This window comes from Magallana gigas, chromosome 6 (assembly GCF_963853765.1).
Source record: "Magallana gigas chromosome 6, xbMagGiga1.1, whole genome shotgun sequence".
Lineage (NCBI taxonomy): Eukaryota > Metazoa > Mollusca > Bivalvia > Ostreida > Ostreidae > Magallana > Magallana gigas.
This window is the reverse complement of record NC_088858.1, coordinates 6178136-6297989: the sequence shown is the minus strand read 5'-3', so window position 1 is coordinate 6297989 and position 119854 is coordinate 6178136. Positions and strand designations below refer to the sequence as shown.

Genomic DNA, 119854 nt, shown 5'->3' with positions numbered 1-119854 from the left:
TGTCATATACAAGTTCCTATTACATCAGTAAACAATTGGAATTATGAAACATCTATTTAATAGTGGATCTGTAAAATAAACCCATGCAGCTGTTCGGTTTAAAAAAAAAGTTGAGTTGATTTTAAGTGTTTGTAGAAATAAATTTAATTTTCGTTTTTGCAATTGAAATGCTGTTCTAATTGGGTGGTGAATATTTTTATTATTTCATAAAAGAAACTAGGATAGAGTCATAGCATAATACTTTTAAAACTTCTAAGTTATTCTTTGTAGAGTTTTAACTTCAATTAAACAAAATTTTATGGAAAAAAAATGATATAATTCATGCACTATTTTTTAAATATTACATTTTTAAAAACTGAATTTATTTTCATACAGGTAAGAATTATTTTTCTACTTTTTAAATGTACACACCTAATCGATATTTTTAAATATCGCGGACCGCCCACCTAATGACCTGACCGCTCCGAGTTGTAGACTCTACATTTCAAAACGTTTGGCTAACCTTGATTACTCAGCCGTAGTGGAGCACTGACGTTTCGATGTGCAAGTAGTGAAAATGATACCGCTCTTGGGATTATACACTGGTAGTTGTGGATAATGATTAAATATGAGCAATGTAAAAGTAGCTGTCCGTGTTCGTCCACTTAGTCAACGGTAAGTTGATGTTTTCGTAATTTTTGCGCAAAATTCACAATATTGTAACTTTTTCAACCAAACTTCAAGAAGTCGACATTTACTTTTCTTTTAAAGTTTTAAGGCAGTATAGTCAGTTTTTATTTGTAAAATATGTGGAATTAAATCACTCCAGGGAAAAGGATGGGAACGGGAAATCCATCGTGGAGGTCCATGGGGACAGCCTCAGCATCCTCAATGCGAAGGTAGGTGCACGGATCTAAAGATTTGTGGTGTGGTAAATAAGTTAAACATCAAATACATGCGTCATGACAATGTGTATTTGGATACCTTAGTACAGTACAGAAATGTTTGTGTTATGTGTGTTGGAGGGAACATCGTGTATTTTGTTTGTAACAACCATGGATTATATCATTCAAGTGTATGGCAATGCCCTCCAGAAATATTTTAGTGGGTTTGGACGATCAGGATGTATGCCAGAGGGTACAGCCACACGAAGTCCAGAGTGTGCTCCTTTACATTTTTACAACTCATGTGTTGCTTATTAAGCTCTTGCTGTGGGACAGCTGGCAGATTCCTCCAAAGCACACAGATACCATCTTATCTTAACTATGCCTGTCTCTTTCATTGTACCAAACAGATCAATTTGATTATCTTTTACACTGTTTGTAAATGTTTACACTACCGGTATTTATCCATGCATGTTACATCTAGAGTATAACTGTTAATGGTTTTAATTTTGTCCTTGTTAATCTTCACATGAGAATATTGATGTAAAATAATGCATTTAAAAACGTCAATTTTTCTTCTTAATGACTCAGTTTGAGAATGTCTTTCAACATTCTACAATAATTTTGGGCATGGAATTTTAAGAAATCCAATAATTTATGTTTTCTGCTATTGAAGGAGATTAGTTAAAGTTGTGGTTCATGTAAAATCATGCATTCATGCGACTGACATTAACAGTGAAAGTGTTCGCTTTAAATCATATTACTCTACCCATTTGCATTACAATGGTACTGATCTGTATGGATTGTCTAAATTTATGACACATTTGACAGACATTTAAAAAAAATAGGATTGCAAGCCATAAATACTTTGGAGTGTACCTTCAGCTTCTCCTTAAGATAGATACGTGGGAAAAAAACTATGCTATTAAAAAATAATTCTCTTTTTAAATATATTAGTAGCAATCCCATATTCTTCTTTTGTTTTCAACAAAAAAGGAATTTTCAGCAGTAGGCTAAAATTGTTCATGATTAAAAACAGGATTTGTTTCCAGAAGCATGTCAAAAAATTGGCAGATATCAATTGAACAGTTTAGAGCCAACCAAACAATTCTGATTAGATCAAATGGCTTTGAACGTTTAATATGTGTAATCGTATCATGATAAAGCTTTACGTAGAAGTTAGTAAGCACTGAAGGAATAAACTTGAAATAATGTAGCTAATACAGTAAAAAACTGTGAATGAACACTGATTAGTTTAAAGATTTAATCCCGCTAGACAAATAGGTTTTTCTTACAATTAACTTTGTAGAGTAGGGTTTTCAAGAAATTAAATGTGCAAGACAAGAAGTGTGTTGTTGAGAGATTATACAAATCTCACTACTTTCTAGTGCTGTAAAGGTATACTCTCATGCCTAAATCAATGACTTGCAGTTCTGAACCTGTATAACCATGTAGAAGTGAAAGTTATTGAATATTTATTATTTTGAAGCTGTAGTAGTGAGTTTCGTTTAATCAGCATATATGTAGGAACATGCCATTTTGAAACAGCATTTTGTTTGACAAGGATATCATCAAACACTAGAAAGCTTTTGTACCTTTACAATTCATTTATCAATATTTTCAATATTTGTGTTATTCATTAGTGCACCTCAGAATAAAAAAGAAATCCTGCATATATGTATGTACAAGTTGGGAACCTGTATATTTAATTTAAATGCATGGTAAATATTTGAATAAAAATAAAAATACACATGTCTTTCTCAATATGTGATAAAGCCTTTTCCCCTTGTATTCAGGTGGATCAATCTTCTGATTACGGAGACAGTCGGGAGAAAGTCAAACATTTTACATTTGACTACTGTTATGACTCCAGTGGTGCCCCCCAAACCCCAGGCTATGCCTCACAGCAGTTGGTGAGTATCCACACTCCCCTCCCACCCACATTCTCTAACTCCATCCCACAGCCCATGATTACCAGAAGGTTTAATATATGTAAAATATGCAACATTCGAAATCTATACCTTTCTTTTTTTATCCAAAAATAAAGAAAGAGCAAGAGCAATATACTGTTACTCAAGTCATTTATAAAAGGTTTCAGAAGGAATGAGAAAATCTTGAGAGATGGATTCCAGACTCAATTCTTGCTGGTTGTTGGACGTAGGGGTTTGGTCAGTTTCCGCTAAGTTAGCCTAAGTGGGGACTTCTCATGTCCTGTTAGCTTGTCAGCACCATGTTGTTGTCCAAATACAGACTCTGAATAGGTTTTGTGTGTTTTCGTTGATGTTCGAGCTATATATAGGGTTGTGTGTATACAAATGGAAACAGCTGGTCATACCTTACCTTACTCGATATTTGACATATAAGCACAATATACAACAAATAAATCTGCAGGTAACATGCCTGAAACATTTTCCATGTATTGACTCTGAACCGTGTATTTTTATAGGAAATCTAGCTGTGGAAATGTATAGGAATTCAATACATGTTAATTTAGTGATTATTTTATCAACTTTGAGTCTGTCCAACTAAAGTGGAACCATGTAGTGTTATAAGCTTTGTTGATTTCATAGTATGGTACACGGGTCCTTGAGATTGTCCATTGTAGACATGTTGTGTATTGGGCTTATCAAAGTAGTAGATTAGGTAACAAGTGTTTACAGTCCAAAGTGGGGACATTTCACAAGTTCAATAGCCAAAGCAGTGACCCGAGTGTTTGCCTACCATTGATACAGCATAGCAAACCTTTGTTTCTGAACCTAGCTTAGAGTAAACAATCCTTGGCCAGCCAACATGGTATATCTTGGACACACTGTGGGAAGGGGGAGGGGGGTGGTTAATAACATTCCAGGGTGGGAGAAGTTCTGATATATGTTTGTTTTGAGAGAGTCGGATGAAGGGGAATTGTGTCAAGTGGTTCAAGTGAGATCGATTTTTACCCCAATACACATGCTATTACAGTAGATTTCTGCTTGGAGGCATCATCCAAAGAGGGTCATACCTTGTTTCTAACATCATTCTATTTTGGATATATAAATGTATTACAGCACACCCCATTAAAGTTGGTGTTGTGTTTAATTGAATTAATTCTGCTATTGTCCATTGAAGTTCAGTACATTTTCAACTCTAGTCAGAGTGTATGTAAAGATGGGCTTGAAAACAGTTGTTGCATACTTCTTTGAGTTGTGAAGAGAAATTGAGATTTACTTTATGTATATGTAACCTCAATAATTGTGATGCCAGCACTAAGGGGTCACACAGAATGCTGGGTCACACAGAATGCTGGACCACCTTCTCTGGGTTATATTTCAGTCAACAATCTGAAGTGGAATAAAGCTGACCAAGGCAGGTGCCTTTGTTTCCTGGGGAGTTTACACAGTGATAAGTGCAGATTAAAATTCATAGAAAAGAGATTGGATTTGAAGATAATTTAAAATATCTTATCCATAAGGTGCGGAATTGTGCAGATATTAAGTGGCCTTTGACACAGTTTTTCAAGTTATAATACTTCAGAATAATGCTTCCAATTTGGTGTCTGGTCTACCAGCTTGTAATTTCAATGACTCCAAAGTTCAACAGATTTTTGCCTAATTCTGTCAGGTCTTAAGAGGTGGCGGCCATTGAAAGTCCTGTTGTGTATTACATTTTCAAACAAAAGTCCCGCAATAAGTGGCTTTTTGAAATTTGATAAGAGGGGGATCAACTGTTGTATATTGAAACCTGTCTTTGTTAAAACCCTAATGGAATTCTGAGGAAGCAATGATTTGTACACTGGAGAGTTTTATTGGATAATTTTGAATCAGAATGTAAACCACTTTATTCTTGTCTGTGTATTTGGTTGAGGGACTGCAGTCCATGTAGTAGCATGGAGGGTGTGTGTTTTCCTGGTGCCCTGATAAGAGATTCCTTCCACTGTCCCTAGTTGAATCAATTATGATCATATATTAAGTATAGACAAATAAAGTTGCTATGACAGAAATGGCTGTTTCGCAGGAGCACCACCATCATATATTTAGCGTTGATTTTTTAAGGCAAACATTGATACCAGTTTCTCAATATTAATGTTTAGTTTGATATCATATGTAGTACTTAATGTGTCAAACTTTGGAATTTTTGACGTGAATCAATACTCTATGATTTTAAGGAGCACCCCAGGCGTTTTAAATGGTCTGTGTTTTATGCTGAATGCAGCTCTGAGATTTTACAGTGAATGGAATACTCTTCAGCTGCACTATAACATGCTAATCACCAGTATTGTCTTCGGACTTTCACGCTGCATGCTAGGCACTGCTCCTGTCAATCTCTGTGTCAGTTTCAAAGTGAAGATCGCTGCTGGAAGCTTTGAACTTATATTTGCTTTCCTTGCACAGGCAAGGGTGAAATCGAAAAAAGAGGGAAAAGGAAAACCCCGTGTACATATGAACCTTATTCCATGCACTGCAAAAGGGAGTCGGAATGTCAATAAAGATTTTCATTTTCTGAAATTGAACATGTGTGAAGCTGTCCATGTTTTTTTTTTCCTTTGCTAGGCAATTGTCTTGTTTGTGTTCATTCCTTGCTTCAATCTAACACCACAATGCCAATAGGAAACCACAGTATTGTCGGTACATAGATCTCAATTCTTCTTGTACATAGGAATCCCAAAGATTTATTTACACTGCCACAAAAGTTTAGCCTCTACTCTTTGAGGGGGAACAGTTTTATATTTGTTGTGTTATCAGGTTCAATTCATTTGATTCATTTAAACTCCTCTGACAATCAGTGTTAAAACCTGTCTATATAGATGATCTTGTTGCAGTTGAATGAACAGATAGAATTGTTATAAAACAGGCGATGAACAGCTAAATCAAGATGGCTTGATTGCATTGTTTCAATTCTCTTCATTTTTTCTCATTCTCAGCTTAAAAGATTGCTGTCAAATTCGCGATGAGACAGATTTAAAGTTTAAATGGATTAAGCATCCAATACACACATAATGCTTTGCATCATTATTGCAATGGCCAGATGATGCTTCAACACCTACATACCTGTAGGTATACCCCTCCTACCCCATGTCTAGTCTGTAGTATTGCATATTAAATGAAAATGTAATGCTTGGCATCATATGTTTGTCAGATGATGCTGTCAACCTTTTCATGTCTGCAGGTACCCCCCACCCCCTCCACCCCTCTCCGCTCCAGTCTGTGACAGTGATGTTATCCTAGGTACCCCATATCACTGACATGCTATCTCAGTCTTTGAACTGGTTTTGTATCGTGTGGAAGATCAAAGATCTATTTTTATGCAGGGCGATTATCTCATATTGATTTAAGAAGTGATAAGAATTAAACCATTCATTCACAAGATATATGGTCGATAAATTTTTTTTTTTGGCCAAGCAGTATTTTTAGGGAGATATGATTATTTCTCATTGCGAAAAAAGAATATTCTTTATAGGTAGAATTACTGTTTTCAATATCAGTATTTCTGTGAAACTCTATTTTGACTAGATGAATATAACTTAATATTAATAAGTTTTGATTTAAAACATGTTTTATGCATTGAAATATTTCTAACATTTTATAATTCATATGTAGGTACGTTGATACAATGTTTCCTTTGAATATTGGAACATCTGGGTATCAATGCTAGGTTTGCTTTTTCTATGGAGCTCTCCCGGGGATTTTTGTTGACCAGTAAGGGAAGGACTTGCTTTATTTTGTTAATTTGCACTCGGCTGCTAAATATTTCTGTGGCCATAAACTGTGCTACATTTAAAGTCATTAGGATCAAGTCATTTTTTCCCTTCGAATTCACACCTCCACTAAATCAACACTGGTACAGGCCAATGTTCAATGCATGCAACGTGCTTCACTAAATTGCACTTAGTGCAAGATTTGTTTTTTGTGGCCATTCTTGGGCCAGTGAATATTTCTGTATAAAGGCCATTGATTAATGAGGGAAGTATAGGTTAAGCAAATCTTGAAATAAGGGCAGCAGGTCAAGTCGAAGTTCAGATCAGCTATTTACAAATGAGGCAAGTTGAGAAGTTGTGCAGCATAATTAGTTCCAATTTTAAACATTCAAGTTTTGATTTTGTTTCAGTTTTTTTTCTGTACTTTATTAAAAATGTTGTCTGTTTTTGGGTTAGTTGTTTTTTTAATTCAGCTTTTTGTTACCTGCCACTGTTTCCCTTGGCACCCATTTTATCAATAAAACATTAATAATGCAATGTGTCAATGGACAAATCTTTTGCATTTTAGTAAGATAAATCTTATATTAATGCATCCAATTGTTGAAATACTAGCATGATAATTAAATGAGGGAAAATTTCCTTGTATTTGGTACATGCATTTAGGAAGAGTCCAAGTTCAGACAGACTGAGGCACAAGTGAGGCAGGATAAAGTGTATATATGAGGCAGATCCAGATTTAAATGAGGCAAATCTAAATATATATGAGGCAAATTCAGATATATATGAAGCAGATCAAGATATATATAAGGCAGATTCAAATATAAATGAGTCAGATCCAGATTTAAATGAGGCAGATATCCAGATATCTATGAGGCAGATTCAGATTTATATGAGTCAGAATCAGATATAAATGAGACAGCTCCAGATATATATGAGGCAGATATCAGATATATATGAAGGAGATCAAGATATATATCAGGCAGATTCAGATATATATATATAAGGCAGACTCAGATATATATGAGGCAGATCCAGATTTAAATGAGGCAGATATCCAGATATCTATGAGGTAGATCCAGATATCTATGAGGCAGAATCGGATATATATGAGACAGATCCAGATTTAAATGAGGCAGATATCCAGATATCTGAGGCAGATTCAGATATATATGAGTCAGAATCAGATATAAATGAGGTAGATCCAGATATATATGAGTCAGATCCAGATTTAAATGAGGCAGATATCCAGATATCTGAGGCAGATCCATATATATATGAGTCAGAATCAGATATAAATGAGGTAGATCCAGATATAAATGAGGCAGATCCAGATTTAAATGAGGCAGGTCAAAGATTTAGAAGCACATGCGTTTCTACTCAGTCCTATGGTATCTGTTTTCATAAGTATTAAAATCTGGAGAACTTTTATGGTTTGGTTGTTTAGTCAGCAAATACTCAAAGTCAGAACAATTTAAACAGAATTCAAAAGCCAGAATGACTAGGTTTAATAATGAGTATATACAGGTGCTGAAAAAACTCATTAATGAAAGTCAACAAATAGCTTGAACAGGGGGGGTTCATAACAAAAGTGGGCTGAATAAGAATACGCAAAATTTTGAGGGCAGGGTAAACCAGGCGACCATACAAGAGAATGACCTTTTGTTTAGGGGAGATAGGTATATGTGAATAGTGAAGCAGTAGCTAATGTGTAGAGAAATAAAAGTTTTAAATCTGAAATTTCTCCCATGCATTAACAGCATGTGAAAAATAGAGTATCTAAGCTTGCATTGATGGAGGCTTCCATGATTGCATTTAGAGTATAAAGGGTGAATTGTGTGCTGTGAAATGTTTTATTAGAATTGATGTTTTATTGCATGATAATCAAAATCCACCTTTACAGTGCTAAGCCTGATAGCCCAGTTATGTAGTGTAATCGGGCTGCACCCGTTTGTAGTCAATGTAGATCACCTCGGCACCCAGGTAAAAAATCTGCAATACAGGGATCCCTCTTTTGTTGGTTTGAAGCACAGCTCCATACGATGTGTTCAGTCATTGTGCTGCCCTGAAATATAGCTTCCGTTGTAGCACCACTTTTGTATGGGCATGAATGAGAACTTCCTCCAACAATTTTTGGACTGTGGCTCAATTTCACATCCTTTCTCCCCCTGTGTTGTCTTTACAGAGTCTGATTAGTTTTAGGGTTCATGATTGAGTCTCTTCTTGCGGCTTATGGCTGCCATTATCACTTGGTTTTTTGTTCCTACAGAGAAATTCCATTACATGCTAGGAATACATTGTAGCGGTAATCTATGTGACAGGTGACTGGAAGGGATCGTCTGTTATTAAAAAACCTAAGAAACATCTTAACAACATCTCCTGTGAATAGTTGTCAATAGTGTGCATTTCAGTTTCTTCTCAATTCAGCTATAACTTGCAGTGAACTCTGCAGGCAAGCTTAATTGAAAGAATGGACTGTTTTCCTTTGCTTTGCATCACATTAAATATAAAACATAAACTCTTTTTGGTTATCAAATTAATGAATCATCAGTATATACTTATATTGGTAATTGATTTTTAACAAACATAACATTTTACATCTGTTTTATGTAAGCAACCAGATATTTGAGTAATTAAGCTGAATTTGATGCAATCCTTATTCTACCTTTGTGTACCTGTGGTCTTTCAGGTGTTCCAAGACCTGGGGACAGAGATTCTACAGGCCGCCTTTGAGGGCTACAATGCCTGTCTGTTTGCTTATGGACAGACTTCAACAGGGAAGACTTACACAATGATGGGGGCCAGGGTCAGTATCAAATTTAAAGAATCTGAAGCCATCAAATTTTTCTCTTTTTACATGTTTAATAAAGTTATGAGTTTGAAAGTCCTAACATTGTGGTGAATGATTACCGTATAACGGGTAATTTTTACTGCTGTGATTTTTTACGAATTTGTCTTAAAATAGGGCGATTGAATTTTTACGCGTAATTTTTTAAATAAAGTTATGAGTTTGAAAGTCCTAACTTTGTGGTAAATGATTAGATAACATTTGTAAAATTTCGCATCGCTTTTTTACATGTGGAATGTGCTTAAATTGATAAGGCTTTTATCTTCTTTTTTCCAGGATGACTTCGGAATTATTCCAAGAATATGTGAGGTAAAAAAGAACTCTGCTAATTATTTGAAGATGCTAGAGAATTGTTAATTACAATAGCTCCAGACATGCAGAGAAGATATCTTAATTCTATAAAGCTGAAATATTATTGCTCTCGTAAATGAAACCCAAAGTACATAGACAGTGCTTAACGTAGACAGAAGAGTGAGAGAATTTATTTCAGCTTATCTGCCGTAGAAACAACTAAACATTTGATGCATCTGCACAACTGAAGTGGTAGAATTAACTCTGCTTGTTAAAAATAAACCATCTCTGAAAATCGTTTATTTTAGAACTGCTTCACTCTGTTAAATTAAAGTATATGTTTTACTCAAAGCACAGCTTTGAACTTGTATTTGCATTTCCGTTTGTCTTTTCAAGAATACCAGAAACGTTAATAGCGGGCCCTTTAGGGAAACCTAAGGTTAAGTCATCTATCTTCATATAACAAGGCATCAGTCTCAAACAGCCGACTGGAACATTCAGACCAGGGTTTACCTTATCTTCTAACTCCTTTTCAATAGTACCTACGTATTGCTCTTTGAAATGGCTTTGATAAGAGAACATTTTCACATAAATAAATAGGCAAGTAAATAGCACATATCTTTACACCTCTTATTGTATGTGGGGTGTTTTTGTAAAAGTGAGACGAATAATCCGCAACAAGTCAAAGTTCCCCTATTTTCTGCATTATTCCGCCGTGCATTTCATGATAAAGCCATTTGAAGATAAGTTTCCTTACAAGGCCTGTATACTAAGTGTTCACGAGGGTTTGTGAACTAAACTGATCCCAATTAGCTGTATAACGTACACTCTTTCAAGCACAGAACTTGGCTCAAAGCCTTATTCTACAAATTATGGTGGTTATTTTTGTGGGTTTTTTTTAAGTCATGCAATTAACATGACTGTAGGATGCCAATAATTTCAATCATTGAATGATGATTTATTTTTGTATTATTCCTTTCTTTTTGAAAGCTCTGATAGCTCTGAATGTACAAGTTCCTTAGAATTGACTTTTACACTACACCTGTTTTTGGCTATGTTTTGTGTCCCCGGATAATAAATATGGGTGGATGTTCTGATCAATACACAACCTATTGAATCAGGGCAGGATTTCAGAGACCATGTAGATTTTATAGTGTACGGATCATTTGATCTTTCAGGGTGGCTTTATTACAATATTTAAATGAAGTCTCTTCTCCCCTCAGCGGGGGAGATGTAGACAAATAGTTGGGGTTGACTGGCCTAATGGTCAAACACAGACGCTCTGTCCAAACAACTCCCGGCCATTTAGAATGGTCAGTCTTAGTTCTCCCCAACACTGTAGATCAGTTTGAAGATAACTACCGCAGCCAAACTTTCTTATTGAGCTTAGATAGGATTACCAAATCCCGACATCTGTTTTTTTAACCCTCAACAAGAAGTTTGACTAGACTTTTCCCTTACATTACCCTCTTTGCTGTACGTAACATAAAACATACAGTCTTTCCAATCAAATTTTAAATGAACCAGATAAGAAGACTTTAATCAGCAGTTCTGTGAGGAGCAAACTTTGTGTTTTCTCTCAGAGATTTGTGGAGCCCCTCGCCCAGGCTTCTGTACATCCTCTTCTGTTACATGCCTCATCTGTTCTGCGAAATTCTTGCCATTTCTGACAACAAACAGTAACTGACCAGGCTTGCTGATATTGGATCTTCACAGGGAACTTTCTTACTGTACATTAAAGCTGTACTTAACGTAGCATTTTATTAGTCACTGTGTAAACACATACAGTCATGCTGCCACTTCATTAATCTTTGTATTCATCCATAGATCTGATTAAAAGAATTACACAGTCTTTGTTTTCTTATTGCAATAAAAATCTTGCTGAGCCTTGTATTAATTTAAAAGTCTTGATTCCATAATGTTAGGGAAAAAATCCCCTTTTATTGCTTGTGTGCACATTTTGCAGTGCATGCATTTTGTTGGTTTTGATTTCATCATTGTTCATAGATTTGAGAACAGATTATGCTTTGATTACAATAAAGACTATTGATTCCTCGAGTATGAACAGTGATTATTAAATATTCAATAATCCTGCTTGCATGTTACATACATGTTGCCATAAATTATTGAATATTATAGTCGTATTACTCCAAAACTACAGTTTATTGTGAATTTGCTGCAATGCTAGTATTAGGTTGGTAGTTACAAAGAATTGACATCAAATTTATCCTGTCTTTACACTTCCCCCTTTATTTCTTCACAATACAGGGTTGTGTTTGACCAAAAAAGTGAATATTTATTTTACATCTTTACAAAACATTTTTGAAAATTACAAATATGATTAATTTTCAATCTCTTGAATGAATCAGCAATAGACAGAAATGAAAATTGATTTTTCTGTAAACATGAGCTTTCAGCAACTTTTTTTTTCATGAAAGACCAAGTTAGATCTGAATGATGAAGTACTTTGCGTTTTGTTGTGGGAATATTTTGTAGGGGTTTGTTTCTATTGATTTCTTATTATGTGTTTCAGGGCCTATTCAGCCACGTGGATGATTGTCTGAGCGAAAATGTTACATTCAGAGTGGATATCAGGTGAAAATTGCAACCTAGAACATCACCAAACTTATCAATGATGGCAATAACGATGCATTTATATTATTAATGATTCTTTTATGTAAAGACGATTATTTTGTACCATGTCACGCACAAGCTCTGGAAGCATGAAAAGTTATTTGACAATGTTTTATAAAGAAATATTGGTTTTGTAAATTCCAGTTCAGTATGCCATTGTTATCAGGCTTATTTTGTCATTACAGTTATCTTGAGATCTATAACGAGAGGGTGAAAGATTTGCTGAGGCCTTCTTTGTACAAAGCTAAAGAAAAATTTACACTCAAAGTCAGGGAACACCCCAAAGAAGGACCATACGTACAAGGTGAGTCTGAAAGTGGGCCTGAATCAGATAACCAAGGTATTACAAAACTTTTACTCACTGACTGTCTTAAGGTGGAGCTTAGATGTAGACAGTGGAGCTCGGACAGTTGAGCTCAGCATTAGAGGATCTTAGAGTTTGACAGCAGAGCTCAGACATTTTAGCTCAGGCTCCAGAGCTTAGAGTTACACAAGGGAACTCAGTCGGTTGAGTTCCTAGCCTACATATGAATAACCTAAATGTTAATTGACCAGTGGAGCTCCTGACCCAGAAATTGTACATAAAAGCAGTCTAAATCCAGACACTACAAACAACTCAGTATTATATGTCAAATTTCTATTAATATTACCCCAGTGATACAGCATAAAAACATGAGAACAATTGTCAGGTGCAATCCAGTTTAGAATTGAGACATTCTCAACAAAACTTGAAGACATCAAGCTATATCATATTTTTTATGCACATTTTTTTGGGGGGATAACTTTAATCTGGCATTTCAAATGAGTAAAACTCAGTGTAGAATATTTAATTTTACAAATAAGTAAAAGTAAATAATATTATGTTTTTTTTTATTTTAGACCTATCTTCACACTGTGTTAAAGACAATTCTGAAATTCAGGAACTTTTAGACAGAGGCAATGAGAGCAGGTACTGTCAATAAACAAATTTTCCATACAATTTTATACAGTATTCTTGATATGTATGTGAATATCTTTGAAATTATGAATTTATTATACATGTATTGATTTAAGATGTTTGAACTATGTGTTAAACTATTTGTAGGACCACTGCCTCGACATACATGCATGACCGTAGCAGTAGAAGTCATGCTATTGTCACCATTAGTTTTACTCAGGTACGTGTTGAAAGGCTTGTTTGAACTTACAGTACAACCCACATTACTATTACTATTCTCCAAGTTTTGCAATGCACCATCTGTTGCAAAAGAGCTTACATTGTGATAAAACCTTGAATTACAATACATCCCTCATTGAAATACACCCAATATTACAATACACCCAATATTACATTAATATACCTCCACATTATGATATACTCACATTGCAGTTCACCCCACATTGGAATACACCTTATATTTCAATACACTTAATGTTACATTGCACCCCACATAACAATACCCCCCAACATTATGATAAACCCTATATTACATTAATAGGCCTCCACATTATGATACACCCATATAACACTAGTATACCCCCATGTTATAAAGCACCTAACATCGCCATACACCGCGCAATACAATATATCCAACATTACAATATCAAGAGGGGTTCATTGTTTAATGCAGAATTGATCTTGAAGCTTAAAACCAGACAACAATATGTGTATTACCAGAACCGAACGATTTGTTTTGCAAAAGTAATACATTGAGTAAACATGTCATATGCTTGGAGTTTTGTGTCATCTGACCCAGGCTTGGATGTCCTTTTAACAGAGAACGTGTCATAATCCAGGAAGATTTCATTCATAAAGGCTTTCAATATCAGGTCTCAAGTGTGTAGTTTTGAATTGGTTCAACTGTCCTTTGTGCATTTAATCCTTTACACGAGGGAGTGCTTAGATGACAAGTGTAATTAGAACCGTTCTCTAGCTGTATATAAAACCTTTTCTTGTATTCAATTAACATGATTACACATAATTACTGATCTGTTGGGGTAGGGGAGTATTGTTGTCTTTCAGGGTTACTGAGAGTTGAGACCTGTGGTTTGTTCTCTGGGAGAGGTAGGCGTCGTCAATTGCTCCTTTCTCCAAGGTCAGCTAACTACATAGAGACCGACAAAGATTAGAAAACCTTAAAATATTGTTAAAAGTCTCTGTCAATGTAGTATCAGCTGTTGAACAAGTCTTGGGCTCTAATTTTTTTTTATCTTAGTCTATATTTGGCTGAAAATTGTGAAAATTTAAAGCACATGTAAATACAGCAATATAAAATTGAAATACAAACAAATTGGACCAAATCCCCTTGCTTTAGTCTTTATTTTATAATGTTTGCTTTTGACCAAATAGGATCATCGTTGCTCTCCCAAAAAAGGATTGTAAATAGGCTTTGACCCGGTTACCTTCTGTGACACTTTGTGAAATGTAACAGAGAAAAGGCTCGACCCCTGATTATAATGAGTTAAAACTGACTTACAGGCATATTTAAAAAGTTACGTAAACCCTTTGAACACGAAAGTTGCCATTTAATTCAAGCCTTTGTTCTGCCATCTATTGCATACTTTTATTGTTCAAAGTGTGAACAAAAAATTCAGGTAGAGATTAAAGATAGAGCATGGCGATGTGTACATGTTAAGACTAAAGTTTAATTTTCTGAAATTAATCATTTTGAAACCATTCATATGTCACAGGGGTCTACAAGATACATAAGACCAGTGTCAACACTGCTGAAATGGCGGTGAAATCAAAGAAATAAACTACAGGATTATAGAAACCCAATAACTAGTTGTAATAATCCAGCGACCTTCAATGACCAGGGTCACCAGCAGACCTACAGTCATTGTTGCCTAACATTTAAAACTTAAGATCAAAGAAATAAGTTACCAACCATTCCCATCTAGATCTTCAGAAATATTCATAGTCTAATGTGATAATTACAAAGTTGGCAGTCCTCTTAATCCATTTAAAAGAAATTGATTCTTTCAGATTGACCATTTATACATGACTTATATGCAAGACATTATTAACATGTGCATATACCTACACAAATAATTGCACTATTTTTTTGGTCTATGACATTATATAAGCTTGTACTCATGTAAGATTTGAATGAGTTCTTTTGCTGGAAAAGATGTTGTCTTTCCATGACATTGTATGTGCTCACTGCTAGATAGATGTATCTGTAAAGTGTACATTAATAATGTGTTTTCATTTTCTTGTTTACAGGCCAAATTAGAAGAGGACTTACCTCATGAGGTAGTTAGTAAAATTCACCTGGTTGACTTGGCCGGCAGGTGAGAACAATTTCATTAACCACCACAAAATACTGATAAAAACTATTGCAGCTAATGCAAACTGAACAAACTCAATAAATTCAAATCCTTTATTTCCATAATGCCAATCAACATATCAGTGAGCAATTCTACAATACCATTATATACCAGTGATAAAAGTACCTCTATATGTGTATCATTACGGCAATGAACATAATGACAATTATAATAAGTACTGTCATTGCTGTTGTAATATTTATGATGCTTAATGTCGCAAGTGAACCAGCATTTGCTGTCTACAAGATTAAGTGTGTTGAATGCTGCTATAATGTCTTTATTTTCAGTTACATCAGCGTATTTTGTTTTTGATCAATAAGAAAAAAATAAAACGGTACCCAGTGAAGTCGTACTAATTAGTACCGGTATAATAAGCACATTTGAATTGAAAATATTATGGTATATGGACTTTCTTGCCATTTGACAAACCTTCATACATTACACCTGCAAGTCCCTCTAGCTATATGAGCTTAGTATACAATTAAATATTTGTCTGCCATTAATTTGTTTTTTAAACATTTTACTTACAGATGTTTAGTATTAATACTTTATAATATCTTTTGAAATCAAGAAGTTAAACAAGAGAAAAAGGACAACAAATAGATAATATTTGAAGGACCAAAGTTTATTAGAGTTATCATTTTGCCATGATTTGATAAGATTTATGTCTGTACTTTAAATAGGTCAAAAATATTGATCTGTGTGTATTGGAGAAATTCATGTATGGATAATCCCTATAAAAAAGGGGAAGATATTATGCCACCAGATTCTTTAGACATAAGAATATTATGAAAGTTAAACAGATTTAAATTCCAAGGTATACATGCTAGGCTTGGAGAAGTCTGGATGAAAAAGAATGTAATAATCTTAATATGTTTATGAAATATTAAACATATTTTGTCCACTGATTCACAGTGGAAGAAGTATTTTTTTTTTATTTTTCTTATCCAGAATATCTTTGCCATGTTACCTTTACATTCACTAAAATGAGCTAGACAGGGAAATGTTTAATGAAATCACTTGACAAAGTCATGTTTAACAGGCCATTTGTCTTTTTTCTGAAGTGTGTCCATAGCCATGCCTTGATAGTCTTTATTTCCTGTCTTAGACTCTGTTACGTGGTATGATTTTAAGTCTAGAGGGGGTAAAGATTAAATTGGGTGTAATAGATTAAATCAGAAACAAACAAACAATTCACTTTTTGCTCCATTACTCTGGATTTAAAAATCACTGTACAGACCAATCTTTCATGGGCAAAAAAAGCTACATCAACTTTAAACAATGAGATATTTACACTGGAAATAGGACTTGGTTTACCTCCCACCTAACTACAGCTTTTTCTGTAACGCAAGTGATATTAATATCTACCGCTTCATCAAAGAATTGAAATTTGACTCTGATTTATTTGTAGCTTAGCATTTGCATACATATATAAGTTTTTGATCATCAAATTTCTAAATTTGAGTTATCTTGAATATTTTAGCTTTTTATCGGAAAAAAATTCTATACCAGTCCTGTAAATAATTTGTATATTAAATGCCCATATACTAAGAAAGAGTTAGGAAAAAAATGTTTGAATTTGGTCCAAAATTTTAAAGAGCCCCCTTTCACTTGGATCAAATTGAGCAAATATCATTGTAGACAACTGTTAATAACAACTGACTGAATACATGGAGATTTTGACAAATAGAACTATGATTTTGAATATTTCTGAATGATTCATAATAGTAAAATAAAGTGTCCTTATTATTGTCATCTTCCTTATTACTTTTTTAATTATCACATTAAGATGTCTTTTTAATCAATTGAAAAATTGGGTAAACAAGTTCAAATATGTGTATGAATTTGTATGACTTTATTAATGGAATTATAAATCACTTCTTTTTTATAAGAGGAAGTATATTGAAATCAATTTAATAATTGCATGAATTCATTCAAATTTCTTCAAAATTGGTTCTTTAAATTTTTAATAGAAATTTAATCATTGCATGAATTTACCTCAATTGAAAAAAAAACTTGAAGAAATGATTATTTTTCAGTGAGAGAGCCGACCCAAACTTTAGCGATAATTACAAAGGCAGGCTAAAGGAGGGAGCGAATATCAACAGATCCCTGGTGACTTTAGGCAATGTCATCAAGGCGTTAGGTAAATCAGCCATATTGTACTTCATATTTCTATTTGCATAATGTCAACTTAAACAGCTTCAGTGATTTATGGCTAGTTAGGGCTGTATATATTTCTCCTCCATCGGACCTTCAAATAGCAGAATTCCACAACATGTATGTCCACTTTATTCCCTATTTTCACTGTGAAGTGCTTTTGACCATGCCTTGGCCCTTATTTTGGGTGGGGGAGTACATGACTCATGTTTCTACATACTCCCACTCAGGGTGTAGCTACTCCATATAATTTTCATAATATGGAGCCATTTATGGCTTAGATATTCTATGTAATTTCCATGAATAGGAGCCATTTACCCCATGATGACATTGATCAAAGCTGTCTTTACAAAGAATTTTCTTTAAATTAAGAATGAACAGACTTTTAAAACTTACAAAAAATCAAATTTAAAGTTCACAGCATTGGTATTTATATTTGAATTGCTAATTGATATTTTATCCAGTAAATATAATTACATTCTCACTATCTCTCCAAGACTTGCTGTGCTTTCACTCTCCCTGTTCATTTTTCTTAATTATCGTGGTCTTTTCTTCTTTTTTTGCTTATATTACCATTCTATTTTTTGGTCCCTTTCAATTTATATCCCCGTTTTTTTCTCCTTGTCTATTTTTTCGTACATATCCTTTGTTCTCTATTCATTTTTCCTTGCCTTTATTACAGCTGAGCGCTCCCTCCTATCCTGGAGTTCAGACAACCTGGGATCCACCCAGAGCTTTCTAAGCACCGCCGACACCAGTCCCAAGCGGCTCCGTCTTCCATACATACCATACCGAGATTCTGTACTCACGTGGCTTCTCAAAGACAGCCTCGGGGGCAACTCCAAGACCATCATGATCGCTAGTATGTTTGACAGGCCACGGGGGTTCTGGGTCTTAATGAAGCTTAAAAATATCTATTTATTATAATGACATAATTTGAGTTGAAAATTATCAAGCATTTATGTGATTATAGTATGACAATTTTGAGGAGAATAAGAAACGATTTAATTGATTTTCATTGATTGGAGGTTTTCCTGAATGACATTGGAGTTCTGATAATATCTGCCATTATTTTCTTTTTTCAGCCATCACCCCAGCCAATCTGTACTACAGTGAGACCATTAGTACTCTGAGATATGCTCAGCGAGCCAAGAGCATCATCAATAAACCAAAGATCAACGAGGTAAAAAAGCCAGATCACCTGGCGTTCAAAACGGTTCATTGTTATAATTACCCAGTTCATCACAAGGTCTTATGCCAAATTTACCATGAAGAATTTGATTTTATGACATATTTGATTTTTGTAAGGTGAAAGTTTATCTCGGTAAGGTAGAAAGCTAGTAGCTCTTAAAGCAATGAGTCACCAGATAGATTTGTATGCATAAAACAACATTCCAGCCCCACCAATGATAAGACCATGTTTACGACCACTCTGAAGTGCTCAGATGGACAGAAGAGTCCAAAAAGTTCTCATGTGTCAGCTACACTAATCCTAGCTCCAACAATCATGCCTCTTGACATTCGACCCAAAACAAGTTTTCAAAAATCTCGTTATCCAACACAAATGCATCAAAATGTTTGTTGTTTGAACTTTGACCGACTTTATATTTATATGAATTGATATTGGATTTTGTGTTATTGCTATTATGAAAGATAAGTTGATTTAGATATCCAATAATTTATATATTTGTGTTAACAAAGTTTGAGCATAATATTTGAAGTATAAATTTTTTATTTTTTCCCAACATTCTGTTCATCTGCACGTAGCCATTTAAGTAAAAACATGGATTGATAGACAGCACAATCTACTCCAAAGCCATTGTTTAGTAGGCTATGGTAGAGAAACTTGTGAAAGTTCAAACATTTACGATCATTTAACAAACTTCATTACTGCATTAAGAGAGAGAATATATGCCCGGGGAACAGAGGGTCAATGTTGTTGTTATGATTTCACTCTTGGAGCTGTTAAACAGTGCTCTTGGTTGATTAGAGCACCTTAGTGATGGGGCTGTTATACTCTACCTACAACCACCATAACCCCCCAGCAGTGACAGGCAGACAGACAAACTGGGGGCTGCACTAGCAAGTCAGGGGCTGATTTATTGACACATGTAATGCCTCGTCATTCTGCTCCCGACGGAAACGTAGACTCGACAGAGTGTATTATGTAATACTTACACATACTTAGATTGCATGATTTCCAGAAGACATTTGCTAAGTAAACTGCACTTATGAAGAGATGTAATAAATCTTTGGAGTATTCTCGTTGAAGTATTCAGCACTTGGCAAGGATAAGGAACTTGATATTCAAATATGCATGCTATCAATTGTTTTGTTTTACAGCATTTGTATAACATGCAAACCATTATTGATTGTAACAGAATAGGAAGAATTTGTTTTGATGCTCATGTCAAACTAATGAGGAATTTTGTGTTGTTATATTAATACTGTGTGATTTCAATTACTGTAAATTCAATTGTTGTTTAATGCTAGAAGCTTGCTTGACAGTCAACAAATTACTGACTCTTTCTGTTTACAGGATTGTCTGCCCTTTGTTCTATGTGTAAGCCAGTTGTTTACCAATTTCCTTCTATTTCGTTCATTTCAATGCAATTTCCTCTATGTTAAATTAGCTTTCAACACGGTCACATCTTTATTTATATTGCTCTTTTTCTTTTTTTTTCATTCATTTGGTCTCTTTTTCTTGTAGAAATTGCTAAAGGTTTATAAACTGATTTCTTTAAAATAATATTTAGAAAGTATTTTGTATCATTTTCATTGCTTATGTTTTTTAATATCAAATGGACATAAAATAATCACTAGTTATTTGGCAATGAGATAACGCCTTTTAGTAGATGTAAATGGATTGTGGCATATGTTGGTTGGTGAAAGTCCAGATTAAAACAATCCACTTGTTTTTAACAACAGCTCACTCTATTAATGAAGTTATCCCAGATTTCCCTATCAGCATGCATGCATGACCTCCTAGAGACAATTCTATTCAGTCCAGACATGCTTTTATAATATCCAGCCTTTGTACATGTATTTTCCTTGTGCTTCAGAAAGGACTAGTACCGGGTAGATATATACCTCCTTAATGTTTTAGATAATGACTGGATTGCCAGTTTTTCAGATATTCTGACTGTTTACTTTTTGAGCATTGTCTTCTTGTTCTTAATGAATCAAATATGTATCCTTCCAACAGCTAGATCTCTTGATGTAGAAGTTAGAGCATTAGATGTTTATCCTATGCCTGATGTACTCCTCACTCGACTCTTGACTTCCCGGTAATTGTTCTGTTATTTCTGCAGGATCCCAATGTGAGTCTTATTCGGGAACTACGACAGGAGATCGGCAGACTACGGGATCTACTCAAGTCCGCTCAGATGGTAACATGCTCACCAAGTCTCAGCTGTTACAGTTTATTTAACAAAATTAGAAAAGCTAGAAAAATGAAATAATTTGAAAAATTTATTTAAAAGGGCTAAAAAATGCTCTCTAAAGTTTTCAATTGTATTTTTTTGTTTAGAAATCGATGTTAATTCTATATTTTTATTAGCACTGTAGAACTGCATTAACCCAATCATCAGTATTTCGCATCTAATGAAAAGCAGTTGGTATTAGAATCACAATAAATTCATGGAAGACGAAGTAAAGCTAGAAATTCATCCTTTTCTTTATCATAGCTCATCTCAAAATATTGCAGAGAAACCTTGCTATAAATTATTCCTCTTACGCCAACCCCCTTCTCCCTTTCATGTTCTTATGAAAGTTATTGTAGCCAGTCAATATTGACTTATGTACCCTACATATGTTAAACCCTCACTTATAATATGAACATTTGATTGAGATGAGCTACACTCTCTTTATATATACTTTATATATACATGTAATAGCATATGTTGTATCTGTTGGATGTTCCATCTGCTTGTACCAGTAACTTTATCATGTGAATGTTGTGGTACCTGTGTTTATTATTGTAAATGTTGTGGTACCTGACCTACATTTTCCCCACTATGGTCACTTTCAGGGTGGCTCCCAGATGTCAGAATTAAACATGCTTGTTCAGATGCATGACATGATGACAGAAACTCAAAAGGTATAAGTCCAAGTATCCATTAATCTATATTATCCCGTTTACCTGATTGTACCTTAACCATATTATTATTAACCAAAAAATAATTCAAAATTTTGAAATAGCACTTGGGAAAATAGTATACATGTACTATTATTGATTGAGCCAATCATGTGCAACAATGATAAAATACATCCTTTGCTTGTCTGCTCTGCACTATTGTATTCACTGTACATGTTTTATTTGCATGAATATATCATCACAATGTATATTATGTTGCCTGTGTTAACCTGTAATCATTATTTTTTTATAACCTTGCTTGCTTTCATATTGGATATGGATATCATCACACTGTACTTTTTACTTTGATAAACACAAAAATGAATATATTCGAATTTTGGTCATTGCAGGAGACTTCTATAAGTCTGTGATATTTTTATTGTAAAATTCTTGAAAAGTGTAAATCAAATGTTTTAATAAATTAGCTATAACTTATTTGGTAGCTCACATGAAAATGAACATTGTGACATAGACAAACATTAATTTTGTTCACAAATTATTCTTCTGATGTAATTTAATTAACTTATATTAAAGACATTTTGTAAGAGCGATTATCACCTTTGCTTTTCTGCTTTTTGCAGGGTAATCCCCAACAGGTGTCATCTGCGGCAGGCTCAGCTCTAGCGGAGAAGTTACTGGATCATGAAAACATGGTCAGTTCATACACAGTGTTAAATTAAAAATATAATTATGAACAGCTTGTTTAGGAGTTTCTGATGCTGTACTGGCATAATCATCATGGCAGGATATTTGATTGCACAATTTATTTGACATACTGGGTGGCTTTATTAGTCAAAACTTGTCAAATTCCATCTCATTTGGCTTTCAAAAGATAAAACATATATTAGTAGTGTTATAATTATTATAGATTTTGAATAAAATGAATACTAAATGGGGTTTTTGTTGACCATGCAGGCCAAGATGTTGACTCAGACCTGGCAAAACAAGTGGACAGAGACTCACGACATCATAAAGGAGTCTGACCTGAGTATCCGTGGACTCAAACACTCGAGCTCAATGGGAGTGATGATCGAGTCTCAGATGCCCCACTTAGTGGGCATGGATGATGACATTCTCAGTACTGGGGTCACCATCTATCATCTCAAGGTGAGAGCAATGTGAAAGTCACTCTCATCTCCAGGTGACAGTAATCCTTAAGGGTCAACAGTATCTCAAGAGCTGTAGAAGGCAAATTTTATACCAGTTTTTTTTCAATGTCATGGAAAGAGCAACAATTACTTTCATTTTTTTCTCTATCTGAAAATAAAGATTATTAGGACCCACTGTGTCACCTTAAAAAATATTTAGAAGAACATTTATTCTAGATTGTGAACTCTAACATAATCTTACTTGAAAAACCAAAGAAATTTATCTGATAAGACATTCAATTTTTCAAACTCAGTCACATATAAATATTTAAAGTTGTTCTTATTTGAGCTTTGTTTGTTCTTTAAGGATGGGAAAACATTAGTTGGAAAGGCAGATGCAGGGAGACCTCAGGACATAGGTATGTACATTCATAATTGATATGTTTTAATGAAAGAATGATCATCTGATTAGTTCAGAGCATATAGTCTTTAGTGTTGTTCAGCTCTACCTACAGTTGTATGTACATGTATTTAGGTAGGGATGTAATCAACTTGAGATGTTTCACATCTAACTTCTGCATTCTTCGTAACTTGACTCTGCATTTGTACCTTTGAAATATTTTTTTGTTTTTTGAACCTCATGTACCATTGATATGGTTTGAGAGAAATAAACATTCATTCAGATGTTCACAATTATATACATGCATGATTATCTATTTCTATTGAATATGTTTTTGGTGTCTTTCAGTTTTACGGGGCCCGGCAGTGAAGGAAGAGCACTGTTTCTTTAAGACGTCGTACGGCACGGTCACCATGCATCCTAACCGCGGGGCTCAGTGTACGGTCAACGGGGTGGAGTGTAAGGAACCAGTGATCCTCAAACAAGGTACAGCATGACGTCCCAGGATTATTGACCAATCAGAAAAGATTGTCTTTTAGAACATTGAGTTTATACAATTCTGAATGTACACATGTATTTGTTGCATGTGATATTAATGTAATGAAAGTTAACCAGATGACAGGTACCAGTGACATAAAGGAATACTATTTAGGAATTTGTAGAGATTTTGTACAGTAATTAAGATGTTTAAACTTTTCCAGGTGACTGGGTATTGCTTGGGAAGACAAACATGTTCCGATTTAACAACCCTGATGAGGCTGCAAAACTACGGGAACGGCGACAGGTAAAAAAAGTCATTAAAATTTATGTCAGAAAGAAAACATCATTCGGTTCTTTATAGAAAAAGTAGGAAGTTGACGAATAAAAATTTCTTAAACTTGATATATCTTTACTCAAAAAAATAGTATTGTTAGCTAGTATCAGCTGAGTGTAGTAGTTGAATATGTGAAGCAGAGTAATTAAAACACCGTTGTGAGGTTTACTGCAACATTATTGTTTTATCTACAGAGTGTGAACAGTTCCAGAGACGAGCTGTCTTATGAAGGCAGTATGGAGAGTTTGGACCCGGACGAGAGTGACCCTTACTCCTACTACAATAGGCGACCTTTCCACCCCCTCTATGGCCCAAAGTAAGTAGGTCAAGGTGATGTGGGGAGGGATGAGTGACCATCACTTAGTCAGTGTTTGCTGCCATCACATATGAATTAACCGGTGTCCAGTGGTATGCTAGAGTTGTAGGTGTATATATAGCTGCAGTTAGTTTGTCTTTACACAGTATGGGGATTAAATTAAATCCGTTATACATATCGTAGAAATTAGGATATCCATCCAAAAAAATATATCTCAAACTAGTCTCTTGGGTGCAGTTCAAATTCAAGATTTGCTTGACGTTAAGTACACATGTACTGACAATCAAAGATAATTATGCAAACACATGATATACATTTGGTTTATTTTGTGGGGGGGTTTTTTTTTGGGGGGGGGAGGGATGGGGAATGGGTAGTTCATAAGAAAAATAGTCTAGTTGTGATTTTGTTGTTACTTATATTGGGACATGATCTGGTTTTCTTACATGCAGCTCAGTTGCTGTGAAATAACCTCACCTGTTGAATGGTTGTGTGTAAGTTTTTGACTTGACCTGGTTGTGTGTATGAATGCTGATCTTGCAGTTCAAAAGGTTAACCTTGAACATGCCTTCCTCACTGGCATGCAAATTGCCTGCACTAAACAATGGATGTAAGCATGTGTTTTTGCACTTTTCTTTTAGCTATGCCTCTCCTGAGATCTGGTGAGTACAAGAACTTCCCTCCATGGTGGTTAGTTAATTCCAAGGGGGACTAGTTTAATGTCACTAGTTAAATTGGTTCCCCTAGCTGAGGGTTGGCATGCTGTGTTTCCACTAACTGCTGATGTTTTTATGTTTATATAGAAGTAGATCATCAGTTCAGCATGCTTGTCAAGCATGAGGCACTAATTTTAATTGATCTTGCAGCTTGTACATATTGTTCATCATTGAATTTTTAATATTTGATTTAGAAACCTGACTTACAGTGCAGTGTTAACACATGTAAAAGTAAAAAAAAATTGAAAAGTAGGACAGTCAGGATTTTTTGTTTATAGCACAAATTCAGTGTAGTTTTCTTTAATAATGGTAAACACTTTTTGAAATGAATTATTAAGATTTTAGTTTCTGAATATGTTCTTCAAGATAGAATTGTTGTGGTTTTTTTCTTCCATTCATACAGTAGTTTATAAAATACTAGCTGATGTTAAACTCCTTTCAGATAGCTTAACTTATGTCAAATTTCACATGCAAAAATTATTTTACTTAGGTATCAAAGAAAGTGTTATCTATATTTTTCAAATATTTATTAAATAAAAAAAGGATAAATTATTGTTCCATGCTTTGAAATTATCAATTTTTTAAGAGTGATATAAGATTTACTCAGACTAAATGTGCAGCAAAGGTTGCCCATGATGACCGGATAAAAAGACCCCAGGAGCATTGACACTACATGTATATATATACAAATGCTCTGTACTTAAACTTGAAGGCAATAATTACAAAATTACAATGCTTCTAAATTGTTATTATTCTTCAGAATGGCTTTGCTGATTTTACTCTGCTTTGAAGACAAAAAATTCTGTTTAAATATTTTAGCTAGTTTTTTTCCTGTATATATTATATCTACAAAGGAAAGGCATTGACTTCTTTTTAATTTAAAATTTGTTAATGATTTACAAATAGCATTGTAATGTCTACAACAGGCTGGTAGATAATCTTTTACTTTCTGTTTCAGTCTTCAGCTAGAGCGACAGTACAGGAATGAATCGGAGAGAATTAATCAAGCAAAGTAAGGCTTTTCTTCATTAAATTATACTCTCAGGTTATATATTAAATCAACATTGATTTTGTGAGAAGAGTGAGTGGGCCAGTCAGGAGATATTTTTATACGTCCATTGTCTCCAACTGTCTTCCAATTACTCCACATAAGCATTGATTGAACTGTTCTGTTTAGATTGTCAGAGAGAGTAAACTTTTATTTTCTGGATTAAAGAGACTTTCTTAGGTAAATAGTGTTGACAGATCCTTGATGGACTCAATGACCTTAATACTAAAGTCTAGTTCTTGGCCTAAAGTCCAGTTGTACTGCAGTAAAAAGATAATTTTTTTAAATTTCAGTATCTTAATGCCATTAAAGATTTATTTGACACAAGGGTTTTATCTGAAACTAAATGTACATAACATGGTAGAAATGTTGTCAGCCTTAATTTCTCCAATATCTATTTTTAATAGTTTCAGTAAATTCTGCTGAATCCATTTAAACCATTACTGGGTGTTTTATAACAGTATCAGATAAGTCACTATTGACCCCTGGAAAGTCAAGATGTGCAGGATGACTGCCAAGTTTTACACCCTGAGTTGGCAAAATTGTGAAAATGTCTCCATACCTGTGTAACCTGTTCTTATACCTGTGCGTTAGGATTGAATATTTATGGCTATAGAATAAACTAAAGACTTCATCTAGTGAGCCTAAGGGGCCTCCTTGAATAGGAATCAAATGTGGGTAGAAATACCTGTAATTACCTAAGATTTAAGGTGAAATGAAAGGTGTTAATTACAGGTGTGACATTGTTTACATGTGAGACATGTTGTGATTTGTTGGACTAGCATCCTTTACTGTATTAAAGTCAGAATAACAAGATTGAGACATAAAAACAGTGATGGTGATTAAGAGAGATTTTTGGAGCACCCAGGGTAGATAGCTCTCGTTGTACGGGACTATGATAAGAAGACTACTGGCCCTGGGATGTGTCTCCTCACTGCCGGTAATGATCAGTGTGTCCAGGTGAGTGGGCGTGTCCATGCAACTTCTCTAAACACCCAAAATACACTGATAGGATTCATCTAAACATCCAAAATACACTGATAGGATTCATCTAAACATCCAAAATATACTGATAGGAATGAATTCTGTTGCTGGTGTGGGTAGGATATCAACCCAAAGCTTATATGTTGATTACAATAGAAATATATTGAGATGGATTATTGCTTATTGCAGGTGAAACATTTTTTTAAAGAAAACCGGCTGCATAACTGCAAAAGACAGATCAATAAATGCTGAAATGCTAATTGAAAAGTTTTAATATATATCTGTCTGTCAGTGCATAACTGTGAACTAGTCTCTTGATAAGACATTTGGCATGCCATTTATAAAATGACTTGGATCCACAGCCAGAATCAGAAATGTAATAGACAGATAAGTTTGTCCCTACGTGATAAGCTTGATGTATAGACATGTAAGTTGTACAACACCCACACAGAGACCGGTGGTTATGAATGCAATCTTCTCTCTCCCAGTATAATACAGGTGATGTTTCCTGTCAGGTGAGTTTCCTGGCTGTACAGGTGTGGTATAGTTATCCCTTAGTACTACATTGTTGTGAGTGTCTGAGCGTGCCCAGTCTGTAGACCGGATCAATACTCTCTGATGTCGTAACCTTAACGGGTCATGCTTTAGGGCTGTACCCATCTTTTCTGCAGTATGCAGGACTGTCATAATGTTGAACACATAATTTTGGATATAATTGTGACTTTGATTAGACACAGGATTATGTAGATGGAGTTGACACAGGGTTTGTGAGTACTATTTGACAAACAGGTGTAGTGGTTTATCACAGGGCTCGGTTTATTTCTGTTTGATTAGCTTCTTTGCAGTATTGACTGAACATCATGCAGATGCATAGATCTGCATAATTCAACATTTGGTTATATTTCTCCTTCATGTGATATGTAGCATTTAATTTCAATCTCAATCGGCATGCTGTAGCAAATATTAAAAGTGGGAATGATAAAAAATCATGAATTTTTCATGCATCATGTTTTTGTGGGCAGAGTTTTATCAATAGTATTGGTTATTCACCTGACGAAGTCATTTACTTCGTACCTGTGTATATAGCTGTGTAAAGCTGAGACAGTCAGGAAGAAGTCATGTGGTGATACAAGTGCTTTATATCTTGGATGGTTCTACAAGTACCATTAAGACGAAATTTAATAAATCTACTTCCTTGTAATAAAAAATATGAATATAACGCTATTAAAGTATGTATTTTAGTCTGAGACATTGTGAACCAGGCTGATGATACAATGATAAATGTAACATTGTTCAATTACAGGAAAGAATTGGAGAAGCTGAGAGATGACCACCAGAGAGCCGAGGAACTGAGGAGGGAGAGAGAGGAGGAGCTATGGAGGATCCATGAGGAGCATCGAGCCGAGATACAGCAAGAAAAGGAGAAAGTCCTGAGAATGAAGGAGGAGACTCAGGCTCAGCGAGATAAGGCGGAGGCTGAAATCGAGTACGCTCACGAGTGTCTACAAAAGGAAAGGGAGGCCTGTAGGTTCCACTTCTTGCTTCTTTCTGACATTCATGCAGGTGTTTTGAAATTCATTCAGAGTTGGGTTTTTTTATTAAATTCGTTAATCCATCCTGTTACATGTATGATAAAAGAGACAAGTCATGCTTTCAAATAAAGAGTGTATTTTGAAGGAGTTCAATATTGCTGTTTAATATTGATTATCATATTTCTAAGAAGGAGTTAACTATTGTTTTCTGTGGAGCCTTTTAATATTGATTGCCATATTATGCAATCACTCAGAACCCTGTTGGTGAATCTAGATTATGTAACAATGACACAGCATCAGAAAATATTGTGTAGTCAGTAATGATTAGTTTATGAATTATTTCAGTCAATGAGAAACTACAGAGAGAGCTTAAAGGACTTCAGACACCAGGGCCTGTGTCGGGAGTGGTCACTCAGACTGATCTTGAGACCCCCCAGCACATTAAGGAGGTCATCAACAGCTGTAAGCAATCGGGGTGGGGGCGTGTCAAGGATCTTCTCCACGGAGAGCTGTTATCCAAGCTCCACCACCGAGAGGCTGAGGAACGTCTGAGGAAGCAGTCGGTGGACTTGGAGGAGCAGTACGCAATGTCACAGCGGGAGATACAGCAACAGCTGGGCAAGATCAAAGAGACGGAGCAGGAGTACAAGTCGGAGGACGCCGAGCATTACCAGGAGATGGCCAGCAAGGTAATAGGGGCATTATCACTTGTTTAACAAATCTAAAAGACTTCCTCTGATGTCAAAGCTTTAGAAATAATGTTATGATATGAATAGATTTAAGATTTTTGAAATCATTCATATTAAAAAAGAATATGTTTGATCAGATTATAGAATCAAGAGAGGTAGCATTGTTTGTAATTTCCTTTTATGTTATGTTACAGATGAAGGAGATAGACAACCTGGTGGAGCGCGAGGAGCAGCTAGAGCTGTACATTGAGGAGAAACAGGACCTTCTGATGGTAGGAGTGGACCAGCCTCACCCGCTACGCTCTGCCTGCAGTGAGGAGGTCCTCACTGTCCTCAGTCCTCCCGACCGAGGATTTCCCACCAGGACCTCAAGCCTCATGGCTCTACCCCGGGGCAGTGAGGGAGACCTTCCCTCCTGCTCTAACAGACTTTCGACGATGCTGTTTGATCGGTCCATGGAGGAGTCCAGTAATTCTCTGTTTGAAGGAAGTGAGGCCAGTGTGGACTTGTCTTCTAGTGTAGACGAGGGAAGTGATAATAGTCAAAGGAAACTCAATGCCAAAAGTGAAAAATTAGTGAAAACAGCAAAGACTGTTACAGACAGGCTGTATAAAGCCCCAGAGCCAAAATTCAAATATCAACCTAAATCAAGAAGTTTGCCAAGGAGTTCTGGTGCTACATATGACTCAAGTGTAAGAAACAGGGATAGAAGGTCTCCTATCTCACCTGCCCGGGAGTCTCCCTCTCGAGGAACATCATCAAGGGTTTCCCCAGGCAGAGCAAAGTCTGATTCTCCAAGATCTACCCCAAGAACAACCCCTTCACCCAGACAGACCCCAGAGAGGCAGTTAGATGGAAATAAAGAGAGCAGGAAAAACAAAAGAACTGATAAAGATAGGAAAACCAGTGATGAGAAAACAAGTGCCAATACTGCCAAAAATTCAGGAAAAACTGCAAATGTGGATAGGGATACTTCTGGGAATACAAAAGGTGCTTTGTCTAGAAACAGTCTCTCTGCGGGAGATTTAGCTGGAATCAGAGGCAGGAGACAGTCTCCTACTGGTAGTCATGGCGATATTAGTGACAGAAAATTGTCACCTTCTGCTAGAAAGAGAGATTCTGATAAAAAGTCACTCAGTCCGAATCCTGATAGTCGAAAGTTTGTTCCCAGATTACGTCACATTACCAGTGCTTCCTCCCTGGCCAATGTACCTGAGGCCATCGCTGAGGAGGCGGAGCCAGCAGAACCAGAACAGAAAAGCACCAGTCAAGTGGTGGTAAAGAGGAGAAAGAAGCGTCCTCAAGTTGACGGGGATGAGTTCCGCCGACATTCTGAGCCCTTGGGAGAGGAGCTAGCAGAGGCATTTGACAAGTACACTCAAGACTTTGAACAAATGGAATGGCAGAGAACAGGTAGTACAAACTTGGAAGCAAGAGGAAATATCCTCAATTGGAGTGGTTCATTTCCTCCAGATGTACCTTACGGTATTCAAGGGTCAACTTCCAGTGATGATGTTGAATATCAAAGAGAGGGTAATGTTGATTCTGAAAATGGTGTTCAAAATAAGGTTGTGCCAACAATTCATGTTCAGGAATATGACAGTCTGGATGAGCATCGGCTTAGCCGAGAGCCCAGTGTGTATTCTGAAACAGGGTCCACAGTATCAACAGTGTCGGATCCATCCACCGTTGTGGAGACAGAATTGGATGATTCTGAGCAAGTTGTGTTCATGGAAGGAGTGGAGACACTCTCTGATGAAGAGGATCAGCCATGGCAGAGAGACCAGGGACAGTCATCAGAACTACAGACACCTGGATCCAAGAGGGACCATGATGTAGACAGTGATAACTCACAGACTGTGCTAGTGAAAGTGGCCAGAAAAGATAAAGATAATGATATTAATGCCAAACTATCGGACATTCTGACTACCTCGCAACTTCCTGGTGGTCATGTGCCTGGGAAGGGTTCCTCGGACACTGTCTCTTTGTCATCCGATTCTTTGGATGACAATAAATCCATCGACTCTCTAGAATGTCCAGAACAAAGAATGGAGGGTCTTAATGATGAGGACAGCTTGGATGATTCATTAGATGAATCCGATCCACAGAAAAGTGATACCATGACTTCACAAACAAGTGTGATGTTTCAGAGTGACAGTACTTCAACTGAACTTTTGACCTCTTGTGATGGCCTTGACATGCCTGATGACCTTGCATCATCAGGGAGAAGTGAGCAAAATATTCCTCCTCTGAGTGATCAATCACCTCTCACAAAACAGGAAAGTGAAACTGTGACTTCAGCTGGAACTAATGAGTATGATGTTCCTCAGTATACTGAGTGTTCCAAAGATGCAACAGAAGCCGTCTGTTTAAATGACAGTGATCCAATAAACATGGAGAATGTGGACTCATTATCCAGGAACGATGTTCAGACTCAGGATATTTCTCCATCTGAAGAAGACCACAAAACAAATAAAACTAAAGCTCATATTTCATCCTCAGAAACAAACGAAATGCATAATTCACAGCCAGCTACACCTTTAGATTATCATTGTGCTCCTTCTTCCTCATCTGAAACAAGTGCTACTGTAACCAATTTAAACATATCAAATCCACAGGAAATATCATCTACAGAGAACAAAGTTCCTACCTCTCTAAGAGACCTGGAAGTCCCATCATCTCAAGATAAAGATTCTCATTCCAACCCAGATTATTCCATGGAAGTGAGACCAAATGAGGCATTAACACAGAGTGAACAAACCACAGCAGGTACACATTCCACAGACACAGGACCAACAGTGATGGACACTCATGCACAAACACTTACAGAATATCCTAAAAAACAAACAAGCCAGGACATTGAGGGCCAAGATAAAGTCTCGGAGAGCTCTCCACAGACAGAAACAGAACATCCTCACCCTGTACCACAGGAAGAAGGCTCTATTAAAGATAGTCAGGGAACTGGGGTTGTATCAGATTCTCCAAAGAAAAGTCAAATTGCTTCTGTCTCAACACAAGTTGATACAGACTCAGAATTTAAAACATCAGGGACAGCTGACAAGTCTTGTGATGGTACTCCAATAGAACTCACTGATAGAGCCTCTCAAGTGAATATTACAGAGCCATCAGCTAGCCAAGATAAAGTCTCAAAAAGCTTTTCACAGACAGAAACAGATCATTCTCACCCAGTACCACAGAAAGAAGGCTCTATTAAAGATAGTCAGGGAACTGGCATCATATCAGATTCTCCAAAGAAAAGTCAAATTGCTTCTGTCCCAACACAAGTTGATACAGACTCTGACTTTAAAACTTCAGAGACAGCTGACAAGTCGTGTGATGGTACTTCAGTAGAACTCACGGATAGAGCCTCTCAAGTGAACATTACAGAGCCATCAGCCAGGGACACTTCAATGGTTACTGGTGTAGCTATACAGACTGAGGCATTGTTTTATCCAATCACTGATGAGACAATGGAGAAAGGCATTAAACCAGAAAATGCTGAACAAGAAGCTATGGAAGGTGCAGCATTGGTCACTGAATCAGAAGTACCAGAAAATGGGGCCAGTTCATTCCTTAATGAGTCAATTTTGGAGGACGAGCCATCCAAGACAGTAGGAGTGTGTACCAGTCCCTCCCTCCTGTGTTCTCATGAAGATGTCCAAAGCTGTTCTAATGACAGCCTACAGGAAGTGAAGGAGCAGCTGCAGGAGTTACAGGAAGTCCTAGAGGGTCACATAGGAATCCCAGCTAGGTAAGCTTCAGTTTGGTGGCTAGATAGATGCAGGATACTGTGCCTCTATTTTGTACCTGGATGTTGTAGTGTATGTGCTAGGTATTAGAAACTTTGTATTGAGCATGAGTTCTATAGGTAACAAAGGATTACAAGACCAGGAATACTCGTTAATTTAAAAAATCAGTAATCATAGTTAATAGCATAGAAGTAGTAAAGTACAGTTTCATCTGAAGAAAGACACCCAGTAATTATTGATAGTAAAATGTGCTGGTGAAATGTGAGAAGTTAATATTGCATATCAAAGAAGTTTAGGGTTGTAAGAGTTATTTCCCTTCGGTAACAATTCTTGGTTCAATATGCCCATACCCTTACCTGTTACATGCATTTTACTGACATAACAATGGCCCTGTTTGGAAATTTGACAAATTGACACCTAAAAGCTTAGATTACATCAGAAAGCCATTTCAGTGGGGTGTTGGAATTCTGAATGTGTTAGGTATTCATTCATTATTCACATTTCTTATGGATAGTCACTTCTTTTAAACCTTTCTGCCATGGTGCGTGAGGTATCAGTGACATTTCCTAATACAGTTCAATTCAGCGGGTAATAACTAACACCTCAGGTGGAGTGTTTGTCAACATCGCTGTTTATGAGGTGTTTTACTGACATTCTACCACACGAATTCCTCCTGTGTATTGTACTTCATTATTAGTTTCTGGTCACAGATTTTTATTGCCCATGTACAGTAACAAATCTTCTGATCAATTCATTCAAAGGTGTCCAGCCTAAATTTAATTTTTTGATGAGCGAATTTCACCTATTTTTTTTTTTCTTTCTGTCAAGACTTCTATTGGACTAAATTGTTCATTAAGAGATAAATATCAATTCAAGACTGACAAAGATTGGTGTAAATATATTTTAATCAAGTCCACCTTTTTGATCGATAAAACCAATAAGTATTGGACATTATCGTTGCCCTTCTGTCTGCGTTGATTCAAACAGGTTCGGACTTGGGAGATATTTAAATATCTACAACTGTAATGAGAAAGAGATTTTTTGGCAAGATAGAGGAGCCGTTTGATGGAATTTGTGTGAGGAGTTTGTTTTCGGTGTGGTCATGATGTTTGATCAGTAAATGACAGCTGCCAGCAAATCTCCAGGCTATTCAACAGAAACCTCATGGCATCCTGAGAATTTACAGAATTATATCCCCTTATTTGTTGTCTAATGAGATTTTGGGAAATTGAGGATTCAGAAATATTGATTTGTTATCTCTTTTCTAGGTACGGTATATGCAATAAAAAATTTATATTCTTCCTTAAAGCTCTGCCTTAAAGTCATGGAGAGTTTTGTTGCTTCAAATATATGTCAGAAAATGCAACCAACAGTGAAAATATAATTAGATCATTAAATGTCCTTTGAAGAGTTTTATCACTAAATTCTATCTTATGTTTTTTAACAATTTATCTGTTTTGTGCAAGATATTGCAAAGAAAAAACATTTCTTGCTTTCATGACTTGAACAATTTTTTGTAAGTGATACTTTAAAAAATTCAATTTAAAAACATTGCATAATTATTAAATGGCCCAGTTTGTTAGATAATTTATTTTCAAAGAAGATTTGTTTAGACATTTAATCAAGATTTTCAATTGCCTGGGGAAATCTTTATTCATTTTTATTGTGGAAATCAGCAGGAGTCGTGTAATTCCTCCATGTTAATTCCCCCATTCACTGAAAGAGAGGCTTAAACAGTTGTAAAGTTCAGTTCTGTTCTTTTCTAGGGGAGCCTACACTGTGTCTCCTCAGCTGTCGTCTGCTAGGAGGGCGGTCAGACAGAGAGCCATGATCCAGAGAAATGGCCGCCTGGAGAGTGGGGAGTCAGATGGCACCGATCACCTTGCAGAAACAGCAGAGCCCACAGGTATGAGGTTGTAGAGACTTAGAAGGGAGAGAAAGGGGCCTAACAATGTGAAAATATGAAGGAGAATGAAAGGTAAGATATTATTGTTGAGAGGGGAAAGAAAGGGTAAGGCATTGTAGAGAGATGCAAGGAAAGAAAGGCTAAGACATTGTAGAGAGATGCAGAGAAAGAAAGGGTAAGACATTGTAGAGAGATGCAGGGGAGAGAAGGGTACTACATAGAGAGATAATGGGGAGTCAGACCACACTGGTCACTTCAAAGAAATTGCAGAACCAACAGGTAAGACATTGTAGAGAAAGGGAAAGAAGGGGCAAGTGATTGTGAAGTCTTAGAGGGGAAAGAAAGGGTAACACATGGTAGGGAGATACAGGGGAAAGAAGGGGCAAGCCTTTGTAGAAAGCCTCAAAGGCACACTTTAGAAAAAGTGTAAGATACTGGGAAAAGAAAGGTTAAGACTACTGTAGGTTAAGACATTGTAGAGACACACAGGGGAAAGAAAGGAGAAGAATATGTAGATTGATAGGGGAGTTGAGACAATGTTGATGGATAAATCAGTTTAAAAAAGGCAAGATGATACAGTCTAGCTATAGAATACATTTATTACGATTGAATGAAAAAGCTGTACAATGCTGCTTTTACATCTCATTTTTCATGTAAATGATTTGCAAGGCCTTGATAGTTGCAGTGTTTTCCCCAATTTTAAGTTGCTTCTTTCTGATCAATATGACACTCAACAGGAAAAGAATTTGTGTCCCCAGAGAGCAGAAACAATCAAATGAAGTACTACAAGTGGATTAAGTCTTGCTCGCAAAAGTCTGCCCTCGATTCCAGCCTACACAGATCTATTTAACAGATCACAGCAAACCAGCATTTATTTAGAGGCTGGAGGAAAAAACAATGTCCTTGATTCCCTTGATAGTAAAAGTAACTTGATTTGCACAGTTGGTTAGTTTTATGCTATAGATTTTAGTACCCATTTTCGTAAATTTTTAATGAGAAATATGTACCGAGAAATATAGGAATTTGGAGTAGGACTCGTAAGCTGCTTTTTGTATTATTGATGTGTGCGTGCACTTAATTGTTCCATCAGAGCACAATCAATATGCATGATCCTTCATTCATAACATCCCCTGTATATAAAGCATTAAAATAGGCTTGGTGTCGTACAGATTCAAACATCAATAGTGGGTATAAGGACTTTAACCATGGCGGACTGCCAGTAGGACTTAGCAGGTTTTAAAAGTTTTGGCCGGGCCTGTTTTCAGTAGAACAGTTTCATTCAGGGAGTACGTAGTGGATCTCGGCTGGAATTTTTTAATTGACCTGGTCAGGTATCGTAACACCTTTGTTTTCTTTTGATATCTTTGTTGTATCGGTGGTTTCATAAGTAATATGCGACGTAAGGTTAGATTGAAAGATTATGGATGTGTTTTGAAGTCTGCATACTTAAAATCTGTCTGGAATTAGAAAAAAAAGTAATTGCAAGAATGCGAGTGAAAAAAAAAAATCAATATTTGAGCATGTTCACATGTCAAACCTTTTCAAGCAGGATTTGTTATTTAAAAAACAGGTTTCAGTTGAAATGTTGTGTTAATTCATAGGGTGAGGTATATCAGGTAGATTGTTCTTTAACCGGGATCATTTGTCTTTTTTTGCTACATCTGGATTGGATCAAAATAATGTCTCTTAAGACCAAACCTATAGGTTTTGAAAGTGGTCTGTGACTTCACATGGAATCAAAGGGCTGAGTGTATTGGCAGTGAATGGGGGTTACAGGAGCACAATTGGCATTGCTTCTGTAATTGGTCTGTCAAACAATTGCTAAATTTTGGAACTCACATTCTCCATGTACTCCAAGGTTTCAAAGTGTTTGCAAACATGTGTCAAGTTTTTATTCAGAGGACCATTTAGAATAGTAGTAATACTGTTTTCAATACAGAGTAAATATCTGCTGATCTGGGCCATAGATACACCATAATCAGCTAAATAAACTCCTCACTTCAATGGTTTCCTGTCCCAGGGAAATAACCAAATTCCGTCCTAAACTTATCTAACCAAAAGCTAGAACCGTTTTCTGGATCTGTTGATTTAAAATTCTCTGTGCATAGATTTTATTTCAGTTGTTTCGCTTCATTGGAGCTTTCAAGGTAGGAGTTTCGGGTTGTTGTGTACTAAACTTTGGATGATAATGGAATCAAGGATTGAACAGATAAGCGTTTGATTTACTGGGAATTCCTACAGAAGATGACACAATTGTCTGGATACAGAATGTTGTTTCTTGTGGTTTATCTATACCATGGCAGTTTTATGCAAAATCATTTTCAAAAACCTAATGAAGTTGGAAAATGTAGATTAAATTTTTATTCACACTTTGATAAAATGAATAAGTTGTGAAAACTTGATGTAGATTTTATTTACCAGGCTGTCAAAAGCAAGATTCCTTTTGAGAAATTAGTAGCACATTCTCTTTCTATTTACCTGAAAAGGGAGAGTAAACAAAAGTGTTGGAAATTAAATGGAGAGGTATTGCCCCGCTTGAAATTTTGTCTAATTGCCAGGACTGGAGCAAGTGTGGGAATTAGATAGAATTTCATAAAGCCCCCAGTAATGTTCGACCTTTAATTAGAACATTGCGTAATGAAGGCTTACATTCTGATAAGGCTTTACATAGTGTAGGTCACTTTCTTTGAAGAATCTTATAAAGTTTTGCCTAAGTTAAGTGTCTGAAAGGGGATCTCAAATAATTGGCTTTTAAGAAGGGCTAAACAAAGATTATAAGATAGACTTATAGTACCATGATTTAAATCAAATTAGATTTATTTTATTAGATAGAATTACAAGTGTAAATAGACTACATTATTATTAAGCTTAAGTTGTAGAGTAAAATTTCATATACCAAGGAACTATGTAAATTTGACCTTAAAATGTTACCTATTCAAGGACACTTATACTATAAAAGTGGTTATATACGCATAGGAAAATTTACTCTTGTTATGTGGTAAGCTTAAAACCGTGTAAAATACCCAAGCGCATATGATTAAAGAATCAAAACTCAGTCTGGTAAATCACACATCCATGTATTTAATACCCATGTATTATGTTCTAACAAAGAAAATGCATTCTTAACCACCAGCCTAATTAACTACTTTTACAGTATATAACTATAAAATACAGACGTTTGAAATCTGTTTTACTGTTTCAGGTTCCCAGTCTAAGTCTTGCTCCAGACCAACCTCGGGATCCCGCCGACGAAAAAGGGCCAACCTAAAACCCTACAAGAAATCTGGGAAGTGTCCATATTGTCAAAGCTCAGAGGAATACCAGCTGACCACTGAGAGCGAGAGCCTGCACTCAGACACAGCTGACATCAGCAAAGGGGAGGAGCTAAGTCAACCAGACCTGTCATCTGATGGAGAAAATACCCATGATGTAGCAGCAGAAGATGGTGATAATGGAATAGGACACTGTGACAATGAAAATCATAGAGAAAAGTGCTCCAGCAGACATTGTCCAGAAAATTCAGAGAAATCTATTCCTAAAAGTGGATCAGTAAGCAGTCTGAATTCGGAAGTGGAGAAATACTGTTCGGTGTTACAAGAGCTAGATGACAAGGAGCAAAACGCATCAGGAGATAATCTAGAAACCAGTATGTCGACCAATCACAGACCACAGGATGGGACTGCCCGGCGCCCACAGAAACTTGGAAGTGACATGAACTCAGTGGACTCTTCCTATGGATCAGTGGGTAAGCCAGGATCAAGGGCCACCTCAGAGACCAGAGACAGTGAGCAGCAGACAGACCTTTCCTCTGTAGACAGTCCTCTGATGTCTCCCATGTCTTCCCTTCATTCCTCACTCCGCTCCCCAAGACCAGGGATCCACCAACTCAACATCTCCCCGGTCAGTGTATGGAGCTCAGACAAGAGTTCTTCCTCTCCCAGGAAGGCTCGGGCATCAGGGGGGCTCAACACACCGACCGGCCGGAGAACTCCAAGAAAACACAAAACATCCAGTACACTGGAGATGGCTTGCACTGATGTCTGGTCCACTGAAACGGTGGACCCTAGTTCTCCTCCTCCTTATGCTAGTGGTACACTGGATTCGGATGTTTCGTCGGAGGAGGATAACTGTTATTCACTGGAGACGGAGACAGTGTCACCTCAGTCTCCAACATCGTCCGACAGATTCTTTGATCACGGAAGTTTTATACTGGATAGTCCTCCAAGTGGTGGAGCTGTACCCATTCAGTCACCTGTCAGATATGAGGTGACTGTGAAGGAAGAAGAAACAAATGTGTTCTATAATGTCAACAAGGTGGAATATAAAACTTACGGTTTGAATTCACCCACTCTTTCCACTACAATTCCTGAAACTATTAACATCAGTGTGACAAACACAGACACTCAGAGAACAGAAAACCATGATGAACATGTGAGCCATGAAAATGTTGTGTTCAGTCGAACTGATACAGAATCTCCCACTCATGTTATTGTGTCAGGAAGGAACTACCATGGATCCTCTAATGTGAGCAATGAAGATGGACATCATGTGGAGAATCAGACTCAGAATGAATATGGAAACAGTTATGTGGAGGAGATGAGGTCTCCACTCAATGTACAGTTATCAGAGGATCCTCGGGGTCTAAAATCATTGACTTCACCCACTGAGTCGGACTGCACCTCTGATTATGGAACTATGATCGGTGATGGGAGAAGAGGAAACACATCCTTCATGTCTGACTCGGCGGATGACTTGGATTCTCTTCCAGGAGGAAGACTGTCTAGTAAGAGCACATCAACACCAAGGTCAAAGGTAACTGAGTATAATCCTGTTGGGGAGCAGACAATCCTTCATCCAGAACATGAGGGTTTAGAAAGCATCCAACCTGCAGGACAGAATTTACATGCAGTCAGCCCCCCACCCAGAAGAATGGGTAGAACCCGGTGCACTGAGAGCTCACCTCCCTCAGAAATGTCCTCCATTGCTGTCCAACCCTCCAGTGCAATGGATATTCTTAGGAACCTGATTGAGAACCCTATCAGCACAAGGGATGATGCTGACCATTCTGACGAATACGACCCTGACAGGAAGTACTTTGTGGAGGAAATCTGTGATGAGGTTCACTCCAGCTCCAGTTCCTCTTACACAACGCCTCAGCAATCACCTCGACCGGAGGAGGCAGAGAAAGCCAAGATATCCACTGAACCTCGAGCAGATTCTGAGAAAACTGACAAACTTCCATTAGAAGCTGTACTCAAGAACTTACAAATGGTTACTGTTAACACAGAGTCTTTAGAGCCTAAGACAGCCAACAAAAAGCAAACAAAAGATGATGGCAATCTTCACAGGGAATTGAAGCGAGAACTTCAGCAAAAGCTTGCAAGTCTTCAACGTAGAGTTAGGAGTCTTAGTGATTCAGCTATTAGCTCTGATTATCACACTGATGGAGACTCGACAACGGTCTCTCCTAGAAGCAGTAGATTGTACGAGTCGGATAAAATCTTTAGATTTGGTGCAGAAAGCCTAGCACCAGTGGAAGTGAGGACAAGTCAGACTGAGGCGCCACAGGTACCAGCTGAGGTCCTCGATGCAAAGAACCTGGAGATCGAAAATAAAAGTGCAAGGAAATCCCCATTCAAAGACTCCGGAAATGTGTTTGATGATGAAGAGAGCTCCGATCAAGGTAAAATGGGAGGTAAAAACGAAAATGTGTCAAAATCAGAAAAATCTGATCAAGAAGTGAGTGATTTGATGAACAAACAGAGTCAGCAGCGGTCAAAGGTTCCTATTGAAGTGACTTCTTCCTCTGAAGAATCTGACTCTGATGTGAGGGGGGAAACAAACAGCGATAGATCACTTTCTCCTGGAGAAATCCTTATTGATGAATATGATGCAACAGAACAGCAAGAAACAGAAGAAGCAGATGAGGAGCAAAAAATTATTGAAGCAGACGAAGAGCATAGACGTCGATATAAAAATATAAAAGAAAAGTCACCATCAATGTCAGATGTAGTGACTGAAAATTATGAAGAGATCAGAAGGTCTATGTCTGAAACATGCATGGATCAGTTTGAGGAAACAAAAGAAGACAATGCCAACAGTTCTAACGATAGCATTGTGTTTGTATTTATGGGGCAATCCCACAGTAAAGACAGCATGGAACAGCTCAAGTCCTTCACATCCAAACAACCAGAGTACAACATTCTCAGCAGCAATGAAGTGTTGGAGGACTCTGGTGATGACAGTGATGAAGATGACAGAAGCTCTAACAGAGACTCCATCATACAGAATGAAGATGCTGCTGAAGTTAGGGAATCCTACCGGAGAAGACATAGGAGTCACACAGACATTGATGATGATGACAAGCCACTCAGACACAAATTTGGAATAGATGAGAATATTCTTCCCATTCCCACTCGCTCCATGTCATCAGACAACTTGCCAAAACAGAGCCTGAGCAAGCACAAGATTCACAGGTCGAGGTCGGCCAGCTTGTTAGAGGTCAACTCCAAGATAGAGGTGGCTGACGACTCCAGCAACAATGAGGGGATATTCCCTCCCTGTGTGGAGACCAGCGAGAGGGAGTCACAGAATATGTCTGAGGCCAGGGACAGTACCTCAGCAGAGATTGGGGACAGTGACTTCTCCCTCACAGAGCTGGACACCCCCAGGGTTGGAGAGGGTGTCTGTGAGGACATGCAGTACTCCAGATTCCCCCACCCCCATGATCACCCTCATGATACTCATCAGCATACAGACTACAGCTCCACTGAGAAGTCCAGGAATAAAGAGGGAGCTGATCAGGTGGAGGAGTCTCCACGTACTCAGGCTAAAGGTCACAAAGTCCTGCCATCTTTAGTTTCCCCATATAGAGGTAAAAGCACAGAAGATTTGTCACGAAATAAACCACCAGAATTACATCTCTCTAAGGAAACAGAAAACTGGCAGAACATGTCATCTATGGTTATTGAAAACAATGCACTTCTTCAGAACCTTCAACAGAAATTTCCAGGGGAATATCGATGCAAATCTGAGGACCTGGCTACAAGCAGAGATGACACAACTCAGACCTCAGACTCGCTCCAGAACCTCGAGGACTCGAGCACACAGACTGATGTCAGCTTCTCTGCCTTTGAAATTTCTGAAACAGAGACCACTAACATCCTTCCAGGAAACACAGCAGAAGGGGATGAAAATATCATCACAAAGAAACTGGTGCCTGTAAAAGAAACAGTGAACTTTTTTGATAGACTAAGCAGGGAGCCATCACCTGTGAAACAGAATAACTCAGAGGCAAGCTCTCAGAAGCAGAAAGATCAACCAAAAAAAGAGAAGCCAGATGTATCAGCTACTGACAAAAGAGAATTGGAATCTGAGTACAGCTATCCTAATCTGAATGCAAGCAACAGTGAGATGGAGAAACTGAAAGAGGAGCATGAAAAAATGATGGAGAAGTTCAGAGCAGCTGCCGAAAACAGAAAAAGAATGACAGAGAAACTAAGACAAGAGGCAAAGGCTCCAGTTCATGAAGAGTTTGTAGCAAAAGAGGCTAACAGACAACAGAGCTTCCCACATGATATAAACATTCATTCTACTAAACAAGACAGACTACAAGATAACGATTATAAAGTCAAAGATAGTTCTCATACACCAGTTAAAGAGCAAGGAATTAAAAATACAGCAACTAAACAAAATGGTGAGTTGACATCGTCTGATAATACAGAGACAGTGGAGGATGTCCTGAGTGACGATGAGGGATGTATTACTCCACCTACCTCACCTGTTACCATAGAAACAGAGATTCCATCACATGACATCAGTGTTCCTCTCAGGTCAAGGTTACAGCATCTGAACCGGGAGACCTCCACCCACACAATGGTTAATGGTGATTCAGACACCACAGACAGTAGGCATCAGAACTTCCACCAGAATGGACAGTCGGACTTGAAGCTTGATTTGAGTGCTATTACTGGGTCAGACTCCTCCCAGCCTATCACAAACTTCAACAATGATCAGATCAAACAGAAGCTGGATAAACTTCATAAAGAGAGGGTCCAGATCATTGAACTACTGTCCTTGAACTATCTACCTGCTAGTTTTACTGTGGAGCTGTTGGAAGCCAAGCTGAACTACTGCATAGGCCAGACAGACCTCCTGCTGAAGTCGCTAGATGAGCACTGGGATAGTGATGATGAAAGACAAAGGACTATCCACCATCCACACATCACCAGGGAGTACCTCAGTATGTACAGGGATGAGCTTCAGCAGTCCAAATCCGACATTGAGATTTGTCGGGAGAGAATGACCAGAAAGCAAGGTACAGGGCGAGGAAGGACCAAGGGAAGGAACAGAGATGTATTGAAGTTGAGGAGGAATGCTGAAATAGAGGCTTTTAAAGTTGAGAGGATGTTAGAGCTTCAAAACTACCAAAGATCAAGAACTCTCCATAACCTAAACAATTCTGTGCATGAATCTCTGCCAGACAGAGGCTCCCGAAGTGTTAGCCCTACTTCATCTGTCCATTCCTCATCTCAGTACATGACTCCAAAACAACACAAGGACCACCTTGTCGGTCTTCGTAAAGAACTGGTCAAACACACAGAGGACAAAGAGTTCTTGAGCAGAGTGAGCAGGTCCAGTTCTCCTCTACATCACAGGACCAGCTCCCATCCCAGTCGACTTCTTCACCACGACTACCTCTCCCCACGGTCAGCAAGCACTCAGGACAGACTCTACGACCGAGAGTCCTGTGACAATGACTACTACTCAATGTACTCTCCCAGGGACAACCACCTCTCTCCCAGAAACTCGTACCATAACAGACATCTTGCCTACTCTCCCAGAATAGCATTCTCCGTGGCAGACGAGCTACCATCTTGCATGGACTATGGCTACAGCACTTATCTGGTTCCCCCACAGGGTAGAGATTCCCCCCGGAGCGTGTCCTCTGACACCAAACCCCCAAGCAATACTCTTAACTCTCCCACTCAGATGTCCACTGGGTCCATTTCACCAGAGCCTAGATATAGACCAATGAATGAACAGTCCTATGACCACAGTCCAGAAACCAGGACCTACTACACTGGTAGCGAGAGTCGACAGCTGTTACATGAGATAGAACAAATCCGTCTCCAGAATCGGTCGGAGATACGTAGGGCCCAACACATACTGGACTCCTACAGCAAAAAACCATCAAGTGTCAGGTACAGTCTCTTGCATATATTTCTTTCTTGAAATAGGGAGGGTTTGTAAAAACTGCTCTATTGTTTTCATCACAATGTAAACTTTGAGTTTCTTATTTTTAGGGAGGCCCACCTGAGTGCAGACCGCCTTAGTTCCACCCCAAGACGTCCCTATTCTTCATACAGTGACTATGCCTCAGACTTGCTGGATGCTAGTCATCGCAGTATGTCTGGCACGCTGTCAGGAAGCTATGAACTTTACGATGCGGAAGTCAGCGGCCTAACTTCCCGTTACAGACCTCAGAGTCCTGCGTCAGTGATTTCTGACATTGAGGGATTCGATCCACTCAGAACCCGACCCATTCAGTCCAGGGATATCAAAGCAAAGCTGAAGCGCAGACACACAACTCGACGGTGACACGGCTCAGGAACAATGGAGGAAGCGACGTATCTGTGATATTTATATTGGTGCCAAAGACTTTTATCAGTTTCATATCATTGTTTAATTTATATCGTTGTTTGATTGCATGGATAGTTTGAAGATGTGTGGATGAGCAAACAAGGCTGTTAAATACAAAGGTTGGTGTGAATTTGTAAACTTTGCATTAAGCTGTAGCTTTTATTATATCTCTTGTTGATAGTCGAAAGTAATTTCCTCATCCAGTTTTGCTTATAACTTTGATTTGTTTTCTAGCTGAAGGAGCCAAACTATCAGAATATTAGATGGAGACAAAGAAGATAATTGTAAAAGGAATGGAGCTTCAGATTTCTCAATGATTTTCTATTTAACATAATTATGATTCAATATATGCATACCGATAGGGACGATGCATTGTGATATTGTGATACTTGGATATAATGGTGCTATCTGTACTGTTAGGTTAAAGATGTTGTTAATTGGGGTTCTAATTTTGCTTTTACATGCAAAATGTGATTGATATTTGAATGTTTTGATAATCATACCCAGGCTCTGTTTTTATGGTTCTGATTATTCACTTTAATTATGATATTTATGAATCTCCGTGTGTGTGAATATCTTTTGTTTATTTTATAAATATACAAGTTTTAGAAGTTAGTGTAAGATTGTGTTGAGAGATAAGAGCAAGACATTTTTTAATTGTTTTATCTCTGATGATTCCTTCCATAAATCTTGTATCTAGTCAAATTATTCTGTGGTAACTTTTCCATTAAGTTTATAGTATATTAAAATTGTAACCAATTTTCTGAAAGCCTTTTGAGGCCGTGTGATTTTAAATGTGATACAAATTATGTGTGCGAGAAATTCTTTTTGTAGGCTCCATATCAATTATATGTAAATGATATTGAAAATCATGGCAAGCATATTTATTTCTCTGTCTCGGCTGTCTAAGGCAGCTCGGCAAGCCGTCCATGCAAACCTTAAGTCTCATGCAATGTGTAATTAATATTTTTGCTAGGGCATTTTATTCATTATTTATTGTTCACGCATGTAATAATAAATTTACAGGCATACATAGAAATGTGAAAATTTAATAGCATTTCTTCCAAAGATAGAATATTATTATTTGTTATGGAATAAGATTTCATTTTTGTGTCCATTTACATCTGCATGTATATTGTTATTTAAAATGTATTTCAATTTTACTGGGTTAAAAAACATCACACTTTGGATTGGTTTATTTTGGTGCAAGATACCAGTATGACAAAAGAAATCTCATAGAAAAAATTAATAGTAATGTCATTCTCTGCATGAGAATTATTGTGCACATTCTCTTTATTATAAAGTGTTCGTTTATATGTTGTACTGTGTGCAAGTTTTAGAATTCTGTTGATAAGCCTAGTGGGATGTTTTCCCAGTCTTTAACTGTAGAGAGCAGTGGGTATATATACGATTCTATCAAAATATTATATGTATTCTCATGACACCATCAAACAAACTTCACCCAAATATTTTGTGTGAAAAAAATATAGATTTAAATTATTAAAAGATATGAAAAGCTTATCTCCTTTTTTAGTTTGTTTATTTTTCTTAGTAACAATAAGAACCTGACCCACTTTTTTAGCTCACCTGAGCTGAAAGCTTCAAATCATGGTCCCTAGGGGTAGGGCAGGGCCACAATGGGGGATGAATTTTTACAAAAGAATGTATAGAGAAATCTTCAAAAATCTTCTTTAAAAACTATTTGGCCAGGAAAGCTTAAACTTGTGTGGAAGTATTCTCAGATAGTGTAGATTCAAGTTTGTTAATATCATGGTCCCTGGGGGTAGTGTGGGGCCACAATGGGGGATGGATTTTTACATTAAAATGTATAGAGAAAATCTTTAAAAATCTTCTTCTCACAAACTATTAGGCAAGAAAAGTTCAATTTGGAGTGGAAGCATCCTCAGATAATGTAGAGTCAAGTTTGTTAAAAACATGGTCCCTGGGGTTTGGGCGGGGCCACAATGGGGGATGCATTTTTACATAAAAATATTAGAGAAAATCTTTAAAAATATTCTGGGAAAGTGTGAGTCCAAAAAGCAGTAAATTGTGTAAAAGCATGGGTTGTGCAGATTAAAATTTGACAAAACCATGATTCCCTTGAAAAAAGTGGGGCCATAAAGTGGGGGAGGGGGTTGTATAGGAATTGAGAAAAATCTTCTTACAGCTACAACAACAAAAGGGGCTTGATATTTACCATAAAAATATGTGGATAGAAATTGGCAGATTTTTAAAACTATTTTGAGCAACATCTACTGTACTTAATTGTCAAGATATTTTGATTTTGATACTGTAATGCTAATTTGATCAGAGCTAAGGCCCCTGGGCCTCTTGTACTCAAGACACTGAAAAATTTAAAATCACGTATATCATTCAAACACTCCTTTAAGGTCAGACGACACGTTCCTTGAGAATCTTTTTTGTATCCTCGTAATAAAGAGTTCCAATAAAAAAATATCAATAATTATTTTATAATCATTTTAAAAAATGATTAAAATTTAATTGGATATAGTTATGTGTCTAGATGGCCGAGTGGTTAGAACCGTGGCCGCTCACTGCCAGAAGCGTATACGTTCCAGAGGTCATCAGTTCAAAGCTCCGCCCCGGCCGAGATAGAGTTCCAATATAGTGAATTTTGTTGTGCTGTACATGTATATTTATTTATTTTTATATCAGCAATTCAAGTGTATTTTCAAGAAGATTATATGGGGAATTGCATACTCTAGTATTTTGCAGAAATGCCTGGTAAGGTACCCTAATTTTTTGCAAGAAAGCTTGTCAAAATAGTAGTAAACCATCAACAAATTCCTGGAAAAAAGTTATATAAAATTGAGGAACGTGTCGTCCGACCTTAATAAGACAATAAATTAAATGGAAAGACTAATGTTGATTAGATAAAAAAGCAGGTTGGGTTCTTGCAAAGAATATCAAAAGCAAAAATATTCGAGGTAAAAAATGTTTATAATATTAACATTAAAAATATTTGATAGAGGTAAAAAAAGTTTATTGGTCGCTTTAATACTCCTGAATGGTATGTGTCTCTATTCTAAAGATGACTGAATAAGATAGTGAAATTATGCATGCAGTTTGGTTGAAAAATACAATTTTAAAGATGTAACCGTTACGGTTTTAAAATGAAGTTTATTAAATCAATTATTGCATGCAAAACTAAGATTTCTATTTTGTAGTCAACCTGATATAATATTTAACTTGCATACACCCCTCCCCCTCCCCCTCCCCTCCCCCAAGAAATGAATTATTTATACCTATGACTTAAATAGCTTAATTTTCTATCGACTTGTATCTAATAAAAAATATTGGATGATATATATTGCTGATATATACACTATTAGATGATTTTTTTAAAGATTGAATTTTGTTTCTTTCGTAAACATATCTCAACCCATTGCACTGAATTAAAATTTTCAAAATAGTTCAGTGGTAAGACACCTGTCTCTATCTGTCCAGTTTCACAGGTGTCTTTTACACATATTTGACACAGCAGTGGAAGGTAGATCGAATCCATCCACGTACGGTTGGCGTTGCAGCTTCTTTCCGGAAGTAAACAAATCCACGTTGACTGACACATAGTGAAATGGTGCAGACCATTGTAACACAGGTAAAACTCTATAATTTAACAAATGTATGAAGTTTGACATGTGTCACACAAATAATCAACGTTCATTTGTTATAAAAGTGCAAATCAAAAGTAATTTTGGTCGAACAGATACATCTAGACACGGTAAACCAGCTCGTCTGGATATTGCATGTGCTTTGGTCTGTTGGTGTTATCTGGCATACAAAACCAAGTACCCCTTAAATATTTATTTGTATTTTGGGTATCTTTTATGTGCATGGTTAGAACCCAGTCACTACTTTCTACACAACTTAAACCAAGTTCAAAACTGAAAATAATTAACAATCCACAATGTCAAAAGTATATAGCATTAAGACACCAATAAATGATGTAAGCATTAATGATACATTGTAATTATTTGAATAAATGATGAGATTTATTGAGTTAGATATTAATAAACAAAGTTTTAAGAAGATGAAGAAACTTGTATATTAGTCCCTGGACAAATTGATTAATAAGGTTGCTCACTATGCATTGTGTGACGGTCAGACCGGTTTGAATACCGGCGCCAGATAGCTCAGTTGGTAGAGCACCTGTCTAGAGATTCAGGGGGCCCGGGTTTATGATTATGATTATTATGATTTTAAAAAATTGATTCTGTAAATGTGAACAAACTCACCAGGTGGATTTAAACTCAGGATCTTGTGTTTACAAGCCTGATAGTTAAACCACTGAACTATAACAATATTCAGCAAAATCGATTGGTACAAACAATTTAACAAATTTTTAAACCATTTAAATCGCCATCTTGTGAATTAGTGTCTTAAAAATTATTGGTCTCTGTGTAGTGAAGTACCTCATAAGATGATGCTTGTAAATTGTGATACGGTCTTTTATTAATAGCAATAAATATGTTCATCAATGTTTTTCCCACTATTTCACATGAAAATTTATTGTTATTCATACATGCACGCGCGGACTACACAGAAATCTACACAATCCAAAGTATGACCAATAGTCTGTCTTAAGATATTTATGCAGCATATTTGGACTATTTTTAACAAAAATACACATACCCATGAAAGAAGTGCAATTGAAATAGATGAAAGGAAAAATATTCAAGATAATTTCATTCATACTTTATTATTTTCACTCATTAAAATTCAGAGGAACGAAAATACATTTCTTATAGAGATTTATAATATATTTCTCAATTTACAATTTTTCATCGTTATCATCCGGGTCTGTTGCAATACAACATCACATTTTCCAGCTTTGTATTGAAACCTGATAATCTAGAGAGGGCGTTTCAAAGGAGAAATCTTTTAATTTTTTCATACTTTGCACCCTGAGGTATTTACAATTATCGAGTAATTAAGCAAAGTGTGAATCAAGGATATCTTGGGATATCTTGGGACAGAATATACAGTTGTCGACGTAAGAATATACTCATTCTTCTAATTTTCAAAAACTTTATTAGATGCATTGTTTAGAACTAAAATGTCAACTTTAAGTCAAGTAGCTATAATTGAAAACTCCACAAACTTGACCGGGTTGACTTTAATTAGACTTCTATGTAGACTGTAGTTAACACCATGAGAACCTTGATATGTATCAGGCACGTAGCATCAGGGAGGGCCAGGGGGGGACCCACTTTTTGTCACAGTAAAGATTTTTCTTAAATTTACATATATAAAAGTGAATTACCAAGGAGTTCCCCCCCCCCCCCCCCCAACTTTTTGAGACCAAGCGTAAAATTGAAGTGAAAATGAAGAGGAAAATTTAAGTTAAAGGTGTACTACGCTAACCCCCCAAACCTCTGCATAAACAGGTTATGTATTTTTTCTGCAGTGCTAGCTTCCTTCATAGCCCAAATGTAGCACCAAAGTTTATATTTACCTCTACCTTTGGATCAATAGTTAAGAAAATATTAAAGGGATGTAAATATATTAAATGTATTGTATACCAGAGTGTGTGTACATATGATATATTGAGAATGTGACCATTGCAGGTTGACTGTATATTTTATTTGGAAAAAATACTAAATTTCTTAATAATGTGCAAGTTGAATTTCTTCTAAACATGTACAAGTGAGGTGTATAACTGCCCTTGTTGTTATGAATACTGCATTAGCATCTTATGATCTACAGAGCCGGGTCACATGGAGTTAATTGATACTTACTAGGCTGGGTCATCAGATCACACTTGATCTTACAGTGTGAGCTAAGTGTCCTTAATCTGGTGCTGTCACTGCTTGTTTTCCTATTGACAAGAGGAAATCTTGTTTTTTACGTCAAGTTAATGTTGTGAACATCAATTCAACCTATTACATAATCTTTTATATTTATCCAAACTTAATAAAATGAAATTTATATATATCAAATAATTTAATAGAATTATCAACAACACGATTTATTTATCAAAAACCTTGAAAACACTGGGGAAGCAAATTCATCAGTTTTAGAGAGAAATATTAAATTATTTTTCAGAAAGTCACACTGGTGACATGGAGAGCGGGATTACAATGCCCTCAATAACGTCCTTACCAAATTTTATTTGGGGGAAGGGGGTGTTTTGTTTTTGTCAGAATAAAACAATTGTAGAAGGTGTTGTCATTGTAGCTCATTCAATCTCTATTGTTTTTCTATTTTAGAAACAAACGTTTTACGAGTACCAGTAAATTATACATAAATGCATTGTCATTGGGAAAACCTGAAATAAAGTATTTATTTCTGTGACATTGGCCATTTATTTTTGGAGTCATGAAACAGCAAAACATTATAAACATGACTCTTTCACACTCCAGTGGGTACAGAAAATGTCATAGTAGTAATTGGTTTCAATTACAGTATATATAATTATGAATATGAAATAAATATCCAAAATATAAAATATAGCATTTAAAACTTGGTTTACAAAATTGAATTACATTATATTGTTTAGACTTCTTTATATACTTTTAGACTCATGATAAAGATTGACTGTGATCGATTTAACACCTGACTCATACAGCGTTTTATAATTGACACAGATTGAAGATTTAGAGACAAAAATCAGAGACTGTGATTCCCGATTACAAGTCATTGATGATACCCTCCGACTAAAAGAGCTTCAAGAGGCTGAGCGGTAAGACAAGTACAAATTTTTACTGTATATAATATATACCGGTACATGTACATGTATTTAATATACTGATTTGGCTCAAAATCACGTCTTATGTCAATGTTCTGGCATAGTTCTTAATTTTCATTTGTTGATACATGTATAAGTTTTGAAAAGCTCAAACATCCAACATTTGTTTTTGCCATGATAAATTCAAAAAATCCATAAAAACATTAACCTCAACACAATTTTAATACATGTATTAAACAGTGTAATGGATTTACGATGTCTATCCTCATTGTCTTATTATTGACTTTAGGATGTCAGCCTCTCTCTCTGGTCACAGATTACTTACTACAAAGCATATTGTTGTTCTTAAGGTTCTCTTTCTATCTTTAACAATTAGGCTTAGATCCTTAACATTCCAATATTTTGATCTAAACACATCCCATACAGGGAAGTGGTATATGAAAATGCCTGAACTAGATGGATATCTTATTGAACTCAAACTTAAATTCTTCTTTCTCTTTCTCTCATTTGCATACATCCTTATTAACAGCAGCTAGATATTCTAATGGAAGGTCATGGTGACTGAAGCCAACTGCTAATTGCTAATGTAATAGTAAAATCGAAAGTATAGTTTTAAAATACATTGTACTGGTATGAAACAATCTCTATCCCCCCCATCCCATTATGCAATTGAAAATTTCCCCTACATAAAAAAAAATCTTTTATAAAGAATTTTATGGAAATACTGGTAGTTCACCACTAGCAATTTGATGTTCCCATGATTTGATACAAAACAGCATGTTTGCAGAATTTAGTACTAATGCATGAAATATGGAATCTATAGAGTGGTGCATACACCACGACATCACCATTCACAACAAATATTTCCAACACGATCAGTTACATGGCTTGATCAGCACAGGAACTCTGAAAATAGTTGAATGTTTGTCCCACTATAAAAAAAACTACATCAGCAATATACAGGCAATTGGTAGGGATGTCACAGCTAGAAGACATCTCTGGAATATCATCCTTGTCATTTTCTATTTTTATTTTAAATACATGTAAAAAATTTTATTTTGATAATTAAAAATTGTAAGTAATCTTTTTGTTTTTCAATGTATGGATTTTTTAAAATAAATTTTTATGCGCTTTGACTCAGGGAAATGCTACAAGTTTTTTGACTGAACCAGCAATAACTGAACAATAACCTTGAAGACCTTGAATAAGTGTTTTTCTAAGTGTTTACTCATAATTGAATAACTATTATCCATTCAGTTCTTTGTAATACATTAATTACAATTAATTTGCCTCATTCAAAAAATGATCATTAAACTAAATCCGGTACAGTAAATTAAAAATTTGTATTGGTACAAGTCATACATGAGATAATTACATAAGCCACAGTATAAAATTATTGATGCTGACACAATTTATTGAAAATTTCAGACAGAGTTTACATGAAGAGGAAAAACAGATTAAAAAGAAGCTTACAGCATATGGTAATTGCCTGTTGTACAATTTAAAACTATATGCCTGTAAATATAGTAAAAAGACCAATGAATCAATGAAATTCTATCTTTCTTATTGCAGAGAGTAACTTGAAGGAACTTCGAAAAGAGAACAGGAAAACAATGCTAATGTCTGTGTGTTTGGTTGGAATGATGTATTTACTTTATAGCTGGCTGTGGGGAACTTGACTGTCTTTTATATTAGATTAATATGTGATAATATTCTTACATCAAACAGTCATTTTATTGTCATGCTTTTTACATATGTCTATATAAAGAATAAGAAATTCAGAAACTGTCTTTTCTTTATTTACGAAACACAATTTTTTATATAAACAGTTCATGTACTATATCATATATGGCTTTGATGATGCATAGGGTATACTGTATATCTTTGCTTTATTTATCCTTAGCTTAACTTTAATAGGAAAAATTGTGGTTATACTTTGAAAACGTTCAGGGATTGTCATTTTTAACGGGGTTTTCCAAAGGAAAAATCCAGTTATTGAAATGGGGAAAATGGCTTATATTACGAATAACTCCTGCAGTTTTTAAGATAGGAAGTTGTTCTTTTGCAGATCAATTGTACATGTATTAGAGGTGCCTATTGCTAGGATTTTGATTTCTGAAAATTTAAAAAAAATACTAGCTGTTGAACTTACCTAGTCATTTTTTGGCAAAATATTGTATATAGGGTACCCCTATTGTACGGATAACTCCTCCTACAGTATACAAGATAGGAAGTTGTTCTTTTGCAGATCAATTGTACAGATATCAGAGGTGTGCATATTGCTAGGATTTTGATTTCTAATAATTTATGGGGAAAAAAAATTGACAAAATTATTGCACATAGGGGTCTCAGTACTTCTCGAGATTGGTAATGATCATCAATTCAGGGTTGACAAATAAGTTATGGATACTTTTCACACAAAAGGAAACCTGGTTTGCTGTCACATTGACAGCTTTTCTCTTATTAATATGTATGAAATGGGTCTAAAACGATAGTGAGCTATTTGTTTTGAAATACCATATTTTATAACCACATCAAAGGACATGATGAAACATAGTCAACCTCTTATTTAACTCTCTCTTAATCTGTCTGTCTATAAAAATAATCACTTGTTCACATGTTTATAAGTAATGTAACCAAGTCACAATTTGTATTGTGATAATTGAAGCTCTCGTTATTGTATGACAACTACATACAATAGTCACCCCAGTGGATTATTAAGTATGTCTTGAGATCAATCATAATTGTATAGAGTTAAATGTTATTTATTCAATACGTAGCCTAAACATAATGAAATATATTTCATTGAAACAATGAAATAAAATGTTTACAACAATCTATTTATTTATTAATTTAGTAATTTTTTCATTATAATTTTATTAAACCCTTGATTCACATTTTCCCCTGTTCGCCATACAACATATACTATACCTCCTTTCAGCTCAACAAAAGGTTTCAAGAGTTTTTAAGAGTTTTCCGTGAAAATTTTAAGGAAACAATTTTGATGAAAAAAAAGAAAAAACCGTATGAAAAACCACAATATTATTTGATTGATCGATTAATTAAAGATTAAAAAAAAACATAAAAGCAACCACTATTAATATATTTATCTATTGAAATTTTACAAATCATCACCATTTTTTAACTTAAACAAATTATTTAATTTTAAGATTTCCTCTTATTGTCATAAACAATTTCCCCCAAAAATTGGTGTGCTCGCCGTTTTTCTCAGATGCAGCTTTGTGCGTAATTTTTCAAGGGCAATCAAAGTAGGTAAAATTTGCAGAAATGTACGTTTCGTAAAAATCTTTATTGACTGAGCTTATAGAGATCTACAAATTAAAGCACATAATAAATTCCTGTAATGTTTCATTAAAAAGCTTATCTATCTCTGATTGAATCTGGAAGATACTTTTTTCGTCCAAAGAGTTCAATTGGTGTTAGTTTGTCCTCAAGTTAAAGGGACCTAGACACGATTTGAGCTCCAAATTTTGAATTTTATTTTTCCGTTTTTAATCTTTAGAATGGTTAATATGGGTATTTATAATGCTTTGTCAAAATTTGAAAGTCAAATTCTGAGTTATAAGCAAGATACAGAGTTTAAAATTCTTTGTTTTATAAACAAAGCTCAAGCCTCGTTATTGTTTACATATGTGTTATATTGGCATAAGTTTCAGTAAAATGTTGCTTTCTTCTATTGGTAATATTATTTATGAACACATTGAATCAGTTTATCTTGTTTTCCATGAGTGATTTTGTCAAAGAAATGATAATTCGATACTTTGCATTATTTGTAACAAATATAAGACTCGAGCTTTGTTTACATAACAATGAATTTTTACATCTGTATCTCTCTTATAACTTGACTTCTTCTAACATTCAAATTTTGGTCAATCATTCAAAATCCGCAAGTAAACCATTTGATACATAAACAAAAATTAAAATTTGATCTAAAATCGTGTCTAAGTCCCTTTAAAAACGAAGCAACTTTATAAATGCTGATTTTTTTTAAAAGCATATTATGCCGTGTTCCTAAATGTGTTCTTAAAACGGAAGAATAACATTGATTTGCATCTTGAAAGATGAACAACACAAGGACCAAAATAGGATATCGTAAGTTCATCTACCGCATTACTTTTCGCATATTGCACGGAAACTAGAACATCCATCGTGAATGGAATTTTTGCACTTTAACCACCATCAGATTCTGATCATTGTAGGAGATGGACTCAATAGCTAGTGTAAGTCCAGCTGAACCGTGTAACGTGAGAACTTAAGTGTAAGAAATGCATTCACTGAGAATGTATCAGCAACCTCTGACGTAAGCCGATGAGGTCGGCCAATGCTCTGTTTCAACAAAGTTGCGACCAGTCGGGAATTTCCGCTGTTACGTTACAATCCGAAAGGCAAGAGGGCTTAAATATATGAAGTGCAACCGGACATGCACTATACAAGACTGACACACTTTGTAAGAACTCGTTGTTAAATTCGAACTCCTGAAAAACCCTTGTACATCAACACAGGAAGCAGTCGGACTGTATCGTAAACACACGCATATATATACTCTCTGATCCCTCTTAATTCTTAGTACAGGGACCTCTTCACAAGGACACACAAGTGACAACCAACAAAAAATAAATAAGAACATATAGTGATGAATATTGAGGCGTGGAACTCGGAGTTATCAGACTTTCTCATCGGGAACAACATTGTGTTGGGACTTTATCTTGTTTTAGGGGTTTTCGGAAATGGTCTCGTTCTATTCATTTACTTGGTCCGTATGTCAAAGAACAGCGATGACCGTTATTTTATCCCGTCCCTCGCGGGAATTGACGCATGTGCGTGCGTTGTTGGATCGTCGTATGCCCTCGCCCTGAACCTGTTGCCCGTGAGGTTTCCTGGTGATATTCTTTGTCGTGCCCTGTGGTATTTCAGCCAGACGACAACTATTTCAGGAGGAACTCTGCTTTTAGTTATAGCAGTTCATCGCTATTTGAAAGTTTGCCGCCCTTTCATCGGAAAGTGGTCGCTCAAGGTAAAGAGACTGGTCGTGCTAGGAACAGTTGCGGTCGCAGCAGTTTTATCCATTCCAACGATTTTCTTTTACGGAGAAATTAAAGTAACTAGCGACCGATACAGTGTGGAAAACACTTCTCTGGTGGGATATCGGTGTGGCAACAAGGGCTCTGCGGGCGCTCTTTTTGGATATAATGTTTTCTTATTTATTTATGCTGTGACGGGAATAGTAATTATCACAATCTGTTACACCTTTATTGGTAGGTCTATTTACAGTAAAGTCATGACCTACAGAAAGTCTCTAAGACGTGTGAACGTTGTACCTCGACCCGAACTCTCGGTCTCCACTGTGTCTGACATCAGACGGAGTAAGAACCTTGAAAATTGTGCTACTAACGATAAAAATGGAGATCACGGATACCAAGAACAACCAATCGAACGCACGCGAGTGAGTAGTAACTTTTTGAAACCCCCTGAGAAAGAACTACCAAAACACATTAAAAGGAGGTCGCATGAGCTCGTGAGGGCCAATATTCCAGCCATGAAGAACCACTTTCAGCATTACAAATATTCGTACATGTTTATGACGATTACAGTTGTGTTTGTAATTGCTTACTTGCCTCGCATTGTCATCATGTTGCTCGAGTCGATTTTCGTACAGACGTTTTGGCTTAAATCAGACTCTGCCATTGTAGGATTATTATTTTTGTATCGACTGTACATTCTGAACCACGTTGTCAATCCTTTCATATATGGATTTTTTGACGTCAAGTTCCGACACGAAGTAAAATATTTGATTTGGAGACGTAAAAACAAACCTGTTCATCCAGACAGTCAAACTGGTCATTAGAATTTCATGCGCGCTAAATAACAGATAATATCAATATATAATATTGACAATATTATTGTAAATATTTGTGCTTTTGTTCAGTATATGATGCAAACTATGGTTTTGTCTTTTCAATTTTAAAAGGTGCATTATAAAGTTTGTTCCCGTAGGATGTGTTAGGTTTTGCAATATATGCACACAGATGTACATGTATGTACATTAATATGCAAGGTTTCTAGTTTCTGTCTATGCAATATATATAAATTATTTTTTTCATTTATATTATTTCGTCAACTAGTCACGTGTGCATTATGTCACGTTTGAAGTGGCTGCTTAGGGACTATAGTGTTATTTGTTTAATTTATAACTTGCCATGTACTTTGTTTTCAACAGTTAACAAAAATGTCCGAATATTTAGTATTAAATTAAAATAGTTGTGTTTAATTTGAAAAATCTCCGGGGTTTTTTTAGAATAAAGAACTAAAAGTATCTGCTTTGAACTCTAATCCAGCAAGACCCGACTGTTGTTATGTTATGTTATATGAATGAATAAATCAGAGTTATGATAGATTATTAATGTATTGGAGTGTCACGTATTCACCTCGTCTCATTTGGGATTACGCACTCCTCTATGTGCGGTTACAGCAACAGGGGATATATATAGGGCATTGTTCAAAGCCATGTCATATGGACACTCAAATTGTTTTAACTTCACAACGAATCTTAGAAACTGCACGATCGTATTCGATTCTTCTATAATTTACACCGAGTTCTTTATGAAAAATGAACACGATATTTAATCAAGCGGATTTCTTCCATTTCTTCTTCGATCTTAATTTGTTTAAAAAATTAATACATACCTTATTTATTTTTGTTTGTTTTGTTCAACAAATAAAGATGGGGAGTGCCTTTGCAACTCTCGAGGAATTTGTTGTTGGGAAGGTCTATGTACCGGTAACCAAAAGAAACGTGACAATAATTTGTATAGGGGGAGCCGTCCAACAATCTACGTGTCTTCAAACCGTGTTTTACAAAATACACGAAAATTAGTGCCCTCGAATATAGATGAAAGCATAGTAAAAAATTGAAATAACGAAATCCACGATAAAGGCAAAAATGTCATGGACAGTCAAACTTTTTTGAAATGAATACTAGGTCCCCTTCCCTTTTCGGTAACATGTTCTGTTTTGATTAATTGTAACTACACGGCATTTTTGGACGTCATGATATAATGAGGCGTTTTGCTCAGACTTACAATGTTTGTAACTTTCGCCATCAGCCGACAACCAATGTCGTTATGTGAAGCAAATTTGCATAAATCGTATACTATTAAGTATAGTAAGCTTGCATTGATTTGTAGAAACCCGGCAGTATCTCTTTTGTCGCTTCTTAATTCATGAATACTACGAACAAAGCTATAAAAACACCGAATATATAATTGAAATGAGTACAAGCACAGTAAGATTTAAGAAATGAAGATAATAATTTTTCTATTGATCGACGTATCAAAGAAAAAATTGACCGGAAAACTTCATCAATGCGCGTAGCACATTGATGAAAAAGTTTTCCAGTCAATTTTTTCTTTGATACGTCGATCAATAGAAAAATTATTATCTTCATTTCTTATCATTTAATAAAACATTTCAAATAAAAAAATGTTAAGTGTCATTGATCAAAAATGTAAATAATGTAAATGAAGCGGCGCGTATGAATACAAAACAACAACAGCAACAATATTCAAAATGGATGCACCTTCAGCTGATGTAGAGCTACTTAGTTGAATTAATGGATTAAACACAAATAGTGAGTTAAAATCTGAACCGGCTGAATTGAAAACAAAAGGAAAATACATGCGATAGCTTGTGATATTATTCACTGTGCTGAAAAATTCGTAATAAAACTAGTTAGCATGTGAGATCGCTGGAATATGCAACTGGACATAACCATCCAAGGAGAGGCGATCGTGGACGAAAATAGTTGATATGTCGACAAAGAATAGTATGTATAAGCGACTTTTGTAAACGTTGTGGTAACTAGCTAGCCAGTGATGTACTTAAATGGTATATCTGCCGCTTGGAATGCGCCGAAGGAGTTGATGCATTACTCATAGCTTTTCTTTACGACGCTTATTCTGATGACCGATCATGTACGTGTGTAAATTAAAAAAAATATAGTTACCAAATTTGAACAGCAGTGTTACCGTGAAAGTTTATAGGCCTATATGTTCGTTATAATAATATTCCTGGAAAAGGAACAGCCAGCCTCGCTGTAAATGTTGATTGATCTCAAGCAGACGAAATCGTGAGAAGACGCTTAATTTTCTATTTCGTGAATCAAATAATGTGTTTTATTTATTTCTGAAGGTTAAACTTTCAAGTTTTTGTATTCACAAGGTTGCATTTTGTTTGCTGACAATAAAACAGACACAACTTTACATTTTGTTGACAGTGTTTATCTTGGAAATTCCCGTTCTATAAATAGTGTTAGATCAGAACAGTTTAGAAAAGTAGATCCGGCAAAAATTTTATTGATGCAGGTATCAAAGAAATTTTTCAACCAATCAAAAGCGCCGATATCTCATCAAACGAATAAATATTAAATGATTTAACTTTCTTGAGAACAACTTTGTAAGACTTACGAACATTCGAAACGTAATAAGGTTGGGGTTTTGTGCATGCTCAAACAATCGCATCGCACTGTTTGACAATTAAATTGCAGAACTGAAAATTTATATACATGTATACATGTAAAAAGAAATGTTTTCAATGTCGCGACAGTGTGAAATGCGTTTCAGATTAAAAATTATGTCAAGTAGTCCACCTATTTAATTGACAATACCAATTTGAACGACAGCATAAATGTACATGTATATGAAAACCACATTTGTAACAACATAAAACGAACTTGAAGGTCCATCAATAAAAACCACAATTCTTAACCATTCAACCACGGCAACAACAATACGTCATGAATTTAATTATCAACCCTGAAATGTAAATCGATAGATTGCAACAAAAGAATATAGATAGAATATCACAGTCTAGTTGTTCAACAGAACGTGAAATGCTGTTCAAGAACTCGGCACGGCTGGCGCGGGTGGAGATTTCTCTTCAGCCGGTGGTGCTGACGTCACAATCTTCCTCTGGAGAAACATCCACATCACCTTCTTGAATGTGAGTGACCCAAAACCCCCAATGCCGTCAAATTTCATAGCAGGCGTGTCCAAGATTTTCACCAGCTCCCACCCAAAGGTGCCAAGGTGTGCCAGAACGGGTTCCCATGCCGGGCTAGTCGTGGCGGTGGTGGTTCCTATTCCGCCCGTCATTTTACCGGGGGCGTTGTACTCCACCATCGTAGCCTCGTATTGAGGAGTATTGTCATTCAGTTTGGATTGCTCTTTCTCAAAGATGAAAATACAGTTCTGATTGATGGTCATTTTGGAAGTAAAGAAAGCATTATCTCTGAAAGCGGAATTGTTCTGGTCCATGAACGTGTCTACTAGCCTCCATCCTGAGCCCAAGTATTGTGACGTCACTCCGACCCAGTCCATCTCTACCTGCCATTTTCCACCCATCGCCATAGCCATGAGCCACGTGATCTTCATCGGGATGGTCACGCACTGATAAACGTATCGGGTGGGCGTCGGGTTTCTTGGAATCTCCATAAAAATGTCCACTCCGAGGACTAAAATAAAAAATAATACCGTTTACATTTACATAAACGCACAAATTTATACGTGTCAGAGTTTCATTTTTTTATGTAAAAGAAATGTATATTTAAGCTTTATCTACATACAAGGCATGATTCAAGAAACTGCCAGGGGTTTACGTCCCCTTGAACAAGAAACACCAAATATTCATTCTTGAAAGATCAATATGTGTTTCACCCCCCCCCCCCCAAATAAAAAAACCGAAAAGCAAATACAGTATGTTCTAATCATGATAATAAGGGGAGAAATTAACTTACTCATTTGTGGACTCTGTCCAAAAAAGCAGACATTCATGGCAGCGTTTCCGCCAAAAGCTCCTGCCGCTGCACTTGTGGCCCCTGGCTGGCTCACATTCTGAGAGTTAAAACCCGTGATCGTTACACAGACAAGCCTGGCACCGTTAGATGCCTCATTGACTATAGTCTGAAATATGTGGTTGGTGTCAGCAGTAGAATTAGAATCGCCGAGGCGAAAGAGTCCGTATGTAAACACCGTAGATGGTAGCACGGATTTCAGGACCTTAAGCGACCACTGCTGGGGCAGTTCGTCGTCCGGTAATTTCCGGCAAATCCCTTGGTATTTGTGCGTCTGTTGGACGTTAGCGGTGACGAAGCCGCTTACCGTCAATGACGCAGGGATCACAGAGAACGTCAACAGACGGAAGCCCATGTCATACAGCGAGCCGAGAGCGCCGGTATATACGCTAACGTCAAGCGTAGTCAAAGTCATGCCCTGGGTGGGCATGAACCCAAAATCGCTCTGAACCACATATGGTATCATGTAGTTTTCGAAGCGGTATTCACATGGCTGGCCCAAATAAGGGGGTTGAGGGGGCACCCCGGGCACCGTCTTTGGCGGGGGTGGTTTCGACTTTTTACTTCCCCCTGATCCCATTTTGAAATCCTTGTCCTGAAAAGAAACAGAGAACTAAGAATTTGAATTTTAAATGTACAAAGTGTAACTTGATCTTTCAGCACAACGTTTATTGCAATATTGTCCACTCAACAGATAAAGGTATATTTAGAACCATTTTAACAAGACCTTTGACTTTCGGTTGGACGTAGCTATCTATTTCTTTCGTCAAAACAAGTTAAAAATGACGCGGTATCAAGTGAAATATGTCCCGATTGCGTAGATTTAGCCCAAAAGCCAGACAAATCTTGTCGATTTCAAACAGCCATGGCTGAGTGGCCAGCAATGAAATAGACAGGCCTACGTCATATTGCTGTTTGACACAACTACCCAGTCCAAGGTCTTGTTAAAATTGTTTTAATAGGGTCGTGTATGAATATTAGCAAGCTATTGATGTTCAGCTTTACTGTATTTATTTTGTTTTCTGTCAATAAAACCCACTCTGTCTAATGCATCAAAATGTTAAAAGTGTTCCAAAACTAATGAAAACTGCGTCTTTCCAACACCATAATGATGCATCTATGTTAAAATTTAAAACTCGATAAAACTTTGCAAAATGCATAGATCATGTTTATAATAAATTACTAGTACACAAGTAGTTTGAATATACCGGTAGATGTTTGTTCTATCGAGCGATCCGAACCAAATATATGACAACGTACCTGGCTTTTGAATTACTTCACCTGTGTTCGTCCTGATACCTCGGCCACAGCTGGGCTGTCCTTGAGTCCGACCGGGTGATTTTGAAATCGCTGATCCAGTCTTCCCGTTATCACCCGGTGTTGTTTATCCGTTGCGTTGGAAATCGTGTTGCAATACCGTATCTGATGAACTAGGTCGTAAGGTCGGCCATGCACCAGTGTTCACGGCATATACCCGGCGGCCATAGCGCTCAGAGCCAATGAAAATAAAAATCGGTGACAATGAACGAGACATAAATAAATCATTAATGGCTAACTGGAACAGATGATTGCAAAATTTCTGCTATTGTCTTTTTAAGGTCATATTAATATATGTACATGAATATGCAGGACTGGTCGATTCTCCGGGATTTGCAATGGTTTGGATGCTATCAAATAAGCAATTACTCTGTATATGAAAAAAAAAAGATTAGCTTTTTATATTTGGTCGCGTGAATCTCTATATTATAGTCATAGACTTTATAGACTACTTCATGAGAAGGTTTTTTTTTTATTTGATAGAGAAGAGGAGTTGAGATGAACTTTGCAGTACAAATAACCCGGATATTGTAACTTCGAACGTGTTGAATTAAAATTGAAATTATCCATTGATAACGCAGATGAAATTGTGATTTCCATTAAACATGTTAAAGCAAGCACCTAACGTTTACCTCATACAAAATAGTGATCCCTTGTATATTTGATTAAAGATTCATTATCATTATATGGTAATGGTTAATGCTGAGGGAGACTGTTCAACATTGTTGTACGCAAACGGTATACTTTAAACAGTTAATAAATAATATTTCATTTTTCTCATATCCTAAACTAAAAATTAAAAAGCATTTTTTTCAATTTAGTTACTCGTATAAAAGAAGAACTTAGCCATCATAACGTGATACTGTCTTGTTGTACAGAAATAATGTATTATCTCTTCATTTTGAGTGTACATACAGTTATAATTCAATAAATCAGTACACTAGTGTCAAAATAACGTTTTTCTTAGATCTGACGTTTAGGAAAATGGATAGACGGGTAGGATGGTGGTGGATATATTGGTCATTTTAATGCACATGTGGAATTGTGAATAAAATGAAGTTTGTTGGTTCTTGTATTAGGACAGGACTCTATTTAATAAGTATGTATCATGTAGGTAGAGTATATTAATATTTTTTTCATGTAATTAATCTCATGAATATAATAATGTGTTAAAACATGGTTTGACTATTATTATCCATCCTCCACCCCAACCACCCCCCCCCCCCCCCCCCAAAAAATGTCAAAATTGAATTTTCACTTTATCAAGTGTCAATAAGCATTGTGATCTAGATCCCTTTGTTAGAATCCACACTCTGTCTGTATAAAACATATTTTTGTATATCTATATGTAATTAAATGAAATCTGGTGTGATGGTCTTTTTTTTTAAAGAATATTTTCCTTTTCTTTTCATTCTTTTTTTTTTAATATTTATAACTTTCCATTAAAAATAGCATTTGAGCAAGTTTTAATGATTTTATGAAAATAGTCTTGTTATATGGAATAAAAGTGTAAAATATGTAAAAGGATCAAAAACAGATGCCGCCGAAAATATGGTTTTTCATAAAGCTCAGCTGAACTTAAAATTCAGAAGAGCAAAAAATTATCATAGTTTACCCTTTTTGAAATATTATTCTTGAGTTTTAAGTCTGTGATCAAAAAGAATAAAAATACAAAATCATTTCAAACAGAAATATACATGTTCACAAAAAATTAACAATACTTTTTACATTAATTCGAAAATTGTTTGCTTAGTAATATTCCAGTTTTGATGTTTTTGTACTTGTTTATTCAATCACAAGAAGTAATATCCATGAATTGTAAAAAAAAAAAAAAAACCCAATTGTTATTGGTCTATATCTAATTTAATGAATAAAATATATCAACGTCAGAACAATATAAATACAAAGATTTTTTAGTTCATATTAGGGACTTCTGTCTGTTTGGTATACATGTGATATGTTAAAAAAGAAAAAAGAAAAAAAAGAATGAAGACTGTTATATTTCACACTGTCACAGATTCTTTGCAGGGAATGAGGAACTGAGAGTTTTCAGAGACACGATTCTTTGGTGCGTGTAAATTTTTGGACAGTTTCTGAACTTTCTGTGGAGACAAATCATGGCTGACACAGACGCTGTTATCCCCAATAACATGTATCCCAGCACCATGGATGGTCGCTCCGACTGAAATAGACATTTTGTATTGATAAATCTTGTACCAAGTGATCATCAAATCATCAGATTACTGGTATTGAACAATATGTTCACAAAAATCAATATATATTTCTATGATGAGTTTTTGGTGCTTTCAAAATTTCATAAAGTTTAAAAGTTTTTGCCCATTCCTTCCTCTTTTCATTTTCTTCATAAATGTTATTATCATTTTTTTTTGGCGTTTAAAAAAGGTACTTTTGTCAAAACAGATCTAACAATTCAGCAAATTTTTAAAATTTATCATATGAGAAAATAAAATAATTAGAGCAGATTTATATTAAAGCAAAGTGTCTTGCTATCCTGTTTTTTATAAAGTGATTAAAAGAGACAGTGAGTCATTTACTTACATATGGATTGGTCATTTTTGCAATGTTTCTGGATTTCCATTCCGAGAGATATCGTATTATGTTGATGTAGAGGGGATGCAAATTGCTGACTACTTTCTGAATAAAGAAAAAATTCAAAATTGATTTACTGGTACATGTACTAGTGTATAATTTAAAGTACAACTTTCCTATCAAATGCTGAGAAAAATCATGGGAAAAAATACTGCGTTGAATTAAAACACAATTACTTACTTTAACACATTATTTTGAATGTACTTGAATAATCAAATTAAAAACCTTTACCTGTAACTCATCACTTTTAGGGTTGAATAAATCAAAACAACTCATTCCCTGATGTTGTTTACCCCACAACTCCACAGTAAAAGAAAAGAGTATCTGAAATATGAAAAAAAAGATTTTATCAAGACTTTGATGCACCTGTAGAAATCACAAATCCTTTTTTAAAGAAAAATTACGCCTTACTTTTTGAATCCCTGCCATGTAGTCAAATATGGTGCCATCAGCTGTGTAGTTGATGAGCTGGTGTGAAGTTCCGAATCTGTACTTGTACTTTGTACAGCGAGACAACTGAGCCGCTAATCTCAACATCTCCTGGATGTTATCTGGCACTCTCTTGAGCTGTCTGGATTTTGTATCTGCAAAATTATAGGTAATGCAGTTCATACCAACAACAAAATTTTGCATGATTTACATGCACCGGTATATCAATCAGTCATGTTTTCCTTTCTTCTAGCTACTTTCCATAACTTAATAAGTTAATACCCATTTTACCTGAATATGGAATGTAAATATGATTGATTCCTGAATGGAAGGAGAAAAAAGCATCAAATGAGACATCAGATGTGATTTCCTGGAAAACTAAACTCTCTGGCTCTGGAAAAAGAAATAGTTCTCTTAAATAATTATTCGTTGTGTCTTCAAAACACAGACAGGATGATGATGTGTAATTTATGTCTCCTTTTAGCAACTTGCCTGAAAATGGATCTTTCCCTCTGTACTCCTCATCCTCAGTATCACTTGAGCTTCCTTTTCCACCAAACTCCCATCCAAAGTTTCTATCAAGATCGACTCCAGTACTAGTTCCCCGCCAGCAGTAATTCTTTGTCTTTTCAACATGGTGACGGCCATCTGGATTAGCCATTAGTATAATGTATAAATCTACTAGGGAAAGGATTTGTTGAGTATACTGTCTTGAAAAGCCATCTACATCTGGTAAAAGGCCACCTGTCATGTTCCTTATGAAATAAATTGCACTCTCAACTGGAAGAAATTCTCTTGCATGCTCACCGAAGGAAAAAAGTATTCGAGGCTTTTCAACCAAGTTGTCAAACTTTTCACTGTGTTTTGTGAAGTTTGAGATGTGCAGCAGATACTGTTGTCTATTCTGTCGGGATTTATGATGGGTATACACTTTGACATAATTTGGGAATTTTAAAAGGTATTCGACTTCTTTGCCAATGCGGGTTAAATTGTGGTAAACATTGTAATTTGGCACATAGATTTCTTTTTGTGGTTCCACATCAACACATGTTACACTGTAGAAAAGTAGCGTGTAACACAATATAACAATCTGTCCTTTACACCTACCCGGGATCGTAGGTAATCTTTTGCCATGATTCCATGGTATCATTTCGAAATATGCATTGTCAAAAGACCCATAAATCGGTTACTTGCGTTGTCAGTGAAATATATATATAATAAGCATACTATTTTAAAGATTTTACATTTTAAAGATCATAAGATAACTCCGTTGTTTAAGCCGATAATCATAAAATGGTAAATCGGTCTATTTTCATAATTTTGTTTACATTAGTTTAATTCTAATTTTAGAACCAAATTAAATAATATCCGGAATATCATTAATTAATGCGTTCATAGAATTCCAAAAAATAAGTTTGAAATATCCAAACGTTAAGTTTCATCATTAATTGGGGAATCGTAAATTTCAAAAAACCAAAAACTAAAAAAAGAACATACTGACCTGGCGGAACATGTTCGAAACATGTTGCAACTTGTACTTTCTCTTTTGCCTAAAGTGACGTCATGATTCGAACATTCGGAACTTTTTCCGAAAGAACCGACCAAAAAAGCAGACGACACGGGATTCCCCAAACAGCTGTTGGATGTAAGTTGAGAAGAAATTTTGTGATTAGCTAGTTTGTATGTTACTTATGTTTCCCTTGAAGATTACGAAAAAGGCGACGATTGCAAAGGAAGAAACTACCAAAACCAAAACAACTTCTTTGACGGATCGAGATGCAAATGACAGCTGCAAGGTTCAGGTTGTCAAAGACCGCGACATGCACCAAGATTTTCTAAGCTTAGTTGATAATTTTTGTCACATGGATGAATTTGAAGATTCCAATGAACCACATCGAGTGAAGAGACCACGTCTGGCACTTATCGAAGAAAGGATTCCCATCTGTAAATTCACTGGAACAGGGTTTTACTCCGAACACCATGTTTCCACCCGGCATCATTTTGCAGTTAAAAGGACAGAGATGCGCGCTTATTTCAGACTATTGGGTGAGCATGTTGATGATCATTACAGCCAACTTTTTGTATGCGCTTTAAATACTTTTTAATTTTCCCGACCCCAAACCCCGTCCTCTTACAACCCCCCCCCCCCCTTCCGGGCCAAAAAAATAAATTAAAAAAAACCACATAACACACTAAAATTACGAAAATTGCGAACATTAAAAAAATATTAAAAGCATTTTCGTATTTTGTTTGCAGAAGATGATGTTATTCAAGATTTTCTACAGAGAGATGCCTGTCAAAGAATATCAGACAAGGTACGCGTTTACAGAATTTCATTTAAAGTTCTCAATATTTAAGTAATCGCAAATGTACCGTATATTTGAAAATATTGATAATACCAGTTGATAATTTTTTTTTATAATTCTTTTTATAGTCTATAGAATTTCCAATCTGTTCAAACAGTAAAACTATTATAATTTTTTTTTTAATTTTAGTATTTGCTTGCGATGGTCTTTGCCTATTTCAAAAGAGCGCAAATGAAAACCAAGGATTACTCAAGGATGAATTTCTTCCTAGCACTGTAAGTCACTTTAACTAAACATTGAAGTACACAATGACATGTAGAATAAACTCTCATTAAACGTTGTCACTTAAATAACATGCCTATATTTTATTCCTAAAACAGTTACCTAGCAAATGACATGGAGGAAGATGAGGAGGATGATAAATATGAAATCTTCCCCTGGGCTCTGGGCAACAAATGGAAGGACAGGTTCCCTCGTTTTCTCAGGAAGAAGGATCTGTTCTGGGCCAGGATATCTTACCGCGCTGTGGTCAGTCGGCGATGCTGCGAAGAGGTTCGCGATTTCAAGAATCAAATTTCATGCATGAATTTCAATACAATGTTCACTTCGAATTCCTCCTCAAAACCTCTTATTTAAAAAAAAATTCTCTCACTCCTTAGAAAAGCATTTTTTACTAAGTCGATTGACTTTTTATTTGTTTCTTTTTTCTAAATACAGATAATGGATATTTACCCAGATCATGCGTGTTGGAAAAGAAATCGTCCGGCCCACCACAGTGGAGCCATCAGGAGTTACGTGCGGGAAGCTGAGGGGGATGACGGCTACCCCCGGGGTCCTAACGCCAGCCCCCGGCCCTGCGCCCTGTGTGAACCCTGTGACAGTCAGTACGACTCGGCCAGTCCGGACAGGGAGGAGTGGATTCTGTCCAATGACGACATCTTTGACAGTTCCCAGGAGGAGTCATCGTTTGATATGAAACGTAAGGACGGAGTACACATGTACAGTTCAAAAACAAAGAATTATAAATATAGGAAGATTTATAATGTGATCGAATCTTTTTATTTTAATTCTTTAATATATATAAACGGTCAATCTAAATTTCATAGAATTAATAATTAAGATGAAATTGCGATTATACGAGTTTCACGTAATATAAATATTCATTTGCTTTAATTCTCAGCCTTGAAGAAAAATTTACCTGACGAGAGTGATGGACGATCGGTTGCAGAGGAATGAGTGTTGGGCCGTATCAGAGAACTCTAACTTTCTTCTCTCTATCCTCTGAAATTGCTACATTGACTTTTTGTTATTTTATGCAATGACTCGAGGAATTGTGAACTTCAGTGGAAGCTATTCTGTGATATGTAATGGTTGGTCATGTAATGAAATTGTTTTATATTAAATTCTTTGAAATTGTCATGTTCTTCCTTTGTTTTTGTTTTTTCTCACGAGTTCTCTCTGCACACAGATTATGATTTGAACATATAATTCTATTCAGTTTAATTATTTAAATTAAATCTTCGTCGGAAATTATATCATTTGAATCCAGGCTTTGCTTTTTTTAAAAATGTACTGACCCCTCCCCCTTTTCTCTTCATCCGAATACTTTTGGTTTGAATTGACAAGTCGCCACTAAGGAAAACCCCTTCGCGTCTATTTTTAGAACCATAAACAGTGTAAACGCCATATTGTCTGGCAGAAGCAATGAAGACCTTACTGGTAACCGGGTTAAGTGTGGTTTTAAGCGCAGCTGTGATTGGAAATGCATATTATCAGAAGAAACAGTTTTATCCCTCTGTGGTTTACATCACAAAATCAAACCCCAGTATGGCGGTAAGAAATGATGAGAATGATGACGTGTTACAAGAACTCAGCTTCTGAGGCTCAATATCAATATGACAGATAACATTAGTTACACATTTGCTCGTTTCTTTTTCTACTACCACTATTGGTATTTATTGATTTGTAAATTTAAGTTTGGTTTGTAACTGTTTACGTGATAATTGAACTCTACTATACCTGTAACAAGTAATTTACCTTATCAAATGAGTTAAATTCCTGTCCAGATATTATGTACCGGTAATAATGGTTAATGAACTTAATGTGTTGTTTCTTTGAATCTAGATGCTCTATATCCAGGCTTTCGTTTTTGTCATACTAATGGGGAAACTTATGAGAAAAGTGTTTTTCGGAAATCTTCGTCCAGCTGAAATAGAGGTAAAAAAATATTTATCATGCATTCTCTCTAATTTGGTGTCATATGTTTATCTCAGAGATTAAGCCATCTATGCTCTCGTAATGTGATATTGTGTAATAGTTTAATAGAAGAGGAGAAATGACTGCAATTAGGCTCGAACTCGGGACCCTTCAAGTTAAAAACCAACGCTCAACCAACTGAGCTAAAGGGTTGACCCACTCTAGCTAGTGCTATACTCTGTCCCCAGTTTTTGCTTCCACCACTTTTTGCTTGATATTTCAATAATAGTAAATACCTTTGTGCTCAAACTACGTTCATCCACTAATATGAAAAATGTCCAGATTATCTGTTTTGAAACGCCCCCTCTACCGCTTCAGGTTTCAATACACATCCAAAAATTGAAAATCTACGGAGATTTTGCATTGCATCAGCCATTAATAAGCCCGGATGATAATGTTAAAAATTGCGCGGTGTATTCTGAGTGTATTCCAAATGGAGAAAAGATGTAAACATTCCCCATTATAAATCTCCGTAAGGAATCTGTTTTCGTTCCTTTGAATTTTTCTGAGTGGAAAGGGATAATTGTTCAATGAAGATATCTTGGAGATATTCCCTTTTAACAATTTCAACTGTACTTCTTTCACAGGTATGTCTAATTTTATTAAAAATCATCAAAAAGCGATGGAAGCAATAACTTGGGACAGACTACAGTAGGAGAAAGGCAGTACTGAGCCTTTTAAATACACACTAATACATATGTAATTAGTTCATTCAGTCATTTATAGATTGATTCAGTAGATACAATCCTTTGGGGATAACTACTTGCAAATGGTATTTCTAGAGCAAGAACATATAACTACAGCAATGAATGCTTTAATTTATAATAAAGAAATCCTTTTTTCAGGAAATTCAAATTGAATATTAAATCTCTATTCTTTTTTTCCAGCATTTAATAGAAAGATCTTGGTATGCAGTGACTGAAACTTGTCTGGCATTTACAGTGTTTCGTGATGACTTTAGTCCTAAATTCGTTGCCCTGTTCACACTGTTGTTATTTCTCAAATGTTTCCACTGGCTTGCAGAGGACAGAATTGATTATGTAAGTCATATGTATTTTTGAAAAAAAAAATATTTAAGTTATTTAAGATTTCAGTTTTTAATGAAACTTGCATCAGGATAAGAATCAATCAGTCAAAACATGTACCAGTATTGAGGATACAGTTGTATTCATTTGCTTCATATTGTTGTCATTGACCAGTATATTTATATAATTTTGCTTTGTTGATGTAATTTTTATTTAGATGGAGAGAAGTCCAGTGATATCAGTATTATTTCACATCAGGGCATTGAGTAAGTATATCTCCAAGAGATGAGTTTCTAATGGTATTGTGTTAAATGCCTTTAAGGATACCAGAATTTGATTTTGATTCTCCTCTGTAGCCCTGATAGCATTGTTGGGAGTGTTGGATCTGTACTTCATCAACCATGCATACCACAGCACCCTAACTAAAGGGGCATCAGTGCAACTCGTGTTTGGCTTTGAGGTAAATAAAATGATTATTTTGTATAAGTTACTAACTATACATTTGATTAATGAAAGGATTTTAAATGATGAGTTTGAATTTGATCTTCCCTGTATCACTATGAGTAATCATGTTCATTGTTTTCAGTATGCCATATTGATGACCATTGTGGCGATGACATTTATGAAGTACATCCTCCACTCCATCGACCTACAGAACGAGAACCCGTGGGAGAACAAGGCGGTGTATCTGTTGTATACAGAGCTTTTCCTAGGTAAGATACAGCCTTTGGTTTTAAATATTTGGCACTGCACTGTGTCAGTATGAAACCACCAATAATTAAAATCAGATACATGTGCTGACTATCATTCATAAATATTGGAAATTTTGCTAACTTACACAAGTATAAATCACCCTGCGACTGTATTTATCTTTTATATTCCTAATCAATACCTGTCTGTTTAGAAAGTGAAGAAATAATCTTTTCTTGACTCTGCAGGTGCTGTGAAAGTTGTGTTGTACATGGCATTTATGGTTATCATGATCAAAGTGCACACCTTCCCATTGTTCGCCATCCGACCCATGTATCTGTCTATGAGGTAAACTCATGATTTACTGATAGTTTTCTCATTAAACATGCCTTCTTACAACACTCATTCTGTAATTGATCTGTTTTAATTACCGTAGTTAATTTTCACACCTTTAACAGGGGATTCAAAAAGGCTTTGCATGATGTCATTATGTCTAGAAGAGCTATCAGGAATATGAATGCATTGTAAGTCAAATATTTTGGTGATTATCTCACTGATTCTTTTGCATTTCTCATTTTCCTGAAAATGGATAAATTTTGTTGTGTCTTAAATCTGCATGTACTGAAATGGTCCTTATTTCCATAGTTACCCTGATGCAACTGAGGAGGAATTACAGGTGGATGATGTGTGTATTATCTGTCGGGAAACCATGACAACGGCTGCCAAGAAGTTGCCGTGTAATCACATTTTCCACACCACATGCCTGAGGTCATGGTTTCAGAGACAGCAGACTTGTCCTACCTGTAGGCGAGACGTACTGAGGGCGGCGCCCACCCCACCACAAGCCACACCCCCTCAACCCCCACAACCCCCTCAGGCACAACCCCCACAAAACAGTATGTCAAAGAATTTTATTTTATTTTTTTAACTTTTTAAGAAATTCTAATTTTTGAAATACTAGGTATAAATGATTTGTTTTTTTAATTTAATTTTAGTTTTTGGGGGTATGGCTGGCATGCCTCCACAGATGTGGCCCCAGCCCCCTGTTCAACCCCATCAGCCAAATGTAGCCCAGCCAGGTTGGTTAAGATTTGTATTTTCCATCAGAAAGACGAAAAAGTTCATACAATATATGTAGAGGTTTTAACACTTTACAATGGAAGAGTCTCAACTGATTCAGTGGTATCTCTCATTTAACAGGTGGTACACAGGCACCACAATCAGGCACCTCTACTGCCACTGTCTCCTCCACATTTACTCATCCCTCTGTATCTGCTCCCACCACCACCACATTCCCTGGTATGCCAGCGACAGGAGGTCTCCCCACAGGAATGCCCCCGATGATGCCAATGGTCCCACTTATGATGCCATTTGGTAAGTGCAGTAAATACATGTAACATGCAGTAATGATAAAGGATCTGATTAATGACCTATATAAAAAAAATATATTCGAAAATATAAGAATTGGTGCATGTCCATGTAAATTATTGATAATTTTTCAAAAAAATTGAGGATGTTACTGCCCTAGTCTCCAAATTTGCATTCTTTATAAAGTGGACAGTAATTATTGTGAACATTTATTCAGGCATGCCCCGCCCTCCATCCAATCTGTCTGAGCTGTCTACAGAGGACCTGAGGAGGATAGAGGGACAGGAGAGGGAGAATGTTGAGGCCAGGATCCAGTGGCTGAGGGACATCCAGGCTCTGATGGATGGGGCCATGGTGATGATCAACCAGTACAACACGGTTGCAGCACAGCTCAGGTATAGTACAAATAGTACATATGTAGCATAGGTCAGGTAACATACAGTAGCAGAATAGCTTAGGTATATATAATACAACAGAAGCACAGCTTAGGTATAATGCAACAGAAGCATAGCTTAGGTATAATACAACAGAAGCACAGCTCAGGTATAATACAACAGAAGCACAGCTCAGGTATAATACAACAGAAGCACAGCTTTGGTATAATACAACAGAAGCACAGCTTAGGTATAATACAACAGAGGCATAGCTCAGTATAATGCAAAAAAAGCACAGCTCAGGTATAATACAACAGAGGTACAACTCAGGTATAATACAACAGAAGCACAGCTCAGGTATAATACAACAGAAGCACAGCTAAGGTGTATTACAACGGAAGCACAACAGCTTGGGTATAATACAACAGAAGTACAGCTCATGTATAAGTAAAATACATGGTTACTATCTGGAAATATAAGCTTTATTTTGGTGAGGGTAAGAACATGTGACAGAGGGTGAGGTTTGCAGAGCCGTCATCATGATTTTGACCCGAACCCAAATATTGCTTATATTTCAAGATGGTTAACAAGTATTTGTTCATCCTGCAACATAATATCACAGATTTTTCCTCAAACAAGCTATTTTTGACAAATTTCATTGCATATCTTTAGTTGAAACCATGGCGCCGTGAACGAGGCTATATTGGGGCATTGACCGAATATAGCTTTTATTGGGTTACCCCTATTCAGTCAATGCAATGGGTAGTTGCAGAATAAAGAACAGTTTAGGGATTGGTATTGCCAAAAAATTTTGTATCGCAATATATTTTTAAACTATCACAATAAGATATATTTGGACACATTAACATTTGTTTGATTTATAAGCAATTACATTTACTTTTTCACTAATCTTGGAAATAAATGAAAAATCGATCATGTCATTTTGTATTTGTGTAATTATATTCAAATATTCATATGAAACCAAATTGCATACACTTTTTTTTTCTTGGACAGATGTAAAGTACATGTAAAAGAAACTAAGATAAAAATTTGGCATTCGCAATTTTATATTCATGTGATTTGATGCAAAATAGTTAAATTGCAGAATTAAGGAATCTTATACAATACTGTACACTGGAAATATTTGCATCTGTTTTATTTTCATCCCTTTCGCAATTGATGTCAGAGGGCGAATTTAAGACTGGGTAAAATCAAAACAATTTTTAGATTACTGTTGATAAGAAAGATAACTTACCAGGCAACTGTGACTGGACAAACAAGGATGGGTTGAAGCAATTTCCAAGTGTAGAGGGTGGAAAAATACATGGTGAAAATAACCCTGTATACAGTTATGAATCATTGTATTTTTTCAGCACACCAACAATAAATCCAAATGTCTCCTCAAACAATAGGGAGGAGGCAGTGCCAAAAAGTGAGAGTACTGAAGTAAAAACAGAAATAAAGACAGAACCCTCCAACTCAGACCTCGGTCAGTTCTTCTTAATTAAATATAACAGTATCTATATCTATATAACAGGTAGAAGAATTGTTTTAAAGGGTTCTCTGTATTTTTCTGCAGATTATGAGGGTTTAGAAGGAGCAACAGGGTTCACACCCCCAAAAGAGGAAGTGATACCAGATTGGGAGGATCCCGCCAAAGAAGAACACGAGGATGAGATGCACGAAATCCGACGACGGAGATTACAAAAGTTTGATCAAGAACAGAGTGCTAAACAGACATCGGACACTGCCAGCTAACAGCGTGCTAGTGCCTGGTGTGGATAAACAGTGCCTCAAGCCTTCTAAATCCAAAGTCAATCAGATATGTGTGGGTTGTCTTTCCTTGGTTGCATTCCGAGTTTTTCTTCTTTTCGTTTAGATGGGATTTTTTTTGGTTTATCCCTCTTGGTCCTAACTTTTTCTCATACAATCTTGTTAATACTGGTACATGTACATGTATTTATAAAAGTTATTAGTATGTTGCTTTTATTCAAAGAGAAAACAAATGCTAAGTAAAGTGTTAGAAAATTGGTATAATGCTGGTGCAAAGGAAGTTGAAAATACTTTTACATGTGTGTAGTTTAAGGCATTATGCATAATGGTTAGTCTATTATACTAAATTAAACTTGCAATGAAAAAAGGTGAGGTTATCATTTTTATAAAGCATTTATGTTGTTGTTTCAAACACCTATAAATTTGCCACCCAACAATTAAAATTATATGGACATCCTTGGGTTTTGCTATTTACCCGGTAGTAACAGATGTACACATACAAAAAATTGGAGAGTTTTAATGAACATGTAAATATTTTTATACTAGTAACTGATCTTTTTCTCATCCTAATTTAATTACTGGTACATAGCAAGTGCTTTTGTTTTTCTGTACTCTGTTTCATTTATTGTGGTGCCATATTCTCAAACAAAACTGATTTTTTTTTAAATGTGTGTAATTTTGTAGAATTACTTTGCAAATTTTCTTTCGTTATTCAAGTTTATTCTACACAGACTAAAACTAATTTATATGATTTTGACATCAGTTAATTTCTGGATGTGAGGAAAAGGAATGTCTAGTCTTTTGAGATAAGAGAAAGCCTGCTTGAGTCTGCTTGTAAACATACAAGTCTGTTCGTTGTATATTGGTATTGTTGATGAATGAAAGTCTATGTTGATGAGTGAAAGTCGTTATTGTTAATGGTGGTGAGTGAGGGTCTGATTAGTCCTTTTTCTGAGTGCAGTACAGTGTAAATACGGTATATTGATGAGTGCAAGTCTGTGTAACTCTGTGCTGCGAGTGTAAATTGAATGCACATGGTGTTTCATAATACGTTGTATAAGCAAAACAATAAGATTTGGTAATTCAATTGAGATTAGCACCAGTATATTCAGCATAAATGAGAAAACTACAATGAAATCAAAGTGCAACATATTTTATGGAATACCCTGTACCAAGATAAGTCGGTAGATTATACTGCTCTGTATAATATGCCTGGTATTATGAAACACCCTGTACCAAGGTAAGTCAATATATTATGCCTGGTGATTTGTAAGATATGATGTGCTTGAAATTTAGAATTAATTTCTCTTATTCTTATGGATTTGTTTCTTAAAGTCTGAATTGCTAATTTATATCTTTTCATTATCAAGCAAGTGAAAAATAATGTAAATCAATAAACAAAACATATGGGTATTGTGTTTATTATTTTTTTTTAATTCATTCATGTATAGAAGCTTTCTTAGAAAACACAAATGTAATAAAAGCATAAACAAGTTTTATAGATTAAAAATAAAATGTAGTGAATATGTTAGTCATTACGTCTAAAAACTGACGACAGAGAGTTTTTGGTTTAGTTGTCTCTTTTGGAATGATTACAGATAAAGCTTGAATAAAAAGATTACTCAACTTTGAGGCAGTAGTTATCTGGAGTTTGGAATCAGATAACCTGTAGAACCCTCTCTCACCCATGCTTCACTGAATGCAAAGAAAATTATTGTGTTGGGGTGTATTCTAAAACAAACATTTGCTCTGTGCGATTCATAGAGATTTAACAGAGTCTCAATGGTTTATCAAGATTACTAGAAAATATGATGGAAAGCTTCTTTTTTTTTAAATAAAAAAGGAAATTGATCGAGCGTCTCGTAAGCAGGCTAGTCCACAAGAGTGAATAGTTTAGTGTGCCTGTAGGTCAGAGATAGTTGGCGCTCCCTTAACTAGCCATTCCCAGCGGGGAGGGATTGTCTTTGCAATCAGGAATCATTATATAGTTCACTAGAGTTTATTTGACCAAAGCCATATTATCTATAATAGAGATAATATTGTTTACATGTTGCTTATACATGAACATATTTTACACAACAGTTAACATGAATGATGCTCTAACAATTAACACACAGCTGATAGAAAAAAACAAACTTCCAAAGTGTTGGGGGATGTTTTATTTGCCCTTGTATTTGTTCTTAAGCCTGCTAAACATATACAACCTGACTATTTCCAGCATTAAAAATTCTCATATCTGTCATGTTGACATAGAAAATGAAAAATAGATTTGAATTAAAATTCATAGTTGTTATATTAAACCAACTAATGACCTCACAAGATGAGATAAAGTGGAATGCCCTGTGGGTGGGGGTAGGGGACAACTAATGGATACAGATTGATACATAGACTTAAAGTATGGTGGGGGTATAGAGGACAATTGGAGGAGATAGTTGATACTGAGAGTCTGGGACTTGTTATGTCTCCTGGCTATAGATTCCTAAAGTTAGAAAAAGGCATCTTTTTATGTTTTCTCATAATTTTAAAGTGGGTGGTGAGCTTCATGATTTTAATGAGGGCCTGGTTATTTACTTGCTTTCATTATACTTTGTAATGGAAGAGGACTGGCATAACAGCACTGGGAGATGGAAAGATCTGTATTAATGGGACAGTAAATTTGTCAAAAGTTTTATTAGATTATCAACCAAATAGAGCTAGATAAATTATCAAAGTTCTCCAAGTACAATACATTATGTGCAATTTGCATATTCTTTTCTAATCTACGCATTTTTTGACATAACTTTCTGCAGTATGCATATTTTAAGGAAGCACTTATCTCTTCAAGTAATGTTTGGTGATATTTATAACTATATGAAGTTAATACCTTAAGATTCAGTTTGTAATAATAAAATATATCAAAGCGACAAGATCCTATCAATGTTGTTAGATAACAGGTTTTTGATATGTCATCTGGTGTATTCAATCAGGGGTTGGAGACCTTGAGACACTTAACATTATGAAGAGCATCAGGACTTTTATTGTGCAGGCCTAATACCTCCCCGACCAGTAAAATAGTGAATTAACAGCTAGTTTTTATATTTGGAATATGTTTAATATGCAAAATAAAGCAAATATAATTAGATTTATGGGTTTGCTTTGCAGTTTGCACACCTGTGGAAAAAACCTTGTACTTCTCCGCTTCTTCAAAAGTAGTGTACAAAAACAATGTAATTAATTTAAGGAAACTATTTTGAATCTCAATTTAATTCAATTCCTTAGTTCACATTTTACACATTCCTTTCTATTCTGATTTTGTTTAAAAAAAAATATTGTTCAAAATGTTGCTGCAAAAAATGAATGTTTCAACCAATTTGTTAATCTTTAATGTTTCAAAACTTCATTGTTACATAAGGTAATGTTCTGACACTGGCAATAAAAAAAAATCTCATATGTTAAGCAGGAACATTAAATAGTGCCAGTAGACTGTTCTCTAACAATTATAGGCATTTCCACCTTTCAATTCTTTTTTGTACTATTGAACCTCAAACCGTAAATGTACTCCAATCGTAAACTTCAAAAGAAAAAGCTTCTTAAATTATTTACTGTGACCTTGACCTTTAAGCTTTACTTATTCTTCAAGGTAAAATGTCGTGTCAAAACTTTTCATAAATATTATTTTAGTAAGGAGCCACCACAGTCCCTTGTCATGAAAATACTGGGCTGAATCCTTAGGTATTCTGAATACTTTGGAAATGAATTCATTTGAACGGTCATGGTCAAGGACATTCCTATTATAAAAAAATAGATTGAATAGTATGAAAGATACTCTATATGAGCAAAAGCTACAGGTCTGTAGCTCCCGGTCTGAAAACTTTCGGATGGACGACCAGCTACAGAGCTCATCTCTATGTTTCATAAATACACGTAAACTTGGAAACGAGAGCTTTGAACTGTAGAATGGATTGGGGATATATTCGAGCTATTGTTTACATTTTTTGCTTTTGATTTATTTGTTTGTTGGTTTTTGTTTTCATGGAATATTTTGAACTTTTTACAAGAAATAACAAGGTAAATCGGCTTCTTGTTGATTTAAATAGGTTGAGCATGATGTATTTCATGTTTCCATGTGATCAATTGTCGATATTATTGATGGGTCGAAGGTGTACACTTTCAGTTTAGACTATTGGAAGTGATCAAACGCTTCTTGTAATTTAATGAACATCAAATACGATCAATACAAGTCAGTGATAACGTTTAAAAATTTATCTCTACCCTTTTTGCACTTTATATGCCTCCAAACGTCTCCTCTTCTTCCTCTTTACAAAAGATCTTCAACATCCATTCCTGCGCCCTCTAAAGGGTATATAAGTACGAATTCAATTCTGCGCAATATTCAGAAAGATGCAATAATAATGTTATGCACTGAATGCGTTTTATCGTCTTTAATTTGGGTGGTTTATAGAAAAAAATGAAGTTGTTTTCTTTATTTTGCCAATTATATGTAAATTTTTGACAATTTCTTTTACCATTCAAGTTGTCTATTTTCTTATCCTTTCATCTTTGTAGGGTTCTAAATCCCCATGTTTTTCAAATTTGGTCACGTGATTCGATACATTTCATTCATTTTTTATTCCTCTCCATAAAAGGGCAACCATAGACACTTATTCTTCAATAAAGAAAAACCTCATTTCACACTCTGTGCTTTTACAATAAATTTTTCTTCATTTGTAACCACTAAATTTGGAAATGTTCATTCTTGACGCGGGGAGTTGACATCGACAAGTCGTCATTGGTTCTGAGTTCTGCATCACTCTGTCACACGGGAAACCTATGATTTATGGCGCGTACTCTATCTCAGTCCCGAATTTCATGCCACAATTAATACGATAAGAAGAAATATTTTATTTGGATTTAAATAAATCACACTAAAAATAACAAATTAACATAATTTCATGCTTAGGCAATGTGAATGTTAACTACCTACAGCTTACAATAAACTTCTTCACACGATCAATCAAGGGTTTTTATAAGTACGTTTGGACTACAGATTCAGCATAAAGAGATTAAGTTTGGTACCAGAGTTAGTTCGAGATTGTAAACATAAATACATGTAGCATATTTATTAACAACTCCTTAACGCATCCCAACGAATCTATGTCCTGGTCCTATATATAGACGAAAGTTACTTGCATTCTTGCAACTTCAAAATTTGAACATTCTATAGTATTTCGATTTACTGTCAAAATATTTCTATGACACTCTAATGAGGTGAAAAGAATTGAACATTCAAGTAGTTCAATGATTTACTGTACATTCGTTCCTTAATGGTATGGAAACATGTTGAGTTTTGGTCAAACCTCATGCCTTCTTAAAGTCACTTTAAGTCAAACCTTTTTGCATCCGTATGTTTATATGAAAACTGTAATAAAATGATTGATATGTGGATAAAAGTTCATGCAATAATGTCTTCTAATCTAGATCTCGGCTTAACTTGTCTGAATTTTGACATGTTTGACCCCTAATAGCTGGGATCTTAAAACCTTTGTTTAACCGGGCCCTGTCGTGCGTTTTATTTTTAAGCCCTAATGGTTGGGAGTATACGAGTCACTCCCACGCGTTGTAATATTTCATGGCGATAATTTGTATATTCCTAAGAATGCAAACAGGTTCTTATTTACATCATGATGCTATATGCACTTTATCACTGATAATGCCAGGGATATGAGATTCTCGGCTATTTTGGGGAAAACCTATTCAGCAAAATGACAAATATCTCTGATAATTTCATTTTGATTTTTATGGGCGATCTCACGAACAAAGCGTGTCACGTCATTAACAGTGATTCTTTTATTCCCTGAATAGACTTCATCATTTACACGAGACCCCGCTTTAATAAAAGTCAGTTTAAAATCAAATTTGGATTTAGAGGGTGTGAAAACCTACTCTAAATACCCGATTAAATAGCACGCATTAATGAAAAAATTAAAAAGGACTTCACAATTAATAAATGATATGCATAAGAGTAATTAGACTCAAATACAGGTGACAGGAGAAGAAGACAGATATTTACTCACCAATTATTACTTAGCGTTACTTTTTGGCAGGTGCCCGTTAATTAGGAGACAACTCATGGTCAATTAATTAAATACATATCAATCGGCTGACCAGTATTCGATGCTATTCCTGGAAGAGCACTGGTAATGCTATGATAAACATGAGGGAGACCTTACCACGGTATGTACCGGGAAAGAGGAATTACCGGGAAAGTCCCTCCAAGAGACGACGTCTCCGGGGAACCCAGGACTTGTGGATAGACCAAGGATCCGGTCAACCATGGATGTTCAGTCCAAGGACCATGAATATACAGGCAGACATAGACTCCCCTTGCAAAACCAACCAGGCAAGAATACGATCGTCGTCTTTTTTCTCATTGCTGCACAGAAAATTTGTATTCTTTTCCAATATCACTTTTTTCTAAGTATTGAAAACCAACCATATGTAATCAATTTCAAATCTTTTAAAGAAGAAAAAACTTAATCATGACATCTGAAAAACATATATTATGATAAAAACAATTTTCCGACAAGTTGAGACAAATCATCGCCGATGCATTCTATGCAGTAGTAAAAACTTACTGTGGTTATGATAATATACTGCTAAAAAAATAAAATAAGTACGTTTTGTTTTATTAAAGGATGAAAAAGAGAACAGAATTAGTGTTCACCGACACGACATGAAGCTGGACTTCAGAACGTTTAAGCAGCTTCCTGACAGTGAAGAACTGGAGCAACAGCAGCCAGTGAAGTCAGACCATTGCTGCCCTATTGGTGAACATGACAGAGACTCTCTGATCGCTATGGACCAAAACCAGTTGATTTCAACATCGAGAGAACCACTCCAGATATTTCAACCACAAAATACAACAAATCTAGGCCATTCTTCCCCTAAAGAAGCCGCGAACAAGGATATCTCAGAAAATGACAACCATAGTGTTGATCCAAACCCAAACGATTCATACGAAGACGTGGAAGAACCGTCGTACTCAGTAGGTGCTGAAGACATCACAGAGAGTGTTCAAGAACTTTCGTCGACTGATGTAGAGGAACTAGATCAGAACATGCTGACCCATATTGTTGACCGTCCTCTCCGGGGTCGTAGATCGAGGGCAACGACCCTCCGGTCCCTCCTATGCTGTGTCCTCCCCGTTGACGACAACCTTTACCGTGTGTCATCCTGCACGATAAACGCACTCAAGACGTAAATTACATCTTCTTGTCTTACCATGTGAAGAAAATTACACATTTATTACCGCTCAATCTTGGTCTCCAGTTTCCCATTCAGACATCTGGGCCCGGCTTTCGTAAGATCATCATTACGTATTTGACCCGGGCCGGTGGTATTATTTCCGGGATCAAAGGTCCGGGTGCCCCCGGTCTTTCCACCCGATTACAGGGTGGCTGGTTAAATTAGAAAATAATGATGGCGCTATGGTTCCCAATTTCCATGATTTCTATGTCTGTTGTAATGGGGGTAATTGAGCGAATGATTGTCTGTTTTCAATCTTATGTCTGAAAAAAAATCTGTGTGTACGTAGTTTCTTTAGATGAATGATCACATCATCACAACCAGATGGTATTATCAAGTTTGTTGATTACAATGGACATTCAATATTTTTCAAAATAAATTATTTTAGAAATTTTTAAAAAGTTCATAGTTGTTTTGTCCAATAACGATTGTTTTCCCTTTCATTTATGTTAATATGGAGAGAGAGAGAGAGAGAGAGAGAGAGAGAGAGAGAGAGAGAGAGAGAGAGAGAGAGAGAGAGAGAGAGAGAGAGAGAGAGAGAGAGAGAGAGAGTGTGTGTGTTTCGTTTGTGAAAGGTTTAAAACTTCTTCACGAGTGTTCCATTCAGAAACTACCTTTGCCAAAATATACATATGCACGAATTCTACTCCGAAAACAGTTATTGCTATTATGCAAGTATGCATATATAATAGTAGAACCTTTCTTTGTGTTTCGTTTTCTATTTATCATCTTTATTATTGTGACCTTATTTGTCAACAAACCAGCACTCACTTACTCTCATATTTTATTTCAAAATTCAAAGCGGCTACATGGAACAAAGTGTCATTTATATCATATTAAGTAAAACTGTTTTTCAAAGTTCTTACATTAATAAGACCATACCCATAAAACATAAATAATTAATAATTTGAGAGCGTGTTTATATCGTAAATGTAAGATTATGAATAAATATGTCGCTCATCTCTTTGAAATCCCCCTTTTGTAATGCATACTTTTGTTGTAAATTTCAAATTTATGATATGTTTATGACATGCGATATTAATATGTATAGAAAACGCCGGGAATGACGCGGTCAAAACGAGCCCTGTTTATAAATCGTGTTTTCGATACATTTTGTTAAAAAGGATCTTCATATCAGGACAAATATTGATATTCTTGTGCCTAAATTCCAGTTCAAAATCTCGTACACAAGTTGCGTTATCTTTTGCATTAATCCCCCTTTCCTCCATGTTGTCGTATTGTAACTTTTGCATTTACACACATCCCGCATTCAAAATGTACAGTATGACAATGATTTGATATTTGCATCGTAGTTACATAATGTTTGTACATAGGAGGCTAGATGATCAGCAATGTAACCGACGTACCTACCTTAAATTTTTAGAAATGACCTTTTTAGCTATGGACTTTTATTTGGTAAAGGAAGAATCTATATATAATATCTTTGAAATATGAGTATTTTCTTCTATACTTATATAGACATCAATATATATTCTGAAAATGGTCAGAACCCCCTGAGCCCTCTTAACTAGTTATAGTTGGATTAATAAAATACTTTCTGTGAATGTCCCCCTTTGCTCTTGCCATTGATGTGATACATAGGTTGTTGTGACCTTGGACATTTCCAGAATGTCAAGTATCTGTCGGGGACTTCGATCCTCAGACATTAATCAGAAACTCATTACATGTATTACGTCACACCGTTCTAGATGGCAATCACAGACACACAAAGTCCCTGTAAGTAGTCCCCGGACCAACACTGGCGCTGTATTCTCTACCCTGACTCCAGGTCGGAATACAAGGTCGCCGCCATTGATGTCGCAGTTAACCACTCAAAGTCGACGAGTAATGTGGGATGAAGTTTATTTTACCAATTGCTAGACAAAACACATTTTATAGCTCAAGTACACGAGTTTAATGCAAGAATATTAAATGTTTTCATGCTGCACAAACAGATTCAATGGTCTTTTTTTACTGCGAGTAGGTGTAAATCTTTTTATGACATTCATGCATAGACTTAACTAATTTATATTTATCTAAGGCATGCCGTATGCAATCTGTAGCTAAATTTGAGAACATAAAATACATTATTTACGTAGAGTAATGTAATAAATCAGGGTTTTTTGAATAGCCGAAAGAGGACTATTCTATTCAATGTTCGTGGTATTTCTTTACCGTTTATGAAGAAAGTCGGTCAAATATCTTTAATTTTGGGGGTGAAATTGACTTCAATGAAACTATTGGACGTCGGGCTGTCTGAGACAAATGACATAAAGAGAGGAATTTTCACGTATTTTTTTTATATGTTATTTTTTGGAAAATTTAAAGTGACACCGAAGTAAATAAAGTATAACTATGCACAGAATGAGCGTGACATTTCATTCCCTAGCAATAAACTTCCGCTCTGTCATGATCTCACTAACGTCACCTTAGTTCAAGCCAAAATCAGAAAAACCAACGCATTTTAAAAAAAAAAATCTTTTTGTTTTGTTTTGTTTTGTTTTTGTTTTGTTTTTTTGTGGTAAGAAATGATTTTTCTGGCCATAAACTATTAACAAGGAAAGACAAAAAAAATCACTAATATTTTAAAAATATTCTATTTTTTGTACAGCCAACTTTTGGTGAAAAAGGTGAAAACAAGTCAAACTAGTACTGTCTTGAATCTTTACACTTATTCATCTTTCAGACAGTATGAATATATTCTTATTCATCTTTCAGGCAATATGAATATATTCTTAACGAAGAAGAATTGAATATAGCTAAAATTTATTTACTTAGTATCATTTTAAATAAAAACCCGGATAACCTAATACCTAAAAAAATGGCTGGATGTGGTTTTTATATATCTGTGTCAACTCTTCTTTCTGCATTTTTTATGACACACATGTATTTATCACAATCCAGCGATAACGAGAATAGGTCGCCTTACATCTGACAATCTTTGTAGGAATTCTATTGCTCCATCAGTCGACCAGGCGGTTACACTGAACGCCTCCATTAACGTCTGTCATCGCCAATCATCCAGTGCTTGTCAAACATTTTAGACACATAGAAGGGGAGGGTAGAGGGGATCACGGATGTCAGTCAATTAATTAGTATTTCAATCGCTCTATATATTCCTTATAACCACTGGTTGCATTCATAACTCCATGAATTCATAACTCCATGAACGCAGTTGCTCCCATCAATATTTGAAATAAGTAAAAACATGCAGGCATATAATATCAGTGACCATGACATAGTGTTGTCATGCTGTAAATTGTGAATTTACCGGGTGGCAGTGAATACAAAGTTCACAACTTGACAGTGTACTGCACATTACGAACGTTAACACTAGAGTACACCAACAGAGCAATTGTTGGTCATGAAAACACAATGTTTATTTCAATTAACTTTGAATTTGTAAAACGTTTAGGAAACCAAAATAATCAAACAAAGTCGAATATTGCAAATAAATCTTCATTAACCTGTAAGTATGTAAATGATATGTGTATCTTTAAAATAAAAGATTATGTAAAAGAAATGTGCAGTTTAATGATGTCGCCAAAGATTTCCTGGGTATTCTTTACTTTTGTCGGTATAAATGTACATTAGGCCTAGGAAAAAAATTGTTTGTTTCCGCTTTCCCGACCGACCCTAGCTTTTACCCCCCCCCCCCCCCCCCCCGACTCAAAACTTTTTAAAAGGATTTTTGATGGAAAAACGTTTATTTATCCAATTTGGAAAAAAATTACCCGGTACACAAAAACGCTTGAAGCAGTTACTCTTCTCACATCAGTGTAACTCAAACGTTTTGTTTCAAAATGGCTGTATGTTTCCATGTGTTGTAGATTTTAATAATGCTCTCATCGTTGGCAGAGAAAGTATCTGATATATAATATCATTTTTCTGTTTTCTTAAGACCAGCTTATTAGTCAGGAATGATATTAAAAGTATTTCTCATTTTATACCATTCAGCAGTGTCAGTATCTAACCGGCATGTATGGATACTGCAATACTAAAGGGAAAAAAATATTTGAAAAAATAAAAAAAAAATTCCGACCGACCGACCCTACTTTTTTACAGCATGAAAGCGGAAACAAACCATTTTTTTGTTAGGCCTTAAGTGTAAAACTTTCACTAGTTCATGATGTCTTTAATATTTTTGCTAAATACACACTATTGAACAGCAACGCATCAAATATACTAGTATGGCGTTCTAAGCTGAACTTGACACTACTAATCGCTCACCATTCGTAAAATGTTTTCAAATTTTAGCTGCTAAAGATAAGAATGGTCGGAGTTTGGTTTCCAAATCACGGGTATATCAGCCAGGAGGAGAGTTTTTGTTTGTTTGTGTTTGCTCGGATTTCAACGTCTTCGGTTTCTTGCTTTGCAACACCAACATCATAATGAAACTGTATCGTCCTATTGTAAGAAGATTTTAACTCGGGTTCAAAAATTGAATTAATGAGGAGAAAATATGAGCCAAAACCTTACAGTTCCCAGGGAAATCTCGACAGCGACACCGAGCTAGTCTCTTGAATATCTGATGGTATGCAGAAATTGTCCAGATACATGCAAATGGAGGAATGTGAAGGCGTAATGCAATACAAGGAAACATTCTATACATACTTTCAAAGAAAATACGGTGCATGCGCTTACAGCTCAGCAGTGCTAATTATTTCATCAACACCACCACCACCACAATCCCCATCACCCCCATCCAATTATCCAACACCCTATTGAGTATGCGGCCAAAATCCCCTCTGAAGAACGTGTGTGGTTCAGGGATTACTGAACCTACCAAGCGTACAAAAAGATAAAATAAAACCATATAACCATATAACGACTTAAAATATTTTTCATTTTTCTGTGTGTCATTTACCTTTGATCAATGAAGAGTTATATGGTCAATATTGTTACTTGATGTTTTTCTCCCAGCAAAACAGCAAGACAAATAATAGAAAAATCACACCAAAACAGACGTCAGATATTTCTATAATTGACAATAAAAACTGAGAGCCACGGGCGTGTTGTTTTTTAGCTGTTGTCTTTTATGATAGTATCAGGCCGCCACACTTAATCTGCAGTGTGTGCAGTGCATCCCATATTGGGGTTTAATCCTTCCATTAGCCACACAGACTGTACAAAGACCCGGCTAAGAGGAGAGATACCGGAAGTCACCAAGGATAAGAACCAACGACTCCAAAACACAATAAAATTCGGTAACAAATTGAAAGAATCATGTGATGTCCCTCGCTCTACCTCTTTGCCGAACAGTCAATTTAAAAATTATATGTTTATACTTTAAAAATTTCATTGAGTATACTGTATATGCGTATTTAAACAGCATGTTTTTGTTTCCGTCTCAATTTCTAAACACCATCACGCCTATATCTAACGTATAAAATACATATTACAAATTACTGTCTCTTTCCAAATCTGATTTGTTTGGAGCCGAGCAATTTATGAGAGCAACTGCGGCATTTGAAGACCTCCTGCAGGCTTATATGATATAGCAACTGAAGGAACAACCTGTAACTGATTGCAACGGGGAGCAAAGGCCAGGATAGGGTCCTTATTGGATACCATCCATTTCCCCCATCTGGAATTTGGGCTAAGGGCAAAGATGCTTTAAATGCTTGGCAGATCTTTTAAAACCCTGGACGAATAAGCGATAAATAGTCAGGATCTGATAACCCTCTATCGCCGACTTGTACAAATATTTATTCAATGGTAATATTCGGGCAGTTGTAAAGACAGTACAACAAATAATATGCTGGAGCGAAAAAAGTTTGGTCCAGATCTGTTATCTCGGTCGGGGGCACAACTCTACTGCTCCATGGAGATAAAGACGTTGCAAGGCACTATCGTTTCCATATTCTGAGTTCTAAAAGGTCAGATGAATGCTGGATCCGGTGCTAACTGAAGCCCAGCAGTTGAGCATTACTTTTTCTATTCTTGGTCCTGTTAGTGTTTGCCATTTAGAATTATTTATGAGACGTGCAGGATCTCGCATATTCCAACAACCCAACCAAATTCATTTCAACAAGTAATATGATCAAAGGCAATTTACCAGGGATTAACACTTTTACACCTGGAAAATATCAAGAGAAATCTCGCCCTGATTATGTAAAATAATCTACCTATGTTTTCTATTGAAATGCAAGCGAAAGTCTTTCTGCATTTTGTCACCGAAATTTTAGATACTATCCGTGTCTTCAAACTCATATCAGATTGCCTAAATACAGAAAATTTTAAGCAGATAAAGAAAATGTAAATATAACTAAAAACCCTCAATAATAAAAGTTTGGATATTTTACATATTTTGATCAATAAATCATTAAGTGCAAGCCCGGTAAATGATTCTCAAAACCAGATCAAATCTCTCAGCGCAACAAAAGTGAAGGTTTGTTGTGCTTGTATACTCAGCGCAGAAATTTATCGTAAAATATTACTGACAAATAAGGAGACTGAGCTTTTCTGTTTTCTTTTAAGAATTTTGGAAGTGAAAATACATTTGATGTCATTGTGTAATGTATTAGAGCCGTGCTTCTCTTTGACACTACAATCACTCAACAACTAGAGATCAAAGTGCCCCCATTTACCATTATGTGAGGAGGATATCTTGGTGATACGTTTTTTATGAGTCAAAAGCAATAAAAGTGAGTTTATTAATCGATAGATCAATACACTGATGTTAATTGAACTGTGACCCGTATAATGTGCGTCTCATCTTCAGATAAAAAACCGAATTAAGGTTTCGTAAGAACCCAATCGGAATTTAATTGAGGAAATAACAGGGGGTCCTTAACCCGTCCTCCAAAATGAGGCTCCCGCTGGTCCAGCCATTGTAATTATATTCGAGGGACTCTAATATCCAACAATGTTTATTTAAGTTTCGTTACTTTCCATTTTTCAACAAAATTGAAACTTGATATCGTCGGAGATATGAAGTTTCAGGTAAATATTTACACCAACAAAAAGTATATACGTGATACGAGACCTGATATATAATACGCACTGGGCGAGGTGCCCGTTTTTGTCCCCTAAACTGCCGCTTTTGAACTGCCTTTGGGTTGCCCCTCATAAATCCTGGGTCACGGGAAATACCCTTACATCTGAGGAAGACCCCATACTTTCCCAAGAATCCAAAGTATCTGGTAGTCGACAAAGTACCTTAAACATTTTTTGCAGTTTTCCAGTTCATTCAACTGAGAGATGCGCGGTTAAATGGACCAGTTTTTATTGTCTAAGGTCTAGCAATCCGAGTCCATTAAAAGCGACAAATAGTTTACAGCGACCCATATTCTTTGAGCCAATCCTTGATAGATAGTTGCAACACGCACTTAATTTAAATAATAGACCCCCAGATTTTTTAACTAGGGAAACGTTTATGAAATTTAAACCTTTCCAGCAATTGGCCTCTGCTTTGATATTTTGTGAAGACAGACTTTTCGGACTATTAACAACTGCATCACATAGGCTTGTTTTCAGGGTGAATCCTTTTCTTACGATTGTGTACCTACAGTTTATGTCTCTGGGGGTCAGATATCACCTACCCCACCCCAAGCACATTATTTTAGGTGTTTTAGTGGATAAACATTTCCATATTACAAAGAATAAATTCACTGGAAATAAAACGGTGCATTTCTTTATATCATAAGCATTTCTGATTCCTATTTTATTCGTAAGATTACCATTTATATTGAATGTGGTTTTGATACTTTGTACTGATATAAAACGACCAAAACTGTGTATTTACTTAGTATGTACCATGAATACTAACACTACATATAGTATACATGTTTACGAAGAAATATTTATGCATGCAGAAATAATTTTTTTTCTATATCTACAATTATTCATGTCTTTCATGCTCGAAATAAATTGTATTATATCTTTGCAATTTCCTTATTAATGATACTCATAATTGTGGTTAAATCAAGCATTATGGCGTGTAAAGGAGTAGTAAATCTTTACCTGATTTAAATACAGATATAGGTTGAAGTTCACTTTTTTCTTAATATCTATAGAATTTTGTTCTGTATGAGGTATCACTGGTGTTTGAAACAAAATAAAACTTTTGAAACCAAAAGTAAAGACATTAATCTCTTTTTAGCTCATCACCTCTTTAAAATGACATAATGCCGAAAAATGATTAATGACTGAAATAGTATCTAGATCTGGAGTCGGTCGGATACTACGGAGACGAAATCATCGACTATTAAAACTACCTCCTATTAATTAAATTCGGCACTCCCATGCACTACGTCGATTTCAATACAGTCCTTATCTTCGACTACAATGAAAGAAATCAACATTTAAATGAAATGAAATATTGACAGTCACATTTGATTGGCAGCACGCAATGTCGGGTCAATATGTCTGAATGAAATTATCAATACTATAAAAGGAGTAAAAATGATAAATAATTTGAGTATCGGACAGCGGTTGTCACGGGGGGAAACCCGTGAAATTTAATTATTTTCTAATAGCTTGGATCAGTAATTACCCAAAAGTATTTTGTCAAGTACAGAAAATCACCGAAAAGTACAACTTAAGAGATTTATTTATTCCCGGTAGATTACTGCCATAAACCGGTCGAATTTTCCAACATTTACTACTTTTCTCATTAAATATTCCATTCCAAAATCTGCAAAAGTGCAATCCATGTCCCCGATGCATGCGAAAGACATATTTGGATTCCAATTTTTCTTTATTAACATACTTTCAGAAATGTAAATAATGAGGTAGACCTGAGATGATTAATGGTCAAATTGAACGCTACTTGGCCTTCTGAGCGTGCTGTATGAATTTTGAACTGCAAATGCCATATCGTTCCATTAACGCATGCGTGGAGCACACGCACCTGTTGGAGAAGATCTAACACTTCCTGCTTGTGTAACGCACGCTTACGCTGAAACTCACACACTAAAGTACGATGTTGTAAGGTGTATGCTATGTTCTGTCATGTCTACCTGCAGCTACAGACCTACAACTGGTCTACCTACTAAAGCTCTTACCGCGCCACCCCCGACAAAAAGGAAAATGGGCATTAGTCACATTGCCCCTCAAATATCCAACCCTCAACCCCTGTGAAAACACTTTTCATCTTAATTACCAGACGTAAAAAAGACTCCAAGCTCCGTCGTGACATTATGTATTACGGAGTGCGTGAGGAATGGCCATCTTCCGCTTAATGATCCATAGGAACACAGCAAGTGTTTCATATTATTAAGATGTCAGAGTCCAAGGCTGTGTAACTGTATCATTTACGTGCTGGTCAACCACGCAGGGTTATTTGGTTTATGTGAAATTGGGGTGGGTGAGGGTGGGGATTGGGCCTTTACAAATCCTGCCAATATTTATGTGCAATATCATAATTCTTAGTTGACAACAACTTTTTATATATAGCTTTTTACCAAATGGTCAAGTATGGCTAAAACGTTTACCGCAATGAAGACATGCTTTTGAAGTCCATTGAAGTATATTGTACGTGAATTTTTAACATTAATTGTATGTATTATAAGTGTATACACATCCATCGAGGCATTGAAAATCAACAATGCACTAGTTTTGAGGAGAAAATGTGTCCATATTTATAAAACAGATTTATTAAAATTGGATTGTTTATTTTTCTGAATAGATAAGTTTTAGTATATAGGGACCAATAAGAAGCAGGCTGAGTCCTTTGTACAATTAAGTTTTTCCTCATTGAATCTTTAACCACATTAGAAATCAATTAATTGCAGTGAATATTGATGATCATAACAAAAAAAATTAATTATACCAGAAAATATTTTGTATTCATAGTACAAAAACTTTTAGAAAGAAATTAATTTCATCAATTTTATGGTGACAGTTCATAACGAAAATCCCAAGAATAGGTTAATGAAAACCACCAAAAGAAAACAATTTGTAAATGCCACTTGTATTCCCGCAAAACGATAATCAACGTGTCCTAGTTGGATTCTGAGCGACATTCATACTGATGCACACGTGTAGCTTGAATACATAATTTTCTCGATATTACCACCATGAAAAGAACAATTTGAAATTTAATTTTCATGGAAAGAATTCATATTTACATTAAAATTTTAATTTAGATTGAAAAATGTTCAGACTTTGTGATCACAGAGAGCAATTTCACAGTGTGGTCGCGAGAATTGACAAGAAAAAAATTACCCAAACCACAAGCAAATATTAAACAACAACAACTTTCGTCACCTTAAATTTAACGAATCGTTTACTGGAATATTTATAAAAAAAAAAGCATCATCCAAAACAACGCATTGTCGTTTTATCTTTCTTCATCACCGATAGTTCTTCAAACATGCAGTTGTCAAATACATTAGAAAACACCACATTAGCTTAAGTATCAGGAAAAAATAATTTGGACACCGTCAGTTAACAGCTCAGTGACCATTGTCATATTGTAAATTGATTTAACACCCACCTTGCGAAATTCAAAACTAACAAAATACATTAGCATCACAAAGATTAAATCCATCGTCATCCGAAGTGTACAAAAAATGACAACAGGCAAACAACAAAATTTACAATCACGGTGACAACAAATTGAAAAGAACGGAAAGGTACAAAACATCATTCAGACTGTTTTATATACACGTATTAGCAGAACCATTTTGGTAAAAAAAAATATTTCTGCAAAATTGGCATGTATTTTGAGATCGCAGCTATATACACATTCAATCACGAGCATTTAATGATTTTTATTGTGAGCAACTGAACATTCCAAATGCATTTTTAAAGGTAAAAAAACGTAGAGTTGTATAAATAAGTATGTCGCCCTAGTGCATGTTGTTTTGTATCTCAATTTATAGATTAAAGCACACAAAATTTATTGACATGGTTCATATGAGAAATGAAATTTCTGTTTTGAGAAGCATCACACCAAAAAAACTTCTCTTGTTTGAAATGAAGAAAGTCCGAATTTCCTTGCAGTACTCATTTGCCTGCTTCTTTTTATTTCCCTGAGTACTTGGCTTTTTCATGTTGAGTTTATATTTGCTAAAAAGAATCATAAAATAACAGAGCACCGTCTGAGTTTGCTGAGTCGATCATTCCGACGCTTGTATCGATCATTCCGACGCTTGTATCATGTATGACGAGCGACCTTTCTGCAACGATTTTTCTCACTAACATCATTGTATTACTTCATAATGATTATATATTTCCATTTTTTTTTAAATTGTCCGATATCGTTCATTACATTGCATGATCTTAGAACTCAAACACAATATTGCAATCATTGATCACATAGATTATAACTGCTTTAACGGTAATTCAATAAATATCTGGTTTGATCGAAATCTTTCCAATAAATAGTATACATGTACCCACTAATACATAATAGTTAGGGTTCACCTGAACTTTAAGTTCATGTTTATGAATTTTTAGCCAAATGTATAAAATACTATCCCTAAACAATTATGGTATACAAATAAAGAATTGTTAAACTTTTGCGCAATTAAATCTTTTACGGTCGAAACGTATTTTCTGAAAAGATCCCCCCATTTGTCAAGGCAGTTCAGTAATAATTGCCCGGGCACTTGCACGTTAGCTGAGACGTAATTAAGGCGCAGACTATTGAGAGTGGTCCTTAATCTTTGGGATTGCTAGAACATGCCCTCGGTATTATCTCGCAACTGGACGGGACGTCACGTGGAGTTAGGCGTAAAAATAATCAATTAAAAGTTCTTCTGTTGACACAAAATCCAGTCTCCTGAAACTAATCTGTACACACATCTTCATCAATCGAGGACCGATCAACAACCCCTAAAAGACAACAAGCTGTGACTGTTTGAGCTGGCTCTCCTCCTCCCAGGGATCTCCACTGGAGCGCACGGAGTCGGGCAATACCGTCTCTATCCTTTTAAGTCCTGCAAGCTAAACCTCAACTAGAGCAGTCATTACAACGTCACTTGATGTTTCAGAATGATGTGTACATTTGCGAGATTTTCTTTTGCTGAGAAAGGAGGGGGCTAAATAATTTAACAGAGTGCTTTCACCTTCACCTGCGGTGACCTCTTTCGGTCTGCACATGCATTGGTCCATGTCATACGCACACCTTGCTCCAACACCTCGGTCTGTGGAAAAAACTCGGTTGGCGGCTTGACAGATGGAAGGTGTCAAAAAGCCAACCTTTCCATTTTTGTCATAGAATATGGCATTGAAAAATTTGTGTAATATTAAGAATATTTTTCAAAACAAGGGTCTAATTTTTAATTTTCATTTTCCCCTTCAACTCATCAAGGAAGTGACTCCGTCACAGGTGATTAAAAGTGCCCGGGTCCAACATACACCTGTACCGCCAGTGTCTATAGTTATTTCATCTTTATATAATGAACAAAATGAAAGAAAGTTAAAACAAATGTTCAGAGAAAGGTTTTGTCAACATGCAAGGTCTACATGAAGGATATACTTGAAGGTCCTTCTGTTAGTTGCGCTGTAACCTTTGGAGACATCGCTTGCAGCCTTCGGACAATGTTCTATGAAGAGAGAGTCTATCGTTCATTATGACTGAGAGAAGAACATGATGTTTGTCTTTTAATGATAAATCTCTTCTAAGCGTCTCCCGCGGGGCTGGAGACAAAACAAGCTGGTGATGGTATCATAGCATAAGAAGGGCTATAAAGAGAGGTATTTTGTAAGGATTGTATGGTAAATATTATTCCCATTGATAAAACACTACCAAAAGAATTTACAAGGGGCGGAGTATGAATGAATTATTTAATTCTTTTAAAACCCTTCCAATTGGTTGGTTTCGTTCAGTATAAAAGCTGAACCGGGCCGTATTTACGGACATGGATCGTTGAGCTACCGTAGTAGCGCACTGCGCATCGCCTGAATTCTCTATTTGACAGAAGCACAAATTTAAGTGTAGTATTATGTATATATAAATGTTGTCGACCGACAGGTGTAGTGATTTTTAAAGTGACAGTCCAGGTATCATCATGGAACAAGAACCGTGTGATAGAAACGAAGCAAACTTCCAAGACATTCAGTGTAAGAACTGTGGAACCTCCGAGGACTCTAGTTCTTCCAGTGAGCAGTCCGATAAAATGGACATTGTCCGAGATGGGGATTGTAACCTTAGAAGATCTTCCAGAAAAAAGAAAAAACTGGACGATGAAAATGCGTCCGCAGAATATAACTTGAGGAACATTACTTTGGTAAATCGAGTGCAAAGTGAACGCAAACGCCGAGAGCCGAGGCAACCGAAGCCAAAAGCCAAACCACCTCCGCTCAGCAAATACAGGCGAAAGGCAGCAAATGCGCGCGAAAGGGGACGGATGGTGGAAATCAACGACGCATTTGAGGATCTCCGAAAAGTGTTACCCGATATAGAAGCAGGGAAAACGTCAAAGCTTACAAAAATCACAACGCTTAGGTTGGCAATGAACTATATTTCGGCCCTCAGGCAGACTCTGGGTCATGACGATGATTTGAATTCGGATGCATCTTCTCTCCGATCTTCCAGTCTATCTTCCTCCGGCGATGAACAGTGCTTAAGTCCGTCTGACGGTGAGTTGATACCACCTGACGATGCAGACATTCTAGGTGACGATGATGCAGACGACATTCTAGCAGCTAATATTGACCTTGTTCAGTTAGATCTAGACGCAAGCTCAGATCTGCTGCTAACGTAAAGAAGCTTTAACAACGAGCAGGACCTGTGATTCTCGACCTAGCCTCGATCTCAAACTAATGCTCAGCTTCAAGTGATGCAAACAACGTGCGACAAGATACGCTTAGCCTTAATCCTTGCTCAATTTAACAGGGGAAGCTACAGTTATATCAGAGGACCAAACTGGTTCAAAGCGACAATTGAAGTGAGGTTTTTGATTCAGTGGCGTGTTTTGTTGGATGCCTCGAAAGATACTCAGTGTTTCGGGGGTCAGATAACTATTGACTCGGATTTCTGCAATCAAGTTTTTTACTTAATAGCATAATCAGCGAACATCCTCAAAGACCGTTGTTTATTTTGTGATATGACATGTCTCAAGACGAAACTTTTAATTTTTTTATGGCTAAATCTATTTTTATTGATTTACATTGTAAATGATTGTAAATGATGTCAATGTCGTAAATCACGACAATGCTGTAGTGTTTGTGACAGAAAAGAACTCATTGACGGCGGACCCACGACGTTTTTATATTACTCTACCTCAGGAAAGTTTTAACTTACAGACTTGAAATGACTTCAAGAGGCCTGCACATTTAATGCATCCCCTCTAAAAGACAATATTGAAGTACCAGGAATACAAATATGAATGGACATGAAACTGTGAATAATCTGTATTTAAAAGCAGAAAACTGTTTTTATTCTCAACGATGAACAATATTTTTGTAACTATTTATATATCTCTACCCATATAGACTTAACACAATGGAAAAAATCTGTACCAGATTTTGTAGAGAGAATTATCTTTTTATAGACATGAAAGATTTATTGATGTTTCAAAGAACAGTGTTATGTTTGGTCTGTTTTAATCTCCAAAGCAATATTTATTCGATTACATTAAGCACATCTGAATATAAAATGCATGTATGGTATATATTTTATCTAAATAACCAGAGAGAATTTTAAAAGACTGGGTCGTTAACGAGTGACGAATCTTAAACCCTGAGTAAATACCCGGTCTTGGACAAGGATTTGCTGAGAGGGATCCCCAACTATTCCATCTTTGACCTAGTAATTACAAAAGACTGTCTTTTTTCTATCAAACAACCCACTTTAGGCTCTCTTGTAATAATCACTCTTTTGTGTGCGTTTTTAGACTGCAACGTTAAAACCCAAATCCGTTGATCGTCTGTTGACATCAAATAGTTTCAGAGAAGGCCTGCTTGTACAGACTCAAAATATCCCATTACAGGCTAACCATAATATTGAGCTAAAAGTTCAAATCCCTCCTGTAATACTTTGCAATGATTCGCCAACGAAGTTGATACATTCTTTTCTCGATGAAAGACAGCCTCATTTTCAGAATTTCTTGAAATAGCCAAGTTGTCATTCTTTATAATTAATCAAATTTGGCATTTAACATATCGTAATGAAAAATGACCGTTAAAGTGTGAAATATTCATATATCTTTGTCGATGAATGTTTCTGGTACATAAAATTAAACTGTTTAATTATGTAAGTCAGTGTTACAATTCAAATTTAGGTGACATTCTAATATTTATGTGACCCGCTTTCCATAATATAGTACATGTCAATCTTGGGCCTGAATGTACAGAAGTTATGATTTGACTTTCAAATAAGAACGAGAGATGTAAAGCTGTCAGGTACGATAGATCTGGCATGTTTGGGTACGTAGCCACGGAGTCTCTGCCCTTCATTAATTTCAAAGAAATCAGTACATAAACTCCAAGCCAAAATCTTGAGGAGTCGACAAAAATAAATCACTGATTTGTGTTACTCATCCACTCACAGTCTGGCACCGCAGAAAAGAATGAATAAAATATATGAGTAGTACACTTATCAAAATATTTAGAGGAAAAAAATAATATCATTATCGTGTGTTCTAACGCTCAACTGATGGATTAACCGGCAGTGCTACGAATACGAGAACCCGTATGATGGAAAGCGATTCATGCAAAGTTTAAACAATTTTTGAACACCGCGGTTGTGCTTTTAGCACGGCTTTGCGTGTAGATAATCAGTATTTACATCTGAGATGGATTAGAAGCAAGTTTTCTTTGGCCTGAACAATCGACCGAATCGCCTACTTCATCACCGCCTCATTATATTACCTGCCTGAATCCCCCTCTACCTAGGGCGCGGCGATTCATCTCTCTCCAAATCTGTCCGATAAATAAAATACGCTCTGAACCGTAAATATTGTCTTTTTAATTTGAAAACGACCTTGTAATCCATTAAACGGCTTCTCTTCAATTACAGCTTTTTTAATCATTCGCAGAGGAACTCTCGAACCACCGGCATGCAATGTCTGTTGCTTGAATCGGGTTATGTTTCTCTATATTTCCTTTTCCTGTAACCACGTTGATAATTAAATCTACGTCAGTCAATTGGATATCCCTTCCAATATGGGTGTCGTACTCAATCTTCATGCAACTGCCTGGCATTAATCAGACATTGCCTTTGTCAGCGGTTGAATAATGTCATCGCGTCTCTTTTGCAGTGCCATCCTTAGTCAGATCATACAAATTTATATGGTATCTTTTTACAGTTTTATATAAGTCGAGACCTTTTAGGTGCGCAGCTATAGTCTTGCATTTAAAATTGACACTTACATCCGCTGCAAGGGTTGAGAGGTGAGAGAAACTCGCGTATATTGCTGACCGCTAACAAGGGTAAGGAACGACCAAAAGGCAAAAAGGTTTACATTGATTTTAAAAACGGACATAACAAGAACTATCGGTGAACAATCTTCAATACACCGGACATTACCTTTTATTATTGATCATTGATTCACATCTACTTGCGTGAAATCACAGAATGCACTGTGCAAGCTTACACGAACGCTTAACCCGACCTTGGCATGCAAGAAAAGTAAAGTATGCGTCCAGGTACAGGTACCATTCGGAGTGTAAACGTGATATATGTACATACACCGAGATCCTAGGGGGTTTATTCAAGGCGATCTTTACTTATCGTTGAAGAAAATGTTGACGTTTAAATGCGAAACGTTTCCTGAAATCAAAATGCACCATTTACTAGACACAGCTAAAACCCCCATTCATAACGAGAAGTTTGCTAATCTTATGTAAGAAAACATGCAATAGGATAATTTGGGGTCAATATTATGCATGTAATCTATTCTTTGAACTTAACATTTGATGGTCTCTTGCGATTAGTCGCGTGATCCAACCTTGGTCCAGTTTTTTACCCTGTAATTCATAACTATGTTTTCTTCCACTTACTATGTAACCTTTCTGTAAGAAAATTCATTCTACAATACAAAAAAAGATTGAAATACGAATATTTTTTTTAATTTGTACAAATTTGTCTTACATGTATGTGTTGTGAAAATGAATTGTCCCTCACCAAAGAATTTGGTTAACTACTTATATATACACCCCCCCCCCCCAAAAAAAAAACCCCAAAAAACAACCAAATCTACCGTTCATGTTCATGTGTGACGCATTGTATGTGCATGTCTCTTGTTTATAAGTCAAATTTTTTAAAAGATGTAAGAAAGTTAAACGAACATATTAACATATCATAATTCAAAAAATTTGTGCCTATGAACACATTATAATTAATATCATTCGGCTTAAATGTCACAGGTATTAATAAAGAATTTTCTGAGATAGCAGTTGATTGCACTTTTCACAAATACGGACCATAAATGACCATAAATCTATTCTCTACAGCACGAGAGTCACTTCCGGCGCTGGGCGGACCAATGCGCCGGGTCGGGGCGGCCCGGGGAGAGACGTTTATAGATATAGGTCACTGAGATGACAGCAGGCCTTGATGTATTGTCAACTGTGGCTGTTGTTGAATCGTTCCATTTGTTTCGTTAGCGTTTTTAAAAATATATCTCATTTACATAATGGTCGGTAGGAAATGCAATGAATATAGAGTTATACTTCTACAAAGAAAGTGAATGAAATATATTTAAGTGTTTTAAAGGCGGCATTCTGAATTGGTGTAAATTCAGTATCATTGAATATTCCTGTCACTGGGTATCTTCAAAGGGTAATTAAGATTATGCTTTAATACTTTTTTTTATATTTATCAAGAAAATTATCCTTAAAGGTCTTAATGAACAGCCTTTCATTAACCTTAAACTTCCTACCTCAGCTATTTTTAAATTGCAACGTCTTGATATTAGAAGCCTAGTTCAAACATTTTATGATTTTTGTTTTGAAAACAGGGTTACGTCGACAAAAGAACTTGCAAATTCCATCCAAATTTATATAAAAAAAATTTTTTGATTATACCAAATAATCATACTTTAGTAAAAAAAAAATACACTTTGTAGCATACCTACAATTAGGTCCTTTGCACCCTCGCTCTATATTCGTTACAACTCCAGATAGAAAATAATGAAAAGAACAAAATTTTTAAACAACTCTTGAAATATACCAAGAGCAATTGCTGTTGATTGAATATTGGTTGTTCATTATTTTTTCATTTCGTGGTGTGTGTCAAGGAGCCGCAGAGCGACCTACACGTTTTATTGTCACGAGACACCTACAACGACCGAGACACACATAGGTCGCCGCAGTATTGTTTTATAGAGATTGGTGTTTCCAATGCACGAGGAAACAGAATACAAAACACTATTGTTCCCGTCTTAAAGTTTCAGCAGCCACAAATATTTTAGTTGAATTTTTATTATCAATATTATCACATTAAAACATGAACTTTTTATGAAGTTTTAATAATAGATACACGTTCGGAGGGAAGGAAAAACTTTTTGATCTTTGATTACCAGCAAGGCGTCATTGAAACCACGACCCATAAAGGGGGATTCAGCTAATAAAGGATAAAAAGGAAGTTTATGTTCTAGCGAAATACTTATAATTTCATTACGAAACGAGTTCTCTTTGAAGTGAAGATTGCTGTGATGAGGATGGGGTGGGTTTTACTTCACCCTAAAAAAATTCCTTCGTGATAACATTGTTCTAGTGTCAATAACGCAAAAACTCTAAAGACATGTATTATGTATATTTACCAGATTAAAACTATACATCAGCTTTGCCTGATGCGCTTTTACCTAACTCAAGATTCTGGGTGGGACTTAAAATGTCGCTATTGGATTGCGATTCCCTCTGAAATCAGACCTCGCCTGGTTTAATGCTTTCAGATTACAGACCACGCTAACATGTACTATGCATCTTACATCGATCAAATTACCAACACTTCACAGTTTACTTTAGGAATCTACAATCAAATAATTCTCTACGACAATCGAATACAAACCTCTTATTTCTCGGACATGGAACGGCAGAGTGAAGATTGAAGGGGTTCGACATTAAAGTACATGATAAATATTGTTAGAGGTCAAGAGACGATGTAAGTAACGAATTTCTTCTCTTGAAACTGGATAATAATGAAGCAGCAGTACTTCACAGAACTTTAAATGTCTAATTCAGTGAATATCGTGCTGTAATCGTGCTTAAATTAGAGCACCATAAAATGGCGAAAACAAACCCCACTCACATCAGAATAAGCATTGTTAACGCTAATGACCATCACTTGTTAATTACTTCAGGTTTTGTTTTATTTTTGCAAAACGAGGTGATACTTGGCATACGAGGAGAGAGCATCTATTCGAGTATAAAAATAGATGTGCATTGAAAGACAAAAAATTAACGTGCGAAATCCAGCTCTGGAATTTATTCCAGTTTTGGCTTTGCCAGTTTGTCTGCCTTTCTGTTTGTCACTTGGTTTCTGACCAAATACCTCCATGGTCGGCAACAATATTAAAACTGGAGGTGGATCACTCTTGGTGCAAAAATGAATCATTTACTTAGTATTTGACCACTCTCTTTCGTGTATATACACGTATATTTAAGCATGTATAATTAATATGCTTATTCCAGTTCTGGAAGTAAATTTTCCACTTCAAAAATTACTATGTACTCAGCATTTCAATCCACGCATAAGGACGAGCTTATAACTGAATAAACTACATGCACTAATAGCTAAGTAACCTAATTACAAAACACGATGGCGTTACCTATTCACCGTTTTAAGTGCCACATCCCTACATGCTTTGGAAAAACTTTATCATAGAACCTTTGAACTATAGCTTTCATGGGTTTTAACTCAAAAAACAAACTTCTTGGTGACACTTGACCCTGTGTTTAATTTCTGCTGGTCGTCAATTGATTGCCTGCGCGGTATACGTGGAGTTAGCTGGAGTGGTCTGGTAAATTGGCAAAAGGAGGTGGCCCTTAGATGGTGCGACATTTGATCCTGACCGCAGAAGATAACTTTTGTCATTTATTTTTTTTAAAGAAAATATAAATATTAACAGAGACATTTATCATCTGTTTGATGAACTTTTTGAAGGGGCAGCAATGCTTAACTTCGTTAAGTATAACGATAAGTAGTAGAAAGATGTTTTAAGCAATATGCCCGCGATGAATACATATGTTAATATAGCTAAACACAAAGGACCGAAGAAGAAAAAAGACCTTAGAGCAAATTGTGGGAAGAATACAAACAAGAATAACCTTTTGCATGGTAAAATATGCACCTTTACTAGTCTTTGCTCTAACGAGAAAAAACACCCTATTCAGAAAAATTTCTGGCATATTGTTTTGTTTTTTAAAGATTGTATAACCGCGGAATGCCTTTGACTGTAGGACGCTGATACAGAAGTCATCAATATTGACAGTCTCTTGTTTGCCTCCTAAAGCCCAGAGGTTGATTGTTTAGATAAAGTGATTTGTTATTTAAAACACAGAAATGACAACTTGCAAAGAAGGGGGTTGTTCTCTGAACAATCTGTATAGTATGTACGTGTTAACTAACATGGTCTTCTTGTCTTTGATTAATCAGATCCTAAATCCAACAAATCAGACTGAAATTAGAAAATTCCTAAAACTGTACCCGGTAGTCAAGGGTACCTTCAAGGACAGGAGAGTTCCAGGGACGTTACGTAATATTCACACGCCACCGCGAACGTCCTAGGTTGAAGGTAGTTACAACATCGTACTTAAATCAGGTTTGACCTTCAAGTTGTTATAATGTGATCTGAAAGTATCAAATCCTTCACCATCCAGGGCTGACTCGGGGGGGGGGGGTGTTTTTGGACGTGTTGTCCTCTAAATTTCTGGTTTCACTCGGGTGATTATGATATCCCCACAAATTTACATTAAATAGAGTATAAAAGTCAATATCTTTTGGGCGTTTGAATTTTGAGAGAGTCCTTCCTTGCTAACAAACATATCATATTTAATGTTCCAAACGGAACTAGAGATGGCAATCAAATCAAAAATTGATTTCCATACTTATTACAGGAAATAAAACAGCGATCACTTCAAACGACCCGTTCATTGACTGTCACATTCACCAGGGTGGCCGGGCCGATAAAACCCTTTGCTAAACTGATGTTGTGAAATTAGAATAGATAAGTTAATATAACACCCTATAATAAAATGGTTTATGACGTTCGACATCATTACTCTTTGAGAAGGACTTTGTGAACCGCTGTGTCAACCTCCCCGTGACGTATCCCGACCTCGGGGTAGGGGACAGGTTGTTGGTGCTGCCTAGGGGTCATAAACTCTGCTAATCCCAGCACTATATGCCCACAAGATGCGACCAAACAAGCAATTCGGCTTTGCCGCGAAATTCTTTTTTAATTTACAGCACGCTGTATTCTACATGAATATTAGGCGTTGATAAAGTAACTTAAAGTTAACCGTAATTTCCATCGTTTGTAGCTTTTTGACTTGTGGAAGCCAAAGACTCTTGTTTTTTTATTGCTTTGTTTGAGTTTTGTTTGTCTATTTGATCTGTTAGACCAACATTTCAACGCGAGGAGCACATTAAAAATTACAAAGTGCGTTTTCTGCTCCATGAAGTTTGGCTGTATTCAACACTCATTTGCAGCCCACCTCTCTCATACTTCTAGTATACAATTGAAATAAGCATAGCACAGATAAAATTCGGATGAATTGTTCATTTTCTTTTACAACGAGAGGATGCAAAAGAATAGACAACCAGGTGCAGCTGATTTTATCATGTAGTGTAACACATACATCCCATCAATGAATTGATTTATTTTTGTCACTGTCAAAGCAAAAAAGAAAATTTAGTGTTTCTACTATGTTCATGGGGTCAGGATTTTCTCGCCCCTGAGAAACCGATATCACCAAAAAATCCAAGAACAATCCACCTAAAAAACTACTAATTCAAGCGAAAGGAACGAAAAAACTGTGTTAATTTTATGTAAAAAGGGGTTTAAATCACCGACAACAATCTATGATGAAATGCAAAGGCGATGTGTTCATTGCTTCCAGCCCGCATTTTCTTTAAAGCAGAGAGATAACATCTGATGACAGCAAAGAGGGACTATCTGCTGGTTAAATGCGCGAGATCTTCGGATCGAGAGAAACGGGGAGGGAATATATCGCTTACATACTTGATGAAACAGCCTTGTTTGGTTATCTGTTATTTACGAGCCTCTAAAATGGATATTAAATTTACTTTTGGTGAAAAATGTACATAGTTTGTTGACAAAGTTCTTTAGTTTAATTACTTGATTCTACAAAATTACAACGTTTTCAAAAAGAGGGAGTGACGTCAAGATATTTATTAAGATTAAGATAAGCCTTATTCAGTGATAATCCTTGGTAAGTTTCGCCATAGAAATCAAAATTATTGCTGAAAATTTTATTTTGAGTTAATCCAGGTATTTTGAAATAATTTACATATGAATTAGATCAGTTTTATTTTTATATTTTAATTTTAGAACATCCTTTGGTAAACTTGTCCCAGAAATCGTCGATACTTTATTTTTAAACACCTCGCGAGATTTTCAACATTCGCACGAACCTCGGGCAAATAATTCAAATCTTGATGTTAAAAACTATCATCCCCCAAAAAACTTGACTTAATCTATGTGTCAAGGAGAGAGGCGAGAAACCACGGAACACGAACGAAGGGAAAATCTTCTCAATCAAAAGTAAACAGAACAATTTTAATAAGATCAAACAGACAAAAATCAAACCGGGCGACAAACCCAATCTGATAGAAATCTGATGATCCAATCACGGCTCGTCTACAAATACTACATAGACATTTCAAATCTGTATATAAACAAAGCTGTAACATTGATATAAACAATTACCGATCGTCTTCTTGTGATCAATAAGTGACCCACATACAGACAGGTATCAAAAGCGAAACGGACTCTCCTTGAAAAGCTTTCATTACATATCAACAGTTCAATCTGTCCTGCTATTGCTTAGGAACAATTTAACCTTTTAATTCGGGGTGGGTAAAAAGAGAGAAGAATTAAATGTCGCCCCGTAAATGAAGATCCAGTGATTAGGCGGTCTTTTAGACATCAAAGCAGTTTATGTTTTGCAATTATCTGTAGGTTGAAATACACTCCGGGTTTAGGAGGGAGCGTTGTGTCCTTTGAATGGTCATTCCCCGGTATTCCGTGTATTCAGAGTATGACAAAGCTGACCATTGTGACGAACTGTGGTGTTACCGTGTCCGATTGTAGATGGCTGGCCCCTGGCTACCTCGCCTGATGCCAGACGTCTGATCTCATTATATAATCATAACACAGTTTGTTTTTATTTTCAACCGAGCAAATTCCCATCCTGTTTGACCAAACCAATGAGATTAAAGATTGAAGTTTTAATTCAAACGTGTCAACAAATCGTGAATATCAGGCATATCACAGAAGAAAGGAACAGTTTACGTTGTATGACAAAGTGAATGCCCTACAATTTGAGTTTTCAAGTACCTACAAAATTATACATGCAGCCACCCGGAAAAGGCTTTCAAATGATGACACCAATTTGTTTCACAAGACAGTTTAACTTTCATAAGTTTGGTACAAATTAACCTAAATTGAGACTCCTTATACCAGAAGGGAATTAAACATAACACTAGTACATCCTCCTTAATTTGAGGATACATTAACAATGTTTGCTCGACTGAAAATTTCGCATTACGTATAAACATAAATATAATATATGGGTTTCTTAAAATATCAGTTTAAACAATGATATGGACCATTAGAATCCAGGCTTGCAGTATCCTGATACAAGGAAACTGAGTCCTTAGATATGTCTCAGCCGACCGCTTTACCTAATTTCAAACCCGATTAGAAAGACTAAAACGAGAGCAGATAGTAATAGTTTAATAGGACTCGGTGAAATGCGACACATTTGTTGCAATATCTCTGTCTAATAAATTATAGTCGACCCTAGATCACCAGATATGACAGAATGTGTTCTTATGGAAGACCATAAACGATAAGGTATATTTCCCGTGAAATTGCCTGTTCATTTAAGTTTTCTGAATAGACACGAAATATGTAGAAGTCGAACAGGCCTCGATTTCACGAATCTGACACTACGGGATTGTGGGCACTGGCTCCCGAGCCAAAATGACTGCTTTATGAAATGAAATTTAACGCAGTCCATTTCAAAATTAGAGAAAAGGAGAAACGCCAAGCAGTGACACGGAGGGGGGTAAGAAAGATTCCCGCCAGTCATTCACAGGCCACACTTAAGCTGCAGAAATAGGCGAATATCAGGCATTCTCTTGTCACACCATACATATTGTGTTTGCCGTATAAATCTGTTGATAAACAGTGTTTCTATGAAGTGTTTGATTTCCAGATCTATTATCAGTGGTAACATTATTTCCTTATTAGCGTCTCGGTTTTTGGGGGGAGTTTTTTGGTAGGTTTTGGTTGTATTGGTTTTTCATAATAATAATTATGTCTTCGCTGATTATTTGGTTATTCGAATTGATATTAAAAAATTGAGCAGAATTAATGTTTTTGGTTTTTTGACATATGTATTTCTCAACTTGGAGTCGTTATGAATTATCTGTTAAATTTTGTTGATGTTGCACTTATGATAATTCGTGAACTCTTAGTTAGATCTTATTCATAATGACATGTTGTTCAGTAGGCGTAGTTTTAACCTTAAGTGATGGTTTCTGTCTCATCGGATAACTCAACAAAACGAACAAACCACAATACCTAAGCATGTGAATGAGCTAGCAGGGTAACTTGTTATGTAAATACTGAAATATAAATCTAAAATTAACGCTATTAGCCCAGCAGAAAAGGGACTGCATTAGGATGGTACAGCTCCCCCGAGACCTTCAGGGTGTCTGATGTCTTTGGGATTGGGTTTGTACGGGTCCATTGTTGTCTAATTGCATGTAGGAGAACACCTTCTGACTGATTGGACAGAACTAACAACAAAATAAATACACTCTCAGGAGAGGGCCCTCCGAGGCCAGAGTCGTGTGAAATTTCATTATGAATAGTGATGGGTATTACCAAAACAAATATTTTGATAAAACATGTCAATTCCGTGTTTTTCGATGGAAATGGAATGGACTAGATACATATTAATAGCTCAGATACCCGAAACTGTAACTTTACTCTGCGCATTTGAAATGTCTTATTTCGTAGTTCCTGTTCGATTACTAAGTAACTGCTCAAATTTCTTCTTTAAATTCAGTAATTTCCAATCCTAAAAAAATGCTTAGAAATCCAGTTGAAATTTCGTTAAAAAATGACTAAATTATTTAGAAATCATGAATGGAGATTCATTTTTCATGGTGATCGTTTAGAATGCATGCAAAAAAAAAATAGAAAAAAGGAATTGCAATCGAATGTCCATTTACACTGAGCGCCACATTGTCCGCGACAAAAAGGTCTATGTATTGTCTTGATGCAGACACAGCAACGTTTCGCTCCTCTAATCGTCAAAATTTGATCGAATTTAACCACCTATAAATGTCTTTATATTGTTTAATGGCGCAAACGTTTTGTGTTTAAGAGACATTTGAGCCTTAATGTGCATACATTTTGAGTAAATCATTCACAAAAAAATATCATTTGAAATCATTTATAAATAATCATAATAAAAATCCAGATGCATTAGGTTATGTGAAAGCTATTGACGATTTTTTACCTTATCCACTTACGAGTACTTCTATGTAGCAACATTTTATGTTTGATAATATTAAGAGCATGTTTACATGGGGGATGATAGTGACAACCCTGTCATAACATTGGCCCCATTGCTCTGTAGACAAGAATTTAGATCCATCTAAACTCAATTCAAAATGTACAAATTCAACTTTAAGGTGGCAAATTATACAAAAGTGATGCACTGTTGCTTGTCCTGATCTAAACGATTCGTCCAATTACGTCTCACCTATTTCACTTCCAGGCAGAATGCAGGAAAATCACTGCCAGTAAGCTTTTTTGGGGTTCAAATCTAAATGTTATATAATATTACTTTTTGAAAGAAATTGAATAAAAAGTGCCCCCACTGTATCTAATTTGATATACGGCGTCGTTTTCTACTTTCCATATGGAGAATGTCATTATACAAACGTTGTATGGGGTTTAACAATAGGACGGAATGTGCTCCCCGTCCCCGCTTGCTCGAAAGATAGTCAAACGCAATGATGAAATTATTCAAATGAGCTCAGAAGTGACCCTTTCTTCTAAGTGACACGGAGTGATAATTTGTCAGGCAGGGGAAAAGAAGATCGTTTTTCACTCATCAAATTATTTTTTCTTCCTATCAAATTACATATCGCGGTTGGGAAGACGTTTTGATCTTGCGATTGCAATGGTAGTTTTATTTCTTTTATGGCCACGATGCGAAGAAAGCAGAGATAATTATGGTACATAAAAAATAAGTATGAAAGTGTCGGGTATTGTGCAATAGACATCGAAAACCTAGTAAACAAAAACCAGAAGGTTGTGGAGAGAATGACGGCACGGTGTAAATAACCAACAAACTCGTTCATGAAAGAGGCCTACCCAAGCATCTGGCAGAAGGGGAAAGTTTAAACCAAATTTAAAATGCATTAAAATCAACCTAAATATCTCAAATTCTTCAAATATGTCTTTTTAGAAAAAACACTAAAATACCATTCGCACTCGAGACTTTTAATGATGATAAATCACCATATATTGAGTTTGTGTTTAAATGTCCATATTTGCAGAAAAAAAGTCTCAAAACTTGTTTGAAAAAGGATGAAATTTTACATGTTTTGTTATACATGCATCATGATCTGTTTTTCTTAATACAAACAGTGTCATTGTATAAATTTGTAGAAGCACATTCTTGCATATTTTGTGGTTTACCTGTAGCATGCATCTGTAAATAGTAGAGAGCGCACGTTATGTACGCCTGCTACTTAACGCGTGCATGTTTTGAGATCTAGAGTTCCGGTCACAGGTAATTTTATTATTTATGGTATCTAGAAGTGTGACGGGCTGGTTTCCTTAAGTCTAGTGCATTTAGGTTAGCAAATCTCTGCACAAATGTTGCATAGTTTGTTATATACTTAATATTAATTAATATAACAGTTTCCTGTTATATTAGTACATGAAGGTTAGCAAAGAATTTCTGAATGCGCAAAGGCTATTGCTTATGTAGGTCAGCATATATTTTACTTTGTTAATTGGTATTTCCTAATAATTGGGACTTGAAGTCTAATCAGTGCATATAGGTTTAACAGAAAGTATTCATATAATTTATAAAAATAATTTTACTTTTTTTTAAATAAAATTTAGTGTATATTATTATACCAATCGAAATTTCATAGATACATGTATATAATAGTATAGAGGGCATTTCATTTTAAATTGAAAAGAGAGAGAACATGAACTGATCGGGTTGATGTGGATTAACTGTAGTAAGCCTATCTATCATCTGCCTGTTTGTCCATTGATTTTTTTTTCTTTTTTTCATGCTTAGAGTTTTTGTCATTCTTTCATGACTGTTATTAAATTTTCATTTTAAGAAATAATGGGACATAACTTCTCTTTATTTTTCTTTCTAATACAATCATTGTTTTATGATGAATAAAAGGTTAAATTATCATTTACCACATTTAAATAAGAAGACGATATTTTTTTTAAGCAGAAGGTCCCAATACGACACAACAGTACTGGCATGCAAGTGTTACAAAATTGCTTTGAAATACTAGTATTAAAAACTATTTCAAATATCCTAATTAAACTGCTATAAATATCCCCTAAATATCATGTACGCTGTATGCGCATTCTTTGACCAGTGTCTTCAGACACAGATATACGTTAGATAAGAGATTCGCGCTCCGTCGTGATAAGAGGGTCAGAGTTTGTGGCATCCACCCCTCCCTCCAGAAGCCGTGTACATTTCATCTGATATAAACTGGATCTTGTTTCATCCCCCGCCACGCCATTCAAAATCCGTGTTTACAGGAAAAGTTTAATCCATTTCTATGAATTGCTTCGCATATAAAGAAATGACTGGTATTATGACGACTGTATAGGACGGGGCTTTAATTTCTATATAGCGTTACCAATTATGATGCTAATCAATTATCTGAATAATAATATGAATGGGGGTCGCTTTGACCCCATTTATGTTTTGTGTCCTGATCTTACGCGGCATTTGAACAGTTTGACTTTCTGATAAGTATCAGTATTCCTGCAGAAATTCGAGGGCAGTGTTTGATGTTTGTTCCATAGGCGACAGATAATTCGGAGATACTTCAGTATATTCACACACCCCTCTCTATCATTATTAGATTTGATAGTGGCGTCACTTTATGTACGATAAGGACAAATCCAATAAAATTTCGATTTACTGTCATTCTAAGATGCATTGTAAATCTTACACACACTGTCAGGGTTTATATTATCAGAAATGAAACACCCACTTATGGTGCACCAAGCTCCTATTCTGTATCCAGAACGTTATGGGGACCAATTCCAACGCAAATTAAAGTCGCAGGACCCCGCGAGGCTTGACACTGGTTTTGTGTACCTTAATTCTATGTCACTTTTCATTCCGTGTGTCAAATTATATGATATGTAGGAACAAGGTCGATTATACCTTTTTGATTTGCCTACCTGTGCATTTTCTGCCAGTTATATAGGTGTGAAACGGTCGACAATGGCCCGTCTCAGGTATTGTTTACATCGTCTTGTTGACTTGTCTGGCGGACGGACCGGCACCGCTCAGACAGCCAGGAAACAATCAGTAAGGTCACCCTGAATAAAACCTTTACTAGGAAGAAGTTCTTCCCGCCACTACCCCAAAGAGTCTTTGTGGTTGTTCTTGGTCTGTATGTGTACTGAAAAAGTGCGGGCTCCAACAATAAGTACATTGCAGAATAGACAAGCAGTACAAAAAGCTGGATATTTTATTTCGAATATTTTACATGTTTATTTTTTTTTTTTTTAGCTTTTTGTATTTTGCAAAGGTTGCTTAATTTTGCTTAGTAATTGCAATAAATATAGTAATCGTAGATTATAACTACTGATAGTCTTACATATCGTGTTTAGTGTAATCTTATCACGACGTAACCTACATCTTTAACAACATGTAAACCAACTGGCGGGGTTTGGCGATCTCTTTACAGTTTTCATTCTTTACTGTGCCATTTATAGCTGAGAACAAAACTGTGCGGATTCTCGGTTACCCGACCATGGAATGTGTAGCTTGATCTTGCTTTAAAACTACTGGAATCTCTTTTCCTAAAATAAAAACGACCATGACAAGCAAAATATACTATTGCCAAAAAAAACCCATGGTCTTTGCAAGCCATGTTCTGTTTTAACTTACTTTAAAAATTACGAAGAAAATACCAGTAACGAACTTCAATCTTTTACATTTAAATAATATTGTTCAAAGATATCACATGCATAGAGTAAAGGTCTTTGAGTATTTTGCGAAATCAGTTATCATGTCTGGTTAAAACAAGCAACACACCGCACGTCTACTACCAAGGCAATGTTCTACTGAACTAGATATAGACCGCCGTGAACTCACGGGACCTGTAGGTCTTGGACACCTACCACACATTCAGACCTTTTGTACATGTTTCCAGAACTGGGTCAGACCTGGGCCCACTTAAAGGCTGGCGGATCACGTCAAGTGTTCATTTACGGCTGTATCAATCGTAAATCCTCAAGATTCTTTATCTGATCTGTTTTTCCACTGAGAACCCCTCGGTATGGAATGGCCCTTCACAACAATCCATTTTTTGATGAACAGACAGCAGACTGATACTTTGGGGTAATTAGAGCAGTGGTTCAAAAGAAAGAGGCCTGGCTCAGTTCACCGATACAAACCGCGTAATCCCGTATAAGTAGTGTTCTAAGGGCCGATAAACAAACCCATGTTGCTCCAAATTCCGGTGCACTACCCTGATATTTGGAAAAAGGTCTAAACAAATTTTTAACACCGTATTTGGCATGGGGAGTCATTGCACCTAACAAAATGAATGTAAAACAGCAAATGTGTAAACGAGTGATAAACTACTAGTATGTAGAACTAGGGTAAGGCTAGGGTATGGCTTTTGATCTCGAGATCCATACCTTCAATGGTACTTGAACCAGATTGCCAGATTTGCATCCAATGAATATTTTCTAAATATTTCTACGGAAAACAAACGGAATATCCTTAATATTATTTAGCAATGCCCATTGCAAATACTATAAAGATGTCTACCGTTTAGTTTACTATAATTCAAATATTAATGATAGGTTTTATCCTATGCGTTGATTCTTAATGTATTGGAAACGCGCATTACACAGTCAGGCGTCAGACTTCAAAACAGTTGTACTTATTCCATATAAGAAAGCTTTTGATCTGAAAAAAAATTTAGATAAATTTATTCAGTGCACTAGTCCTTTATTTACTTAGATAATAAAAAACACAAATATAAATGTAAAGAGTAATGGATCTCTAGCGGACACGGGTTATGTTTTCTGCAATGCGCGCTACCTTCATACCACCAAGGAAAACATTTCTAATTCACATGCACATTACCAATTCGATAAGACAAGTTACAAAACACATAGGCGTGACATACCAGGACTACTTTTATCTTCGATTTCTAAGAAATAATCAAATACGGTTTTTTAATGCAATTTAATCGTAGACATAAAGTTTATTTTTGATTGCAAATTAATTACACTCTATTTTCGTGAAATTGAAATTAAGGTTAACACATCTCATGTGATATATTTTGATGTGTTTAATACATACGTTGCTACAATACGTAACCAAACAATAAGCCGGCTTTTCTTTTACATTTTAAGGAAACCATGCCGAAACCCCCAAAAATTGTTCGATTAAAAAAACCATGCACTTTATTAGCCATACAGCTGTAAACAATCAGAAAAGGAAAACAACCGCCAAATTAATATTTACCAAATGCGTATGTGGTTCTGAGTTTCGAATGAATGTAAGTGATACCAGTGGCTTGCTCCGATTACAGATCTTGTATCCAGGTACCGACATAAATATTATACCGTGAGACTGACCCTCTGGATTACCATTACACAGCAGACCCAGGGGCCAGGTTACACGTGGGGTAACCTTATAGTAATCTCCATCGTGTCTTGTTATGATAACTGCCTCGTCATCCGGGTCCCTGGGAACTTTCATAACTAGATTCCACCCAACGACCCCCGTACTGATGTAAGACTAGCTCGCCAAGACTAAATATTTGCTTTTGATCGCACTTAAATGAAACTTAATAGAAAAGTAATTGTATCTCTCTCATTCTATTTTCCCATCTGGATGAGATGCATATCTGTCGACAATAGGCTTGAAAAGCAATACAATCTTGTTTGACCATGCTGAGAGAAAAGGAAAGGTCGCGAGGGTGATAGCATTGGATGGACTAAATAATGGCCTTAATAGCAGATACACCTGTATGGTTTGTTACACCTGTATAATTAGGATAAGTTTGAAGTGAGATTCGCACCTCACCAGTTTTCCGAGTAGGTGAAAGGTATACTTAACATTCTTGTCCACGAAACAAAATGTAAAACAGGGCTTTTCAAAAAATACGTTCAAAATACATACACCCACCTCTAATACTTACATGCAGTTTGTTTCTTGAAAGCCTTTCAGGAATTTTGCACGTAGGGTGACAATAATTTGAGTTTTTACGACACTGTTTGTTTCAATGCATTTACCATGTGTCCTTGACATTTGACTCGCTTTTGATCAATTTGGTTTTTTTTAATCTGTATTTCACGGAGGTAGGTTTCAAAGCAAAAAACACGACAACACAGATAGATCCCTGCCGTACCACTGAGTCGGTGTGTCGTCATTTGTTTGTCAGTTAGAAGAATGTGTTTGTTTTTTGCAAGGGTGCCGTGACATTTTGTACCAACTCCAAAGAGAAGATACCGCCCATAGGCACTGCACTTGCACTTTGATGCCGTGATCTGGACCATAAAATTTCAAATGGACTACGATCTCATTAAGTCTTTGATAGGCAGAATTGACTGCTTTAGAAAGTACTTAATAAACTTATTATGAATGTTATACGATAATATTGACTATAAATTTTAGGGTGTCTCTATATAGCTCCTATGACAGGCTTTAGTGCGATGTTGTTGTTATTTTCCTCCCTAAATGTACCTATCATCACGATTAAATGCGGACTTGGCCGTTATAAATGACAATTGGAAATAATTGATATGCTTGCAGAAAGCAATAAAATCTAAGAAAGTACAACCAACAATATATGTCTCAAATGTTGATGATATACGACTCAAAGTGTTTCCGTTTGAAGAAATGTTATACCTAAATGGAGAAAAAAAGTTTCTAATTATTCCAGCAAGGTCACCCAAGGACAAGCACTTTTAGAAACGGATCACGATTAATTTCAAAATATAGGTATACGGGCGTATACGTAGGACTGAACCATGCCTTCACGAGTTCATGATTACTTGATAGTGTATCTTTCATAATAGTTTGCAAACTGATTAAGTTTCGGTAAAATAGTTGCCCAATTTTGGCCGTATGTTCGTTGTCATGGTAACTTACTGTTTATTTCAGAGTAAATATTCACAAATGTCTTTCTGGTGAGATGGGTCGCGACAGTAGTACAACTTCGAATGCAATACATAAATACCAAATTTAACAGTAGCACAGCGCCGATATTGCAATATCAAAAACAGCAACATTAATACAACAGCAAATGTAATACAGAAAAAGCAACAGTTATACAACAGCGATTGTACTACAAAACAGCAACAGTAATATATCAGCGATTGTAATACAAACAGCAACAGTAATACAACAGCGATTGTTCTACAAAACAGCAACAGTAATATATCAGCGATTGTAATACAAAACAGCAACAGTAATATATCAGCGATTGTACTACAAAACAGCAACAGTAATATATCAGCGATTGTAATACAACCCAGCAACAGTAATATATCAGCGATTGTACTACAAAACAGCAACAGTAATAAATCAGCGATTGTAATACAAACAGCAACAGTAATACAACAGCGATTGTTCTACAAAACAGCAACAGTAATATATCAGCGATTGTAATACAAAACAGCAACAGTAATATATCAGCGATTGTACTACAAAACAGCAACAGTAATATATCAGCGATTGTAATACAACCCAGCAACAGTAATATATCAGCGATTGTAATACAAACAGCAACAGTAATATATCAGGGATTGTAATACAAACAGCAACAGTAATATATCAGCGATTGTAATACAAACAGCAACAGTAATATATCAGCGATTGTAATACAAACAGCAACAGTAATATATCAGCGATTGTAATACAAACAGCAACAGTAATAAATCAGCGATTGTAATACAAAACAACAACAGTAATATAACAGCGATTGTAATACAAAACAGTAACAGTAATATATCAGCGATTGTAATACAAACAACAACAGTAATAAATCAGCGATTGTAATACAAAACAACAACAGTTATATAACAGCGATTGTAATACAAACAGCAACAGTAATAAATCAGCGATTGTAATACAAAACAACAACAGTAATATATCAGCGATTGTAATACAACCCAGCAACAGTAATACAACAGCGATTGTAATACAAAACAACAACAGTAATACAACAGCGATTGTAATACAAAACAACAACAGTAATACAACAGCGATTGTAATACAAACAACAACAGTAATATATCAGGGATTGTAATACAACCCAGCAACAGTAATATATCAGCGATTGTAATACAACCCAGCAACAGTAATATATCAGCGATTGTAATACAAACAGCAACAGTAATATATCAGCGATTGTAATACAACCCAGCAACAGTAATATATCAGCGATTGTAATACAACCCAGCAACAGTAATACAATTTATTAACAGCGATTGCGAGAATACAAAAAAAAAGACCAATAACAATACAAAAATCACAGTTTTATTTAAGAGTATAACAACAATACAACAAAAGCATCAGCAATTAAATCACTAACAACAACACCGTTCTATATTATTGAACTTTAACATTGCAAAATATTAAAATATATATAACATTCTCACTGACGTTTTGTTTTTGACAATGTCTATTATACACATAAATTCAATTGCATGTCAGAAGTAGAGCTAGCTCGGATACTTGTTTGGTTGAGCAGTATATTAAGAAATGAAAGCCAATACACTTTACCAAACCCAGGACAGTCTTTTTTCCTCAAGATTTTCTGATATGCATGATTGGTGCATATAGTCAATAGGAAACCATTTGATTGAAACCCCACACTATGGTGTACACACTCATCAACCCTTGACCTCAATTATCTGAATGCTGGGGAATTATGTGAAGAGTCTCCGATTGGTATTTTGTTAGTTACGAGTGGTCCTTGCAAACTCTTACCTCCAAAAGGTTGCACGTGCACGACTTACGGGGCCGCGTAACATCAGATTGAACAGGTGTTATCTTGTATATTTTATTATGAAAGTAAAAAATTGTTAATGATATACTTCGATTTTAATTAATATAAGTGGCTGCTCCTACGTCATCTCCAGTGAAGAGACCTTGGGTATTTAATGTTCGTGATAAATTGGAAGAGCAGGGGATAAGAAATCCCTGGTCTATACCGGTTTGTATGATACATGTATATATATAGTGGTGTGTAGGTGAATGAAGATATACAGATGCATTCATTATGCAATCCATGTCAATTAGTACTTAATCATCTGTGACGTCATCCACGGTCTATTAATCCTGACACAGAATGTGTAACGTTTGAAGGCTTTCTGGACGATGTATTGCAATCTTATAAGGTCAATTGCTCATGTGCAAACATTCCTTTAATTTTTTAAAGTAAAATTGTAACTTTCGTAAAAAAGATTAGAGAATAAAAGACTACTAATAAGATATTTGATTGTTGAGGGGTTGACAAAAGTTCGAGGATTAAGATGCCAAGAGGCCAGCCTTTAGCAGCACCGGTCAGCGTGTAATTAGTATGACAGAATTCATCAAACTCTGTACTGTGGTGAATGATGGACTGTGTTCAGACCAATAACGCGGTTCCTTGGTCTTTATGACCAGTACTTGTAAAGACATTGGTCCAGGGTTTTGGCATGCCCACACTCATTCATGTTTAGAACGATTTTGGCATATGTATAATGCCATCAGATCTTGGACAACAGGTGCCCGATTTAAGTAGGACATACCATCTATTAACATTGAACTTGATGCCAGAAATTCTACACTGCCGAGAACTCAGTTCGCTGGACAGGAAAATTGCAGTTTTTAACACAATTTTATGGCAATCTAATTTGTCAAGAGCAACACAAAAAACGACTGCATCTATGAATGAAGTGTGTTAGAACACAGTCGATGACGCCTAACCGTGTTCTACAAGTCTTTGACAAGAAAACCAATCATTTTCATAAACAACTTATCGCCAGAGCCCTGATAATGTTTACTATGTCTCGCAACCAAACAATTACTGAAGACGTCAGTGGGTAGGGGACCCTATCTGTGTCGGACCCGCATAATGGGATCTCCCAGAAGCCAGGCCAACCCTGTGATTGGGGGCAGTGTCCCGACAATGGCAGCAAATGGAGGGAAACAAGGCCGTACTGTTTCCAACACCCGCAATACACACCAGGATCCCATTGATAGGATTTTCTACGTAATAACAATATGCCTGCTATTATATTCTTGACACACTGCTCCATTAACGGCTTCAGTATAAATATGTATACATGTACTACAAAAGGACTGAGAATGAACGAACGTTCTATCATAGGAGATCACAAAGTACAGAAACGATTCAAATGAATAATTTGAAGCTCTCCATCTGCATTTGTTATGAATTTAGATTCACTTTCTATGAATTTAGTTATCTTTCTTACGTAAATATATTCAGGTATCACTTCACAAATAAATGAATTATCTTTGTAACAGATGTGGCAATGGTTGGTAGGTGATGGCACGAACTGTCATATTTTGAGGCAGGCTTAGTTTGTTTTCTTGAGTGGGAGTAAACTGCAAAAAGTAAATTAGGCCCTATAGAAACAGAATATTACACAACATGTTATTTTAAAAAACAATGATGTTAGAAAACAATGTATATTGTTATACTTTCATGTTAAATACTGAAATCTGATGGGTTAAGACGCAGTTAATAATATTTACTATTACCCTCAGCGTTAGCAACGCACTTGGCAACGGGTAACATTAAAAAATGTTACATGCGCGAAAACTATGCGCGTACGGTTCGCTGTAGAATTCACGTTATTCCTATATAAAAGCAGTAAAATTTTCTTAAAATTTTTAAAAAAGACATTCAGTATAACAAAATTTTTAAAAAAGACATTCAGTATAACAAAATAAATAGTGCCTGTTTGGGAGGATAACAGTTGAAATTGACACCCCTCGAAAACCATTGTCAACCTCCGCTTCGCGTCGGTTGACAATGGTTTTCTCGGGGTGTCAATTTCAACTGTTACCCTCCCAAACAGGCACTATTTATATAATATCGCTGAATAAAGGTTTATATCCTTGATGCAAATTATATAAATGGCATAAATTATAATGCATTGTTGCTTTTTTAAAAATAAATGTATTTAGGTCATTATTATTAAAGTAGCACTAGTGAAAGATATCATAATGACGTATTTTGACGTAAACACGTGACCTTAGGGTTAACTGGAGACCCTGCAGTAAACCAGGACTGTATCTTGCCTCACTCTGGAAACCGCACCACATTCCTGGAGACGATTCTCACCTGTAGCCTCTTACCTGTAAATAATTCCTCCATCAATAATGATTTACCTTAATTGATGGTGTTTTGCTCGGCATGTAATTTTATTCTACCACACACTCTTAATAGAGTCACATTAACATTCAATTAATTTACTTGTTTTTCGACAATGCACCACACGCATTCCAACCAATAACGCACCTTGTTTTTCTTATTTATGCTGAATTTTTTACCGCACTTGAGGTATTAGATTTGTATTTTATTGATATTAATTTTGGTAATTAAAGTTACACCTATTTCTTTTTTGGTCCAGTTCTTGTGATACTAATTATCCTTATTAATCTTGTATTTTCAAAAAATAAAAAATA

The 119854-nt window shown here is 35.9% G+C and overlaps 8 protein-coding genes and 1 long non-coding RNA gene across 15 annotated transcripts; 7 read left to right on the top strand and 2 right to left on the bottom strand.

Annotated features, from left to right (window-relative positions):
* Positions 1–497: 497 nt before the first annotated feature.
* On the top strand, positions 498–46310 carry LOC105321596 (fap1 adhesin). Of its 7 annotated transcripts, XM_034462167.2 has the most exons (31): positions 498–654; positions 809–878; positions 2660–2776; positions 9221–9337; positions 9656–9688; positions 12204–12265; positions 12490–12608; positions 13184–13253; positions 13389–13461; positions 15510–15577; positions 17653–17759; positions 18456–18635; positions 18859–18956; positions 20313–20336; positions 21085–21162; positions 21804–21872; positions 22490–22561; positions 22824–23015; positions 23364–23415; positions 23745–23882; positions 24098–24180; positions 24405–24526; positions 25165–25185; positions 26198–26251; positions 28575–28795; positions 29149–29492; positions 29687–33243; positions 35008–35147; positions 38350–44350; positions 44453–44908; positions 45024–46310. In XM_034462167.2, the coding sequence occupies exons 1-30, from the start codon at positions 608–610 to the stop codon at positions 44745–44747; spliced, it is 12624 nt and encodes a 4207-aa protein (XP_034318058.2). In that variant the 5' UTR covers positions 498–607; the 3' UTR covers positions 44748–44908; positions 45024–46310. The 7 variants fall into 7 exon arrangements, with proteins under 7 accessions (XP_034318058.2, XP_034318060.2, XP_034318061.2 ...); XM_034462169.2 differs by lacking the exon at positions 20313–20336; XM_034462170.2 differs by lacking the exon at positions 21804–21872.
* Positions 46311–48274: 1964 nt separating this feature from the next.
* Positions 48275–53283, top strand: LOC109621159 (coiled-coil domain-containing protein 167). Its single transcript, XM_034462173.2, has 4 exons — positions 48275–48408; positions 51398–51492; positions 52927–52979; positions 53071–53283. Exons 1-4 carry the CDS (start codon positions 48385–48387, stop codon positions 53175–53177), a joined length of 279 nt encoding a protein of 92 aa, XP_034318064.1. The 5' UTR covers positions 48275–48384; the 3' UTR covers positions 53178–53283.
* Positions 53284–55684: 2401 nt separating this feature from the next.
* On the top strand, positions 55685–57833 carry LOC136276199 (cholecystokinin receptor-like). Its single transcript, XM_066087516.1, has one exon. The coding sequence runs from the start codon at positions 56153–56155 to the stop codon at positions 57362–57364; it is 1212 nt and encodes a 403-aa protein (XP_065943588.1). The 5' UTR covers positions 55685–56152; the 3' UTR covers positions 57365–57833.
* A 2312-nt stretch (positions 57834–60145) lies between these two features.
* On the bottom strand, positions 60146–62871 carry LOC105347915 (uncharacterized). Its single transcript, XM_011457167.4, has 3 exons — positions 62627–62871; positions 61310–61961; positions 60146–61027 (listed from the first exon to the last, which is right to left on the bottom strand). The coding sequence occupies exons 2-3, from the start codon at positions 61944–61946 to the stop codon at positions 60414–60416; spliced, it is 1251 nt and encodes a 416-aa protein (XP_011455469.3). The 5' UTR covers positions 61947–61961; positions 62627–62871; the 3' UTR covers positions 60146–60413.
* A 1653-nt stretch (positions 62872–64524) lies between these two features.
* On the bottom strand, positions 64525–67042 carry LOC105346263 (carboxypeptidase A4). The gene is made up of 6 exons (XM_066086933.1): positions 66215–67042; positions 66014–66115; positions 65705–65877; positions 65525–65617; positions 65243–65338; positions 64525–64865 (listed from the first exon to the last, which is right to left on the bottom strand). The coding sequence occupies exons 1-6, from the start codon at positions 66870–66872 to the stop codon at positions 64695–64697; spliced, it is 1293 nt and encodes a 430-aa protein (XP_065943005.1). The 5' UTR covers positions 66873–67042; the 3' UTR covers positions 64525–64694.
* On the top strand, positions 67008–81889 carry LOC105343327 (uncharacterized). The gene is made up of 2 exons (XR_010714547.1): positions 67008–67367; positions 81598–81889. It is a non-coding gene; the product is annotated as an uncharacterized lncRNA (long non-coding RNA).
* On the top strand, positions 67290–69445 carry LOC105346264 (speedy protein 1-B). The gene is made up of 6 exons (XM_066086934.1): positions 67290–67768; positions 67979–68037; positions 68218–68303; positions 68409–68580; positions 68746–69007; positions 69209–69445. Exons 1-6 carry the CDS (start codon positions 67405–67407, stop codon positions 69262–69264), a joined length of 999 nt encoding a protein of 332 aa, XP_065943006.1. The 5' UTR covers positions 67290–67404; the 3' UTR covers positions 69265–69445.
* LOC105343343 (E3 ubiquitin-protein ligase synoviolin) lies at positions 69692–76925 on the top strand. The gene is made up of 14 exons (XM_066086931.1): positions 69692–69861; positions 70153–70245; positions 71172–71324; positions 71527–71575; positions 71666–71769; positions 71896–72022; positions 72248–72347; positions 72458–72523; positions 72645–72895; positions 72995–73078; positions 73200–73373; positions 73585–73762; positions 75115–75230; positions 75321–76925. Exons 1-14 carry the CDS (start codon positions 69733–69735, stop codon positions 75497–75499), a joined length of 1803 nt encoding a protein of 600 aa, XP_065943003.1. The 5' UTR covers positions 69692–69732; the 3' UTR covers positions 75500–76925.
* A 13671-nt stretch (positions 81890–95560) lies between the features above and the next one.
* LOC105343328 (helix-loop-helix protein delilah) lies at positions 95561–97275 on the top strand. The gene has a single exon (XM_011450646.4). It carries the CDS (start codon positions 95761–95763, stop codon positions 96454–96456), a length of 696 nt encoding a protein of 231 aa, XP_011448948.2. The 5' UTR covers positions 95561–95760; the 3' UTR covers positions 96457–97275.
* Positions 97276–119854: the final 22579 nt, after the last annotated feature.

Coding starts and splice junctions, on each gene's coding strand:
- LOC105346264 (XM_066086934.1), top strand. CDS start 67,405: ATGTTACTTATGTTTCCCTTGAAGATTACGAAAAAGGCGACGATTGCA. Junction 67,769..67,978: donor CGCTTATTTCAGACTATTGG/GTGAGCATGTTG, acceptor TTTTGTTTGCAG/AAGATGATGTTATTCAAGAT. Junction 68,581..68,745: donor GTCGGCGATGCTGCGAAGAG/GTTCGCGATTTC, acceptor TTCTAAATACAG/ATAATGGATATTTACCCAGA.
- LOC105346263 (XM_066086933.1), bottom strand. CDS start 66,872: ATGATACCATGGAATCATGGCAAAAGATTACCTACGATCCCGGGTAGG. Junction 66,116..66,214: donor AGGGAAAGATCCATTTTCAG/GCAAGTTGCTAA, acceptor TTCTTTTTCCAG/AGCCAGAGAGTTTAGTTTTC. Junction 65,878..66,013: donor TATTTACATTCCATATTCAG/GTAAAATGGGTA, acceptor ATAATTTTGCAG/ATACAAAATCCAGACAGCTC.
- LOC105321596 (XM_034462167.2), top strand. CDS start 608: ATGAGCAATGTAAAAGTAGCTGTCCGTGTTCGTCCACTTAGTCAACG. Junction 22,562..22,823: donor TACTGGATCATGAAAACATG/GTCAGTTCATAC, acceptor TTGACCATGCAG/GCCAAGATGTTGACTCAGAC. Junction 44,351..44,452: donor AAAAAACCATCAAGTGTCAG/GTACAGTCTCTT, acceptor TCTTATTTTTAG/GGAGGCCCACCTGAGTGCAG.
- LOC136276199 (XM_066087516.1), top strand. CDS start 56,153: ATGAATATTGAGGCGTGGAACTCGGAGTTATCAGACTTTCTCATCGGG.
- LOC105343343 (XM_066086931.1), top strand. CDS start 69,733: ATGAAGACCTTACTGGTAACCGGGTTAAGTGTGGTTTTAAGCGCAGCT. Junction 70,246..71,171: donor TTCGTCCAGCTGAAATAGAG/GTAAAAAAATAT, acceptor CTTTTTTTCCAG/CATTTAATAGAAAGATCTTG. Junction 73,763..75,114: donor ACGGTTGCAGCACAGCTCAG/GTATAGTACAAA, acceptor GTATTTTTTCAG/CACACCAACAATAAATCCAA.
- LOC105347915 (XM_011457167.4), bottom strand. CDS start 61,946: ATGGGATCAGGGGGAAGTAAAAAGTCGAAACCACCCCCGCCAAAGACG. Junction 61,028..61,309: donor TGGACAGAGTCCACAAATGA/GTAAGTTAATTT, acceptor TTTTTATTTTAG/TCCTCGGAGTGGACATTTTT.
- LOC105343328 (XM_011450646.4), top strand. CDS start 95,761: ATGGAACAAGAACCGTGTGATAGAAACGAAGCAAACTTCCAAGACATT.
- LOC109621159 (XM_034462173.2), top strand. CDS start 48,385: ATGGTGCAGACCATTGTAACACAG. Junction 51,493..52,926: donor GAGCTTCAAGAGGCTGAGCG/GTAAGACAAGTA, acceptor TGAAAATTTCAG/ACAGAGTTTACATGAAGAGG. Junction 52,980..53,070: donor AAAGAAGCTTACAGCATATG/GTAATTGCCTGT, acceptor TTCTTATTGCAG/AGAGTAACTTGAAGGAACTT.